The 144,179-nt window shown below is 40.3% G+C and overlaps 2 protein-coding genes across 6 annotated transcripts; one reads left to right on the forward strand and one right to left on the reverse strand.

Moving 5' to 3' along the window:
- The first annotated feature begins 33,513 nt into the window (after positions 1-33,513).
- TRNT1 (tRNA nucleotidyl transferase 1) lies at positions 33,514-59,820 on the forward strand. Of its 4 annotated transcripts, XM_049862044.1 has the most exons (9): positions 33,761-34,018; positions 34,803-34,977; positions 40,291-40,484; positions 44,507-44,645; positions 48,952-49,078; positions 53,696-53,889; positions 54,933-55,186; positions 55,346-55,632; positions 59,732-59,820. In XM_049862044.1, the coding sequence occupies exons 2-8, from the start codon at positions 34,830-34,832 to the stop codon at positions 55,592-55,594; spliced, it is 1,305 nt and encodes a 434-aa protein (XP_049718001.1). In that variant the 5' UTR covers positions 33,761-34,018; positions 34,803-34,829; the 3' UTR covers positions 55,595-55,632; positions 59,732-59,820. The 4 variants fall into 4 exon arrangements, with proteins under 4 accessions (XP_049717999.1, XP_049717998.1, XP_049718000.1 ...); XM_049862042.1 differs by lacking the exons at positions 33,761-34,018; positions 59,732-59,820 and adding an exon at positions 33,514-33,581 and having other exon boundaries at positions 55,346-56,346; XM_049862041.1 differs by lacking the exons at positions 33,761-34,018; positions 59,732-59,820 and adding an exon at positions 33,525-33,585 and having other exon boundaries at positions 55,346-56,346.
- Positions 57,792-86,883, reverse strand: CRBN (cereblon). 2 transcript variants are annotated; one of them, XM_049862040.1, is made up of 11 exons: positions 86,800-86,883; positions 81,133-81,242; positions 80,381-80,583; positions 79,452-79,601; positions 74,762-74,921; positions 63,935-63,997; positions 62,570-62,654; positions 61,821-61,936; positions 61,264-61,328; positions 59,791-59,922; positions 57,792-58,545 (listed from the first exon to the last, which is right to left on the reverse strand). In XM_049862040.1, the coding sequence occupies exons 1-11, from the start codon at positions 86,864-86,866 to the stop codon at positions 58,365-58,367; spliced, it is 1,332 nt and encodes a 443-aa protein (XP_049717997.1). In that variant the 5' UTR covers positions 86,867-86,883; the 3' UTR covers positions 57,792-58,364. The 2 variants fall into 2 exon arrangements, with proteins under 2 accessions (XP_049717997.1, XP_049717996.1); XM_049862039.1 differs by having other exon boundaries at positions 57,795-58,545; positions 81,133-81,245.
- Positions 86,884-144,179: the final 57,296 nt, after the last annotated feature.

The following is a 144,179-nucleotide window of genomic DNA, read 5'->3' on the forward strand; positions in this document are numbered from 1 at the left end:
TTTGGAAGTAAATGGCATTTGTGAAAATGTTATGATCTAAGTGTTTGTTGCTAATATACAGAAATACATATTTTCAGGTTTATTGAGGTATTATTTACTTACAAGAAAGTTGATCCTTTTTAGTGTATCGTTCTATGTGTTTTCAAAAACACAGTCACATAATTACCACCATAATCAAGACATAGAACAAGTCTATCACCCCCCAAAATGCCCTCATTCCCCTTTGTAGTCAGCTTCTCCCCCATGTTCATTCTGCAGATCACTGAACTGCTTTCTGTCCCTATAGTTTTGGAATTATATTTAACCTCTTGAGTCTGGATTTCTTCCCTTGAATTTCAGGCATATTCTTTGTATCAGTAGTTTTTTTCCTTTATATTGCTAAGTAGTATTCCATATATGCCACCATGTGTCTGTCAGTTTGTCCTACTGTGGTGGCTTGTGTGTTGCTGTGCCACTGGCATTTCAGATACCTTCAGTATGGATTACACCTCAACATAAACCGTTCTCTAAAGTGGCTGTACCAGCTTGGGTACTCCTACCAATAATATATGAGAGTTCTAGTTGTTTAGCATCCTCGTCAGCACTTAATAGTGCCAGAATTTTGATTTTGGACATTCCAGTAGGTGTGCAGGCCCTGGCGGCGTAGTGGTTAAGAGCTACAGCTGCCAACCAAAAGGTGGGCTGTTCAAATCCACCAGCCTCCTCGGAAATCCTATGGGGCAGTTCTACTCTGTCTTAGAGGATCGTTATGAGTGGAATCGACTTGATAGCAGTGTTTTTTTGTTGTTATTAGTAGGTGTGCAATGGTATCTCGTTGTAGTTTTAATTTGTATTTCTCTAATAAGTAATGATGTTGAACATCTTGTCATGTGCTTGTTTGCCACCCATAAATCTTTTCTTATAATATTATTCCTAGTATTTTGTATTTTTGACACTATCGAATTGGGAATTTTAAAGCTTTTAAACTATTTCCTACTAGTACTTAAAATGCAATTGATTTTTATATATTAAGTTTGTACCCTGAGACCTTGCTACGTTCACTTATCAGTTCAGGTAGGTGTTTTGTAAATTCCTGTGAATTTCTATGTAACCCATTTTGTCATCTGAAAGTAGAGTCATTTTCACTTTATTCCTGACTATTGCACATTTTATTTCATTTTCTTGCGTTATGCTAATGATAAGGAGCTATAATAAAATGTTGAAAAGAGGTAATACTGAGCACACTTGCCTTATTCCAGATATTAGAGGGAAACTATTCAACATTTCATCATTAACTGTGGTATTAACTGTGAATTTTTCTTAGATGATCTATACCAGATTGAGAAAGCCCCTTCTAATCTTAATTTTCTGAGTGTTTTGATCATGAACGGGTGTTGAATTTTAAGTGCTTTTTCTGGATCTATTAGGATGATAATATAGTTTTTTTTTTCTTTTAGTCTGTTAACATGGTAAATTATATATTATATATTTTTGGATGTTAAATCTAGCTTGGATTCCCAGGATAAATCCAATTTGACCATGCTGTATTATCTTTCTATATATTGCTGGATTCAATTTGCTGAAATTTTATTAAATATTCTTAAGTCTTATGTTCATGAACAGATACTGGTCTGTAAATATCTTTTTTTATAATATCTATTTCATATTTGTCATTAGGATTATACTGGTTTCAAAATGAGCCAAAAAGTGTTCCTTCCTCTATTTTCTGAACAAAATTTATGTAAGATTGGTGTTCATTCTTCCTTAAGTGTTTGATAAATTTGATCATTGAAACAATCTGCCTGGAATTTTCTTCATGGAAAATTTGTTGGTCAAAATTCAACTCTTTTTTTTTTAATAGTAAAGGGCTGGTTAGATTTTGTATTTTATTCAGTTTCAGCTCTGATGAGTTGTATTTTTCAAAAAAATTGTCCATTTTATCTACATTATCCAGTTTTTGGCATAAAATGGTTCATAATATTCTCTTATTATCTGTTTATGTCTATATGATCAGAAATGATCTTCCCTTTTTCGGTGAGTTCCCACAACCCCAATTGGACAGTCTAGTTAAGATATACCCACTGCTGTCGAGTCTTTTCCGACTTATAGTGACCCTATAGGACAAAGTAGAACTGCCCTTTAGGGTTTTCAAGCTGTAAATTTTTACAGAAGAAGACTGCGCATCTTTCTCCCATGGAGCTGATGGTGGATTCCAACCCCTAACCTTTCGGTTAACAACTAAGTACTTTAAGCTACTGTGCCGTCATGGCTTCTTAGTTAAAGTATATATACATATATCTTTTCAAAGAACCAACTTTTGACTTTCTTAATTTTCTCTTTTTTTTTTATTGCCATCTGCTCTTTATAAATTTCTTCTTTTCTTCTACTTCTTTTAAGTTTGTTTTGCTCTTCTTTTTTGGTCTTACTTTCTCTTGGATTAACTGAGTATATGTATATATACATTTATTTTGTTTGTTTTTGGTCATAACTTTGGCAAGTTTATTCTACTTGTGACAAGTAAAAGGAGTCAGCAGGGGACTAAATCTCTCGAAAAGACTGATTTGCCAGAGTCAGGGAGGTCACAGCTTTTATAGTTTAGGGTAGGATAATCACGTCATTTTTATTCATGGGTTTTCTGGGAATAGGCATGGTCTTCTAGGAAGGGGTGTAGTTTATTACAATGAGGTGTGCGCGCATATTTCTTTCAAGATGGAGTCAGTCTTGTTCAGTATAGTGCCTGCCATGTCACTTTTGCACATGTCCAGTCGAGGTCCTTTTGTTAAGATCGTAGTTCAATCCCCTGTGAGGGACTTTTGCTCACTCCTTTCTCTAGTGGAGGTTCATGTAGCGGTCATCCCCTTCTTCACAGCGCATGCTTGGCACCTGATTGCTCAAGAAAAACAGGCTTGTGGTTAAGTGAGCTAAGTAAGCCCTAGTTAATACTGCGGTTAATAGGTTCTTTTCCAGGGTGTGGTGTTCTGCTGTTTGCTCGAGGAGGCTCATGATGTTCTCTCACAAAAATCCTTGCCATTCCACCCTTGTCTCAATTCCTCCCTGAGAGACTTCATACTCTTTATTCTTAAAGGGAACATGGGCAAAGTTCTTTTCTTCCATAACTTCTTCATGCTGGCAAATGGGTGCTGTTCTGCCTATTAGGATAGAAATCTCTCTCTGCCTATTCTAGAGACTCGGGTGTGGCATTAGCCACCATACTAGGGACAGGCTGAAAGCCTTTTAACATCATGATCTTTACCTGGAATTGCTGTATCCTGGAAGTAATACACTTAACTAAGGGATTGAACAAACAGGGCCCAAATAGCAAGATCAAAGTTATCATCACCAAAGGCCCCAGGAGGGGTAAGAACAAAGTGAGAGGTGGTAGGTATCCCTTTATCTGAGACCAAATGTAGCTGGCTAAAACTTGTCTGTTATCTTTTAACCACTTTGCATTTTCTAAGAGGTTTTTGGCACAGAGCTCAACCTCTCCTGAAGAATTAATATACATGTAACATAATGTATTAGCCTGAGCACAAACCCCTCCCTATTCTGGTAGTAGGTAGTCTAAAAGCCATCCTGTGGTCCATGACCATGTTGGCTAGGGAGTCTAGGGACTTCTGGATGGCTAGGAGGCTTCACCCAAAGTCCTCTGCCACGGTTTGGACAACTGCGGTTATGTTAGATATAGTGGCAGCATTGTAGATCATGCCCCCTATCAGTCCACTGATAGCAGCTGTTAGGGCTGTAATTCCTAATGCGATGAGGGTGATAGGCTCTCTCTTTTTCCTCATGACTCCCGTGGTCATCTTTTCATGGGGGGGATAGGCAAGAACACCTGGAGGCTCTTGGGGGCAGGCATTACCTAGCCAATGGCACAACGGCCCTCTACTAATGTTAAATTCAGGTGAGAGAGACTCCAGCTTTTTCCTCTTACGGTAGAACACAGGAAAGCCCATCCTTTCTCAAGGCACAAGAGGTGGGAGTCAGTTTTCCATAAGGACTGATTATCAGTCCTCAGCTCTGGCTGGTGAACCACCCAATAAAAGAACCAATGACTCACATTTACCTGACAGCCTGAATAAAAAACCAAACCAAACCCACTGCTGTCCAGTCGATTCCGACTCTTACCAACCCTATAGGACAGAGTAGAGCTGCCCCATAGAGCTTCCAAGGAGTGCCTGGCAGATCTGAACTGTTCACCTCTTGGTTAGCAGCCATAGTACTTAACCACTATGCCACCAGGGTTTCCACAGCCTCAATAAAAAAAAAAAAAAAAATAGTCAACAATAAATGTTGTCCATTCCTCTGGAAAAGAATGTAATTGGTCCACTGGGCCCAGCTGTTAGATGTGTTGGAATTAATGGTGTAGGGATCCTCCCAACCTAGGTTAATGCCCCCGGGTTGATCTGTGTTCCAAGACTTGTCACCTGGACACTAACGGATAAAGTCTCGGGAGAAGTTCTGGGTGGTGGGCTCAGCATTGGTATACCAGGTAAGATCCATGGATTAGAAGCAAAGACTGACACTACGGTTGCTATATGCCTCTTTTCTATAGCTTTTTACAGGCTGTGGGTCAACTTGAAGGGCTACTATGTCAGTTCTGTTTGGGATCAGAAATAATTTACATCGCACTGTTAGTTGGGTTTCATTTATAGGGATCCCCAGGAGTCTGATGCTCTTACTTCTGTCTCTGAGGTTAGGGTGACACATCCAGCAATTTGAGAGATTAGAGCCTTGGGTAATCCCCTGAGACAACTGAACCAAGGAATTATTCCCCCAGGAACGTCTCCAGCAGGTGACAATCAATCAGACTAAACATGAGGGCTCTTATGGCAGGTGAGCTGAGAAAGTTTTCAGCCTCATGTTTTAACACCAAGGGATGTATCTAGACCCTGAAAAGGAGATTTGACAAGAAAGGATTAAAAAAATAATAAGAAGAAGAAGAGCAAGAGCAGAAATGACTTCTAAGGTAGTAGCCACTCGACTATTGGTATTACTCATCTGTTAGCCGGGGTGGCCTTCTTGAAAAGAAACTTCAGATCTTCCACTGGTTCACATGTGTAGATTGGAGGCTAGTCAGGGCAATCATCACCACCCGGGGTGGGGGGGGGGGGGGAATAAAGTCATATCCTAGAATTATGTACCCAAGGTTCCACTCCTTGGAGTTTTACTGCCAAGGAGGTGGCCAGCACAACTTGGTTGGGCCCATCCCACTCTTTCTGTAGTTGATATATAAGAGATTTTTCTTTCCAAGATTTTGGTAAATTTAGCACAGTGGAAAATTGGGCATCTCCCTGGCACTAACATCAGGAGGGTGTAAGGATTTGGGACTATTGGGTAGATAGACACTACTGCCTCATTTACTGCCCTCAGATACTGCCTCATTTACTGCCCTCAGATCTTGTACAAACCGGTATTTGCCACTTGGCTTTCTTACTGGTAGGATGGGGGTATTGCAAGGAGATTGGCAGGGGTGTATACAGCTTTGCCTAATTAATTTTTGCAGCATGGACAAAATTTCCCTCTGGGCTTCTGGTTTCAAGGGGTATTGTTTCCTCCAAGGGTATTTAACCCCAGGTTTAAAGTTTGATAATTACTGGTGAGACATCTTTTGCCCACCTCAGGGTGGAAGTGTCCTATACTATTGGGTCTACCCAAACTTTTACAGTTAATGTGGTCTCACACTTGGGGTTCTGTCTGTCCTCAACTATAGCAATTAGTAGACTGATGTTTAACACCTCCCCATTTTCAAACCCCCTGAGTTTCTTGTAAGGGAAGAGGGAAGGTAAATTTTCTTACCTTTGGCTCCCCGTCCACCCCTGTAACCGTACAGTCGTGAGTAGAGAGGGGTCCCCTGTGGTGGGTCAAAATAGAGTAGGCGGCTCCAGTATCAAATCAGAATTCAATTTTCCCACCTGCCACATTGATAGCAACCCCAGGCTTCACAGCAGAGATGGCCAACGCATGTCGTTCTAGAGCTGGGCAGTCCTCTGGGCCCCATCAGTCCGGCAGTGTCGCTTGGGTTTGCCCTTTGGGGTGGGGGTTGACCATACGCCCTCCTCTGGGCCACTTGGGACATTCCCTCCATCAATGCCTTTCTTCCTTACAGAAGGTACACTGGTTTGGGCCCAGCCGTGGCATTCACTCTCAGGGTGCTTCAGTCATGGGTCTTCAAGCTTCTTGGGGGTTACCTCGAGGTGATCCTTGGATTATGGTGGCTAACAACTGAGCCTTCTGTCCCATCCTTCTATCTCTTTTCCACCTTCTCTGCTGTGTCCCAGTTATTGAACACCTTGAAGGCCTCCTCCACTAGTCATGAGACCAGGGTCTGTGGGCCTGCCTCTAACTTTTGCAGCTTCCTCCTTATATTTGCCAAAGATTGGGTTATGAAATGCATAGCTATCAATGTTCCCCCCTCAGCTGACTCAGGGTAGGCACTGGTAAATTTCTAAGAGCCTCAGTCAACCTGTTTAAGAATATGGCTGTATTTTCCTTTTTTTCCTGAGTGATTTCCCTGACCTTATCATAATTTATAAAAAAAAAAAAAAAAACTAGTGCCATTATAGGCCTAGTTATATACTTCTTCATATCCTCATCCCATTTAGGCAACAGGACAAGAAAAAGAAAAATTAGTCATGGAGTTCTCTAGGTGAAAGAGGACACAGACAAGGACAGGTCCTCTGCCAAACTTACCACTCCGAAGAGACACCAGATGAATGCGGTCTAGGTGGCCACTTGTCTCTAAGGAGAGGTCAGCAATGAGAGTTCGGTCCCAGATCTATGTCCCCAGACCGTGGAACCAACTACAGGTCCCAGCTCCTGGCTGGCTAACCAAATTTTGTTACTGATATCCAATTGACACAAAAGGTCCTTGTCTGCCCCTGAGTAAGAATACATGAAGGAGACAGAGTTGGTTGTAACTTTGGCAAGTTTGTTTCACTCATGACAAGTAAAATGAGTCAGGGGAGGACTAAGCCTCTGCAAAAGACTGATTCCTAACTGAGTATCTTTTAAAATTACATTTAGTGATTGTTCTAGGGATTACAATGTAGATGTTTAATTTGTTACAACCTACTTAACGTTAAAATTGTAGCAATTAAAATAGTAACATTTCCGCTGGATAAAATCATTTATTCTTTATCATGCCTTGTATACAATAGTTGTCTTTTGCATTATATCCGCATACTTTATAAATCCCAGAATACAATGTTACAAACATAACTTATACAATAATATGAATCTTAAAGGAATTCAAGGAAAAATAGCCTTTTATATTTACCTACCTATTTACCGTTTAAACTGTTCTTTTTTTTTTTTTTACTGTATTTTAAGTGAAAGTTTACAAACCAAGTCAGTCTCTCACACAAAAACTTATGCACACCTTGCTGCATACTCCCAGTTACTCTCCCCACAATGAGACAGCCTACTCCCTCCCTCCACTCTCTCTTTTCATGTCCATTTCGCCAGCCTCCAACCCTCTACCCTCTCATCTCCCCTCCAGGCAGGAGATGCCAACATAGTCTCAAGTGTCCACCTGATCCAAGACGCTCACTCCTCACCAGCACCCCTCTCCAACCTATTGTCCAGTCCAATCCCTGTCTGAAAAGTTGGCTTTGGGAATGGTTCCTGTCCTCGGCCAACAGAAGGTCTGCGGGTCATGACCACCGGGGTCCTTCTAGTCTCAGTCAGACCATTAAGTCTTGTCTTTTTACTAGAATTTGGAGTCTGCATCCCACTGCTCTCCTGCTCCCTCAGGGGTTCTCTATTGCATTCCTTGTCCAGACAGTCATCAGTTGTAGCCGGGCACCATCTAGCTCTTCTGATCTCAGGCTGATGTAGTCTCTAGTTTATGTGGCCCTTTCTGTCTCTTGGGCTCGTAATCGCCTTGTGTCCTTGGTGTTCTTCGTTCTCCTTGGCTCCAAGTAGGTTGAGATAAATTGATACATCTTAGATGATCGCTTGCTAGTGTTTAAGACCCCAGACACCACTCTCCAAAGTGGGATGCAGAATGTTTTCTTATTAGATTTTATTACACCAATTGACTTAGATGTCCCCTGAAACCATGGCCCCCAAACCCCTGCCCCTGCTACGCTGGCCTTCAAAGCATTCAGTTTATTCTGGAAACTTCTTTGCTTTTCATTTAGCCCAGCTGTGCTGACCTTGCCTGTATTATGTGTTGTCTTTCCTGTCACCTAAAGCAATTCTTATCTACTGTCTAATTAGGGAATACCCCCACCCACCCTCCCTCCATCCCCCCTTCATAACCATCAAAGAATATTTTCTTCTCTGTTTAAACTATTTCTTGAGTTCTTATAATAGTGGTCTTATACAATATTTGTCCTTTTGCAACTGACTAATTTCACTCAGCCCAATGCCTTCCAGCTTCTTCCATGTTATAAAATGTTTCACAGATTCATCACTGTTCTTTATTGATGCATAGTATTGCATTGTGAGAATGTACCATAATTTATTTATCCATTAATCCGTTGATGGGCACCTTCGTTGCTTCCATCTTTTTGCTAATGTAAACAGTGTTGCAATGAACATGGGTGTGCATATATCTGTTCGTGTAAAAGCTCTTATTTCTCTAGGATATATCTCAAGGAATAGAATTACTGGATTGTATGGTAGTTCTCTTTCTAGCTTTTTAACAAAACGCCAAACCAATTTCCAAAATGGTCGTACCATTTTACAGTCCCACCAGGAGTGTAGAAGTGTTCCAATCTCTCCACAGCCTCTCCAACATTTATTGTTTTGTGTGTTTTGGATTAATGCCAGCCTTGTTGGAGTGAGATGGAATCTCATTGTAGTTTAGATTTGCATTTCTCTACTGGCTAATGACCATGAGCATTTCCTCATGTATCTGTTAACTACCTGAATGTCTTCTTTAGTGAAGTGTCTGTTCATATCTTTTGCCCATTTTTCAATTAGGTTATTTGTCTTTTTGCAGTTGAGTTTTTTCAGTATCATGCAGATTTTAGAGATTAGGTACTGATCAGAAATGTCATAGCTAAAAACTTTTTCCCAGTCTGTAGGTAGCCTTTTTACTCTTTTGGAGAAGTCTTTGGATGAGCATAGGTGTTTGATTTTTAGGAGCTCCCAGTTATCTAGTTTCTCTTCTGCATTCTTAATAATGTTTTGTATACTGTTTATGCCATGTATTAGGGCTCCTAGGGTTGTCCCTATTTTTCCTTCCATGATCTTTATCATTTCAGATTTTATGTTTAGGTCTTTAATCCATTTTGAGTTAGTTTTTGTGCATGGTGTGAGGTATGGGTCTTGTTTCATTTTTTTTGCAAATGGATATCCAGTTATGCCAGCACCATTTCTAAAAAGACTGTCTTTTCCCCCATTCAGCTTCTTTGGGGCCTATGTCAAATATGAACTGCTCATATGTGGATGGATTTATGTCTGGATTTTCAATTCTGTTCCACTGGTCTACATATCTGTTGTTGTACCAGTACCAGGCTGTTTTGACTACTGTGGCAGTACAATAGGTTCTAAAATCAGATAAAGTAAGGCCTCCCACTTTGTTCTTCTTTTTCAGTAATGCTTTAATTATCCAGGGCCTCTTTCCCTTCCATATGAAATTGGTGATTTGTTTCTCCACCTCATTAAAGAATGTCTTTGGAATTTGGATCAGAATTGCATTAAATGTATAGATCGCTTTTGGTAGAATAGACATTTTTATACTGTTAAATCTTCCTATCCACGAGCAAGGTATGTTTTTCCACTTATGTAAGCCTCTTTTGGTTTCTTGCAGAAGTGTATTGTAGTTTTCTTTGCATAAGTCTTTTACATCTCTGGTAAGATTTATTACTAAGTATTTTATCTTCTTGAAGGCTACTGTAAATGGCATTGATTTGGTGATTTCCTCTTCGATGTTCTTTTTGTTGGTGTAGAGGAATCCAACTGATTTTTGTTTGTTTGTCTTGTATCCCGACACTCTGCCTAACTCTTCTATTGGTTTCAGTAGTTTTCTTGAGGATTCCTTAGGGTTTTCTGCGTATAAGATCTTGTCATCTGCAAATAGAGATAATTTTAATTCTTCCTTGCCAACCTGGATGCCCTTTATTTCTTTTTCTAGCCTAATTGCTCTGAATAGGACCTCCAGCACAATGTTGAATAAGAGCGGTGATAAAGGGCATCCTTGTCTTGTTCTTGTTCTCAAGGGGAATGCTTTCAGGCTCTCTCCATTTAGGATGATGTTGGCTGTTGGCTTTGTGTAAATGCCCTTTATTATGTTGAGGAATTTTCCTTCTATTCCTATTTTGCTGAGAGTTTTTATCATGGATGGGTGTTGAACTTTCTCAAATGCCTTTTCTACATCAATTGATAAAATCATGTGATTCTTGTCTTTTGTTTTATTTATGTGGTGGATTACATTGTTTTTCTAATGTTCAACTATCCCTGCACACCTGGTATCAATCCCATTTGGTCAAGGTGAATTATTTTTTTGATATGTTGTTGAATTCTATTGGCTAGAATTTTATTGAGGATTTTTGCGTCTAAGTTCATGAGGGATACAGGTCTGTAATTTTCTTTTCTTTTTTTTTTTTTGTGGTGTCTTTACCTGGTTTTGGTATCAGGGATATGGTGGGGTCATAGAATGAGTTTGGGAGTATTTCTTCATTTTCTATGCTCTGAAATACCTTTAGTAGTAGTGGTGTTAACTCTTCTCTGAAAGGTTGGTAGAACTCTGCAGTGAAGCCGTCCAGACCAGGGCTTTTTTTTTTTGTTGGGAGTTTTTTGATTACCTTTTCAATCTCTTCTTTTGTTATGGTTCTATTTAGTTGCTCTACCTCTGTTTGTATTTGTTTAGGTAGGTAGTGTGTTTCTAGGAATTCATCCATTTCTTCTAGGTTTTCAAATTTCTTAGAGTACAATTTTCAGAGTAACCTGATATGATTCTTTTAATTTCAGTTGGGTCTGTTGTAATATTGCCCATCTCATTTCTTATTCAGGTTATTTGCTTCCTGTCCTGTTTTTCTTTTGTCAGTTTGGCCAGTGGTTTATCAATTTTATTGATTTTTTTCAAAGAACCAGCTTTTGGTCTTGTTAATTCTTTCAATTGTTTGTCTGTTTTCTGTTTCATTTAATTCTGCTCTGATTTTTATTATTTGTTTTCTTCTGGTGCCTGAGGGTTTCTTTTGCTTCTCTCTTCCTATTTGTTCAAGTTGTAGGGATAATTCTTTGATTTTGGCCCTTTCTTCTTTTTGGATGTGTGCATTTATTCATGTAAATTGGCCTCAGAACACTGCTTTTGCTGTGTTCCAAAGGTTCTGGTAGGAAGTGTTTTTATTTTCATTGGATTCTATGAATTTCTTTATTCTATCCTTAATGTCTTCTATACTCCAGTCATTTTTGAGCAGGGTATTGTTCAGTTTCCAAGTGTTTGATTTCTTTTCCCTGATTTTCTGTTATTGATTTCCACTTTTATGGCCTTATGGTCAGAGAAGATGCTTTGTAATATTTCAATGTTTTGAATTCTGCTAAGGCAAGGCTTGCTTTATGACCTAATATGTGGTCTATTCTAGAGAGTGTTCCATGTGCACTAGAAAAGAAAGTACACTTGTTTGCTGTTGGGTGGAGTGTTCTGTATATGTCTATGAGGTCAAGTTGGTTGATTGTGGCATTTAGAACTTCCATGTCTTTATTGAGCTTCTTTCTGTATATCCTGTCTTTTACCAAAAGTGGTGTGGTAAAGTCTCCTACTATTATTGTAGAGCTGTCTATCTCACATTTCAACGCTTTTAGTTTTATGTATCTTGCAGCCCTGTCATTGGGTGAATAAATAATATGGTTATATCTTCCTGGTATATTGTCCGTTTAATCATTGTATAGTGTCCTTATTTTTTATGATGGATTTAGCTTTAAAGTCTATTTTGTCAGAAATTAATATTGCCACTCCTGCTCTTTTTTTGATTGTTGTTTGCTTGATATTTTTTTCCATCCTATGAGTTTTAGTTTGTTTGTGTCTCCAAGGTTCGTCTCTTGTAGACAGCATATAGATGGATTGTGTTTTTTAACCCATTCTGCCACTCTCTGTCTCTTTATTGGTGCATTTAGTCCATTTACATCCAGCGTAGTTATGGATAGGTATGAATTTAGTACTACCATTTTGATTTCTTTTTTTGTGTGTTGTTGACAGTTTCTTTTTCCCACTTAATTTTATCTGCTGAGTAGATTATCTTTATATATTGTCCTTTCCACATACTCATTGTTGTTGATTTTGTTTCTGCTGAGTCTCTATTTTTTTCTTGTATTTTATTTTGATGAGTAGGATAGTTGGTTTCCTTTGTGGCTATCTTATTATTTAGCCTTATTTTTCTAAATTTAAACCTAACTTCTATATCTTTGTATCGCCATACCTTCCTCTCCATATGGAAGGTCTATGATTACATTTCTTAGTCCCTCTTTATTATTTTAATGTTGTCTTCTTTTATGTAATAACATCGCTGTTACCTTGTTTTGAGCTTTTTTTTTTTTTTTTTTTAATCTTGTTTTGTTTTTTGGATTTCCCTGTCTGGGTTGACTTCCGATTGCTCTGCCCAGTGTTCTAGTCTTGGGTTGATACCTGATATTATTGATTTTCTAACCGAAGAACTCTCTTTAGTATTTCTTCTAGTTTTGGTTTTGTTTTTACAAATTCCCTAAACTTTTGTTTATCTGGAAATGTCCTAATTTTACCTTCATATTTAAGAGACAGTTCTGATGGATATACAATTCTTGGCAGGCAATTTTTTTCCTTCAGTTTTTTAAGTAAGTCATCCCATTGCCTTCGTGCCTGCATGGTTTCTGCCAAGTAGTCTGAGTTTATTCTTATTGGCTCTCCTTCGTAGGTGACTTTTTGTTTATCCCTCACTGCTCTTACAATTCTCTCTTTATCTTTCGTTTTGGGAAGTTTGACTATAATATGTCTTGGTGGCTTTCCTTTAGATCTACCTTATGTGGAGTTCAATGAGCATCTTGGATAGATATCTTCTCATCTTTCACGATAACAGGGAAGTTTTCTGCCAACAGAGCTTCAACAATTCTCTGTGTATTTTCTATTATCCCTCCCTGTTCTGGTACTCCAATCACTCGTAGGTTATTTCTCTTGATAGAGTCCCACATGGTTCTTAAGGTTTCTTCAGTTTTTTAATATTCTTTTATTTGATTTTTCTTCAGATATATTAGTGCCAAGTGATTTATCTTCAGGCTCAGAAATTATGGCTTCTACTTGCTCAATTCTGCTCCTCTGACTTTCTATTGAGTTGTCTACTTCTGTAATTTTATTGTTAATCTTCTGAATTTCTGATTGCTGTCTGTGGATTTTTCCAGCTTATTAAATTTTTCATTATGTTCCTGAATAATCTTTCTAATTTCTTCAATTGCTTTATCTGGTGTGTTCCTTGGCTTGTTCTGCATATTGCCTCATTTCCTTCCTGATGTCTTGAAGGGTTCTGTATATTAAACTTTTGTATTCTACATCTGATAATTCCAGTAATGCACTTTAATCTAGAAGATCCCTGGATTCTTTGTTTTGAGAGCCTGTTGAGGTGATCATGGTCTGTTTCTTTACGTGACTTGATATTGATTATTTTCTCCAAGCCATGTATGAGTTATTGTATTAGTTTATGTTTGCTTACTGTGTCATAGCTTCTTGCTTTGTTTTTGTTTTGATATGCCCAGATGGGTTGCTTGAGTGAGCTAGCTTGATTATTTTCCCCTTTGGAGCTCTGACTTCCTGTCCCCAGATGGCTAGAACTTTTATCAGGTATATCAGTCTAGGAGTCCATTCAGTTTTCTTGTATGAATTCAGCTCAGGTGTCCAGGTAGCTGATCATCAAGTACATGGTACAGGCTCTGTCCTACAGTCTTAGAGGGGCAGGGGTGATTGTTGTATATACCAGTATCTGGTTGCAGCAGGGGTTCACGCTCTGAAGAAGGCGGGGGTTGAGAACTGACCCCCGAGTGTCTGAAGAAAGCACATCCCTTTTACCTAGAACGTGCAGGTGGGTGGGTTCTACAGAGGGATCACAGGCACCCAAAGTTTTTGGCTGTAAGGACTGGGAGGTACCAGTTATCCTTGGACCCCTGTCGTGGGTGGCTGGGCAACCTGAGTGGAGCTACCAGTCCTTAGGCCCCTGATGTGGGTAGGTGAGGACCCTGTTAAATAGGCAAAGCAGTGTCAAACATCAAACACCCACCTCTCCCCTATACAGCTGAAATGGTTGGAGTCTGCCAACAAGGGCCTATTCTCCGGAAATAGGCCCACACATGTCCATGCAGAGGGGAAAGGTGCTCAAAGTCCACAGACAGTTTTTGCCTGGGCAGGAGCCGCTTCTCTTCTGAGCTCCCCCCAGTTAGTGGAGCTGACAAATTATCTTTTCTCCCCAATGTAATTTTTTTTCCTTCTCCATGGCCGGGAGGATGGTTCTAGGCGCTCAACAGTGCCTGTCTCAGGCCCAGGGAATTCAGCTGCTGAAGCTGGCTTGAGCGTGGGGGGTGCGGTAAAATATACGCAAGTACTTATCTTTTGCTGAGAGCACCGTTATTCTCTGGTTCCGGCGGTGTGAGTAGGCTGTGTGGCTGGCTGCTTCTCCCTGAGGAAACTGCGGCCGAACGCTAGCACCAGCCCACCACCGCCACTCCAGGAATGGTGCCTGAGGGCTACCCGCGATTTAGGTCTGGTAACTCTTCTCCACTTCTGAACGGTCTCTTCCTCCCCCTGCCCCTCTGTTCGTTTTCTAAGCTTGCCTTTGGTGCTCAGGGCTCCTAGCTTGTCATAAATATACTTGTTTCAGTTGTGTTTTTGGGTCTTTGTTGTAAAGAGGGCTCACTGGAAGCATTTCTCTATTCCGCCATCTCGGCTCCACCTCCTAAAGTGCTCTTAATTCCTTTCTTAAATGGTATCAGTAAAGCTGTACTGGTGAAAGTTGTCTTTGTTTATCTAAAAAATATCTTTAGTTGCCTTCATTCTTGAAGGGTATTCTTGATGGATATAGTATTCTGGTTTGATTTTTTTTTTTCTTGCAACACTTGTTTCAGATCTTGTTTTACTGTCTTGTGACTTACATAGTTTTTGATCCAAATAGAATGGTCATTCATATTGTTCTTCCCTGTGTGTAATATGCTATTTTTCTCTGATTACATTCAAAATTATCTTTATCTTGTTGCCCCCCAGTGGTTACACTATGATATGCCTCAGTGTACTTATGTGTGTATTTATCCTGCTTGGGGTTTGCTGGGTTTCTTGAATCTGTTAAGATTTATGTCTTTCAATAAATCTAGCAAGGGTTCAGCCATTATTTCCTCAGATAACTTTTCTGCCTCATTATCTTGCTTTTCTCCCCCTGTGACACCAATTACATGTATATTGAATATTTTCCTATTTTCCCACAGGTTACCAAATCTTTGGTTTTTATTTTATGTATCTCTGTATATATATCTCTCTAACACTCTGGTTTCTCTCCAGAACGTACTAGCCTCTGGTCTTTTACCAAAGACTTCTGGAGATACAATGATCATGAGTAATTTTTTAAATCCCTGGTAGCATAGTGGTTAAGAGCTATGGCTGCTAACCAAAAGGTCACCAGTTCAAATCCACCAGGCGCTCCTTGGAAACTCTGTGGGGCAGTTCTGCTCTGTCCTGTAGTTTCACTATGAGTCAGAATCAACTCAATGGGGTTTTTTTGTTTTTTGTTTATGTATATATCTACTCTTTGGTTTTGTTTGGGTTTTTTACTCTTTGGTTATGCAGGTTACCAAATTATTGGTTTTTATTTTATATTTCTCTTTATAAACCAGTTGCCATCAAGTCAGTTCTGACTCATAGTGACTCTATAGGACAGAGTAGAACTGCCCCATAGGGGTTTCAAGAAGAAGCTGGTGGTTTCAAACTTCTGATTTTTTGATTAGCAGCCATAGCTCTCAACCAGTGTGCCACCAATGTGCCATTTCTCTATATATGTATCTATACATCAGTCTTTCTTTTGTCATCTCCAATTTTCCATTGAGCTAATTCAGGGAATTTTTTATTTCTCATATTTTTAAATTCTAGAATTTCCATTTTGTTCTTATAGTTTTTATTTCTCTGCTAAGATTTCATGTTTGTTTATTCATTATAAGTAAATCTTCCTTAATATCTTTTAGCATAGTTAAAATAACTGCTTTAAAATCCATGTCTGATAATTCCAACGTGTGAGTCATCTCTAGTTTGGTCTCTTATGTCTTGGTCATATTTTCTTAATTTGTATGTCTTGTACTTTTGGATTGTGTCCTAAACATTGTGATTTATTTTGATTCTAGATTCTGTTATGCTTTTCTGAAATGCATCATTATTATTATTGTTAATAGGTAGTTAACTTGGCTGAACTAAAACTCGTAAGTCTGTCTTTCTTGATGTGAGAAGTAGCTCAAATCTCTGTTCAATTATATTAGATTTGGTTGGGCTGCTTAAATAGGGTATATACACAGAATTTAGGGCTTCCACCTCTGTATCTCTCCTTCCCAGGATTTCCCCTCTACTTCCCATTAGCTGTGAAACACTGCTTCTTGTTCTTTAAGCCAGTAAAATTGTGAACATCATATCTGAGATTTAGCTACCCAGCTTAGAGCCTTGTAGAATCTGCCTTTAGGCCAAAGGTCTTTTTTAAAAAATGGGGAACTCATTCAGTGCAATTATCTTTTTCCATGTGTTGATTCCACTCAAGTTTCTTCCTACCTTCCATTCCTCCCCAGGTCTTTTGGATATTTTTTTTTTTTTTAATTAATTTTTATTAAGCTTCAAGTGAACATTTACCATTCCAATCAGTCTGTCACATGTAGGTTTACATACATCTTACTCCCTTCTCCCACTTGCTCTCCCCCTATTGAGTCAGCCCTTTCAGTCTCTCGTTTCGTGCCAATTTTGCCATCTTCCCTCTCTCTCTATCTTCCCATCCCCCCTCCATTCAAGAGTTGCCAACACACTCTCCAGGGTCCACCTGATTTAATTAGCTCACTCTTCATCAGCATCTCTCTCCCCCCCACCGACCAGTCCTTTTCATGCCTGATGATTTGTCTTCGGGGATGGTTCCTGTCCTGTGCCATCAGAAGTTCTGGGGAACATTGTCTCTGGGATTCCTCTAGTCGCAGTCATACCATTAGGTATGGTCTTTTCATGAGAATTTGGGGTCTGTATCCCATTGGTCTCCTGCTCCCTCAGGAGTTGTCTGTTGTGCTCCCTGGCAGGGCAGACATCGATTGTGGCCGGGCACCAACTAGTTCTTCTGGTCTCAGGATAATGTAGGTCTCTGGTTCATGTGGCCCTTTCTGTCTCTTGGGCTCTTAGTTGTCGTGTGACCTTGGTGTTCTTCCTTTGCCTTTGCTCCAGATGGGTTGAGACCAATTGATGCATCTTAGATGGCCACTTGTTGGCATTTAGGACCCCAGGCGCCACAATTCAAAGTGGGATGCAGAATGTTTTCATAATAGAATTATTTTGCCCATTGACTTAGAAGTCCCCTCAAACCAAGTTCCCCAGACCCCAGCCCCTGCTCCGCTGACCTTTGAAGCTTTCATTTTATCCCGGAAACCTCCTTGCTTTTAGTCCAGTCCAATTAGGCTGACCTTCCTTGTATTGAGTGTTGTCTTTCCCTTCACCCAAAGCAGTTCTTATCTACAGATTGATCAATAAAAAGCCCTCTCCCTCCCTTCCTCCCTCCCTCCCCCCTTTGTAACCACAAAAGTATGTGTTCTTCTCAGTTTTTTCTATTTCTCAAGATCTTATAATAGTGGTCTTATACAATATTTGTCCTTTTGCAACTGACTCATTTCGCTCAGCATAATGCCTTCCAGATTCCTCCATGTTATGAAATGTTTCAGAGATTCCTCACTGTTCTTTATCGATGCGTAGTATTCCATTGTGTGAATATACCACAATTTATTTACCCATTCAGCCGTTGATGGACACCTTGGTTGCTTCCAGCTTTTTGCTATTGTAAACAGAGCTACAATAAACATGGGTGTGCATATATCTGTTTGTGTGAAGGCTCTTGTATCTCTAGGGTATATTCCGAGGAGTGGGATTTCTGGGTTGTATGGTAGTTCTATTTCTAACTGTTTAAGATAATGCCAGATGGATTTCCAAAGTGGTTGTACCATTTTACATTCCCACCAGCAGTGTATGAGAGTTCCAATCTCTTCGCAGCCTCTCCAACATTTATTATTTTGTGTTTTTTGGATTAATGCCAGTCTAGTTGGTGTGAGATGGAATCTCATCGTAGTTTTAATTTGCATTTCTCTAATGGCTAATGATCGGGAGCATTTTCTCATGTATCTGTTAGCTGCCTGAATATCTTCTTTAGTGAAATGTGTGTTCATATCCTTTGCCCACTTCTTGATTGGGTTGTTTGTCTTTTTGTGGTTAAGTTTTGACAGAATCATGTAGATTTTAGAGATCAGGCGCTGGTCTGAGATGTCATAGCTGAAAATTCTTTCCCAGTCTGTAGGTGGTCTTTTTACTCTTTTGGTGAAGTCTTTAGATGAGCATAGGTGTTTGATTTTTAGGAGCTCCCAGTTATCTGGTTTCTCTTCATCATTTTTGGTAAGTTTTGTATTCTGTTTATGCCCTGTATTAGGGCTCCTAGGGTTGATCCTATTTTTTCTTCCATGATCTTTATCGTTTTAGTCTTTATATTTAGGTCTTTGATTCACTTGGAGTTACTTTTTGTGCATGGTGTGAGGTATGGGTCCTGTTTCATTCTTTTGCAAATGGATATCCAGTTATGCCAGGACCATTTGTTAAAAAGACTATCATTTCCCCAATTGACTGACACTGGTCCTTTGTCAAATATCAGCTGCTCATACGTGGATGGATTTATATCTGGGTTCTCAATTCTTTTCCATTGGACTATGTGCCTGTTGTTATACCAGTACCAGGCTGTTTTGACTACCGGAGCTGTATAATAGGTTCTGAAATCAGGTAGAGTGAGGCCTCCCACTTTCTTCTTCTTTTTCAGTAATGCTTTGCTTATCTGGGGCTTCTTTCCCTTCCATATGAAATTGGTGATTTGTTTCTCTATCCCCTTAAAATATGACATTGGAATTTGGATTGGAAGTGCGTTATATGTATAGATGGCTTTTGGTAGAATAGACATTTTTACTATGTTAAGTCTTCCTATCCATGAGCAGGGTATGTTTTTCCACTTAAGTACATCCTTTTGAATTTCTTGTAGCAGAGTTTTATAGTTTTCTTTGTATAGGTCTTTTACATCCTTGGTAAGATTTATTCCTAAGTATTTTATCTTCTTGGGGGCTACTGTGAATGGTATTGATTTGGTGATTTCCTCTTCGGTGTTCTTTTTGTTGATGTAGAGGAATCCAAGTGATTTTTGTATGTTTATTTTATAACCTGAGACTCTTCCAAACTCTTCTATTAGTTTCAGTAGTTTTCTGGAGGATTCCTTAGGGTTTTCCATGTATATGATCATGTCTTCTGCAAATAGTGATAGCTTTACTTCCTCCTTACCAATCTGGATACCCTTTATTTCTTTGTCTAGCCTAATTGCCCTGGTTAGGACTTCAAGTACGATGCTGAATAAGAGCGGTGATAAAGGGCATCCTTGTCTGGTTCCTGTTCTCAAGGGAAATGCTTTCAGGTTCTCTCCATTTAGAGTGATATTGGCTGTTGGCTTTGCATAGATGCCCTTTATTATGTTGAGGAATTTTCCTTCAATTCCTATTTTGGTTAGAGTTTTTATCATAAATGGGTGTCGAACTTTGTCAAATGCCTTTTCTGCATCTATTGATAAGATCATGTGGTTTTTGTCTTTTGTTTTATTTATGTGATGGATTACATTAATGGTTTTTCTGATATTAAACCAGCCTTGACCTGGTATAAATCCCACTTGATCAGGGTGAATTATTTTTTTGATGTGTTGTTGGATTCTATTGGCTAGAATTTTGTTGAGGATTTTTGCATCTATGTTCATGAGGGATATAGGTCTGTAATTTTCTTTTTTTGTAATGTCTTTACCTGGTTTTGGTATCAGGGAGATGGTAGCTTCATAGAATGAGTTGGGTAGTATTCCGTCTTTTTCTATGCTTTGAAATACCTTCAATAGTAGTGGTGTTAAGTCTTCTCTGAAGGTTTGGTAGAACTCTGCAGTGAAGCCGTCTGGGCCAGGACTTTTTTTTTTTTTGGAAGTTTTTTTATTACCGTTTCAATCTCTTTTTTTGTTATGGGTCTATTTAGTTGTTCTACTTCTGAATGTGTTAGTTTAGGTAGGTAGTATTTTTCCAAGAATTTATCCATTTCTTCTAGGTTTTCAAATTTGTTAGAGTACAATTTCACGTAGTAATCTGAAATGATTCTTTTAATTTCATTTGGCTCTGTTGTGATGTGGTCCTTCTCGTTTCTTATTCGGGTTATTTGTTTCCTTTCCTGTATTTCTTTAGTCAGTCTAGCCAATGGTTTATCAATTTCGTTAATTTTTTCAAAGAACCAGCTTTTGGCTTTGTTAATTCTTTCAATTGTTTTTCTGTTCTCTAATTCATTTAGTTCAGCTCTAATTTTTATTATTTGTTTTCTTCTGGTGCCTGATGGGTTCTTTTGTTGCTCACTTTCTATTTGTTCAAGTTGTAGGGACAGTTCTCTGCTTTTGGCTCTTTCTTCTTTTTGTATGTGTGCATTTATCGATATAAATTGGCCTCTGAGCACTGCTTTTGCTGTGTCCCAGAGGTTTTGATAGGAAGTATTTTCATTCTCGTTGCTTTCTAAGAATTTCCTTATTCCCTCCTTGATGTCTTCTATAACCCAGTCTTTTTTCAGGAGGGTATTTTTCATTTTCTAAGTATTTGATTTCTTTTCCCTAGTTTTTCTGTTATTGATTTCTAGTTTTATTGCCTTGTGGTCTGAGAAGATGCTTTGTAATATTTCGATGTTTTGGATTCTGCAAAGATTTGTTTTTTGACCTAATATGTGGTCTATTCTAGAGAATGTTCCATGTGCACTAGAAAAGAAAGTATATTTTGCAGCAGTTAGGTGGAGAGTTCTGTATAAGTCAATGAGGTCAAGTTGGTTGATTGTTGTAAGTAGGTCTTCCGTGTCTCTATTGAGCTTCTTACTGGATGTCCTGTCCTTCTCCAAAAGTGGTATGTTGAAGTCTCCTACTATAAATGTGGAGGTGTCTATCTCACTTTTCAGTTCTGTTAAAATTTGATTTATGTATCTTGCAGCCCTGTCATTGGGTGCATAAATATTTAATATGGTTATGTCTTCCTGATCAATTGTCCCTTTTATCATTATATAGTGTCCTTCTTTATCCTTTGTGGCGGATTTAAGTCTAAAGTCTATTTTGTCAGAAATTAATATTGCTACTCCTCTTCTTTTTTGCTTATTGTTTGCTTGATATATTTTTTTCCATCCTCCTGAGTTTTAGTTTGTGTCTCTAAGTCTAAGGTGTGTCTCTTGTAGGCAGCATATAGATGGATCGTGTTTCTTTATCCAGTCCGTGACTCTCTGTTTCTTTATTGGTGCATTTAGTCCATTTACATTCAGCGTAATTATAGATAAATAAGTTTTTAGTGCTGTCTTTTTGATGCCTTTTCATGTGTGTTGTTAGCCATTTCATTTTTCCACATGCTATTTTGTGCTGAGACGTTTTTCTTAGTACCTTGTGAGATCTTCATTTTCATAATGTTTAACTTTGTGTTTGTTGAGTCGTTACGTTTTTCTTGGCTTTTTTCTTGAGTTATGGAATTGGTATTCCTTTTTGTGGTTACCTTATTATTTACGCCTATTTTTCTAAGTAAAAACCTAACTTGTATCCTTCTATATCGCCTTGTATCACTCTCCATCTGGCAGTTCAATGCCTCCTATATTTAGTCCCTCTTTTTGATTATTGTGTTCATTTATCTATTGATTTCCATGATTTCCTGTTATGTGTATTATTTTGTTTATTTATTTATTTTTTAGAATTAGTCTTAATTTGTTTGTTTTTGTGCTTCCCTATTTGAGTTGCATTGATATCAGGACGTTCTGTTTTGTGACCTTGTATTGTGCTGGTACCTGATATTATTGGTCATCTGGCCAAACAATCTCCTTTAGCATTTCTTGCAGTCTTGGTTTAGTTTTTGCAAATTCTCTAAACTTGTGTTTATCTGTAAATATCTTAATTTCTCCTTCATATTTCAGAGAAAGTTTTGCTGGATATATGATCATTGGCAGTTTTTCTCGTTCAGTGCTCTGTATACGTCCTCCCGTTCCCTTCTTGCCTGCATGGTTTCTGCTGAGTAGTCTGAACTTATTCTTATTGATTCTCCCTTGAAGGAAACCTTTCTTTTCTCCCTGGCTGCTTTTAAAATTTTCTGTTTGTCTTTGGTTTTGCCAAGTTTGATGATAATATGTCTTGGTGTTTTTCTTTTTGGATCAATCTTCAATGGGGTTCGATGAGCATCTTGGATAGATATCCTTTCATCTTTCATGATGTCAGGGAAGTTTTGTGTCAGGAGTTCTTCAAGTATTTTCTCTGTGTTTTCTGTCCCCCCTCCCTGTTCTGGGACTCCAATCACTCGCAAGTTATCCTTCTTGATAGAGTCCCACATGATTCTTAGGGTTTCTTCATTTTTTTTAATTCTTTTATCTGATTTTTTTTCATCTATGTTGGTGTTGATTCCCTGGTCCTCCAGAAGTCCCAGTCTACATTCTAATTGCTCGAGTCTGCTCCTCTGACTTTCTATTGCGTTGTCAAATTCTGTAGTTTTATTGTTAATCTTTTGGATTTCTACATGCTGTCTCTCTATGGATTCTTGCAACTTATTAATTTTTCCACTATGTTCTTGAATAATCTTTTTGAGTTCTTCAACAGTTTTATCAGTGTGTTCGTTGGCTTTTTCTGCATTTATCCTAATTTCATTTGTGATATCTTTAAGCATTCTGTAAATTAGTTTTTTATATTCTGTATCTGATAATTCCAGGATTGTATCTTCATTTGGGAAAGATTTTGATTCTTTTGTTTGGGGGGTTGGAGAAGCTGTAATGGTCTGTTTCTTTATGTGGTTTGATATGGACTGCTGTCTCCGAGCCATCACTGGGAAATTAGATTTTCCAGGTAATCAGGTAAAAAAAATGCAGTCAGATCCCTATCTGAATTCTCCCTCTGGCTCCGGGTATTCGGATGTTAATGGAGCTGCCTGGGGAGGGTAGGGGAGGGATCAGAGAGCTAAGAGTGTAACACCACAGAATATAGAGCTGATCACCGCGTTCACGCTCCGCCCCCGTCCACCAAAATCCGGGCAGGACGGCTCCCCGGTTTGAACGTTACTCTCCCCGCTCGGAGACCAGTCACTTCCTCCCGGGGACTTCTCCCTCCGGTGCGTGGCACCGCTCGTGTGAACTGGGTGGGCGTTACCCGCACGACCAGGTGGGCCCACCCCCTGGGTCAATTCAGGGGAATATAATTGGACTCCACGCTCACGCCCTGCCCGCTTTCACCAAAATCCCAGCGGGACGGCTCCCCGGCTGGGACGCTGCTCTCCCTGCTCCAAGACCAGTCACTTCCTCCCGGGGACTTCTCCCTCCGGTGCGTCGCGGCACAGGTGCGAACTGGGTGGGCGTCCCCCCGCAAGAATGTGTGGGCCCCGCCCCGGGGTCGCTTTAGGGAAATATAGCTGACCCCCCCGCTCGCGTCCCCCCCGCTTCCCGCCAAACTTCCGGCCGGACGGCTCCCCGGCTGGGACGCTGCTCTCCCCGCTCCAAGATCAGTCACTGCCTCCCGGGTGCTTCTCCCTCAGGCTGCGTGGATAGTTATTTTTTAATATTTTGTCTAGAATTTTTATTTTTTATCTGCAGAAGTATTGGTCTCATAGGAGCCAGTTCTCCATTACCAGAAGCCACAGATTTGATATGTTTTTTAAAGTAATGTTTTATCTTTAGTATTACCCACATTATTAAATATTTTTCACATTTAAATACCTGCGTAATATTACATCAAACAAATGTTTCGTAACTTACTCTTTCCTCTTCAGTTGGCCATCTAGATATTTCCAGTGTTCTTTACTGATGTGAATTGTGACAGACATTTTAGTGCATTGAAGCTTTTCCATATTTTGGGTTTCTTAATAGGTTACATTACTCCAAGAACAATTTCCAAATCAAAGGACAGCAACATTTTTTATTGTTGTTGATACTGCTTGCCAAATGCTTTTCCAATGCGTCTTTCAAAACCAATATATACCCCTGGTATAGATTGAATTGTGTCCCCAAAAATATGTGTTGTATATCTTAACCTCTATGCCTATGATTATAATCCTATTGGGAATGTGTCATCTTTGTTATGTTAATGAGACAGGATTAGTGTAGGGTGTGTTCTTAGTTAATTTCTTTTGAGATATAAAAGAGATTAAACAAGCAAGCAAGAGAAGCAGAGAAGGGGAAAGAGGGACACCAAGCCAAACGAAGATTTCCCAGGAGCAGAAGCTCAAAAGAGACAAGGGCTTTCCACCAGAGCCAAGGATAAGAGAGAAAGTCTTCCTCTAGAGCTGGCACCCTGAATTTGGACTTCTAGCCTCCTCAACTGTGAGAAAATAAAATTCTGTTTGTTAAAGCCACCCACTTGTGATATTCCTTGTACAGCAGTACTAGGTAACTAAGCCAGAGAGGTGTTTAGTGGTGTGGGGCATGTCAAGATATTCCTTCTAAAGTGAAGGATAAGTTGTTATATATGGCCCCTCCTACAACAAAAAAGGAGACACAATGCCTGGTAGGCATGTTTGGATTTTGGAGGCAACATATTCCTTATTTGGGTGTGCTACTCTGGCCTATTTATCAAGTGACTCAAAAAGCTGCTAGTTTTGAGCGAGGTCCAAGACAAGTGAGGGCTCTGCAACAGTTTCAGGCTGCTGCGCAAGCTGCTCTGCCACTTGGGCCATATGATCCAGCTGATCCAGTGGTTCTTAAAGTGTCAGCGGCAGATAGAGATGCTGTTTGGAGCCTTTGGCAGGCCCCTATTTGTAAATTACAGCTGAGACCCTTAGGATTTTAGAGTGAAGGTATGCCATCCTCTACAGATAACTACTTTTGAGAAACAGCTTTTGGCTTGTTACTGGGCCTTAGTAGAGACTGAACACTTAACCATATGCTACCAAGTCACCATGCAACCTAAGCTGCCCATCATGAACTAGGTGTTGTCTGACCCACAGAGTTATAAAGTCAGACAGGCACAGCAGCACTCCATCATTAAATTGAACTGGTATATATGAGATCAGGTTGAGCAGCAACTGAAGGCACAAAGTAAGTTACCTAAGGAAGTGGCCCAAATGCCCATGGTCCCCACTCCTGTCACATTAGGTTCCTTCTCCCAGTCTGCGCCTATAGCCTCATAGGGAAGATATGATCAGTTGACCAAGAAAGAGAAAACTTGTGCCAGATTTACACGGTCCTGTGCAATACGGAGGCCCCACTCAGAAGTGGACTGGAGCAGTACTACAGCCCCTTTCTGGTGAAGTAGCGAAAATACCTTTTCTTTAATATTAGAGACAATGTATTTCCTCATTTGTTTTAGTATAACTGTATAAGCTGTGATTAATCTCTAGTCCTTGGAAAATGGTGCAGACTCTGTTCAAAGTATAGCTGAGCAGCCTGTTCCACTCTTAAACATAACGAACACCCTAATACCTTACAACATGTTTTCCCCTATTCAAAATAGGTGATTGAGAGCTTGACATGACTAACCCCATAATGATGCTCTAAGTAATCTCTAAACATTTTTTTATTGCGCCAGCCGCACCAGTCTCTTGTAAAGGGGTGTGGACCTATCTCAGCTCCTGTGGCCTTGTTCTCTCTTCTTTTTTTTGTTCTCTTGAGAAATGGCCTTCAGCCTGCAAACCGACAGGAAGACTCTCTGGCATTTTTAATCTGAAACTTTCTTTCTTGTTCCCTATCTCAGCCACAGTGGACTTGGCAAAACAGTTCCACTGGCTGAGAGATTCTTATGTGAGTTTTTCAGCCTGTTACAAATATACTCATTACAGTCTGGATGCTCGACGTGCATATCTTTAGTTTAATAAAGAGTTTTTTGTAGTTGTTTTGTGATGTATAAGACCATTTGTGCACTACGTGCTCAAAATATTATGTAACCCTGATCTTCCCCATATAAAACCCTTCCATCAACCCTTTAGGGTAGACAGAATTTGGGAAAAATTTAACCCCCTCTGTCTCTTGAACACCGGTATTCAATAAAGCCCTCTTACTGCTTACCTCCTCCCATCTCAATATTGGCTTTGCGGCAAGCAGCTTGAACCCGTGATTTGCGGTAACACTGGGACCTCCCTGAAGGACAGTGGTGAAGGGAAATCCTTTCAATGGGCAGAACTCCTAGTAGTGCGCCTAGTTGTTAATTTTGCTTGGAAGGAGAGATGGCCAAATGTGTGATTATATACTGATTCATGGGCTGTGGCCAATGGTTTGACTGCATGGTCGGAGACTTGGAAGGAACACGATTGGAAACTTGGTGATAAGGTAGTATGGGGAAAAGGCATGTGGATAGACCTCTCTGGAAGGACCAAAGAAGTGAAGATCCTTGTGTCACACGTGAATGCTTACCAAAGGGTGACCTTGGCAGAGGAGGAATTTAACAATCAAGTGGAAAGGATGACACATTCTGTGGATACCAGTCAGGCTTTATCCCCAGTCACTTTTGTCATTGTCCAATGGGCTCATGAACAAAGTGGCCATGGTGTCAGGGATGGAAGTTATGCATGGGCTCAGAAATATGGACTTCCACTCACCAAGGCCGTCTTGGCTACAACCACTGCTGAGTGCCCAATCTGCCAGCAGCAGAGACCAACACTGAGTCCCTGATATGGCACCATTCCTAGGGGTGATCAGCCAGCAACCTGGTGGCAGGTTGATTATATTACTCCACTTCTATCATGGAAAGGACAGTGTTTTGTTCTTACTGGGATAGACACATACTCTGGATATGGATTTGCCATACTACCATGCAGTGCTTCTGCCAAAACTACCATCTGTGAACTTACAGAATGCTTTACCTGCCATCATGGCATCCCACACAGCATTGCCTCAGATGAAGGAATGTCACAGCAAATGAAGTACAGCAGTGCTCACGGAATTCACTGGTCTTACCATGTTCCGCATCATCCTGAAGCAGCTGGCTTGATAGAATGATGCAGTGACCTTCTGAAGACAAAATTGTGGCGCCAGGTAGGAAACAGTACCTTCCAGTGTAGGGGCAGTGTTCTCCAGGAGGCTGATATGCTCTAAACCAGCTTCCAATATATGGTGTTGTTTCTCCCATAGCCAGGATTCTTGGGTCCAGGAATCAAGGGGTGGATTACTCCTCTCACTGTTACCCCTAGTGACTCACTCACAAAATTTTTTTTGGGGGGGGGATTTTTTTTTCATTGTGCTTTAAGTGAAAGTTTACAAATCAAGTCAGTCTCTCATACAAAAATTTATATACATCTTGCTATATACTCCTAGTTGCTCTCCCTCTAATGAGACAGCACACTCCTTCTCTCCACTATTGTCGTGTCCGTACGGACAGCTTCTGACCCCCTTTGCCCTCTCAGCTCCCCTCCAGACAGGAGCTGCCCACATAGTCTCATGTGTCTAGTTGATCCAAGAAGCTCACTCCTCACAGGTATCATTTTCTGTCCCACAGTCCAGTCTAATCCCTGTCTGAAGAGTTGGCTTTGGGAATGATTCCTGTCTTGGGCCAGCAGAGGATCTGGGGACCATGATGTCCAGGGTCCTTCTAGTCTCAGTCAGACCATTAAGTCTGGTCTTTTTATGAGAATTTGAGGTTTGCATCCCTCTGCTCTCTTGCTCCCTCAGGGGTTCTCTGTTGTGTCCCCTGTTAGGGCAGTCATCAGTGGTAGCCAGGCACCATCTAGTTCTTATGGTCTCAGGCTGATGTAGTCTCTGGTTTATGTAACCCTTTCTGTCTCTTGGGCTCATAATTACCTTGTATCTTTGGTGTCCTTCATTCTCCTTTGCTCCAGGTGGGTTGAGACCAGTTGATGCATCTTAGATGGCCGCTTGCTAGCGTTAAAGACCCCAGACGTCACTCTCCAAAGTGGGATGCAGAATGTTTTCTTAATAGATTTTACTATGCCAATTGACCTAGATGTCCCCTGAAACCATGGTCCCCAAACCCCTGCCCCTGCTACGTTGGCCTTTGAAGTGTTCAGTTTATTCAGGAAGCTTCTTTGCTTTTGGCTTAGTCCAGTTGTGCTGACCTCTTCTGTATTGCCACTCATAAGATTTTTGCTTCCTGTCCCTGTGACCCTATGCTCTGCGGGTATAGAGGTCTTAGTTCCAAAGCGAGGAATGTTCCCACCAGGAGACACAACACTGATTCCACTGAACTGGAAGTTAAGAATGCCACCTATCACTTTGTGATCCTCATGGCTCTAATGATCAGCAGAGAATGAAGTAACCACATTGGCCAGTGTGACTGATGCTGATTACCAAGGTGAAATAGGATTGATATTACATAATGGAATTAAAGAAGAGTACCATATTTTTACACAAATAAGGTGCACCATCTACATTTGTTTGCCACCTGTGCCCTCTCCCCGCAAGGTATTTTCGTAAGTACTACTGTGCTGATTTTTTTTAAATGTTGCTATAAAAAAATTGGCATAGTGTGCTTGTGAAAATACCTCAGAGGAGGAGGACACAGTTGGCAAACAAACTTAGAAGGCATGCATTATTTGCATAAAAATATGATATGCCTGTGCCATAGTTATTTAGGGCTGGGGCTTTGGGGCTATAACAGAAATACTGCGAGTGGATGACTTTAGCAAACAGAAATTTATTTTCTCACAGTTTAAGAGGATAGTGGTCTGAATTCAGAGTACCAGCTCTAGGGGAAGGCTTTCTGTCTCTTGCAGCTCTGAAGGAAGGTCCTTGTCTTTTCTGAGCTTCTGTTCCTGGGTGACCTTCATGTCACTTAGCATCTCTTTCCCCATCTCTCTGTGTGCACTTGTGTAAAATCTTTTTATATCTCAAAAGAGATTGACTCTTGATACACCCTACAGTAATCCTGCCTTATTAACATAAGACAACCCATTCTCAAATAAGATTATAACAACAGGCATGGAGATTAGGATTTACAACAGATGTTTTGGGGGGAACATAATTCAATCCATAACATTCTACCCCTTGATCTCCCAAAATTCATGTCTTGCCACATGGAAAATGCATTAACTCCATCACATCATCCCAAAGGTCTTAAATCTACTCTAAGTACAAAATCTCATCTTCTGAATCACCTAAATAAAAAATGGGTGAGGCTTTAGGCATATTCCATCCTGAGGCAAAATTTGGGGCAAAATTCCTCTTCATTTGTGAGCCTGTGAAATCTAGAATACAAGTTATCTGTTTCCAAGGTACAATAGTGGAATAGGCACATGGTAGGCATTTCCATTACCAACGGGAGAAATTAGAGGGAAAGAAAACAAGCACCAAGAAAGTACAAAACCTAGCAGAGCAAACTACATTAGCTCTCAAGGCTTGAAAATAATTCTTTCTTCTTTGAGACCATCTGGGCAATGGCCCTGCCCTCCAGACTCTAGGTATTGGCCATGACCTCTGGATTCTGGGAGGAGGCCCGTAGGCACTAGGCTTAAAACTCCACCTTCTTGTCCCTCTGAGATGGCAACTCTGCTCCTTTGGCTTTAGGCAGCCCCATTTTCTTCATCTACTGGAGTGGTGACAACACCCCCCTTGGCCCTGGCAGACCCCATTCTTCTAACCCTTGGGCATGGCAGCTGCATCCCCTCAGCTTTGGGCAGTGGCCCTATCCCCCTGGCACATCTTAATGGCAGCCCCACATTTGGGAATCTAGTTGGCAAAGATCTGACTCTTTGAAACCTAGGAGGCTGTGGCCACACCCTTTAAGATCCAGGAGACTGTGGCCCCACCTTTGGAAGCTGAGAAGGCCCTGCTTCCCATGCTCCTTCCAACAATTCTGCTGATCTCCAAGCTGCTCCAGAGATGGTCCTTTTCTTTTCTTGGAGGACAACAGATGTAGGTCCTTTGGCCTGTCTCCTGCCTGTAGAATTCCAAGAGGTAGATAGTTTTCTTTCTTTCTTTCTCTGTCCCCTTTAGTCTAAGCTGATGGGTTTTCTGTTGTGGTTGTTGGTTAGATCCATCAGTCACAGGCTTAATCTCTTTAACAAAAGTTTGTGTAGCCACATGATCTTAGTGCACATGTCCTTAGTTTGTACAACAAAATTTTCCAAATCTTTAGGTTCCATTTTAATTTTGCACAGTTCATTTTAAGTCCCTCTCTTGTCCTTATTTTACTATAAGCTGCAAGGAGAAATCAAGTGGCCCCTTTAAGATCTTGCTTAGAAGTCTCATCAGCCAGGTATCCAAATTCATCACTTACAAGCTCTACCATCCACCAAACATTTGAACTTAATTCAGACAAGTTCTTTGCCACTGCATAAAAAGTGCCATCCTTCCTTCATTGTCCAATCACATGTTATTTTCTATTAAAGCCTCACTAGAAGCACCTTTGGCGTTCACATTTCTAGCAACATTCTGTTGCTGGCGCCATATGTATTCTCTTAGACAATAAAGAGTTTCTCTTTAGCTCTCCTGTAGGCTGTAGGCTTTGACCTTCACCAGTAAGTGCTTCAAGTCCTCTGCTTTCTGCAAGCAAAGTTGCATTATCTGCATATTGCAGGTTATAATGAGTCTTCCTCCAGTCCTGATGCCGTGTTCTTCTTCATACAGCACAGTTTCTAGGACTATTTGCTCAGCATAGAGATTTAATAAGTATGTTGAAAGGCTACAGCCCTGATGCACATCTTTCCTGATTTTAAACCACACAGTATCCCCTTGTTCTGTTTGAATGACTGCTTCTTGGTCTATGTACAGTTTCCTCGTGAGCACAATTAAGTGTTCTGGAATTTTCATTGTTTGCAATGTTACCCATAATATGTTATGACCCACACAGTCAAATGCCTTTGCATAGTCAATAAAACACAGGTAAACATCTTTCTGGTATTCTTTGCTTTCAGCTAAAATCCATCTGACATCAGCAGTGATATCCCTTGTTCCACATCCTCTTCTGAATCCAGCTTGAATTTCTGGCAGTTCCCTGTCAATGTACTGCTGCAACCGCTTTTGAATTATCTTCAGCAAAATTTTACTTCCATGTGATATTAATGATATTGTTGTTTGTCATCAAATCAGCTCTGACTCGTGGCAGCTTTATATATAACAGACCAAAACGTTGGCAGGTCCAGTGCCATCACCATGATCATTGGAATGCTTGAGTCCATCTTTTTGTCAACTCTATATTTTGAGTGACTTCCAATGTAGGGGGCTCATCTTCCAGTATTATATTGAATATCATTCTATGGTGACCCATATGATTTTCATTAGCTGACTTTCACAAGTAGATTGCCAGGCCTTTCTTCCTAGCCTGTCTTAGTCTGAAAGCACCACTGAAACCTGTCCACCATGGATGACCCTGCTGGTATTTGAAATACCAGTGGCATAGCTTCTAGCATCATAGCAATACACATGCCCTTGAAGTACTACGAGCTAGCAGGTGGGTGGTAGGGCCAGGAAAATAACTGGCACAAAATAATTTCAATTAGCTGTTTTAATTAGTATTACTTTCCATAGGTGGTGATGCGGGAGAGGGGTACCATTCTAGGTAAGGACAACAATGAAGGCTCTTTGTCTGGAGTCATGGTGGAGAGAAATGGGAGTTAAGGCTTTAGAGCAATTTGGGGTCTTCCTAGCTATATTCAAGGAGCCCTGTTAGTGCAGTGATTAAAGCATTTGGTTGGTAACCACAATTTTGGCTGTTTGAATGCACAAGCTGCTCTAGGGGAGAAAGTGTGGCAGTCTGCTTTCCTAAAGATTTACAGCTTTGGAAACCCAATGGGGGAGTTCTATACTGTCCTCTAGAGTCCCTGTGAGTCAAAATTGACCTGGCAGTGGGTTTCACTTTTGGTAGCCATGTTAATGAGTTGGACTGAACCAACAATCTGTCTCTAAGCCTTGTCTTGTGGTTCTTATAATGGGGCATTTAACACTCCTAGAGATAGAATGCCTGGTAAGTGGAAGCCACAGAAATATCATGGTACATGAACTTCCTAAGGAAAAATCTTGGGAAAGTCAAGTAATTTAAAGTTGTTTTAAAATGACTACACATATTTATGTTAAAACACAGACATACGGTACAGACTTTTTTTTTTTTTTTTAAGATAATCTGGAAATTTCTTGGAAGTTTCTCCATTTTAAGAGTTTAGGGCTGTACCCTCATTCCTTTGCCGCTTGCCTCACTCTTCTTTGCCTTGGGGAAAAAGCTGAATCAAATCCAAGCACTTCTTACAGGTGAAGAAACCTTGTGACTGGTGAAGCCAGTGGTTACACAAACAAGTTTCTTCAACCACCAAAGACACAAGGAAAATATTAGCCCAAGAAACAAAAAGGGCCACACAAACCAGAGACTCCATCAGCCTGAGACCAGAAGAACTAGATGGTGCGTGGCTACCACCAATGACTGCCATGACAGGGAACACAACAGAGAGTCGCTGCTGGAGCAGGAAAAAAGTAGGGTGCAAAACTTAAATTCTGGTAAAAAGACCAGACTTAACGGTCTGACTGATACTGGAGGAACCCCAGAAGACATGGCCCCTGGACTCTCTGTTAACCCCGAACCAAAACCATTCCCGAAGCCAACTCTTCAAAGATTAGACTGGACTGTAAGACATAAAATGATACTTGTGAAGAGTGTGCTTCTTAGTTCAAGTAGATACATGAGACTAAATGGGCAGCTCCTGTCCGGAAGCAGGATGAGAAGCCAAAAAGGGGTAGGAACTGGTTGAATGGACACGGGAAATCCAGAGTGGAAAGGAGGAGTGTGCTGATATATTATTGGGATGGCAACTAGGGTCACATAACAAGGTGTGTATCAATTTTTGTATGAGAAACTAACTTGAGCTGTAAACTTTCACCTAAAGCACAATAAAAATAAATAACTTTCTCCAGCTGTGAAGTGAGAAGTCTGAATTTGACTCAGTTCTTTAATTTTTTCCAAGGGCAAAGAAGGGTGAAAAAAAGTGGCAAAGGGATGGGAGTATAGTCCTAAACCTTTAAAATGGGAAATTTCCAGTGAGTAAGGTGAAATTTTTTTTTTTTAAGGTGAAATAAAACAACGTTCGCTGAGTACTTCCTCAGTGTCAGGCAGTAACATGACACTGAAGCCTGGCCACAATCCTGAGAGAGATTTTAATAGCCACATTTTACAAATGAAGACGTGTCCCTTTCCAGGGTCACAGAGGCGTGCAGTGTAGACGGACAACTGGTCGCCTCGGGGCAAGCGGGGGTGCTGTGAGATGTAATTAACACAACTGGGTAGGCCTGGCTTCTCTGGGGCCCCCCGTGCCCGCCGGTGCCGACGTCACAGGAGTCCCGGGCTGAGGACGGCGCACGTTCAGCTCGAGGGTTGACAGAAAGGCGGAGAGAGCGTACGCGGGCTCCGCCCACCCCGTTTGCGCCTTCCCATTCGTCGCCGACCGACGTGCGCCGATTACGTCCGCAGGTTCGGGCTTCCGGAAGTGCGCGCGGCGTTGGCGCCCGCAGGGTTGGTGAGCGAGCGCGTGGGGGCAGGACGGGGGTCGCGTAGGCGGAGGGGCGGCGGTGGCACCGAAAGCGAGCTCGTCTCCCGTGTCTTGTCGCCCCAGGGTTGTGCGGGAGCGGGGTGGACGAGAGGCCTCCTCCGGCGCTAGGGAAGAGAGCTCCAAGGTGGGGCTCGCCGCTTCCCACGGCGCCGCTGCTCGCGCGCCGATTCGCGGGCTTCCTCAGGGCATTTCTCGCGCGGCCGGGCCCCAGTGTCTCACTAAGCTCTCTGGGCCCAGCCCCTGGTGGGGTGCGGTACACGTCATTTCAGGTCTGAGTTACCACGGTTGAAACGGAGTCAGTTTTTCCTTCCCAGGTGGCCTGGGTTAAGCGAACTCGCCCCCTCGTGGGAAACACCCTCTTTCAAACATGCTTTCCAAGAAATGGCCGGGCCCTTCTCTGGTAATGTCGGTCGGGGTCCCTTGAGAGCTTCTGCTTCACGGAGGTCTGGCCTATTGAGACAACTAGACTCTGATGATGGAGAGAGGAGGGTAGGATGTGGGTGGCAATCAGGAGACGACGGCACGTTAATGGGAAATGGTGAATGGGGAAGATGCAGATTGCAAAGCTAAGTCATGAGAAAATATTTTACAATTCCTATTAAATACACCAGATGGCCACTTGAGCTGTAAATTTGAGAGGAGGGGAGGTAGGGTGATACTACACGTTGACTGAGATTTGTTCTGGGGGAGACCAAGTGTTCCTGCAAGTCTTCTGGTTTTATTTTCAGGAACCACTGTTCCTTGGTAGTTCGGTACCGCTCACACTTTAGCTGGAACTGGACTCCCAGCCAGCCAAGCCCGTTGCCATCCAGTCAGTTCTGACTCATAGCGACCCTATAGGACAGAGTAGAACTGCCCCATAGAGTTTCCAAGGAGCCCCTGGTGGATTCGAACTGCTGACCTTTTGATTAGCAGCTGTAGTTCTTAACCACTACACCACCAGGGTTTCCAAGAACTCCCAGGAGAGTATTATAACAGTAAGATGTACTATGCAAAGATAGTACTAAGTGCTCCCCAAGTACAAAAGGGGATAGCTGCAAGCTGAGATCTAGTTGAAACTGCCACTTTTTTCATTTTTCCTCTGAACAAGTGGTGGGGTTCTCTCAGTTAAGGAAATTGAAATGTGTCCCTTTATTTTCCTTAATTTTAATTTTCATTTTTGTGCATGCACGTTTGCCTTGTAGATGGATGGTTGGTGACTTTCTTTCCAGATGTTGAGGTACCTGCACCCCTGGCATAGGCCCGTACTGAGTTGTAGTTGGAGTAGACTGTGCCTTCTGAAGCAGTATCTGTTTACAATGAAGTTGCAGTCCCCAGAGTTCCAGTCACTCTTCACAGAAGGATTGAAGAGCCTAACAGGTGAGAGATTAGAATGCTCTGGAGTCCTGTGTAAATGGAGATGGAGGGGCTTAATGTTACTCTAGCCAACACTCACATTTTATTTTTCTAAATTTTGTTGTTGTGGGGAATCCACAGCAAAACATACAGCAATTCAACAGTTCCTACATCTACCATTTAGTGACATTGATTACATTCTTTGAGTTGTGCAGCTATTCTCACCCTCCTTTCTGAGTTGTTGTTCCCTCATTAACATAAACTCTTTGCCCCCTAAGGTTCCTGTCTAATGTTTTGAGTTGCTGTTGTCAATTTGATTCCATATACCCGTAACCAAAAACCAGATCCATTACTGTCAAGTCAATTCTGACTCATAGTGACCCTATAGGACAGAGTGGAACTCCCCCATAGGGTTTCCAGGGAGCACCTGGTGGATTCAAACTGCTGACCTTTTGGTTAGCAACCATAGCTTTTAACCGGTACGCCACCAGGGTTTCCTGATTCCGTATAAATTTTTAAAAGAACATAATGCTCAAGGCAGACTTTTTTTACTAGTTAAGCTAAACTCCTGTTTGGTTTTAAGATGACTTCAGGGGATATTTTTGGCTTAAAGATTATCTTAGGGCAATAGTTTCAGGGGTTCATCTACCTTCAATGGCTTCAGAAAGTCTAGAGTCCGTGAGAATTTGAATTCTGGTCTGCATTTTGCCCTTTTGATCAGGATTTTTATATGGAATCTTTGATCAAAATGTCCAGTAATGGTAGTTGGGCACCATGTAATTCTGGTGTCATGGCAGAGGAGGCAGTTGTTCATGGAGGCACTTAGCCACACATTCCATATCCTCCTCCTAACTCTCCTTCCTCTGTTGCTGCAGGTGAATAGAGACCAATTGTTGTGCCTTGGATGGCCGCTTGCAAGCTTTGAAGACTCTAGGCACTACACAATGAGCTAGGAGGTGGAATAGAAACACTAAATATGGTATTAGGCCAGTTAACTGGATGTCCCATGAAATCATGACCTTAAATCTCCAAACCAAGGAACCAAATCCCATGAGGTGTTTGGTTGTACATAAGCAGCCTCAACTGCTACTCTGCTTTTTTTTTTTTTGTTTTTTGTATATTTGGTATATAAGATTGTTCCCCTAGTCTACAGATGAGACTGAAGTTCTGAATGCCTGGGTAACAGTCAGTTGATGAGCCGGGACTTTTTTGGCTTTTTGGCCATAGATGATAGGGTTGGATGGTCCGTTATCAGCTGCTTAAGTATGTGAGCCCAGATAGTCATCACAGTTACATTTGGGGCAATAGGAGTAGCTGGTCACTCTTGAAGTTTGGGGCTCTGAGAACTCTGAAGGAGAGATCTGTCTTCCAGTAGTAATCGTCATGTTGGAAACTCATCTTCCCATTTGTACCACTTGTTCACTTCCCTTCCCTAACCTCCAGTAACCAAAATTCAAAATTGTAAAAGGGAGAAGTTAATGAAAATTTGATTGAAAATTTAAAAAGGAAGAGATCAGTATAAAGTTTGCTGCCACAATAATGGCATGGTCTTTTGGATTGCTAACAGGAATCATTAACAAAAGCTTACTATCAGATGAGGCAGGTGGAGCAAATTAACACAATTCCAGATGATGAGATTGTACGTTTCTTGATTATTAGGCTTAAATCTATAATTTAATTGGATTCGGTATCATTTTCACTGGGTATGTATGTAGCTTGCAATGTTTGTTAGAATACTGAATGTAATTCTGTATCTGAAAGATGAACGATGTCAGTGATGGAGGAATAAAGGAGTCTTAAAGTTTGGTAGTCCTGTATTAAGTCAGTATAAAATTGTGTATTTCTGATAGTTTTTATGACTACTTTTCCACGCAGATGCACAGATATGTATTTATATGCCCTTCTCAATTGTATTAAAATACTATTTTTAAAATCTTGAACTTTGAGTGTTTTGGAAATAGTTTAATAGCATAGAGCTAATCAAAATGATAGATTACTTTGAATTCTAATCTCTTTTCTGTAATCTAGTTTTACCCAGTGTCTTTGAACTTGCAGTTTTATCTTAGTGAGGCCAGCATGAGACTCTGAAAACAGTGGTTAACTGTGTGAATTGAGCCATGGCCTTCTGTATTTGGTTATTTAAAGTCAGTTCAAATCAAAGTGAGACTTGGCCATTTTTTGCATTCCAAAACAGCTTCTTAGATACTGTTTTAATTCAAGGAAACAAATAATAAATGAAATAAAGGAAACAAAACTTTGAAATGAAGCTATGTTTTTCATTACTAGGATATAGGCTATCACAGTTCAGTTCCATTGTGAGCCAAGTTGGTATAAAGATGAGTAAGATAGGTTTTCTACCCTGAAAAATGTGGAGACAAAGCCATAAATGAATAATTTATTGTAATTAATAAGTATAGAGAGTATGCCAGGCTATGTTTCTCATAACCCCACCTCCAGGAAGCATGAGGAAAAGTGAGCTGGTCAGTGTCTTTTAGACTGTGGGTGGTGGTCCATTCCAAAACCAGAAACCCACTGTCATCGAATCGATTCTGACTCACGGTGACCCTATAGGACAGAATAGAACTTCCCCATAGGGTTTCTAAGCTGTAAATCTTCACGAAAGCAGACTGCCACATCTTTTTCCTGCGGAGTGGCTGGTGGGTCTGAACCACCAACCTTCTGGTTAGCAGCTGAGCGCATTAACCACTGTGCCACTGGGGCTCTTTGGTGGCCCAGTAGTGGACCATGAAGTTAAATTAATGGTTATGACCAGCGTTCAAAAAAAAAAAAAAACGGGAGAGGAAAGAAGAGGGAGTAGGAGAGAGACTGGCATAGAATGTATTAGATTACAGGGTATGTAGTAAGGCTAGGTATTATTTCATGAAATTATGTAATGTCTTAGTGTGGGTCGTGGGCTGGGATGTTTGACAGCCACCTGGGTAAAGAAGTTAGGAAAGTATTTAGGTGAAGTGACCCACATGAGCAGTTACAAAGGGAAAGTTGAAGGAGAGTTAGGTACACATAAAGTGTGATGCAAGGATTAGTGAGAGGTGATTGACTCAGAAATAGGTTATGGAGGCCCTTGTATTTTGTGCTAAAGAATGTGGCAATTATCTTGTGAGTAGTTATGAGGAGCAGTTGTACAACATGATTTTCCTGGTGTTTTCGATCCCAGTGTCTAGATCGTGGAGGCTGGATTTAAGGGCAGGGTGGTGTGGTGCTGGAGGTGGGGAGATAAATGAGGACACTCTTATGAGACTCTTGTACAAGTGTAAAAAGCCCCTGGACTGGGAAAAATGGAGATAGATTCCAGAAATACCTTGGTGATCCTCAACCTCTTGGGTCATGGACCTCTCTATAAATCTCATGAAAACTGTGAACTAATATATGTGATTTCTACATTTTATTATGAGGGACCATGGGCCCCATACTAAGGAACCTTTCATATACAGTCAGTGGGACTTGACCGGAAATACGGAGTACAGGAAGGTGAATACTTGTACTTGGAGAGAGCTGACGGAAGTGGTATCCTTGTGGGAGAGCCAACTTTTAGTTAAGGCAAGAATGGAGGGAAGAAGCTGAGTTTATTTTTAGTAAATCACTTTAGGGAGGCTGTAGGGTCTCTATGAGTTGGAATCGACCTGACAACAATGGGTTTACAGGGAGCAGAGCTGAAAGGTTTGGGAAGAATAGGTGAAGGAGGAGGGTGGGAATGAGAATGAACAGAAGACAACAGCTGATTGGGGTGGGGATGGAGGATTATGTTTTGAGTTACGATCAAGGATGCTAGAACCCCAGTGTATGATGCACTTCACTGAATGCTAGTGTCAGCCAAAGACCACCAGGAGCACATCTGTTACTGAACAAATTGGGTTGTTATTCCTTGCAGTGAGGAAGAAGCCCAATATGGGGAACTGTGGGGAATCTCGGTAAGAGTGTGCTAATTGAAAAAATCCAAACCAATTGTCATCTAATTGTTTCTGATCCCTGGTGATGCTGTGTGTTACAGAGTAGAATTGCTACATCGGGTTTCTTGGGTGTGATCTTTACAGAAGCAGATAGCCAGGCCTTTCCTCTGGAGCACCACTGGGTGGGTTCAAACTGCCAATCTGGAGGCTAGTAGTTGAATGCAAACTGTTTGTGCCACCCAGGGGCCTGGTAAATGGGTGTTAGAAAGGATTTAGAGGATTTGGGATGTGTCAGGTGGGTTTTGAGGGGGACTTAAGGAAGGTAGGGCTTTGTTGTAGATTGGATGCTGTCAGGAAGTAGGGGTAGGTAATTCTGTGATTGTCTTAATACATCTTACCTAGAAGAAGGGAAAACTAGATCAAGGCTGAAGCTGTAATTCTTAGAGAAACGGCAGTCACTCATATTAGCCGGAGTGGGGAGGACAGGGAGGGGACCTTTGGTCATTTTTGTGGTGGCTCGGGCAATGTTCATGTTTTGTCCTTGTTTAGGCAATGATTATAAAGCGGTCTTGTTCTTGTCTTGATCCATTATGGTCAGAGAGTGGCCTTGTCTGATGTTGATTGTCTATAAAATTGCTTATGTCCAACAGGAGGGAGGACACTAAGGCCTAGCTTTGAGTGCCAGGCCTGCACGTGGCAACACCAAGGCTCAGCTGTTAGTACCAGGCCAGCTCCTGGTTGCCAGCTTCTGAATGTCTTTCTTACTAGATTCCATGTGGTGTCCTTTTGTCATATGGGTGTAGTTATATCGTGGACTTTGCCTTGTACCTACAGAGGAGTCAGCTGTGGGTTTCCTGTGAGGAGGCCCTCTACCAGCTCCTGTGTTTATGTGACCTCATCTGGAGCAGATATATGAGTTGATTTTTAAACATCATATGTGGATTATTTTTTGAAGGATTCTTAGCCTTGATGTTTTTCATAAGTAGTGTGGTAGACTAATGTTGTCTAAACCCTGGTAGTTTCAAAGGTTGCATGAGCACATTACATCAACATCTACACTTAGAGAGAAATACTTTGAAGAACAAGTCACCATTTCTAGAGTATGCGCATAAGCCTGGAAAAAGGAAGCAGAATAGTTTGTCTTACTCTTTAGTAATAATTCAAATTATGTCAATGACCTTGAGGCACTCTGGAATTCTGCATAGTCTTCTGAATCAGCAAAGAAAAATTCAGCAAGTGGTTGCTTCCCCACAGTTCTTCCAGGTGTTTGACTGTAGGCAAGTCATCCTACTTCTGCGGTCCACATTTTCAGTTTTCACAAGAAAGGGCTCAGCTAAATGATATTGAGTATCTCTAAGAGATTGGAAAACCTTGTACTTTTGTGATTCTTAAACTCATTCAAATAAAAATCTCTCTTCCCTCATCCCAGAATTATTTGTCAAAGAAAATCATGAGTTAAGAATAGCAGGAGGAGCGGTGAGGGATTTACTGAATGGAGTGAAGCCTCAAGATGTGGACTTTGCAACCACGGCCACCCCCTCTCAAATGAAGGAGATGTTTCAGTCGGCTGGGATTCGTATGATCAACAACAAAGGAGAAAAACATGGAACAATCACGGCCAGGGTGAGTGAAAAAAATTACATTTTTTTTTTTTTGTAATATTTAAATTTAATTTTTTTTCATAGTTAGAAAGCAAATAAAGCTAATAAATGTCTAACAGCTCCCTGCCCCCCTTAAAAAAAAATCCTGATTCCTCCTCCTCTGTTGTGAGCAGTTCCAACTAATTGTTTTGGTAGGTACCTATTGCTGCCACGTTTCTAAAAAAGACCTGTGTATGCTGTAGTTTTTAGGTTTGTTTGTTTCTCAATTTCCCAGGTTTTAAGATGCTGTCTGTTGACTTCCCACTAGGGAAGGTGATTGAGCTTTCTTATCACACCTCTCCTAGCAACACACACACGATTCTGCTTCCCTCTTGTTCCCAGTTTATTTATATCATAATTTTTGGTTAAATCAGGCTTCGGGGTTTACATTTATGACTTTGTGTTCTTTGTAGCCAGATTGTATAGTATGCTCTGATTACATTTCTTCTGTTGCATGTCTTTTGTTTTTCTTGCAGTTAATAACATTTTTCTTTTCCATAGTTTTCCATGAACTACTGATTCATCCTGTACTCTGTGCAGAACTGGGAAACTCTTCTCAATAGACTTAAACACATCATGTTTCAGTTCCCTTTATTTTTTGAGCCCTCTCACCTGCTGGAAACCCTGGTGGCATAGTGGTTAAGTGCTACGGCTGCTAACCAAAGGGTCAGCAGTTCGAATCCGCGAGGCACTCCTTGGAAACTCTATGGGGCAGTTCTACTCTGTCCTGTAGGGTCGCTATGAGTCGAAATCGACTCGATGGCACTGGGTTTGGTTTTGGTTTGGTTCTCACCTGCTACGCTCTGTCTTCCGGCTCCAGTCTGGACTGGTTGGTTTCTAGGTCTGTTCCAAGCCCTCATCTTGGGATTTTCCTCACAAGAATCCTGAGAATTTCCTTAGCCTCTCTTTTTTTTTTTTTTGTGCTTTAAGTGAAAGTTTACAAATCAAGTCAGTCTCTCATACAAAAATTTAGATACACCTTGCTATATACTCCTACTTACTCTCCCCCTAATGAGGCAGCACACTCCTTCCCTCCACTCCTCTTTTTTGTGTCCATTCAGCCAGCTTCTGGCCCCTTCTGCCTTCTCATCTCCCATCCAGACAGGAGATGCCAACATAGTCTCATGTGTCTGCTTGATCCAGGAAGCTCATTCTTCCCCAGTATCATTTTCTACCCCATTGTCCACTCCAATCTCTGTCTGAAGAGTTGGCTTGGGGAATGGTTCCTATCTTGAGCTAACAGAAGGTATGGGGCCCATGACCACCGGGGTGCTTCTAGTCTCCGGCAGACCATTAAGTCTGGTATTTTTTATAAGAATTTGGGGTCCAGCCTCTTTTTTTGTTAGAAGTCCAGTTTTCTGGATCTCGTGTGTATTCTTTCTTAGTTTACATGCTTATTTTAATAATCCAAAAACCACAGCTAGCTTTCTGTGAAGGGTGTTTGGGGAGGTATAATTTTTGAAGCTTTGGATGTCAGAAATTATTTTTATTTTACCTTCACACTGATTTGATTATTTCATTGGCTGTGGAATTCTAGGCTGAGTTAATTTCCACTTATAAATCTAAAAGCCAAGGCCTATCATTGTTTTCTAGCTTCCAGTGTTGCCACTGAGAAGTCTGATCCTATTCAGGTTTTTCCTTTGCTCGAGGGCCTGATTATTTTTCCTTTTGGGAGTTTTTATGATCTTATCTCTAATCCCCTTGCCATCAAGTCAGTTCGGACTCATAGCGACCCTATAGGAAAGAGTCGAACTGCCCCATAGGGCTTCCAAGCCTGTAATTTTTACAGAAGCAGACTGCCACTTCTTTCTCCTGCAGAGTTTGAACCACCAACTTTTGGTTACCAGCGAGTGCTTAACCACTGTGCCACTGGGGCTTCTTTTTTTTTTTTTTTTTAAATCTCTAGTGTTTTTAATTTCAAGATGATGTAGCTTGGTTTGGATTTTTCATTTATTGTGCTGGGTACTTAGGGGGTCCTTTTGTATTTCTTTCATAATTTCATCCCCCTTCTTAAATGTCTTCTCCCTTGGAAACTCCTATTATGTAGATATTGGGGCACTGGGCCAGATCCTCTAGTTTTTTTGTCTCCTCTGTTCTATCTTTGTGTCTTTTGTTTCCATGAGAGTGCCTTAAATTGATCTTCCAGCCTCTCTGTTATATTTGCAACTTCTGCTATCTTTTAAATTTTGAGGAAGTGTTTCTTAGAATATTTCTTTTAAAAGCATCTTGTTCTTGTTCCAGATGGTGATGTCTTCTCTTATTTCCCTTTCCTCTGAGCTTTTTCTGTCTCTTATGTTGGCTTTCCTTAAATTATGGGTGTTCTTGGGCTCTCGCTTTATATCTGGGTGATGCTCTAGTTAGCACAGGGACTTGAGGGCTTTATTGTAGCTTTGCTGTGAGACTGTGATGTCAGTGTCAGTAGGACCTTTTATTGGGAGGAATCAGAGAGGAATCCTTCCTCCATTGTTAGGCCAGGGAATGAGCCTGGCTAAGTAGCATTTTGAAAGCCAAGCGGAGAAAGGGGCACAGGTCATTCAATCTTGTTTTCATTGAGGTGCCTCACTCACATTACCATCTGTCCCTGGTGCCCCAAGTCATGGTTTTTGGTTCAACCTTTATAGAGAGTAAATCTCTGGTTTTTAGCCTTGGTAAGGGAGGCATTCTGGGGATCTAGCTGCTTCTAGTAATGATTTTAAAAGTTTTTCCTGTTTCAAAACTCTTTCCTTACCTCTTGCCTTTAGGGATGCTTGGTGCCTCAAATCCCTGTGTTCTGGAATTCTATAGTGAGAACTAGCTTATTTCTAGGCAGAGTATGTATGGAGATTTAGAGGAATTCTAGAACAGAATTCTAGACCGTCCAGTCTTCATTCTTTTTCAGACTTTCAGTTCCTAATGAAGAGATAGTCCACATGCAGCTTGACATCCGCGACCCTTTGTTGTCCATCTCGAAATGCTTAGTGTGCTGTTTGTCGGGCAGACTTTCTCTGTTACATGTAGCCTGTTTCTTTCCACTGTGCCTCTGACCATCTTTTCATTTGAAATGTTCTTTTTCTCTATCATAAAGCTCCTCAGCTTTTCCCAGCTAGAGGTAATCTCTCTTCCCAAGGTATGTGTAGCACTTTATTTTAACCTCACTAATGGAGCCCTGGTGGTGCAGTGGTTAAGAACTCAGGCTGCTAACCAAAAGGTCGGCAGTTCTGTCCACCAGCTGCTCCTTGGAAACCCTATGGGGCAGTTATACTCTGTCGTATAGGGTCACTATGAGTTGGCATCACCTTGATGGCAACGGGTAGATGGTTACCTGCAAAGGAGTTGCAGGATCTGTTAAGTTTATATCTCTATCAGTCATTTGCTCACGATATATAGTCTATAAATTGATACTCAGGTCTTTGCAAACTACAGCTATTAAATATTTTTACTAAAAGTAGCCTAATTTGAGATTGGAGAACCAGAATACACTGTTTTAAGGCTCCTCCCTCCCTTTTGCCATATCATGTATCAGTTGCCATTTTTGTAAATTCATTGTATGTCAAACTCATCTTTTTTATTAGGCTGGGTATTATTTTTGTAAATATTATTCTTTGGAGCTGTCTTTGAATATTGTGGGTATTTTCTTTCTTTTTCAAGCTATCTGTACACTAAAGAAAGAAAAAGCTGCCATCAAGTTGATTCCAACTCATAGCGACCCTACTAATTGACTTTAAAAAGAAATAAGATACTCTAATTGTCAGAGCTTGTAGTACTATACCTTAATGGAGACAAACTTCAATCGGCTTCAAACTCATTCATTCTGGTTCTAACCCAGGCTGAGAATTTGCATTTCTAACAAGTTCTCTATAAGAATCACGTGGGGATCTTGTTAAAATGTACATTCTGATTCAGTACATTTGGGGTGGAAATGCAAATTCTCAGCTGGGGTTCAAACCAAACCCTTTCAAGCCCTGTTTTCAATGCATCCAATGATATTAAAAATTAATTAAAAAAAAAACAACATGTATTTTGCAGCTTCATGAAGAAAATTTTGAAATTACTACACTACGGATTGATGTCCTCACAGATGGAAGACATGCAGAGGTAGAATTCACAACAGACTGGCAGAAAGATGCGGAGCGCAGAGATCTTACTGTCAATTCTATGTTTTTAGGTACTATATGGATATAAGCTGGTATTTTAATTCAGTCTTCCAGCATGTCTTCTTTTCAAGTGAATTTGCATTCTGGAAATGTTCTCCAACTTGAGAGGTTGTGTTAATTTAGTCTAAGAGACAGTGTACCATATTGGTTAAAAGAATTAATGCTGGAGCTAGAATACCTGGGTTGATTCTGACTCCATCACTTATTAGCTATAAAATGGGGATATTAATATTGTCTTCCTCTGTAGGGTGGTTGTGAGAATTAAGGGAGTTAATCATTGCAAATGTTTCAAATGGCGCCCAGCACGGGTATGCACTTGGTCAGTGTTAACTTACTAATCTAAACAGTGTTAACTTTTTAGCGCACACACACCCCCCCCATGTCATTCTTCTTGCTCTGCACTATCTGATGGCGTGTGTGACATGCACGTCCCACTTGCTCCTTGCTTCCCACGCCCACGGCGCACATTTGTAAATGACTTCACCTTTTTTCTCCTGAGCCTAGACTTCACCTAAAATTCTTTCATATCATTGTACTTTTGGAAATATCAGTAATCAGAATTGGCATGCAAGATGTAACTTGTCATTTCAGCTTAACTTTTTTGTTAGTGGAAGTGATGAGACTCAATGAGAGTAGATGTGAATTAGTGTTTTGGTGCCTTCTTGTGAGCTGCAGTCGAGTCAGCCCCCAGCTCGTGGCAACCCCATGCACGGTGGAACAAAACATTGCCCAGTACTGTGCCATCCCCATGATTGGTTGTGGATCAGACCATTGTGATCCGTAGGGCCTTTGGAAATAGATCACCAGGCCTTACTTCCATAGTCTGTCTTAGTCTGGAAGTTCTGCTGAAACCTGTTCAGCATTATCATAACACACAGGCCTCCCCTGACAGACAGGTGGCGGCTGTGCATGAAGTGGGTTTACTGGGAGTTGAGTCCAGGTCTCCTGGGTGGGAGGTGGAAATTCTACCACTGAACCACCACTGCCCCTTTGGTGCATTTTTGAGGCATTATTTTTTGTACTTTAAACTGTAGATAATCTCTTTATGTTTAAGACTTTGAATTAGAAAAGAGGAATGAAACATCCAGTGTTCCTCACTTAGTTTGTGGCAGCAGTAGTGGTGAAAGGGTGACGCCTAATCTAGGTACGTCTAGGCAGTCAGTGGGTACTTTGATATGCTTTGTCTCAGCCCTCAGAAAAGCTTCCTAAAGTAGATATTAAACCTGTTTGCCAGATGAGAAAGCGGAGACTGAGAGGTTAAGTAAATTAGCTCAAGTCACAGAGAGTTATGATTAGAACCTACTGCTCCAAAGTCTAGGTGATGTATGGCGAGAAAACCAAACCAAACCCACTGGCGTTGAGTCGATTCCGACTCATAGTGACTCTATAGGATAGAATAGAACTGCCCCATAGAGTTTCCAAGGAGCGCCTGGTGGATTCGAACCACCGACCTTTTGGTTAGCAGCCATAGCACTTAACCACTACGCCACCAGGGTTTCTGGTGTATGGCCAGAGGAAGCCCATTTAATGGTATGTTTTCTGTTAATTATGTGGTCAAAGCCCCAGGTATTACTACTTCTTACATGGTTTGTACTTAGAATAAACTGTCCAACTAGTGCAATGTATGGAATCTTGTAACTGGCTTGTCATAGCATATTTAACTGAAACTAATACTCCTTTTCAAGATACTATTTTATGAAAATAAATAAAAGCAAACTGCCACATCTTTATCCTGAGGAGCCACTGCCGGTTTTGAATCGCCAGCCTTTTGGTTAGCCGTCAGTTGCTTTAACCACCATACCACCAGGGCTCCTTTAAGTAGTGAGTGGCAGTGCGTCTTTCCTGTGATGCTACAGAGGAGGCATCTCATAGGATCACTCACTTCCCCATTTGGGTGGTTGAGTGATGCCTCTGTCTTTGCTTTAAGGGTTTCTTTTTTTCCTTGGTATGTAGGGTATATACCATTGGTTTGCCTGGGACTTAGATACTTCCTGGCATGTGTAATCTGTGATCTTAAAACCAGAAATGTCCTTGGCAAACTGGGATGAAGTGGTCATCCTACTAATAAATGAGGCTCTGTGTGCCTATGTGAAAATTGTTTTTCACTTTGTTGTTGTTCAGTGTATGTTCAGTATTTTGTAATGGGGATTTTTTAAATTTACAACATAATTTTGAATGAATAGTAGGTTAAAATGGTTCAGAATTCACAAAGTTTAAAAGGTTGTATAATAAAGTTTTTCCATCTGCAGTGAAGAGTAATGAAGCCTCCCCATCTGCAGTGAACAGGAATGCCTGTTTCACCTATCCTTGGTAACAGTGTTAGCAAACATTTGGATATTTGCTGCTATTATAGATAGAAATGTGAAAAATGCCATCTCACATTTGTATTTATGGCTAAGGTTGAACATCTGCATTTTAGAAGAGACTTTTGTTATTTCCTCTATATATTTTGAGTCCCCCCCCCCTTTTTTTTAATGGTTTTTTTGGTAAGAGCTTTTTATATATTCGGGAAATTAGCCATTTATCTTTGATATTGAGTTACAGATACTTTCTCTAGTGTGTCATTTATGAGTTGGCTTTGTGATAGCTTTTGCCATGCAGGCTTATTTGATTTTTATGTAGTTGAATTTATTGTCATTTCCTTGAATGCTCTGGGGCGGGGGGGGGGTGGGTGTGTGTGTCTGTGTTTTGTTTTGCTTTGTTAGTTTGTAACTGTAGTTTGAAAGTTCTTCCTTATTCCAGGACTATAAAATATTTTCCTGTGGTTTCTTCTGTTACTCCAGTTTTCTTTTTCTCCCAGATTATTTTGGTTATTCTTCCTTGTTTACTTTTCCACGTTAATTTGAAAATTAGCTTGTCTGGTGTCCTGTTGTCCCTATCCCAACAAACCTTTTGGTATTTTGATTAGAATTGCCTTAAATTTATAAAGTAATAAGGGGATTGCTATGAGTCAGAATCAACTCGCTGGCAGCAGGTCTCATCTTTTGATGTTGAGGCCTCCTGGCCAGGACCACTGCATGCCCTTTGTGCATCTTTCCATGTGATACAAGTGCTTTTTTTGGTCTGTCAGTGTCGGTAGCTTTTTTTTTCCTCCAGTGGTAAAATACACATAACATTAAATCTGCCATTTTAACCATTTTAAAATGTATCATTCAGTGACTTTAATTACGTTTGTTCACAATGTTGTATAACCATGACTATTTATTTCCAAAACAGCTTCATCATCCCAAACAGAAACTCTGTACCCCTTAAGCAATAACTCCCCGTTCCTCTATCCTACAGCCCTGATAACCAGTAATCTACTTTCTGTCTCCATGTATTTCCATATCCTAAATATCTCATGTAAGTGGGATCATATGATACTTGTCCTTTTGTGTCTTAACTTGCTTCACTCAGCATAATGTTTTCAAGGTTCACCCATATAATAGCATGTATCAGAACTTCATTTCTCTTTATGGCTAAATAATCCATTATATGGATACACCACATTTTGTTTAGCCATTCATCTGTTGATGGACATTTAGATTGTTTCCACCCTTTGGCTCTTGTGAATAGTGCTGAACGGACATTGGGGTGCATATATGTTTGAGTCATTGCTCTCAAGTCTTTTGAGTATTTATCCAAGAATGGATCATATGGTGGATTCCATGTTTAACTTTTTTTTAGGGACCACCTAACAGCTTACCATGGTGGCTGCATTTTACATTCCCACCAGCAATGAATGAGTGTTTAATTTCTCCACATCCTTACCAACACTTGTCTTTTTTTTTTTTTTTTTAATAGCCATCCTAATGTGTGCAGTGGCATCTCCTTGTGGTTTTGATGTTGACCATCTTTTCATATGCATATTGGCAATTTGTATTTGTAAAATCTTCTTTAAAGAAATGTCTGTTCAAGTCCGTTGCCCATTTTTTAAATTGGGTTGTCTTTTTGTTGTTGTGGGAGATCTTCATATATTCTGCATATTAAACCCTGTCAGATACATGAGTCCCAAGTATTTTCAATACCCAACCCACGGCCATCGAGTTGATTCTGACTCATAGAGACCCCATAGGACATTCGTCAGTACAGGTCTTGCATATTCTTGTTTAATTTATTCTTGGGTGTATTTTTATTTAGTTGTCATTATAATGCAGCCCTTTTTTTCATTATATCTTCCATTTGATAGTTGCTATATGTGAATGCTATTAATATTTTAATTTTCAGACTCTTCATCTTACTGAATTTTGTTTATGATAGTTTTATGTTGATGTTCTTGGGCTTTCCAATCCTTATTTGCTAATAGTGATTTTTTCCCCCCTCTTTTCTAATCATTAGGTTTTGATGGTACATTATTTGACTACTTTAATGGTTATGAAGATTTAAAAAATAAGAAAGTTCGATTTGTTGGACATGCTAAACAGAGAATACAAGAAGATTATCTTCGAATTTTAAGATACTTCAGGTTTGAGTTTTCAGAAATTACATTAACAATATAGTGTTTAATAATGCCACCACCTGAGCACAGGCCTGGTAGTGTGAAATGCACAAGTCAGTGTACAATATGGTGACATTCCAAATATCTGTCTCCAGTGGAGACTTGGTCGCCTGTTAACTTATGAGTGAGCTCTTACCTGGATACTTCATATTGTATTTTTATTCCCCAAATATACACATATTTCAACACCGGTGGGCTTTTTGGGAGGGGGGGCAGGAGGGGAGGTTGTTTGTGATGATCTTTTATATAATTCAGCTTTAAATCTCCTTTTTTCTTCTTGACTGATCTTCCTTCACTACACAGAAATTTGAGTGCTTCACCGCAGGTCAGCCACATGCTAGGTGATGGGAACAGAGTCATGAATGAACGGCTCTTCTTCAATAGGGCTTATAGGCATGGACGGTCATGGGAAAATCTGACACCTCACAAGACCAGTGAAAAATCAAAGTATAAAACATACTTAAAACTTGGATGAACTTGGTAAATATCAAATGTATTTGGATGGTTTTGTGAGTAGCAGTGATTTTTAAACTCCAAATTCTTTTCTCAAAATACTTTTCTAACTGGCCAGTTCATGTCTAGTAATAATCCATTTTTCACTGGTTGGGGTCACTCAGAATATTCTGTAATAGATGATACATATTTTGTCAATAAACAGTATTCCTCTAAATTTGAAATTTTGTAAACCATCTCTCACTACAAATAATAGAACATACACTAAGATGTAGCCACAGTTATTAGTCATTTAATGTAGATCACTAATGAATTGAATCCTAAAGGGTGTGAGTGGTAGAGTGGATATCCTTTATGGCTTCCAGTTATGAGATTCCATGAAATAAGCTCAAGTGTCTGCAACTAGATTTAACACACAGGCATGTGAATGTAAGTTTTCATATTATAGATAAAAGCTTTGAAAACAAGTATAGTCCCCTTTATTTTGCTGAGTTTTGCTTTATTTGTGCTGTTAACTCTATAGCATTATTATCATCATAAATTACTAATGTGAACATGGATTTTTTTTTTTTTTTTTTTACTGTGCTTTGGGTAAAAGTTTACAGCTCAAGTTAATTCCTTTTCAAAAATTCATACATACACATATCGTTTTGTGACATTAGTTAAAATCCCCATAATGTGATAGCATGCTCCCCCTCTCCACCCCGGGTTCCCTGTGTCCACTTGCCCAGTTCCTGTCCTTTCCTGTCGTCTCATCCTGCTTTTGGACAGGAATGGCCCATTTGGTCTTGTATGTTTGATCGAACTAAGAAGCACATTCCCCATGTGTATTATTTTTTGTTTGATAGGCCTGACTAATCTTTGTATGAAAAGTGGGCTTCAGGAATGGCATCAGTTCTGGGTTAACAGAGTGCCCAGGGGCCATAATTCTAGGGGTCCCTCCAGTCTCTGTCAGACCAGTAAGTCTGCTCTTTTTACGTGAATTTGAATTCTGTTCTGCATTTTTCTTCTGCTCTGTCTGGAAAGCTCCGTGGTGTTCCCTATTAGGGCAGTTATTGGTGGTAGCCGGGCACCATCTAGTTCTTCTGGTCTTGGGCTGGTGGAGTCTCTGGTTCATTTGGTCCTTTGGGCTAGTATTTTCCTTGTGTCTCTGGTTTTCTTTATTCTCCTTTGCTGTGGATGGGATGGGACCAATAGATGTATCTTAGATGGCTGCTCACAAGCTTTTAAGACCCCAGACACTGCTCACCAAAGTTGAACCTTTTCTTTACAAACTTCGTTACGCCAGTTGACCTAGATGTCCCCCGAAACTATGGTCCCCACGCCCCTGCTCCCCTGTCCCTCATGGTGTTTGGATGGGTCTAGGAAACTGCTTTGCTTTTGCTTTGGTCTGGTTGTACTGATTTCCCCTGTATGATGTGTTGTCCTTCCTTCACCAGAGTGGACACTTGTCTACTATCTAGTTAGCAAATTCCCCTCTTCGTTCCTCTCTATCCTCGTAACCATCAGAGAATGCTTTTTCTGGTGTGTAAACCTTTTCTTGAGTTCTTAAAATAGTGGTCTCATACAGTATTTGACCTTTTGTGACTCATTTATTTTCACTCAGCATAATGCTTTCAGATTCATCTATGTTGTGAGATGTTTCATGGATTCATCATTGCTCTTTATTGTTGCCTAGTATTCCATTGTGTGTAGTGTACCATAATTTATCTATTCGTCTGGTGATGGACATTTAGGTTGTTTCCATCTTTTTGCTATTGTGAATGGTGCTGCAATGAACATGGGTGTGCGTAAGTCCTTTGGTGTGATGGCTCTTATTTCTCTAGGATATTGTCCTAGGAGTGGGATTGCTGGATTGTATGGTATTTCTATTTCTAGCTTTTTAAGGAAGCGACATAGCATTTTCCAAAGTGGTTGTACCATTTTACATTCACACCAGCAGTGCGTAAGAGTTCCAGTCTCCCCACAAACCTCTCCAACATTTGTTATTTTGTGTTTTTTGCATTAGTGCCAGCATTGTTGGGGCAAGATGGTATCTCAGTGTAGCTTTGATTTGCATTTCTTTAGTGGCTAATGATCATGAGCATTTCCTCATGTGTCTTTTAGCAGCCTGAATGTTTTCTTTGGCAAAGTGTCTGTTCATATCCTTTGCCCCTTTTTTAACTGGATTATTTATCTTTTTGTTGTTGAGGTGTTGCAGTATCTTGTAGATTTTAGAAATTAGACTCTTACTGGATATGTTGTAGCCAAAAATTTTTTCCCAGTCTATAGGTTTTCTTTTTACTCTTTTGATGAAATCTTTTGATGAGTGTGTGTGATTTTTAGGAGCTCCCAGTTACCTAGTTTTTCTTCTGGTGTTTGTGCACTGTTATGTTTGTACACTATTTATGCTGTGTATTAGGGCTCCTAGGGTTGTCCCTATTTTTTCTTCAATGATCTTAAATCATTTTTTATATTTAGGTCTGTGATCCATTTTGAGTTAGTTTTTGTGTATGGTGTGAAGTATGGGGCCTGTTTCATTTTTTTTACAGATAGATATCCAGTTATGCCAGCACCATTTGTTAAAGAGACTGTCTTTTCCCCATTTAACAGACTTTGGGTATTTGTTAAATATTAGCTCCTCACAGGTGGACGGACTTACATCTGGGTTCTCAATTCTGTTTCACTGGTCTATATGTCTGTTGTACCAGTACCAGGCTGTTTTGACTACTTGTGGCTGTATAATAGGTTCTAAAATCAGGCAGTGTGAGGCTTTGTTATTCTTTAACATGGATATTTTTGGTTGGACATTTTAAAATGTATTCAGTGGATATTTAGTGTGTGCCTATTATGTGCCAGGTATTGTTCTAGTTGCTGAGGATACAGCAGTGAACAAAACTGAAAAAAAAATCCCCACCCTCAAAATTCCTGCTATCCTGTCTCCTGGTTCTTACAGTGGGGGGAATGGGAGTGGGTGGAGAGACGGGGGAAAGAAAAAGGGGGGATCAAAGCTATATACACACAGTTATAAGAGCTAGAGGGAGAAAAAGAGAGATTGGAAGACAGGGAAGTTGGCAATCTTTTTTTTTTTTTTTTGCTTTTTCATTTAGAAAACCCAGGTTGGGACAGTTGGTGAAGTGTGTCATTCTTGCATCCGATTTCTTTGTGTTAAAGTATGACGCCTTTTGGGGCAAGACTGATGATCTTTTACTAGTTCTTATTTTCTCACCCTAATGTAAAACTGGATAGTTCATAGACAAAAATAAAAATCCAACATGAGTTAACTGTTTTTTAGTTTAAAAAAAACCAAACCAGTTGCGATCAAATCCATTCCAGTTCATGGTGATCACGTGTGTGTCAGTAGAACTTGGCGCCATAGGGTTTTCAAGGCTGTGACCTTTCAGAAGCAGACTGCCAGGCTTTCAAGGTACCTCTGGTTGGGTTTGAACCACCAGCCTTTAGATTAATCAAGCACTTAATTGTTGGTGCCGTTCAGGGACACCAAAACTGGATAGTTTCATAGACAGAAATCCAACATCAGTTTTTTCATGGTTTAGCTCCTCCTCAAAATGTAGTTTTGTTGTACCATGTGATCTTTTTGAGTCTGTGTAGAGTTGTGAATGGTATTACACACATTGGTTGTATTCTAATGCAAGAGAAGAGTAGTAAGACAATAGAAAAATAGTTTGAGATGTTTTACGATTAAATATGTATGTTTTTAACACTTAAAATGAATTCATATCAAAATCTTTGTAGCATTCTTGACTCAGCCACCGTGATTCATCTTGCCCTCTGAGAGATGTAAAGCAAGATAGTTATTCTAGAAATTATGCATGTTTTGGTAGAGAGAACTCAAAACTGGTCATCTGGAGACCTTGGGGTTCTAGTTTGTTAGCAGCCAAGCTCTCAACCATTGCACCACCAGCGCTTCAACCTTAAACAAATTACTTATTTTTTATTGGATCTTGATTTTCTCATCTGGAAAGAAGTGGTGACCAGATGATTTCTAAGGTCCCTCCTAGACCTAACTAATCCTGTTACTTGTTTCTGATTAAATAGATACATGGGATAGTATCTGTAAAGATGAAAAACAGATTTTTCTGGTGATATGCCAATACAGAGGTAATACTACTTGAGACTTTTGTCTTGCAGGTTTTATGGGAGAATTGTGGAAAAACCTGGTGACCATGATCCTGAAACTTTGGAAGCAATTGCAGAAAATGCAAAAGGCTTGGCTGGAATATCAGGAGAGAGGATTTGGGTGGAATTGAAAAAAATTCTTGTTGGTAACCATGTAAATCATTTGATTCATCTAATGTATGATCTTGATGTGGCTCCTTACATAGGTGAGAGCAAGAAGTAAAATACATGAATTTTTGGCCATGATCTGGTTTACAATTTCTTGAGGAAAAATATTTGACTAGTTGAAGAGATATTCTTAAGGGAGAAATGGAATATTTTAGAATAAGATAAGCCTTGGGGCCAGGGGTAGGACAGCTTTGTCGTGGTTATAGAATAGCTCCAAGACAGCACACTCGGTTGTCTCTGGAGCTGGGCAGACAGACCTGGATTAGAATGAGGCTGTGCCACTAAGCTTTGTGACCTGGATGAGTTCCTTAAACTTTGGTTTCTGAGTCTAAAAAGGGGGGACGAAAATAATAGCATCTGTCTAGTAAGAGGCCTAAAAGGCTTCAGTGAGCTAATACCTGTAAAGTACTTAGGAGAGTAACTTCTGTAGAAATTGTTAAGTGTTACAAGTAATATTCAGAAAGGGAACAGCGGAATTATATTATCACATGTCAGGAAATTTGGATATATTTTAAATACCTAAAACCAAACCTCTTGCCATTGAATTGATTCCAAATCCTGGTAACCCCGTGTGTTAGAGGAGAACTGCTTCATAGGGTTTTCTAGGCGGTAATCTTTACAGGAGATCACCAGACCTTTCTCGATGGTGCCACTGGGTGGGTTCAAAGTGCCAACCTTAAGGTTAGTAGTAACGCACAAACCATTTGCACAAAGACATACAGTTATTGTGAGTGGGGGGTGGGTGGGTGTGAAATCAGAAGTCTGTAATTGGAAAAGTATTTCTTGTGAATATACTGCCATCACCACTGCCTCCGAACTTCCTGATTGAGATTGTTAATGGCAGTGAGAACATCTTAGGGCCTTTGTCTAGGTTTTGGAGAGTGACATGGAAGAGGATTGCAACAATGTATCAGTGGTTCACTTGTAAGATGGAGCATCGGCCTGGAGTCCTATTAGACTATGAGTCCTTATTGATAGGACATTTCTATATTCTAACAACCATGGTTTGATTAGGAAAGTTTTTTTATTAAATTTATTTGTCCACTGGAAAAACTTGTGAAAAATGTTTTTGTTCCAACAGGTTTACCTGCTAATGCAAATTTAGAAGAATTTAAGAAAGTCAGTAAAAATGTTGAAGGTTTTTCATCAAAACCGATGACTCTCTTGGCCTCGTTATTCAGAGTACAGGATGATATCACAAAATTGGATTTGAGGTTGAAGATTTCAAAAGAAGAGAAGAATCTTGGTTTATTTATAATTAAAAATAGGAAAGATTTAATTAAAGCAACTGATAGTTCAGAACCATTGAAACCCTATCAGGACTTCATTATAGACGTAAGTAGATACTAGGCTTAAGTATCATCTGCCTTATTAAAACTAAGACCTACAGTATATTTTGTTTTAAATGAAAATCCTCACACTACTTAAATTTTAGGGTGAGATCATTAATAAAGCATTCTACTATGTGATGAAACTGTTTGATTTTGAACTCAGTCTAGGGAATCTGACGCAACTACTCGTGTGTGTGAACTACTGAAGTACCAAGGAGAGCACTGTCTTCTGAAGGAAATGCAGCAGTGGTCCATTCCTCCATTTCCTGTCAGTGGCCATGACATCAGAAAAGCAGGTATTTCTTCCGGAAAAGAAATCGGAGCTCTATTACAACAGTTGCGAGAACAGTGGAAAAAAAGTGGTTACCAAATGGAAAAAGATGAACTTCTGAGTTACATCAAGAAGAACTGATGAGAACTGGCTACTAAATAAAAGGTGGAAAATTTTTGGTAAGACTGGGTTTTCTTCCCCTGTCCCTTGGTGAGATTTTTAGGAGACTTAAATATATACTGCAGAATAAAAATCTGCTTTGAGGACTTCTTTAAAGGTCTTCTTGGTGACATATCAGTATATTTCAGGCACTGAAGTCTACCTCTCTTTCTGACTTCTTATTGTTGAACCTTATAATTCTTTTAAAATAGCTCCTACTGAGAATATATAGTTGGCTTCTCCTCTCTTTATCTAGGTTTTTTCTTTTTTGTGGCATTGGGAATTACTAAGATTGATCCAGTTGAAACAATTGGATTGTCTACTGTACCATGTGTCAGTTCTTATCTGAATTCCAAAAAAAGGGAAGTAAGTTGACAAATTTGCATAAAATATATACACCATATATAAAATACAAATACTAACATATGTCCCAGGTAGTTAGAAGTCATACATGTAGGATTTAGTCTGGCAAGGTATGTTTTAATATGTAGTTATTTTCTATCATAATGGCTTCTTTACCTATACATACATACCTAGCCTGGGAAAGTTAAATCATGGTGAATAGCTTGAGAGTTACTCTTCAATCTATTATTTTAATAAATATTGCATTTGGAACTAGAAGATAATAAATGTGTTATCTGACAGTATGTATATATCAGGTACCATATATATATAGTGATTCCAACACTGGGTTTTTTTTTGAATGTAATATTAATTTTTCTTAAGAGGATTATATGGCATATTACACTTACATTGAAATTTCCTGATAGATGTGCTTTTTAAAGATTTAAGTTCTAAGTGCTCTCAAGTTCTAAGTAAGTGCTCTCAGTAGGTAAAAGTGCTCTCAGTAGGTAAATGGGTCTGTTGTAAACAGCTGTTGTTTATTTCAACTGCTATATTCTGACAGAGAGAGGAAACCAATTTTCTTTCTATGTAGTGTAGCCAGTGATAGCAATTTTGGACCTCTAAAACAATTTGAAATGCATAAATATTTCTATTGAAGTCCAGCTAAGAGGAAGTGTGGCAAAAACTTAGGGGCTATGTTGCAAGAAGGGAGCCTCAGAAATGAGTGCACACAGGTCAGTAATTAAATGCATTATAAAAAATATACTTGGACCCCATATAGAATTCCTACTAGTCTATATGGGAAGTGTGCAGATTTAGCTATTTCAGAGGTCTGGTTTTTGTAACATGTAAACACTTACCTTTAAAGTGTTATATGTGCATAATTATATACCAGAAAATTCTTTTGCAAATGTAAGCAAGTAATATAGAACATTCTGAGATCACAGCATTCTGAGATCACAGCCTACAGGGCAAAGGTAAAAACAATGTTTTCTCACTGTAACTGCTTTTGTAACTGCTTTAGATTTACACTGAAAAGAACTCCCTGGAGCATACACAGCATTTAATAAGTTTTTAGTTCAGTGTGAAGACTATATGAACAACCAGTGAAGTTATCACATCTATAAGCACAAGGATATTATCAGTAGTAATAGAGCACAGGAAAAAAATGACAATCTGGGCAAATCAAGTAAGGCTGTAGACATACCTTAAGCAATTAACAGCATCCTTGTGCTGCTTTTCATTTACTGTTTACAGAAATACGCTACATGAAAATATGCTACATGATAATCAACATTTTCGGTCCAGGCAATCAAAAGCCATTACATGTTTGGTAAAAAAATAAAAATAAAACATAAGAAATGTAACAACAGTCTGTTTTTGGCCTCACATTAATTTGAAGTTTGACCCTATTTTGAACTTTTCCCGCTGAATTATGAAGGAGTATCACCATTAGATCACCATTAATTACACAAATGTAAAAAGATCAACTAAATCCTTGAATATGTAAGCAAAGAGGTAGGTGGCACATCAGTCTATCTTAAAAAAATTATTTCTTACAGCGAGATTATCTGCTTCTGAGTAGATATATTATTTAAACAAAGCATGTTTTAGTTTTGCTTTCTTTTAAAGTTTACTTACAGATTTTCTTCCATTTTACATTGAATACAATACCACTTCTAGCCTGTATGCAGGGGTATGTTTTAGCATCTCTGCCCCACAATAGTTTAGGTTCAGATTAAGGCTTGCTTTTATGTATGGAACATATGGAACAGTAACTGCATTTATAGTTCAAAAATACACAAAAAATACTATTTCTCACTTAAGGAAATGACAACTTTATTTTTGGGTTTAAACTGCATATTTTAACTCTTTAATACTTTCAAGATTTACAAATCATTAATCTTAGAGAAGCTAAACAAAGTTAAAAGGAACAAAGCCCTTTTCTCCAATAATCCAATAATATACACCCACTTGCCTCTTTCAAAAAGGAACATTTACTTTGTGCTTGGCACCCTAGCTTTCAGAACTTGCTGTCTGAAGCTGAAGCACTGATATAAATATGCTGGCCCATACATTAGGATCAAGTGACTAAACTCGCATTATAGGAATTTAAAACATTCCTATATTTTATTTGTACACAACAATGTCATCGCTTTCAAAGATACCTTCGTGACCTATCAATGAGATGGTACCAAGCTACTGAAATAGATACAGATACTCCTGAAACCGTGCTTACATTCTAGATTGCTTTTCATCGTCTCATACACAGCTTGACTAAGAAAAAGCAGCCCTCCATGTAATGGTGCTGTTTACTCAGGCATGAATCAGAGGCAATACATTTTCAAAGCAGATCTGATTTAAAAATACCAACTTGTTCAAATAACTTTATCCCCACCCTATCTGTTTACAAGCAGAGTATTACTTTGTCTGGGCTTACTTCATCTTCAGTGTCTGGAATTGTGGGCAACAAAGCAGAACGAGTCAAACCCCAAAATTTTTGAGGTGACATGTCCTTTTTGGTGGCTGTAAATTTCCATCCAATATGGCTTGCACAGATCCTGCACTGGGCAATAGTCCAGGCATACCTACAAAATTAAGGAAAGGTTATCACCTAAAGAAACACATTTGTGGACTCAAAGTCTGATGACCTGATAAACCAAATACTATGACTTGAGACTTGATCACTACAGTTCACTGCAATAACTTTTTAAAACAATTCTCTAATTTGTACCTTTCATTATGGTAGTATGTCAGTCTTTAAATATAGTGACCTAACTATATTCTCATAAGCTATGCTTAATTTCTCTACTGCAAAGGAAGAAAATAGTAATTTTATTAACTAGATTCCTTTACACAAAATTGCTGGTGCCAAGACTACATTCTAACTTAGACCTGCTTTTTCCTTTGCAGTTTTGCATTGCAGTCAGGTTAGAAAACCACCACCCCCTGAAGATATTGAAGATATATGCACTAAATGTTGCATAAAAGATACAACTCAGACCTATCTCCCCCACTCCCCACAAAAAAGAAAATAAGTGCTATTCTAAAATAAAAATGATTTTGCTAGATAATTTAACCAGAAACATGTATCAAAGCAACTGAAGTAATTTCCTAACTTTTTTCCTAGGTATATAGTATCCAATGTTTAGTATTTATATTAACAAGTTTATTCTAGTTTTAGTCCTTAAGAGTGCCAAATAAAATGGGACAATCTAACTGACAAGGTCCAGAACAGCCAATATAGCTACTAATCTACTCAGCCTGCCTCTCTCAAAATAAGACTGATTCAGAATTAATAGAAGGCTGATTTAGAATTTGAAACAAGTGATAAATATGGTTCTTGGGGACAATACAGCTGTGGGAATCTAACAAGTTCCCAGGTATGCTGCCGATATGGAGATCACACTTTGAGAACCCCTGAGCTAAAGCACAAAAGTCATGCAAATTAGAAGATCAAGATTCAATGGTTTCTGCATCATTTTAGCCTATCACTGCTTGATAAACATTCTTTGGTTTTATATATTACAGAATATGGTCCAGATACAGTTTTACTAGGTCGTTAATTTTCAGACTGGGATAACAGCAAAACAAGTTTGGATTAGCTGTACAGTATTTCACTTGAGGATAACTTACATTGCCAACCTTCCTTCTCCCTAACTTTACCTTCTCCCTAACTTTACATTCAGTGAGACTATGCAAAAGATATTTATTTCTCATCATTTATGGAATGAAAAGTACTTAAATACTCATTTCATTGTCTATTCTGCTTAGGACTCGGGTTCTTTTCTAAGCAATTAAAGCATAAAGGAAAAAGACCACCATGGTATTACCCGGGAAACCAGCTGTGCTCTGTTGAAGGCCGACCTATAAGATTCAAGTTGTCGGCCTTGTACACAGTAAGCGTCTCATGCACGTATCCATGAGGATTCACGTAAGCTGCCATCGGCCCACACAAGGATAAACTGAAACAGAGAATCAACACAGAGGATTTAAAAAAAAGTAATTCTAATGGTAGATTTTTTAAAAGTTCACCAAGAAATGAAGTCATTACATAATATTGGTATAAGAAATACAGTTCTTTAACCTTTTAAAGAGAAAATACTGACACTGTCAAGAATTTCATTTTACTTGGATCTACCATCGATGCCTGTGGAAGCAGCAGTCAAGAAATCGAACAATGTATTGCATGGGGGCAAATCTGCTGCAGAAGATCTAAGTGTTAAAAAAAAAAAGATGAGGACTAATGTGCACCATGGTATCCTCATTCGCCACATGTGAAGGCTGAACAATGAGTAAGGTAAGGAAGACCAAAGAATTTACACCTTTGAATTACGGTGTTGGCGAAGAATACTGAATATACCATGGACTGCAAGAAGAACGAAAAAACCTGTCTTGGAAGAATTACGGGCAGAATGCTTCTCAGAAGTGAGGATGGTAAGACTTTGTCTCATATACTTTGAACATGTCATTAGGAGGGACCAGTCCTGGGAGAAGCACATCATACTTGGTAAAGTAGAGGGTCAGCAAAAAAAAAAAAGGAAGACCCTCAATGAGATGGATTGACACAGTGGCTGCAACAATGGATGGCACAGGACCCGGACAGTGCTTTATTCTGTTGTATATAGCGTCTCTATGAGTCAGAATCGATTCGACGGCACCTAACAACAACCACCTTTTAGTTAGTTTTCGATAATTTTTTGTTTTTAACCTCCCTCATCATATATACTGGAAAACAGACAGATCTCAAGTTCATCTAACAGGGTCTCTGACAGTGTCGGTGCAATGCAGAGGTCTCGTGTGGCCATGCCTGGGCAGGCGATTACAGGTAGCAGTTTCTTTGCCTGCTTGATTTATAATTCTGATGAATTTGTCATAAAATGACTTTCAAACACTAGTATCACATAACCCACACATGTTCAGACGCATACTCTGTTTTATCTTTGGCCCTATGTGGTAAAACCGATAATGGTTGAGATACAATGTTTGAGGTATTCATTTTAGGTCCTTAATCACTAAAAAGATACTCTAATGTGTAAGATTCTCAACAAATACTGGGAGAAAAAAAGGTGGGAAACTTAATGCCTGGTTGTTTTATTTTACCACCCTTGTTACCTATGAGTAACCCTTCCTTACACAGCCATTGTTGCTCTGAGTACCCTGTCAGGAAGACTGCCTATCCAAAACTGAGCTAATTCCTCACTTTGCTGAGTATTACCACAGAAACTGAAAATACAATCTAATTCTGAAAAGGCAGCTGGAAAATGTATTCAGAAGTATACTAAAAATGTAATAACAGATCTTACCTGAATATTTCATTTTTGGTTGTTATTTCTGTTTCTTGGCATTGTTTACAGCAAAGGGAAGTACACTAAAAATTTAAGAGAAAATTATTCGTTTTATTATGTAATTACATAGCTCCTCAAGAAAGTTTTCTAGGGTATTTTATTGCACCCTCTCAATACCAAAATACTATATTTTCCTTTCAACCATTTTTTTAAAGATAGGGTAAGAAAAACCCTAAATCTGCCACATACTTATAAAACTAAATGATCACCTAGGATAAAGGAATAGTGACTATCTGATAACTAACCACAGATATACCATGTAGAAAGCTCATTAAGTTCAATCACATACAGGCATTAGATTAAGTATTCATATTTGAGGAAAGCAAAACAATCGAGTTTATCTGCGTGATCCCAAGTGAAATGTTTCAATTATCTTTTAAAATATTTTTAATGTAATCCCTGACAAATACACTGCTGGACCCTACAGCTCTCATGGTTGGACTACTGGTCCCAAGAATGCAGCCTAGGTCTCTAGATCGACTACACATGGATTTCAAAAACATAATTTTACTTACTTTATTCATAATGTCTAGTTCACAGCGAAGTCGTTGGATAGCACTACCAATTTTAAGGAGCTGAATTCTTAATACATCATCAATAGGAAGACAAGCAGCTACTCTGTAAGAAAAATCTTAAAGACATTGTGGGTTTTTCAGTTTTAAACTCATCGGATAACTTCCTTTTGAAATAAACCCTTACCTACAGGCTTCTCAAAGTACACATTGCATACAATTAAAAACAATACTAAAGTATACCAGCTATCAAGCATATACTCTTAAGAAAAACTCTTCCCAAACTTACTTTGTAAATGTGATCTTCTAAATATGAAATCAAATTCATGTTACAAAAAGTCATTTATCTGCTAAAAGATTCAAAAAGTAGCTAAACTGAACCTTGCAAGCAAACACGGAGACCTTATATAAATAGGTTAATCTTAGAACTGGGATCGCTTCATTTAAAGGCACCTTAAAGAACAGGCAAAGGGAGATCTTTACACCCAAATAGTATTTTTTGATGACAGCCTTTTTTTTGCAGTTTGAACTTTTTATGGAAACCTTGCCTAAAATTAGAATGCTCACAGATTATAAGAAACTTTGTTACATTTGAAAAATACTCATTTTTCAAATGCTGAGCTTTACAGAACTAATTAAAAAATATTCATTAGTTTTAAATAAAGAATTTGTTTCATTAAATAGAAAGCACATCAAATGATTCCTCTGAGCAAGATACTACAGAGCACAGGAAGGAAAGTGACTTTCAGTACCTATTGGGTTTGATGGAAGAGAATCATCTTTTAGATTTTCATCCCATTCACGCAGCTGTTTCTTGATTCTATCCATTAAGGTTTCCTTGTTTAAAATAAAAGCCATAGTAAGGTTCACAGACTTAAAAATCTACTGTCAGCTTTTCAACTGAATCAGAATCTACTCGACAGCAATGGGGTGTTTTGGTTTTGTCAGCTTTTCAACTCTTTAATAAAACTAATATGCTAATAGCAATTTAAGTCATCAGCATGTGGTAAAAACGTACCATCTGAATCCTAGTTTAAATGTGTCTATTTCCTTATGCAGAAACGAGGGAGCCCGGACACCTTCGCCAACACTGTATCTGCTTTCCAGGCTCTCTCACCCATAGTCTATCCCAGGGGCACGTGCTGCTCGCTCACTGCCTTGATAAGACACTCTGTTCCAAGCTCCTGCTTAGAACTGGCCCCTGTTCTCCCACTTTCAGTAAAGCCTTTTCTGACTCCGTCCAGAGAGATGTAGCTCCTATAAACTGCTCTAGCACTTGCTAGTCACACACCTTACCTGGCATCTATTTACTCCATGAGAGTGCTTATTATCTTTTCCCAGTGTCTGCAAAATACTCTTGGATGTTGTATACTTAAAACGGTTCAAAAGCAGCTGTAGGGCTGAGATAACTGCAGTTTCCTTTAGTGCCTACAGGTCATAAATACTCCAAACCTACTCTTAAAAAAGTTGCCTCAAACTCCAGATTTGTGGGCAAGGTAGTTCACTAAGAGCAATGACTGACATTTGTTAAATGCCTACTGTATGCCAAGTGCAGTATTATCCCACTTGACAGATACCTGGAGAATCAATTTGTCCCAAATTACAGAGTAAGTGATAGAATCAAATTTTCAACCTGGTCTTTGTGTCCAAAACCCAGATTTACTCCAGCACTCTGTCCCTTAGTGAGTTTGCAAGATGAAGCAATGCCTGGTATTCGAGGAGCAAAAAGGCTCATGGAATGCACCTAATAGTGACCAGGATATAGTTGTTACGCTTATTTAGGAAAAAAAGAAACAGTTATGCAGGATTAATTTTCTAAATGTCAAAGCACTATCCAACTCAACAGAATTTCAAATGAACTGCTTAATAAACCCAAGTCTCATAATATCTTGCCCTTAAGTTATAAGCCACTGGAAACTGTGGAAAAAATAAAAATTCTTTAGAGGCAACACCCAGCAGAATTTGATTTCTGCCCTTTCTACTTTATGAAATGTAGGTAATGCCATTAGTTCTGAATATAAAACACGACTGAGCATGAAAGCCTATGTTTTGTTCTAATGACCTTTAATCGTGACATGGCTACCCCAGACGCACAAAGTTTAAGGTTCGTTACTTACAGCGTCATATAAGGAATACAGCCAGTGAGGCCATGAAGTCAGATTTGCACAATGAAACTTTCTCTGAAAAAAAAAAAAAAAAAGTCACTTGAAAAGAACCCACAGGATGAAGATTCTTTTATGGTGGAAAACGCGACATTTTTAAAATACTTCAGGAAAAGATTTTATTTTAAAAAGAGAACATTTTGTAGATAATCCCACAATAGATGGTCATCTACTAAGCTGGATGGTCGTGACCTTGAAGAGTCACTAATCCTACTTCTACTTTGTACTTTTTGCATTTACATTAGTCATTACTTGTCTGGTATCTGCAGTGAAAACCTTAAAATACAGTCCAAACTCTTTCTGTGAAAACTGTAAATGAGCCTCCACTCAGCCACTATAGAGGCAAACATAAAAAGTGAGACGATTCCAAGAATAAAGTTATCATATACTTGAAACTTCATAATCAAGATCCCCATTTCATAAAACTCAGGGAAAACAGAAGCCCATTACGTATCTCTTCCAATTGTTTTATTTTGGGATCCAAACAGAAGCATGCTAAATCCATATAAAAATGTGCATTATACTTAAATTCTTGAAGAATTTCAATATTTGATGGGAAAAATTAAGGGTTAAGATGTCAGTCCTCGAAGTGTGTATCCAAAGCAGTAGTGAGACTGGAATTTAGAAACAGAACCCAAAGTTCATCTGGAAGGACAAATGTGCAAAAACAATCGAGAAATTTTGTAAAGAGAAGCCAGTGTGTTTCACAGGACACAGAAATATGACTGACAGGATGTACTGCCGCAGTACTGTTACTAGCAACAGCTTAGAAACGACGTAACATCCATCAACATTGAATTGTTACACACGTTTGCACTAGGGAATGTTATGTAACTGATCAAAGAAAAAGGCATACTGAACATACAGAACAAAAAATATTTTTCAAAAAACAAAAAAACCCTGTATATCTACAAATGTTTGTAATTTCATGGTAAATAAACTGTTAACGTGAACCAATTATTTTCTATTTTGAATTTTCTTGTTGAGACCATGTGTTTTCATTAAGGGAAGCATGCTGAATCACTGAGTGTGTCAGAATTTTTGGTAGTATGAATTTTTTCTTCTTGCCCCCTCCCACTAGCCTACCCTAAGTGTTTAGTGGTACATATGAAGTATCACTAATTATACCCCAGAGTCTTCACAAGGGTCTACTGGTACATATGTGTAACAAGTAAAATTTCAAAAATTTAGACAACTCATACAATTACCCTTGTGAAAACAGTAATTTGCGGCAAATTTCCCTTTCAAACAGCCATAAAGGCCCCCGCCTTACGGCAGCACGCACTATCGGTGGTGCAGCAGCTTCCCGATAAACCTTCCGCAGCAGAAAAAGTACTCGGTCCCTAGAGGTACCCATGAGCATGAAAGGGTTAACTGACATAGGGCAGGACATATGAACCTGGGAGGGAGAAGAAATCAGGTAGATCAAAAAGAAAGGAGCCCTGGTGGTGCAGTGGTTAAAGTGCTGGCTGTTAACTAAAAAGTCAGCAGTTCAAACCCACCAGCCGCTCTGTGGGAGAAAAGACCCAGCAATCTACTCTCTTAAAGATTACATCCTAGGAAAACTCTATGGGGCGATTCTACTCTGTCCTATAGGGTCACTATGAGAATCAACTCGATGGCAACAGATTATGGGTAGATCAAAAAGAACCTCAACAGACTGGAACAAGAAGGAAGATCGTACTTCTGCACCAGAAGGACCAAATGAACAGGTATGAAATGGAGAAACATGGCAATCTGGCACACGTAAAAAGGACTTGAGGGACTTCGGTGATGTAGACTTAGGTGTGCTGCAGAACTCCCCTCTCAATCCTATTCTAGTTATATTAGAAGTCTAGAATCCACAATAAGAGCCAATAATGCTACTCTCCCCCACGTGTCTGTCAGTTTGTCGTACTGTGGGGCTTGTGTGTTGCTGTGATGCTGGAAGCTATGCCACCGAAACGGAACTTTCAGAGTTAAGGGCCAAGGATGCTGAGGAGACTGTCTTGAGTACCCGTGAGGGCTGTTTGGTTTGGAGCCATCTCTCAAGGGAATGTGATAGTTGTTTTCAAATATTTTAGGAACTGCTACATGGAAGAGGACAGACTTGAGTGCAAACCAGTGGATTCTTTAAGTGAGAATGATTTTTGGCTCAGTATATTTATTTTTGAGGCTACCTAAAGATGGTCTGGGATGGCATCATGAAGTGATTTAAGCCTGAGGGGACAGACGATATGGTCCTTAAGGCACTCTCCAATAATTCTCCTTTACTGTCTACATCAGTAATAACGTAAGGATTTTTGCCACAGACCAACCACGTAAAAAATGCTAACAGCCTGTCAGGTAACTGAATATTCAGTAATAGCAACAGCACCATTAATACTGTGCCAAGTACCAAGTACTGCACATATCTTACCACCATCCTGTAAGGCTGGTAGTGCAAGCCTATTTTAAAGGTAGAGAAACAAGCACAGCAGGACAGCACAACTTGCCCAAGGTTACTCAGCTAACAGACGGGGGTTAAACAGGACCCGTGTGTAGGGAGTCTGACTCTAATCATCATTCGACAAATATTTTCCAAGTTCCTAGTATGTGTCAGGCATTATTTTTATGCATTTGTGGTATGCCAGTGAAGAAAACAGCAACAACGACAAAAAGACTAACATCACTGCCCTGTGGAGCTTACATTTTAGCAGAGAAAAGCTTACTTTCTAGAGGTACATATTCTTAAAACTACAAAATGATAAAGACCCAACGGAAAATTCTGGCTTGGCTGATTAACGTGCTCCCAATTCAATCATTAATATATACACATTAGGATGATCACTTTCATCGTGCAACAGCCTGTAATTTTTTGGTGCCCGTGTCCAAGAAAAAGAAATTGAAAAATTTTATTCATACATAAATAATGTTACTTCCAATTATAAAGAGAATAGAATATGGTGTGCTAGTATATTCAGAGCAATGGATTCTGTCAAGGTTGTTAACATTCACCCTGGTACCACCCATGCTTCGTGAATGTGAACAAGCTACAATCTCATGTGTCTTACTTTCTACTTTTTAAAACAAGAAGGCCTCTTAAGATATCTGAATCATCCTGACAGATTCCCAAAGTTCTATTAGCAAATGAATTACGCTTAATGTGCTTCTTCCTATTTGTGGTGCACTTTACATAGTCAAATATACACACTGTAGAGAGGTATACCTGAAAAGATTAGCTAGCTTTTACAGAGCAACTGCCAAAATTTAAGCCACTTCAACATCCTCAAATTTAAGAGTCCCATTATAGCTTTCTGGCACAACAGGAGAGGCTCTTATCTAATACCTGGGTAATACTGATGATAAGCCTTAGCAATTTATGGGCATTCTTCAGGTATATCAACATCATGATTTACTTCATAAAAGGATTACACTTCAAGAAAATTTTAGTACTAACCAAAAAGTTCAGGCACTTTGAAACTTTTCTCTGGTCTGGGAACAGGATTTACTACCAAAAGCAGGCACACAGGCCCTTAAAATGAATCTCTGTTACCTAGAAGTAATCTATCACATCCTCCCATTTTTAAGCCTCACAACTAAGGCCTGAGCTTTGTCTCCCAACAAAGAAGAACATTTAAAAAAAAAAGTGAAACTTCACTTAAATGGGTCTTTGAAGCACAATGACATTAGAAGAGTAATGTGGAGGCTACATATAACTGGCAAATCATTACCTTTGATTGCCCCTTATGTAGTGAGCAAAAGTAGTCTTTTACTGTGTTAAATCCCATTACATTGAGCCATGTATCATAAAAACAATTTATCTAAATAATTCAAATGCTAAAAAGGTTTTATTTCCTTTCTTCATTTACCAAATCCGTACTTGATGCTAAGAACTGGGATGGAAGGGTAAGCTCTTTCTTGCTCCTGAGGGGCTTGTAAGCTAATGGGGCACATCTAAATACATACGTAAGGTGTATGCCAGAGAAATCACTACTCTGTCCAAAATTTCAAGATTTTTCTTCTTTTTAAATATAAAAATAGACTATAAGTGTTGTTCTTGCTCTTACAGCTCCTACTGTTGTTCCAGAACAGGACAAAAATAGATTCTAAAGTTTATGTGGAAAAATTAATAAACAATAGTAGCCATGAAAGCTTTGGGGGAGAAAGGAGCCCTGGTGAAGTAGTGATTAAGCTCTCAGCTGCTAACTGAAAGGTTAGCAGTTTGCACCCACCACCAGCTGCTCTGCGGGAGGAAGATGTGGTAGTCCGCTTTTGTGAAGATGTACAGCCTTGGAAACCCATGGGGGCAGTTTTACTCTGTCCTATAGAGGCTCTGTGAATCAGAATCAACTCGATGCCACGGGAAGGGAATTACTAGCTGTATTTGCATCTACACAAATTATAAACTGTCAACAGTTAAACCAGTATGGTGGTGGTGCACAGACAGACTGACAGACCAACAGAGCAGAAAAAAGATAAAAACATATGAATTTGGTCTATTATAAGGGTGGCACCTCAAATCAGTAGGAGAAAATGACTTTTCAGGAAATGGGACAATGGTAGCCATCTGAAAAAAGAAAAGACTGAATTCATACTTTGTACCATGTACTAGGATAAAGTGCAAATGGCCCAAAGCTTTAAATGTAAAATTAAATCATAAGTAATATAAAAAGAAAACATGAAGGCAGTCCTTTGCATGAGGAAATAATTTCTAGCTATGACTTAGAATCCAGAAACATTAAAAAAAAAAAAAAAGACAAATCCAACTACATAAAAAGAAAATAAAACTTCTGCATGATAAAGTACACCAAAATCAAAGAGACAAATGACAAACTAGGGAAAATGTCTGCAACTCATTAATTACAGACAAAGGGATCAGCTCCCTAATATATGAAGAACTCCTAAAAATCGACAAGCCAATACAGACACTTCAAAGAAAAGGAAATACAAATTGCTCTTAAGCATAAAATGCTGATTTTCCTCATTCAGAGACATTAAAATTAAAGCTCCAAAAATATACTGTATCTCACTTATGAGATCAGCAAAAATCATGTTTGATATCACAACGTGAGGCCACATGGAACACTGATAATGGGAGTATCAATAGGTACAATCTCCTTTATCTGTCAAGATCACAAATGCATTTATCCTTTCACCGAACAACCCCACTTGTGGAAATTTACCATACAGTTTTACCTGTATGAAAGGTCATTTGTACACATTATTTAGTGCAGGTCTGCCGTCAATAGGGGCGGCTTTATGAATTACAGGGTATCCATACAACAGAATACTGTGCAGCTTTGAAAAGAACGAAGCAGTGCTCCATGAACTTATATGGGAGAACCTCCTTTAAGATACACCATTAAGGGAGAGAATAAGGTCCAAGACAGTATGTATTCTTTTGCATTAGAAAGAGGAAAAAAGTAAGACTATTTATCTGTATCTACATAAGCTCTGGAAGACTTAGAACTAACCCGTAAGCTCATGTGTGACAACTGCCCTGCCATTCTGAACAAGTGCTCAGTTCCTCTCTGCTCCATGATAAGCAGGAGCAACCATGGCTTTTAAGTTTTGCAGTGGCTAAAACGATGGCCATCAATCACTTTCTGTTTCCACATTTCTCTTTATATTTCACATTCAACTCTTTTCTGATTAACATGCAGGGGCTTTATAAATGAACAAGCAGGTCGTCCTGGCAAGTAGGCAGTGTAGTTAGAAACACTGAAGTCATTCTCTAAATAGGTTAAAAAAGTTTCCTCACTTCTTTCTGAGGGAATTCTTCTACAGTAAACCCAATGACTAGAAAAGGTCACTGTGACTAGAAAAGAAAGAAATAAAAATGAGTATTAAAGACCAAATCATGGAATGAAGATGGTCTCCAGGTGGAAGAGGGTTTTGGAGAGGGTTTGTGATTATAATGGCCCAACTAATCATTTGGGACATATGTTGAATCTTCCCTAATACCTCCTTGTCAGTACGGAAGATCACACATGAAAACTTCTGGAAGCTTAAATAATTTTATGCTCTTTGGGATGTTTAGTTTTCAATGGCAAGTTTTAAGAGGTGTATGTGCAGTTTCAAGGTTAAGTGAATACCTCTCAGGGAGACTACACACCTGGATCCTTTAAGTATCTTTTTTGCTGGTAAAGTGTGTGGTAGCCTGCTTAGCCCACATCAGCTTAGACTAAGTATCTCCTAACTCTGACCACCTTAATTACTTGTTAGACAGGAGGCAGTACACATGGTGGTCCTGCTTCAGATCACAATGGGATATGTTGAGCCAGAGGTGAGTAAACTCTATGGAGAGGAGTGAATCTGAGCCCCAGATCTGAAGTCAAGCAACTATTACATACATACTCCAGTCCCATGGCAAGTTACTGTCTAGCTAAAGATGCAGCAAGCCGAACCACTGAGACGGTTCCAGAGACCAACTGCATATGGAGTCTCCGCCTGTGGTACCTGCCACCTCCTTTCCCTGTGCTGGATTCCACTTGTTAATGCACACAGAATGGCTCTAAGTGGTCTCTCTGAAGTGAAACAGTCTATAGATCACCTGGGGCCCAAAATAGATCAGCTAGCAATTCTTCTTGGCCTAATGAACTAGATCCCACATTTCAGAACCTAAGAAATTATATTCAAAATTTAAACAAGGGAACCCTTTAGATATGTGATGTCTGAAAAATACATGTGATGAAGGGATTTATAGCTCCTAAAACATTTTATGCCTCTCTAATTCCTCAGCATCATTTTTTAATTCCTCAGCATCTTAGTACCTTATGTCTAGCCATTGGCAACCCTGAACATGAAAACAACCGAGGGCTAATTTTTGAAAGTCCACAATGACTGGAGAAATAAGAGAGTAGAGAAAGGTCAGAGGACCAGTCCCAGACAATATGTGCTTCCTCGGTCTTTGCAGGTCTGTCTTCTCTTGCTCTTGATGAGCCAGTGCCAATCCAGTTGAAAAGGGCAAATTCTGATTTCAATGTGAACAACCTGAGGTGCTCTACACACAGAATAGGAAAAATTTCATCAGTAATTCAAACAAAAATTAACTTTAAAAAAGCTGTCTTATTTGCTAAACCCGAGTTCAGGTTTAAGACTGCAAGACACTGGGGGCAGGACACAGAACTAATCAGTTAGGAATTAACTACAATCGCTTTCACCCTATGCTTACAACTTAGAATTTTTAGCCATCGGTCTTGGTGTGGAAAAACTGTAAATCAAAATACTTAATTTTCTTTTAATGCCTTTTGAAAATGAAACACAAGTACAATAACCCCCTATACACACAAACTTATAGTTAACATTAATTAGTACACCAAAGACAAGAAGAGGTCATTTTCATTTTCAGCTCATAAATTCCATACCCACTCCTTGGCCCACATCCTGACAGAGCTATCTTCAGCAGACTTATTTCAACAGGTGTATAAAATCTGCCTCTGCACTACTGTTCAAAGAAACAAGGGTGGAAGTGTATTTAGTGTCTGCCTCAGGTTTGACCAGAGAAGTACTGCACAGCTGTACAAAAGCTGCCTGCAAACTGAAGGCAGTTTCAATATTGTGAGACCATCTAAAATATTAGTTTCAAAGCTGTCTGGGAATTAACAGTCTAATTATAGCTTTCTTATTAGAATCTTTTTAGAAACACTAATTAAAACAGTACAGCATGTCACAGACAGGTCAGTTGAAATACAGACTTACAGGACCAAGAAGTCTACAGCCACTCAGAGTTATGAGCCTGATGCCCATCAAGTAACCACCTTGCACAAAGTTCTCTCTGAAAACTGGATGAATTCTACCATTGAAAATGTTCAAAGTGGTAGTACACTGATCAGTCTATGAGACCCCCTTATGAATAAAACCAGTTGCTGTCAAGTTGATTCTGATTTATGGCAACCCCGTGTGTGTCAGAGTAGAACAGTGAGTCATAGGGCTTTCTATCCCTGATTTTTCAGAAGTGTGTCACCAGGCCCCTCTTCCAAAGTGCCTGCCGTTGGGGGAACTTAAACCTCCAACCTTCCAGTTAGCAAGCAAGAGCATTAGCCATTTGTACCACCCAAGGACTCCATAGTAATTTACACAGGTTGGGATCCTACACTACTTTACACCAAAATTTAAAACCCTCACTACTCAACAAAGAGCAAGGGATGACCAATGCAGAATTTCTAAGGTTATAACGGAAATTGTCTTTATATATTTTTAATAGATAGACCTCAAAAAGCCAATTTATTCTAAATTAGAAACTAGTAAGCTTTTTCTTTTGGCCGAAATCATAAATATTAGCTATACTCAAAACTGATGCAGTTCACTAATGAGTAGAAACAGGCTTTATCAATTTTTTTTCTAAGAGAAAGAATGATCTAGCCAAAAGGATGTAAGAATTAGAGACAAAACAAGCAATACTTTTAAAGAGCACCTAATCTCAAGCCAACTTCTGTGATCCAATGCAAAGTATTTACAATGAAATGTGCAAAGGTCTGGAATTAAAAAGCCAAAATGGAAGAACATGGTTGGCATTTCTCAAGCTGAAAGAACTGAAGAGAAAATTCAAGCCTCGAGCTGCAATAGTGAAGGATTCTATGGGCAAAAAACTGAACGATAAAGGGAGCATCAGAAGATGATGAAAGGAGCAGGCAGTCACTGTACCAAAAACAACTGGTCCGTGTTCAACCATTTCAGGAGGTAATATACAATCAAGAACCAATGGTACTGAAGTAAGAAGTCCCAGCTGCACTGAAGCGGGCGTTGGTGTAAAACACAGCTTCAGGAAATGACATAATACCAACTGAGATGTTTCAACAAACAGATGCAATGCTGGAAGCGCTCACTCATTTCTGGCCAAGAAATGTGGAAGACAGCTACCTGGCCAACTGACTAGAAGAGATACATATCTGTGCCCATTCCAAAGAAAGCTCATCAAATGGAATGTGGAAATTATAAAAAAATATTATTAATATCACATGTAAATAATTTTTTACTGATAAGTAAAAAATGGCTACAGCCACACATCAACAGGGAACTGCCAAAAGTTCAAGCTGGATTCAGAAGAGGATGTGGAACAAGAGATATCACTGCTGATGTCAATGGATCTTGGCTGAATGCAGGGAATACCAGAAAGAAGTTCACCTGTGTTTTATTGACTAAGTAAAGGCATTTGACTGTGTGGATCATAACGAATTATGGATAACACTGTAAAAAACAGGAATTCCAGAACACTTAACTGTGCTCATGAGGAACATAGACCTGTAGTATATAGACCAAGGGGCAACTTTTTGAACTGAACAAGGGGTTACACCACAGTGTAAAGTCAAGAAAGGTGTGCGTCAGGGTTGTATCCTTTCACCATACTTATTTAATCTGTATGCTGAGCAAATGACCCAAGAAGTTGGACTATATGAAGAACACAGCATCAGGATTGGAGGAAGACTCAGTAACAATCTGCAGATAACACAACCTTGCTTGCTGAAAGTGCAGAGACTTGAAGAACTTACTGATGAAGATCAGAGACTACAGCCTTCAGTACGGATTACACCTCAACATAAAAACAAAAAATCCTCACTAGATCAGTAAGCAACGTCATGATAAATGGAGAAAACACTGAAATCAAGAATTTCATTCTACTTAGATCAGAATGGTAGCCCTGGTAGCAAAGTGGTTAACAGCTCAGCTGCTAACCACAAGGTCAGCACTCTAAATACACCAGCTGCACCCTATGGGGCAATTCCACTCTGTCCTGTAGGGTCGCTATGAGCGGGAACTGACTTGACGGCAATGGGTTTGGATTGGTTAGATCAATGATCAATGCCCATGGAGGCAGTAGTCAAGACATCAAATGATGTATTGCATTGGGCAAATCTGCTGCAAAAGACCTCTTTTAAGTGTTAAAAAGCGAAGATGTCACTTTGAGGACTAAGGTGTAGCTAACCCAAGCCAGGGTCTTTTCAATCGTCTCATATGCATATGAAAGCTGGACAATGAAAAATGAAGACCTAAAACGATGAATTAACACATTCAAATTGTGATGTCGAAGAATACTGAATATACCGCGGATTGCCAGAACAAACAAAACCGTGTTAGAGGAAGTACATCCATAGTGCTCCTTAGAAGCGAGGACGGTGAGATTTTGTCTTGCTTAAATTGGACATGTCATCAGGAGGGACCAATCACTAGAAAAGTACATCATGGTTGGTAAAGTACAGGGCTACTGAAAATGAGTGAAGCCATCCACGAGAATGGATTGACACTGTTGCTGCAAAAATGGGCTCAAACATACCAAAGACTGTAAGGATGGTGCAGAACTAGGCAATGTTTTGTTCTGTCATACATAAGGTTGCCATGAGTTGGGGCTAACTCAATGGCAACTAATAACAACAACAAAATTTGAAGCCAATCTCTGGAAGTCAACAGCATTTTACAAAAAATATAACTGAAAAGGTTTTCTCTCGGAAGTCTGGAAGAGATTAAACATACTCTACGACTACCCTGTGCTTCTTGAGGCTTCTCCTCTCCCTCTTTAAGGTAACGTGCTTATGGCTCTAGAACCAAAAATCTGATCTAAAAAGAGATTTTTGTGGAATTAAAAAAATCTCAAGCAACTAAATACATACTTGATAAACATAACATCAAAAACATCTTTCAGTTGCATGATATGTTATTACATTTACAAACTGCTGTTATAAAGTTTTTAGAAGCTCCAGCTATGATCAACTTCAGCTACAGTATTGCCACAGAAAGTGTCTGGGGATGAATCATGACAGCTGTTTCTGTTTCATTCTTCAAACATTCTCCTCTTTGAAGATTCATAAAAAATTAGTTTCTCACCTTCTGGTATTTCTGCCACCATTTACATGAATACTGGTCTTCCCATGAGACAGGTTTTGAAGGAAATATCTGGCACTTATTGAGTGACTCTAACTGAACTGCAGACATGGTTGAAGGCAACACACATTCAGGAAGAATTTGCACTTTAGCTTGCTGAATTCTAAAATAAAGAGAATCAAGCATGGTGTTCATTTTTAGGATATACTAACTCAGATTATAAGTTTCTAAACAATGAGGATAATTTTAAAAACTAAGATTTTCAAAGTTATCTTTTTTAAACATACTCATCAAATGCTGGTGTTAGATATAGGAACTTTTTAGAAAACACTACTTTATAAATCATACCAAAGATAACCTAAGGTACCGAGTTTTAATCTCACTAAAACAGAAAAGGGAGATTTTTACATTTTAGATGAATACATAGGCTGTATAAATAAAACAAAGTTTTTTAAAAAATCATCATACAACCAACTACTGCTTAAATTGATACTTCTGAATTAACTGGTAAATTCTTAGACACCCCACCACTCCCATCTCCCCGACTCCTTACCCTGACTCTTACACCCATCCCGTCTCATAAGTCATCCAACTTGAGAGCAGATAGAGATCAGGAAGAGGAAATCAAGATTCCATTCACATGGATGAGTTAAAATGAGATTAGAAAGAGTATTATATGTAGCCTTTATTTCAGTGTGCATTCTCTTCTCATCTTCAAGTCACTGAATATGCTAAGAACTCGAAATACGCATAGTATTTTGTTTTTACTTTAAAGTTATCTCAACTAAATGCTATTTGAGAATATTGCAATTGCAAGCACCTTGTCATGAACTAAGGCCAACAAGTAGATTGTACCTATGAGCTATCTTCTTGAGGCATTATGCCTCCCAGAGAGTAGGTTTTGAAATGTAGAAGGTATCAGTATGTTCAAACTAGAACAAGGCTGCCAGATTGACAGTCGAATATATCAAAAGTCTCTGCTTCATTATTCAATATATTTAAGGCTTCTACGGTAGTCCTTCGCAGCAACCACTGTCATGATCTACAAAGGTATGAATGAAATTCTGGTATTTCTACTAAACAGTTCAGTGTGTCTGAAAACATCTAGGTTTAATTTAATGATATTAGACTCACTCCACTAACTGCATTTCTTTCTTGGCAAGCTTCTTAAAAACACTTAGAAAATTTGTGTCTACATGACTTCGGAAAATGCTGAAAAAAAAAATTCAACTATGTTCAGATGTTCTTGTATTACTAGGGCTCATTAAATACAAACGAAACCTCAATTTTCCTCACCTGATGCATGAGCACAAATACTTGCTAATCATATTCCTAAAGCAAAGTATATACTATCCTACAGAAAATTTTAAAAACCTGATTCTTCTTCAAGGTTATCAGTAACCAAATATAATTTATGTTTTACCCAACTACAAGATTTTATTTTACAACGATAAAAACATTCATGTTAAAGGTATTGGGATGAAGACTGAGAATTGAGCCATCCGCTTACAGACCATTTGGGTTCTTAGTCTGCAGTACAGGCTGTCTGAACTGCCTTGCAGGATTAAGCAGTACTCTGTCACCTCTGTTCAACACGCCCAGTGGCTGTGGCACACAAGCAGAGCTGGTTTTCACCCAGCAGCTGAGTTTTGTTCTTAACATAAGCTGGTTTTGTTTCCTCCCAACCTGCCTGTGGCAGTTGTTATTTTGATTATGTTTACATAATCTATATAAATATTATGAAAACCAATGAACTCTGTGTACAAAAATAAAATTGCTTCAATGAACATTAAGTTGAACCATTAAAAAATGCAGTCAAATTAGGTTCAGACAGCTTTATTAGGAAAAAATTGCAAAAATCTAAAAAAAAAGTTCTGTACTTAAACTGTTTTGTGATTATCTTTAGAATCTCTTTAAAGAAAAACTTTGAACGTAAACTATACATGGATGATGTGCGAGGAAAGTGGTTTATGTGAGAAAGACCCAATTCAAACTCTTGAACATGCAGATCCAATTCAAAGACAAGACCTTGTCTTGCCATCAAATGAGAACTGAGTGAATGTACATTTATATGTTTTAAGTTAAAATAAAATGTTTAAGGGATATATGCATAAATTTTTATTATTTTGGCTTTAATTAACTTTTCTGACTATCAACTACTGGTGTCAATTATGACAGTTAAGAAGAAGTCTCTTGTAATTCCAAATAGGGTATTAATCCCCTCCTCCTCTGTACGTGCTAAGAAAAAAATCCAAAACCAAACCCACTGCCGTCGAGTCAATTCTGACTCATAGCGACCCTAGAGGACAGAGTAAAACTGCCCCGTAGAGTTTCCAAAGAGTGCCTGGTAGATTTGAACTGCTGACCTTTTGGTTAGCAGCCATAGCACTTAACCACTAAGCACTTAACCACTATGCCACCAGGGTAAGAAGTACTCAGAAATTCCTGAAGAGTCCTACAATGACTCAGTGATACCCTTCTATTTTTTAATTTCAAAAAAATCATAATTTCCATGTGTTCAGAAGATGCCAAAGAAACATTCTTAGCCCAGGTAAAGTTAGAAAGTACCATTATATTGTTTACAAATGGAGGGTCATTTATGTTGAAAACAAATCTATTATCTAGTATTGCTTTACTAGAGAAAAGGAAAAGGAAGCTGGCTTGAGTTCCAAACGAGCTATGTAAGAATTGTGGGACAGCGGAAAGAGCATTAGATCAGGAGTCAGGGCACCTAGAATCAACTCACTCTGCTGTGTACTGGTTGTATGACATTAGGCAAATTATTTAACCTCTCTAGTATTTGGTTTCCTTGTTTGGAAGAAGAGGAGACTGCACTAAATTATCTCCAAGGTTTCTTCATCTGACCAATTCTAGTGAAGGCAGTGGAAGGCAGTGGTTAGGAGAGTGGTAGTGGCAGCCAGAGAAATCTCATTTCAGGGAAGACTTTTAAATTAAGACAGACTCACCTTTGTGAGAGGTCTTAACAGTGGATCTATGGAATACTAGAAAGAACATGCCCTTTCCAAGTCTTTTTCCAGGCCTACCAGTTTGATGATAATCTTTCACTAGAGTCAAACGTTGTGTATTCCTTGACCTGTTTTCAGAGTTAACGGTCTACTGCCATCTTGTGTTCAAAATAGTTTTTCCACAACAAAAAGTTATTGATGTCAAGACAGTCTGAGAAATACACTTTTCCACAAGTCAATTTTCCTTTATGGTTTCTGTAAAGTAGTATTCACAAATAGTCAAAATTTGATAAGCATGAAGATAGGAAGTACTTGAAATATAGAACTGTTAGCAAAACCCACAGTAGCAAAAGAGATTGCTAATATCACAATGCAGAGCCCTTAGGAGGCCATTCTTTCATGTAACATTATTGTCCTAAATGCAGTCACAAATAAGTCTCAGTCATTGTTATCTACTGAGGGAAACAGACAAACGTCAACCCTATAATGACAGTAGAACGTCCAAAGTCCTGTGAGAGATTAGCACGAATATTCTGGGGGAGTACCAGGAAGGAAGGACTAAGACCCCAAGAGCACTGGCAACCCCACCCCACACTGCCCTATGATCTCTCTAGTCCCCAAAGGCTGCCTGATCCAAGTATATTTTCATTAATTCAATAATATTTATGTGTCCACTATGTGAACAAAACAGGCAATAGTTCTTGCCCACATGCAATTCCCATTCTATTTTGTAAAACTAAAACAAGTAAATAAAAAAATTTGAATTTCCATCTGGTAAGAAGATACTACAAAAAAAAAAAATTTTTTTTTTTTTTTTAAGAAGATATTATCTGTGCAACAAAGGTCTAATGAGGTTTCCAACTCTGGCTATAGATCAGAGACCAATTCACTAGGACTGGGGTGGAACCCAAGAATCTCTAGCTTTACAAGATTCATAGGTGATTTTTATGTGCCAGACTTGGGAACCACTGCCTTCAGAGATAACGTGCAACCATAAAGAAATTTGCTTTGATTTTTTTTAGAATACAAAGGTGACCTAGACTTTTTTTTTTTTTAAAGGGGAAAAAAAAGAGTTAAGTATTCCTTGAATTTGTGAAAAACCCTAACCATGACGGCCATGCCAAAATGAATTACTGCTACCACAGTCTACTCAGAGACTCTCTAAACCTTACATGGTACAGAAACAAAAGAATTTATTGAGCACTTATCATGTAAATGGCATGTATGGGTGATATACACACTGGGGAAGAAAATATAAATGCTGCAGCTGGCAGCTTAACCAACACGACTGCTAAACATCACAGGAATGCTGCAAACAACAGCTGACTGGTGAGCCAGCAGAACTCACAAGCCGCCCAGCCTCCTCACTCCCTACACTCTGAGAGATGCCATTCTCCAAATGACACTTCACTTTGGGTTCACATTACTAATTTTAAACGTGGCTGGGCATTAGAATCACCTGGAAATGATTTTAAAAGAGCTCTGCAGCCTCACTTGAGAGTACATCACTCTCTGGAGGTGGGAGATGAGGTTGGAACTCAAGCTTCTATAGTTTAACAACTCCCAGGTGATTTTGATGCATGGCAAGGTTGGAAACTACTGGGCAATACACCTTCAAAGCGAAAGAGAAACACTATTAAAAGTTAACAAACTGCGAAAGGTGAAAAAGAAAACCATTTCTATATATAAGATGTTCATACAGCTTTAAGATACAAGGTATTTCTTACCCATCTGACTGTGTTCTTAGCTCAAGGACTTTGAACCTTTGTCTTCCAATCGCTTTCACTTTCACTATCTCAATTCCAAAATCCTGTTCTTCTCGATAGGCATATATCTCTGCTGTTGTTCCAAATTGTGCTTCCCTTTCTTGTACATTACTTCAAAGGTAAATTTTAAAAAGAAAAACTTTTGAAAATTTGACTTTAAAATATGCAAGTTGGCAAAAAGCAATACACATGGGAAAAAATTTACAGCAATCAGCCCTCACTGCAAAGCTCTTATCATTTTACCTATTTTTAAATCACACAGGGGATTATATATACAGTGAGCACTTTAGAAAAATAATAGATTTCTCATCACGGAAAATGATCTAGGACTGAAAGGGATTCAAACCCTGACTTCCCTACCCAAACATTCTTTCACTTGTTAGACCATCTTTTCTGGTGGTTAGAGCAGCACTGCACTGGGTGGGAACGTCCTGTAATTCCCTACCTCTACAATTGATTTCCTCCATTTGCCATGTGATATTTGAAGCACAGTTTCAATTTACTACTGGTCAGTAATTGTACAATTCATGAATTTTAAGAAACAGAACAAGCCATTCTTTTGGAAAATTAATCCTTTATGTTAAAAAGTAAAAGCTCTCTTTCTCTTTAAATATAGTTCCTGAAAATAAGATTCTAGAAAGATTAACATTAAATATTAGTGATTAAAACAATTTCAAATACCAGGAGGTTCAATTGTTTGTGATGGTAAATGTCTGATTTAGATGCTAATGAAAGTAACAAGATCTCCATACCGCACTTTCAGACTTTTAATCAACAATATCCTGTGCTAACCTCCTGTACAGAGTAACTGTGGGCTCTGGCTTCAACACTGACCTCTGGTGTGACATATGTGAGAGGGACTATGTTAAGCAAATTCACTAAAATCTTACCTGTATGCAAGAACTGCAAAGGTTCTATCTTTCTGAATTAAATTCCGCACCATACTGACTTCTTGGGGACGAAAAAGCTGAAGAGGTAATGTCTGCCCAGGAATCAAGATCATCATCACCTGCGGCAGCACCGGAATCACCTGACAGCTGTCGTCATCATGCAAAGTTCTGCCGTGAAATTCTTCCATATCAGCGCCCAGGTACTGTTTAAGAACACACATATGTACAATGTCATTAGAGATATTAATAAAAATATAAGCTCAACAGACTAAAGAGCAAATCAGATGAAAAGACGATAAATGGAGGGTGCAAACATTTATTTAAGTCATAAACTTGGTGCATAAACACCCCAGAAAAATATTTAATTTTGAGCCTTAGAAGAATTTCCAACGTTTTGTGAAGAATCTCTCACAAACACACAAATTCAAGAGCACTTTTTAAGTATGACTTTATTTATCACAAATGCCAAGTATAAAATGTCAATGTTAGTACCTGCTAGTAACAGAAAATAATACTTTAGTAGATCAATTACTAGTAAAAACATAAGCATAGCAACAATTTCTTAAAGGATAATACATGGTACTACTACCTATAATAGCGTTTTTTTTACTACCTATAAATGTCCTCGTCCACAATTTTTGGTGTGAGGTAATAGCCAGTAACGCTAAAATCAGTCATGCTTTTGTAGGATCTTTTATCTGTAGTTAAATGTATCACAACTCTTACATTCCTTGTGTTACTAAATTACATACAGTATGTGATGTTGGCAGACTGGTGTCAAAATTGATGATGTTTGGTTTTTTAGCTTCTTTGCTCTCCTGGTCTTCAACTTCCATCTCAACTTCATCTTCTTCCTCACTCTCTGCTGTTAAAGTAGAATATATTATAAGAGAAAAAAAAACAGATGCATGAAACTGTCAAAGCTATGTTCTCTTTCAAACACACAGTTCATTCGTGAGGATTCCAGGCCTGGAGAAGAGGGGTTCTTCTAAATATCACACACATGTGGTGATCGCTAAGGCCTTGTGAAGTGGCAGCCAGAAGGCTATGTCACTAACCACTTTTTTTTTTTTTAATTTTAGAATAGCTTTAGGTTTCAGAAAAGTTATATAGTACAGAGAGTTCCTGTATACCCCACATCCACTTTTGTCTCAGTTAACATCTTACACCGCTATGGTATGTTTGTCACAACTAAGGAACCACCATCAATACATTACTACAAACTAACTCCATATTTTACTTGGATTTCCTTAGTTTTTACCTAATGTCCTTTTCCTGTTCCAGGATCCGATCAATCCAGGATACCACATTACATTTGGTTGTCATATCTCCTTAGCCTCCTCTGGGCTGGGAAAGTTTCTCAAACCTTCCTTGTTTTTGACGACCTTGACAGTTCTGAATATTACTGGTTAGGTATTTTTTGAGTATCCCTCAACTGGAATTTGCTTGATGTTTTTCCTCATGATTAATTTGTTTTTGGGGAGAAGACCACAGAGGTAAAGAGCCATTCTCATCAAATCGGATCAAAGGTGCAGACCATCAACATGACTCATCCCTGCCAATGTTAACCCTGATCTCCTGGCTGAGGTGGTGTTTGTCAGCAAATCACTAAGCGCAGCCCACACTTAAGGGGTGAGGAGTTAAGCTTCACGTCCTTAAGAAGAGCTTATCTACATAAATTACTTGAAATTCTTCTCTACTGGAGATTTGTTTCTCCTTCCTTGCCCCTAACTAACTACTTTTGATACCTTAGACAACTCAGTCACCCTGATTAAACCTCAGTTTCCTCATCTGAAAAATCACAGGTTTGAACAAAACAATCTCTAAGCTTCTTTCAAACTTTAACTTTAAGAGAGGGAAGGAAGGAAGGAAGGAAGAAATAAGATAGACCAGTTAATACTGAAAAAAAGATATCATCATAACCTTGCAGGAAGAATTATGGAGCATTGCTCCAGTGACATTACTTCCCTGGCTGTCACTACACTATTTAAAAATGATATGTTTGTAATCATTTTCATACAAATTTTGCTGTGCAATTTTAAATTTAAAAAGTTGGCATGATACATAAAAAAAATATTTTTAAAGAAACCTCTTAGAAGGCTTTCTCCACATTTTTTAAATTACGAAAACTAAGCTGGTCTGCTTTAAAAATCAGACATTACTAGAAAGGATGATGAAGCAAAATTGTTACGCTATCAATTGAAATTAGAAAAAGCTATGCTACAGGTGCTATAAAGTGGAAGTCCGCTCTTGTCATGCCAGCTGTGGGTAAATTTCCTAGCCTATACCAGTAGTTCTCAACTGGGGGCGATTTTACCTTCCAGGGAACACTTGCCAATGTCTGGAGACAGTTTTGGTTATCGTAACAGGGGGGATCCTATTGGCATCTAATGAGTAGAGACCAGGAGTGCTGGTAAGCATCCTACAAATGCTTAAGACAACCCCCACAACGAAGAATTATCTGAGCCAGTATGTCAATAGTGCCGAGGTTAAGAAACCCTGACCTAGACTATACTTACTGAATCTCATTCCCAACTTCATGTTTCATGCATTTTTTTCCCAATTTTATTTTGTTGTTGTTGTTGTTGTTGAGAATATACACAGCAAAACATACACCAACAGTTTCTACATGTATTATTTAGAGACATTGATTACATTTGAGTTGTGCAACCATTCTCACCCTCCTTTTCGGAGTTGTTCTTCCCTCATTAACATAAACTCACGGCCCCCTAAGGTTTCTATTGAATCCTTGGAATTCCTGTTGTCAGTTTGATCTCAAATAGATAGTTCTTAAAAGAGCGTAATGCTCTAGGCAGACCTTTCTTTTACTAGCTAAGCTAAACTACTGTTTGGTTTTAATAAGACTTTTGGGGATATTTTTGGTTTAAGGTTTAAAAATTATCTCAGGGCAGTAGTTTCAGGGGTTCCTCCATCCTCCATGGCTCCAGAAAGTCTAGAATCCATGATAATTTGAAATTCTGTTCTGCATTTTCCCCGCTTTGATCAGGATTCTTCTATAGAATGTTTCATATTTTTAAATGCCCCAAATAAATGTCTAAATAAAGTGCCATTACAAAACAGTCATTTTTCCTTTGTGCATATCATTATTTAAATCAAAGCACCTCTAGCTAGGTTCCTGATAGAAAACAGAAATTTTTTTCAATGTGGTAACTGCCTTGGACTTCCTATTCATTCTTAAGAATTCTTGGGTATAAGCTTTGTTGAGAAGAACATAAACACTTGTATTCAAATGGTCAACAGTCTAACACTTCATGCATTTTTTTTCCTGAGAACATAGAAGTGTTCACTTGATTAGCAGTTCCTACCAAAAGATAAAAAAATATAAAGTGATAAGAAAACTATTCTGACCCTAAGTCCCTGTCTTTACAACTCTAACAGCATGACTTTCACTCCACAGGGAGAGAAACTCCCTTTATTGCTCTACTGCTCTTTAACAGGAAGTTTAAAAGATCAACTATTACCTTGAAGGCTAGAATTCATATTTTTAAAAATTATATTTTAACTATTCTGACTTTTCATTGGAAAGGTTTTCTAGTCTTTAAATGATTTCCTTATCTATAGCAGCCTTCCTCCTAAAAAAATATGGCTAAAACTCACTTCCTCCTGCTCAGCAATATTTATCTATTAATGTTTTGTTTGACCAGGATAGATTCTTTGAATCTTAAATGTTAAGCTATTTCCATAGCACTTAAGAAGGTTACTCTTCAAAAAAGGAAAAAAAAAAAAAAAAAGACACACTAAATGGGTTTATGGACAATCCTATGTTTCTCTACAAATAAAACTCATATGCAATCTGGAAAAACATTATTATTACATCACCACCTTTCGGCTCTCTCACGTCTGATTCTTCCCCTCCAATAAAATACACGCTGACTTTTCAGAGCTACCAGGGTAAAGTCTGATGACTCATCTCGTGCAGGAGCACCAAGTGAATGCCAATAGAACATCAGTGGCTTCTCCTAGTGTCCATCTTCCCTGAAACACTGGGTTCGGAACTGATGTCTCCGAAAAAACAGTTCAGCTCTTCAGCTGAAGCTGACACACTTCTGTTTATGTCAACTCAGCTATGTTGACTTCAGGAACAACCACTGACTCTGACTGTGGTCTATTTTTATAGAAAACATACCTCCTATATGATGAGCATGCATTCAGTCTCTTTTTCCTCCAACCCCTGCTACTTCCAGTGAGCAAATTAATCCTTAAAGCATAGCTTTCTTTAGGCAACTGCCTGAAACCTGCAATTACTTCTTGACAACCCACAGAAAAAATTCCAAACCCCACTGGCAAGAGATGCAAGCTTCCCAATAACTGAGACCCAACCTCTCTCCAATAAATCCTCCCTCTTCCGTTTTATTTTTCACAACGCTATACTAACCATTCACTCAGCAATCGGCTGAAACATAGCAAGGAATATACCATGAACTGCCAAAAGAATGAATAAATCTGTCTTAGAAGTACAGTCAAAATACTCCTTAGAAGCGAGGATTGCGAGACTTTGTCTCACGTTGGACATGTTATCAGGAGTGACCAGTCCCTAGAGAAGGACATCACAGTTAGTCAGCAAAAAAGGGGAAGAAAACCCTCAACGAGATGGATTGACACAGTGGCTCCAACAGTGGGCCAGGATATAACAAGGACGTTGAGGATGGCGCAGGACCGGGCAGCGTTTGTGTTGTGTGCAGGGTCAAATTGGAACTGACTTGATGGCAACTAACAACAGTAATAATAAGCATATAGGTTCCTGTCGGAATTGACTCGACTGCAGTTGGTTTGGCTTTGGGGTTTTTTGGGTGGCACAAGTGGTCAAGTGCTTGACTACTAGCCGAAAAGTTAGTGGTTCGAACCCACCCACAGGATGCACATAAGACAGGCCTGGTGATCTGCTTCCAAAAGGTTACAGCCTTGAAAACAGGGCTTGGAACCGGTTTTTGGAAACTTTGCTGAGAGTTTCCATTTCTCACAAGTTCCCAGGCGATGCTAATGTTGCTGGTTAGGGACCAATTCTGAGAACCACTAGTAGAGTCTCAAAATTTATTAAATGTAAGAATCACCTGGGGATCTTGTTAAAATGTAGATTCTGATTCAGTATACCTGGAGTGGAGATGCAAAATTCTCAGCAGGGGTTCGAACCGATTCTGGTTCGAACCCCTGCTTGAAAAACCCTAAGGAGCACAGTTCTACTCTGCAGACATGGGGTCCTCATGAGTCAAAATCAACTCCGGGCAACCAACCACGGCAACAATACTAAGTATATGCATTTAGATATCTCAAGATTCAACTCACAAGGATTTTCCCCAATCCCTCTAGTTCCTAACGATCCCTCCCCCAAAGGACCATAACAACATTCACTTATGTGGCCCTAAATCAAACGCCTTCTGCTAGTTATCTTCTCAGTAGCCTCATCTAGATTAAACACTTCCTCAAGTATCAGACTCTGTATCACACCTCTTTTCACCTTCACGAAACCTAACAACTTGCCTGGCATATGTGAAGGGGCTCACTTAGTAGTCCCGGTTTGGGTGAATATCTCTTGGAAATCATCTCTTGTCTGTAACTTTCCAAGAAAAGTTTGTACAAGTATTCTATGCCTCCCCCCGCCCCGCCCCCCGCCAGTATTCCAACATAGGCCAAAGTCTAAATTTTCACAAAATATAAAGAAAAGAGAAAATTGAATTTATCATCACATTTCTAAGAAGTATCTCTAGTTAAAAGTAGTCTACCACGTGATTTACCTACATGCCTGAAAAAACCAGATCACTTTCTCAGCAGTGAAGTCGTTGAGAGACACCGGTTACGGTGTCGGATAGATACAGGCCGGAGTCCAGGCTCTGCAACTCTGTGACCTTGGTCGAGTCACCTAACTAATCTGACAATCAAATTTGCACCTACCAAATTGGGATCAGAATAATGATGTGGAAAGGATTAAATGGACAAACGCAAGCAAAGTGCTTATTACTGGGCCTGTCATGTGGTAAGCGCTTAATACATGTCAGCTGTCACTTTTGTTAAAGGGAAGAAGTCCAGAGAAAGCAACGGCTGCTAACCTGACTCGGTCCCACACGTCCCCCACCATCGCAGAGCATTTACTGGAGCCAAGCTCAGGGCACACAGAGGATGAAGAAGACCGGGTCCCCGCCCCCGGGAGCGAATACTCCCCAAAACCTTCGCCTACAGCCCGAGACGACCGAGCTGGGTGGCGAAGCGCCGGTGACCCGGCCGCCGGCGGGGGGCCTGACGATGGGCCGCTTCCCGGCGCGGCCCCCGGGTCCGGACGGCCTCGGCGCCCCCGCCCCGGCCCTCGCGGTCGACGCCCCGCCCGGCCCTCCCAGCCCCGCCGCGCCGCTCGCGGCTTCCGGGGCTCGTCCCCTCGTGCTGCCGGCGGCGCCCCTGCAGGTTACCAGGCAGAAGCTGCAGGTGGTTCCCCATGTTATGCGCAGGGTCCTGCCCGTCTCCCTCGTCGGCCATGTCTGTTTACCCGCAGAGGAGGCTGGGACAGGGCGGCGCCGGCAACGCCTGGGGAGGGTCCGCGCCGCGCCGCCTCCTCTGCGCTCGGGCGCCACAGCGCCCTCTGGCGGCCTCCGCGGCGAAGGTCTGAAAGTAACGCCCAATGCGGCAGAAACAGGGACCCTCGGGCTGTGGCTCAGCCAAGGACGGAAAGCTGTGCTCCGCCACGCGTGACTTCGTGCCTGCAGCAGACGTCAGAGCCTTCGCTCGTTTCAGCCCTGACATGACTTACGTCACTCAAACAGGAAATTTTACATACGGGGAAACTGAGGCTCAGATTCTTTAGTCTCCACTTCGTTTTTAAATGAAAGGGTTGGGAGCAAATAGAAGCCTGTTTATACAGCATTACCTCCAATTTTTAAAATAAAAAAGTATATATATGAAGGCTGGAAAAAAGCAGTTATTCAGAGGGTGGCTGGATTATAACTGATTTTCTTTTCGACACTTTTCAATAGTTTCTATTTATATGCTAAAATTGGCATGTTTTGATCAGAAACAAATATGTGAAATGATTACACTGAGTTGAAAAATGCCTATGATTGGTGAGTCGGAATATAAAATAGCCTATCCACTATGATTGCAACTGAGTAAAATTAAGTCATTATATGGTTAAAAAAAATACTAGAATATGGAAAAATGAAAAAAATTCTGTAACTGGGTGAAGTTGTGACTCGCAAGATTTTTGCTTTAGAGGGTGGACAAAAGTTTTCTCAGTATCTTTTCAACATCACTTTTTCATCAGAGAAAAACTGAAAAATCCTTTTTTAAATGAAGTAAAATACTGTATCTAAACATGACCGGGTGTGGGGTGGGGTGAGGGAAAGAACTATCATTGTTCTAGGGAAAACAATAATGAAACTTAGATTGTTTTTAATGGGTTTTGGTTTTGTTTTTTCCAGAAGGTTTGACTCATTGAAAAGTTACAAATCCAAAACGTCCTTGTGAGAGACTAATGAATCAACCCTGTGTCATTCTGGCTTCTGTCCCCAGATCACTTCGTGGCCTTGCTCAAGTTGTTTATATCCTCAGGCTTCCGTTTCCCCATTTGTAAAATGAGGATGGACCAAATGGTGTATAAGATCTATTTTAGTTAATAATGCCTACAGTATTAAATGATAACATGGCCTTTTACAGTGAGGTTAGCAAAAATTACATATGAGTTAATGGGGTCACCATGAGTCAGAACTGACCTGGCGGCAACTAACAACAATGTAGTTAAAATGATCACTGGTCAGTAGAAGAATCATTCTGTACCAGGACGCGAGAAACGAACTGTAGCACAGAACGATGAGGGAATGACTAGAGTTTGTGTGTGTGGGGGGGGGGGGAGGGACAGGGAAGTGAGTGAGTAAAAAGAAGAGCAAAAGCATACACACACCCACACACACACACACACACACTCGTTTGATAACATAGCCTCACTTCGGTTTGCAGAATTTCAATAAGCTGTACTTACCTACAGCAGAAGTTTCTTCACCCGGCAAGCAGATGGCCCCTGAACAAGAAAGCTCTGACCTTCCAGTGCTCCTCCCAGCGGTGGCAGCAGAATTGTCCTCTACAACTTGGGTCAACTAAGAACTCTCTAGACAAGAAAGGACAGTTGTAAGCCTGGTGGAGTCACTGGATGTAGCTGGAAAAGCACCAGCTCTTTCTTCTTTTGTGCATTGCTCTGGGATCACAGGAGCTACTGTCTGTGTGTCTTTTACTCCTGATTCTCCTTCTTCTCCCGTCTCCATTCGCATTCGCCATCTGCTCCCTCCTTCGTTTCATCCCCCCAAAGTCTACCCAGTCACCCATAGCTACATCTTTCAACAGATGTTCATTGAACAAAAATACCCAAATGAGCAGGTTTCCTGGATTTAGCCCTGGTTATTAAAACTAAAAATGAAAGCATGGTCATTTACCATTTATTTTTAACTCAGTAACTTTATCCTGAAGCAGTGTATCATTATGGGTTCCTCTCCTTTCTTCTTGCTTACATGAAATGTGTCAATTGATAAGGTGCTCTGCAGACCAGAGGGAAATATATAGGTTCTTAGATTGTTGTCTTACAGTTCAAGAATTAAGCTCAATGGTACATAATTAAGGCTGGTATTCGATGAGAGAATACACACTCTTCTATCAGTTCTCGCTTCTACACAGTATTAGCAGCAAGGGATACAGATACTAAAAGGGATAGCTCTGCCTCCTTTCTGTTATCTGTATTTTTTTTGAATGGAATAAAGAATGTTACTCCTCTGTTCTAAGTGATCAATTATCTTTTCCCTGAATTACTGCAATAGCCTCAATATACTGGTTTCTCACCTTCCACCCTTGACTCCTACGGTCCATTCTCAATGGAGCAGGCAGAGTGATCCTGTTAAAACACAAGTCAGATCATGTGATTTTCTGTGCAGAACCTTCCTTGGCTCCCTATCTCGCTGTATGCCACCTCTTCTCCGTGGCCCACAATTCGAGGCCCTCTGGAATGCACAGTGGGCCCCCTGGTCCTGCTCTGACCTCCCCTACTGCTACTCTCCGGGCCTCTCACTCCTCTGTCAACACTGGTCTTCTTGTTGTTCCACGACCACATGGGGTCCACTCCTACCACAGGGCCTTTGCACTTGCAGTTCCCTTTGCCTGGAATGCTCTAGGTGAGGCGTGGCTTCCACCCTTACATATTCCAGGTCTTTGGTCAAATGTCCCCTCCTTAGGGAATTCTTCCCAGTCTAATGGATATCAAATTGTGACCCCTCGCCTATTCGTACTGCTCTCTATCCTCCTCTGTTTTATTTTCCACTGAAGCATTTATCAGCCTCTAGAATCCTATGAGGAGGCAATGGTGGCTCAGTGGTAGAAGTCTCACCTTTCACAAGGAGATCTAAGTTCAATTCCTGGCCAATGTACCTCATGTGCAACCACTACCTATCTGTCACTGGAGGCTCGCATGTCGCTATGATGCTGAACAGGTTTCAGCGGGGCTTGCAGACCAAGGCAGACAGGAAGAAAGGCCTGGCAATCTACTTCTGAAAATCAGTCAGTGAAAAGCCTAGGGATCACAATGGCTCAATCATGGGGATAGTACAGGACTGGGCAGTGTTTTGTTCTGTTGTGGTCGCTATAAATTGGGGCCAAGTTGACAGCAGCTGACAACAACAACAAACTATGAGGCTTTCTTTTAAAAATTGCCTCCCCCGTTCCCTCCCCCCGCCAACCAAGGAACATAAGTTCTGCAGGGTGGGGAGATGCACGTGTCCCAAAGGCTTAGCACAGGGCTTGGCTCTTAATAGGACTTAACAGGTGTTTGCTGAATGAATAAACGAACTGCACAGTTGTGGCAGACACTGATGATACCTACCCAACAGCAACTCCTATCTTCTTCCTTGCCAAGAACCCTGATTTTATTTGGGGCAGCAGTGTGCCCAGCCCCATGGGGTCACATTTGCTCTAAAGCTGTTATGACTAGCCCACTTCCTGAACCTCCTTTGCAGCTAGTGACCCAGCTCTGGCTGATGAGACACAGAGGAAGTCTGTTTAGCAGCCCTAGGGAATACTGGAAGGGGAGAGACAATTTCTGGAAAAGATTTTCCTTCATAAGAAAAGGAAAAGATTTCATTCCTGTTCACTTCCTGTTGGGATAAAGATTAACACCCCAAATGCTTGACAGACAAAACCAACCAAGCTAATCCACATAGTCCAAAATAGTTTTGAAAGAGAATTATGGGAGGGGGGGTCAAGATGGCAGAATATTCAGGCACTTCCTGTGGTCCCTCTTACAACAAAAACCCCAAAAGAAACAAGGTAATCGATTATATACGACAATCTAGGAGCTCTGAACACCAAAGACAAAGTTGAGGAACTGGACTGAGCAGCAAGGGGAAAGAGAGACAGTTCAGAAGCAGCCAAGAAGTTCCAGACCTGACCTAGCCGGCACCCTGCAGGCTGGACCCTTTGGCACACATGGGCTGAGGCAAGCAGTAGTGCTTGGGTGTATTTTTACCATTTTGGGTAAAAGCCTCTGGAGCCAGTGGAAGCACTGCTGGATCTTCGAAAGTTAAGTGCAAGTGTCTAAACTACCACACAACCCACCCAACCCAGTGCCGTCGAGTCGATTCCAACTCCCACAAAAAAAAAACAGAGGATCAAAATAACCCTCCCTCCTCTAGGAAGTGTGTCTCTCCCCGTCACCTGCCCCCTTCCTGCTCTGCTCCTGTGCCAGTCCGCAGTGTTCAGCAGTTGCCCCCTGGGCTGGAAGTGGGACCTTCTACACTGGAGCCACTCTCCCAGCTTTGGGGAGGGAACAAATAAAAAAAACCAACAAACCAAAAAGGAAACCTCCAGCTCCCCTAAGTGAGAGCTCAGGGCTAACCATGCCCAAACTAGTTTTGTGGCTTAAAAAAAAACGCCATGCCCCCTAAGCTGGGAACTCAGGGCAGGTACTGCCCCTTTGCCTAGGCACAGGCATAATAGGTTCATGGATTTTGAATGCTTTTCACCCCTGCATAGACCTGTGTGGGCCCATTCAACAGCGTAGGCCCTCATTAGCACAGTACAACAGGGTGTATACCTGAACCCTGTTTTCAACTGCAACACCTAAGGGGGAGTGCCAGATTCATGACATTTGATACTGTGCTGCCCATTAGGCAGGGTCCTCACCCACCCACATCAGGGTCCTGAGGATTGGCAGCTTCACCCACCACATCTAGCCACCCATGACAGGGGTTCAAGAATAAGTAGCGCCTCCCAGTCCTTATAGTCAACAGCATTGGTTGCCCAAAATCTGGGTACAAAACTTACCCACCTACGCGATCTAGGGGACAGGGACATGCCTTCCACCTAGGTACTTAGGGGCAGCCATCAGTCCACTGCCTCGCTCAGCACATAACCCCTTACTACAGTCAGATACCTGTGCCTGCTCCAATCACCCCTACATGGCCCTGCCCATCTAGGAAATTAGGTAAGAGTCTGCACCACACACTTGGTGACCAATGACCTGGACACCTGAGCTGAATTCACACAAGAAAAGTAAATGGATTCCCAGGCTCACATACCTAGTAGCACCTCTTACCACCAGGTGACAGGGTGTGAGAGCTTCAAAGACACCAATAATCAAAGTAGCTCACATGTCCAGCCTATTTGGGCATATCAAAACAAAACAAAAAAAAGAAGATAGGACACAGTAAGCTAATATACAATAAATAAATATAATAACTTACTGATGGCTTGGAGACAAGAGCAAAAAATGGAAACAACCTAGGTGCCCATCAACAGACAAATGGATAAACAAATTATGGTACATATACACAATGGAATACTAAGCAAAAATAAAGAACAATAAAGAATCTGGGAAATTTCTCACAACATGGATGAATCTGGCAGACAAATGGATAAACAAATTATGGTACATATACACAATGGAATACTAAGCAAAAATAAAGAACAATAAAGAATCTGGGAAATTTCTCACAACATGGATGAATCTGGAGGACATTATGCTGAGTGAAGTTAGTTACAAAAAGAGAAATACAGTGTGAAACCATTATTATGAGAGCTCATTAAAAGGTTTAAACACAGAAGAAAACATTCTTTGATGGTTATGAGGATGGGGAGGGAGAAGAGGGAATTCACTAACTAGATAGCAGACAAGAATCATCTTGGGTGAAGGGAAGGACAACACACAATACAGGGGAAGTCAGTACAAGTGGACTAAACCAAAAGTTAAGAAGTTTCCTGAACACAACCAAACACTTCAAGGGACAGAGTAGCAGGAGCTGGGGTCTGGGGACCACGTTTTGGGGGGACACGTAGGTCAATTGGCACAACAAAGTTTATTAAGAAAATGCTCTGCATCCCACTTTGGTGAGTGATATCCGGGGTCTTAAAAGCTTGAGAGAAGCCATCTAAGATACATTAATTGGTCTCAACTCACTTGGAGCAAAACAGAATGAAGAACACCAAAGACACAAGGAAAATATTAGCCCAAGAAACGGAAGGACTGCATAAACCAGAGACTCCATAGGCCTGAGACCAGAAGGAGCTGGATGGTGCCTGGCTACCACCAATAACCACCCTGACAGGGAACACAACAGAGAGTCCCTGATGGAGCAGGAGAGAAGTGTTGAAAAGAACTCAGATTTGTATAAAAAGACTGGACTTAATGGTCTAACTGAGACTGGAGGAACCCCTGAAGCCACGGCCCCCAGATGCTCTGCTAACCCAAAACTAAAACCATTCCCGGAGACCACTCTTCAGACAAAGATTAGACTGAACTATAAAACATAGAATAATACTTGTGAAGTGTGTGCTTCTTAGTTCAAGCAGATACAGGAGACCAAATGGGCAACTCCCGTCTGGAGGCAGGATGAGAAGGCAGGAAGGGACAGGAGCTGGTTGGATGGACACGGGAGACCCAGGGTGGAAAAGAGGAGTGTGCTGACAAATTGTAGGGATTGCAGCTAGTGTCACATGACAATATGTGTATAAAATTTTGTATGAGAGAATAACCTGAGCTGTAAACTTTCACCTAAAGTACATTAAAAAAAATTTTGTGAACTATGTAAAAAGAAAATTATTAATTTTAGGGTGATAAAAGCTAGTCTTTCTTGCAGTCATATGCTCATTTTTGAATTAAGAGATTAATTCAGTAATTTTTAGAACTGTTTAAAGGTTCCAATTCCTTACCCTTTGGAGCAAAAGCACGTGTGTAAATGACAGATTTGCCTTGTCCTAAGAGTCCTTTCCTCTTTCAGTGTGGCAGTTCAGCTACCACTCTTTAAGACAGAGGTCGAAGACCAGTGACCACTGAGCTAGAAGTGGAGTTGTTTCATCTTCATGACATTTTGAGTCTTTGAATTAGTTGTCAACATTCAGAAATTGAAGAGTACACATGTAAATATTTATTTACAGATTCTCTTCAAAAATGGGAAAATTTGGCCACTGTAGGTCAGATTCAGGCATGGCAACAATTGTCTGGAACTAAGTGGCAGCTAACCATTTTAGATGGGGCAGCCCCCTTGGCTAGAGATCCCAATCGGTCAATGTCTAACCTGCTCAGACCAAGTTGAGATTTGCATTTTGAACCTCTTGCGTGAGCTTGTAAAGGTAGAGTGATCCAACGTCCCGATTTGCCCGGAATAGCCCTACTGTGTGTCTCGCGTACCAGTGTCATTATTGCCAGAGCCCCCTTCCACTTTCCAGAGTGTGCCAATTTGGACAATAAACTATTTGATCCTCCTACCTAAATAGCATCAAAATCTATTCTTAAGATGGTCTCTAAAACAGATTTGATGTGTTGAATACTAATGATCCAAGACCAGATGAGTTGTGGAATGACATCAAGGACATCATACATGAAGAAAGCAAGAGGTCGTTAAAAAGGCAGGAAAGAAAGAAAAGTACAAAATGGATGTTAGGAGAAACTCTGAAACTTGCTCTTGAACATTGAGTAGCTAAAACAAAAGGAAGAAATGATGAAGTAAAAGAACTGAACAGAAGATTTCAAAGGCAGCTCCATAAGACAAAGTAAAGCATTATAATGACATGTGCAAAGACCTGGAGCTAGAAAACCAAAAGGAAGAACACATTCGGCATTTCTCAAGCTGAAAGAACTAAAGAAAAAATTCAAGCCTCGAGTTACAGTACTGAAGGATTCTATGGGGAAAATATTAAATGACGCAGGAAGCATCAAAAGAAGATAGAAGGAATACACAGTCTATACGAAAAAGAATTGGTCGATGTTCAACCATTTCAGGAGGTAAGATATGATCACCAAGCTGCATTGAAGGCATTTGCAAAAAACAAGGCTCCAGGAATCGATGGAATAGCAATTGAGATGTTTCAGCAAACAGATGCAGTGCTGGAAGTGCTCATTGGCCTATGCCAAGAAATTTGGAAGACAGCTACCTGGCCAACCAACTGGAAGAGATCCATATTTAAGCCTATTCCCAAGAAAAGTGATCCAACCGAATGTGAAAATTATCAAACAAGATCATCAACATTACATGAAAGTAAAATTTTGCTGAAGGTCATTCAAAAGCAGCTGCAGCAATACATTGACAGACAACTGCCAGAAATCCAAGCCAGATTCAGAAGAGGATGTGGAACCAGAGATATCATTGTTGATGTCAGATGGATTCTGGTTAAAAGCAGAGAATACCAGGAAGATGTTTACCTGTGTTTTACTGACTATGCAAAGGCATTTGACTGTGTGGATCATACCAAATTATGGATAACATTGGGCAGAATGGGAACTCCAGAACACTTAATTGTGCTCATGAGGAACATACATAAATTAGGAGGCAGTCATTTTGTAAGGGGGAGGGGGAGAGCTTGCACTCAGGAAGAGGAAGAGGCAGGGGGTGGTGACATTCCTCAATAAAATAGTCCCTACATAGGAAGAGACAGGGGGTGGTGACATTCCTCAACAAGATGGTCCCTACGTAGTTAAACTTTAGGCCAAGGAAATGGTCCCTACAGAGATCCCTAACTTGATAAAGTCCCTAAATTAATAAGGTCCCTAACTCGGTAATTAAACCTTAAGCAGAGGAAACAGTCTTTATAGGGATTCCTGTCTTGGCTGTTAAACGTTAACAGGGAGAGATAAGAGACAAGAAGGGTATAAAACCCTAAGAAAACGACTATCAGGGCACTCGGATTCCTTCTCTACCTGATTAGCCTGCTTGATGCTTCCTAGTCAAGTGTACTTTCACTACTAACCCTCTAACCCAGTACCCAGTGCCATCATTTGCTAATAAACCTCTCCTCGCTTGGCACTATTTGTCTCAGTCTTTGAATTCTTTTCTGCGCCAAAGACAAGAACCGAGGCCATTCTCCAGGAGTAGTTTGAACAGAACAAGGGATTACTGCATGGTTCAAAGTCAGAAAAGGTGTCCGTCAGGGTTGTATCCTTTCACCATACCTATTCAATCTGTATGCTGAGCAAATAATTTGAGAAGCTGGGCTATATGAAGAAAAATGGGGCATCAGGATTGGAGGAAGACTCATTAACAACCTGTGTCATACAGATGACAGAAACTTGCTTGCTGAAAGTAAAGAGGACTTGCTGCACTTACTCCTGAAGATCAGAGACCCCAACCTTCAATACGGATTACACCTCAACATAAAGAAAACAAAAATCCTCACAACTGGACCAATAAGCAACATCATGATAAATGGAGAAAAGACTGAAGTTGTCAAGGATTTCATTTTACTTAGATCCGCAATCGACACCTATGGAAGCAGCAGTCAAGAATTCAAATGATGCATTGCATTAGGCAAATCTGCTGCAAACAATCTCTTTAAAGTGTTGAAAAGCAAAGATGTCGCCTTGAAGCCTAAGGTGTGCTTTACCCAAACCATGGTGCTTTCAATTGCCCCATCTGCACTTGAAAGCTGGACAATGAATAAAGAAGGCTGAAGAATTGACGCTTTTGAATTACAGTGTTGAAGAAGAGTGTTGAATATACCATGGACTGCCAAAAGAACAAAGAAATCTGTCTTGGAAGATGTGTGACCAGAATGCTCCTTAGAAGCAAGGATAGTGAGACTACATATTTTGAACATGTTATCAGGAGGGACTCCCTGGAGAAGGACATCATGCTTGGTTAAGTGGAGGGTCAGCGAAAAAGAGGAAGACCCTCAATGAGATGGGTTGACACAGTCTTTGCAACAATGGGCTTAAGCATAACAATGATTGTGAGGATGGTGCAGGACTGGGCAGTGTTTTGTTCTGTTGTACATAGGGTTGTTATGACTTGGAACTGACTTGATGGCACCTAACAACAACAGCAACAACGTATAGAGCAGTCCTTGGATGGCACAAAAGATTAATGCCTTTGGCTGCTAACTGAAAGGTTGGCAGTTGGAGTTCACTCAGACGTGCCTTGGAAGAAAGGTCCAGTTATCTACTTCTGAAAAAGCAGCCATTGAGCTTACAGAGCACAGTTCTACCCTGATATACATGAGGCTGCCATGAGTCGGTATGGAGCCACAAGGGTTTAGAGCTCTGTGCAGGGGCTTTGAGGGCTTAGGGAACCACCTGCTTGAGGATTCATGTTTACATCTGGCCACCCTTGATAATAAAGGGTTGTAGTTAGGGATCTTTAAGTCCCTCACGGTTTTGTGCTTCACTCATAATGGGGCCCATTTCATGAAATTTCTTTTAGCTATTATAGTCACACTATCACTCACTTAAAAAACAAACAAAAAAACTTGAGAATTAAATCACTGTAATTTCTATGTTCCCATCTCCAGACTAGAAACTAAGAGGAGAAACACATTTAATCTTTTGGCAATCTGTATATAGGGGTGAGGAGTCCTGGTGACACAGTGGTTAAAGCACTTGGCTGCTAACCAAAAGGTCAGTGGTTCGAACCCACCAGCCACTCAGCAGACAAAAGATGTGGCAGTCCACTTCTGTAATGATTTACAGTCTTGAAAACCCTATGGGGCAATTTTACTCTGTCCTATAAGGTCATCATGAGTTGAATCGATTCGACGGCAGTGGGTTGGGTTTTTTTTTCCAGGAGTCTCTGAGTGGCACAAATGGTTAAACTCTCAACTGCTAACCAAAAGGTTGGTGGTGGTTCAAGCCTTGTCAATCCGCTTTGAGAAAATCAGGCATTGAAAACTCTTGTGGAGCACAGTTCTACTCTGACACATGGGGTCTCTAGGAGGCAGAACAGACTCCATGGCAACTGGTACGTGCATACGATCTTAGTCATCTAGTGCTACTATAACAAAAATACCCAAATGTATGGCTTTAACAAAGAGAAATTCATTCTCTCACAGTCTAGAAGGCTAGAAGTCCAAATTCAGGGTGTCAGCTCCAGGGTAAGGCTTTCTGTCTGTATCGGTTCTGGGGGAAGGTCCTTGTCATCAGTCTTCCCCAGCTGAGGAGCTTCTAAGCACAGGGACCCTGGGTCCAAAGGATGCACTGGTCTCCTGGCTCTTGTTTCTTGGCGGTACGAGATCTCCCTGTCTCTCTGTTTGCTTCTGTCTTTTATAACTCAAAAAAGACTGATTTAAGACACAACATAACCTGTGGATTGAGTCCTGCCTCATTAACATAACTACCTCTAATCCAGATTCATTAACATCATAGATGCAGAATTTACAACACACAGGGAAATCACATCAGAAGACAAAATGGTGGACGATCACACAATAGTGGAAATCATGGCCTAGGCAAGTTGATACACATTTTGGGGGGACACAATTCAATCCGTAACACATACATATATCAGGAACAGTAACAGTGTATCCACTAATGGATCTTTTCTTTAGTCTACTTCTCACCATTAAGTACTTGGGTCTGGCAGCAACTGTCATGGGATGTGTACTTCAGCATCTATTATTCCATAAGTTCCAGGGTTACAAGGCGATGAAAGATGGATCTTGTCTTCTTTATGCAGACTTAGAGGGGAGAAAAACAGGGAGACCTATTCTTTGAGCAGGCATAAAACTGGATGTAATTAGAGTATTTCATAGCCATCAAAATGTGGACAATTTTATTAACTGCTCACCTTCATATTTCAGTCATATGGTGAATAATTTGGGACTTGAAAAATACTTTTATATGCATCTTTCACAGCAATGATAATATTTTCAGATACACCAGAGTCTCTACAAGTCCCAAGCATGCTGGATTATTTACAGAAATGGATTATTTGTGCTGACACTTAGTGTTGCAATTTACTGAGGCTTCTTCCATCACATCCATCTCTGAGTTGACAGGTAAAGTAGGAGAGATTTTACAAAATAGTGAAACGCTGGACAATTTATGGCCTTAAACTTGGGTCCAAAACTCTTTTCATGACTCACCCAGCAGCTTTTCCTGATGCCATGTGCTGTTTCCACTGCAGTTAAAGAAGCAAAGGGATACAGAGTATTTTAATGGGGTGAACCCAAGACTGAGAGTGAGGAGACCTGGGTTCCAATCATTGCTTTGTTTCTACTTGTAACCTTGACTGGGTTATGTCAATGTCATCCCCCTTGGTCTTATATTCTTGACCTTGTATATAAGAGTCTGTAATGGCTAGGGTATGTTAGATTTTGTTATAGTAACAAAATCTCAGTGGCTTACCACAGCCGAGTAAATTTTTTCTCAAATCAAGTCAGTTATGGGTTTGGGTGACTCTCTAGGGCACCATCTTCTCTATGACGGATCACAGTCTAGGCTGCTTCAGTCTCGTGGCACTTCCTTCTCAGTACGTGCGTCTACAATCATGATTGCCATGGTAGAGGAAAAGAGCTTGGAGAATTAAGCACTGCCTCTTAGATGCTCCTGCCTGGAAGTGTCACACCTCTCCCCCCTCTCATATTTCACTGGCTAAATCAAATACCAGGGGCAAGCCCAACTTCAAGGTAGCAGGGAAGTAAGGTACTGTGTAGGAGGAATGGATTTTGGGTAATGTCTGCCACAGGCTGGAACTAAATCAGTGGTTTTCACATCTATATTGATATAGATATTTATATCAATATCTATATCTATGTGAGGGCAAGGTGGTTCAGTGGTAGAATTTCCCCCTTCTGTGTGCGAGACCTGGGTTTGATTCCCTGCCAATGCACTTCACGTCCAACTACCACCCATCTGTCACTAGAGGCTTGCATATTGCTATGGTGCTGAACAAGTTTCAGCAGAGCTTCCAGACTAAGATGGACTAGGAAGAAAAGCCTGGTGATATACTTCCAAAAATCAGTCAGTGATAAAACCCTCTGGATCACAATGATCTGATCTGCAACCTATCATGGGGGTGGTGCAGAACCAGGCAGGGTTTTGTTCCGTCAAGCATGGGGATACCATGAATCAGGGGCTGACTTGACAATAGCTAATAACACTAACATATATCTATTTATGTATATACATATGAAAACCATTGTGGCCCACAAGTACAGAAAAGTGATGAGACCTAAGAACTTTATAGCAGCTCTACTTTCATTTGCTATGTTTGTTTAGTTATGCTTCCAAGTGGGATTTCATTTGAGCAAGTGTGATGGTTAAGATTGTGTGTCAACTTGGCTGGGCCATGATTCTCAGTGTTTTGGCAGTCATATAATGTTGTGATCACTTCCCTGTTGAGATTTGATATGTGCTCACCCCATGATGAGATCTGCTGTGAGTAGCCAATCAAAGGAAGGGGTGTTTTCTTGGGCGTATGGCCTGCATTGAGTGTGGGCAGACATTCAGGCAGTGCTCAGGGGCTTTTGATCATTCTGGATCCTGCAGCTGGCTCCTGTTCGTTTGACCTCCGGTTTTGGGACTTCAGCTAGCAGCTTATTTGTGGTCTTGCTTGCTGATCTCGAGATCTGTCAGTCTTCACAGCCTGTGAGCAACAGCCCTGCTTTCTGGCCTGTTGATCTTGGGTTCGCCAGCCCCTATGGCTATGTGAATCAGGAGAAGCCTCTTTCCTGACCCACGGACTTGGGATGTTACCGTGTAGGCCATTTCCTTGATATAAATCTCTCTCTCTCTATGTATATATTTATATACTTTGCTGGTTTTGCTTCTCTAGATAACCCAGCCTAAGACAGCAAGTAATTCTGAATCTTATATATATTGCAATATATTGTGTCCCCAAAAAATATGCTTTGTAAACCTACCACTGCCTGTGATTATAATTCTATTTGTGAATAGGTTGGGTTTGTTATGTTAATGAGGCAGGGTTAGATTATGTCAGTGAGGATTAGGTTATGTTTATTATGTTAAACTCATTGTTGTTGAATTGATTCTGACTCAGTGACCCTACAGGACAGAGTGGATCTGCTCCATAGGGTTTCCAAGGAATGGCTGGTGGATTCAAATTGCAACCTTTTGGTTAGCGGCCAAGCTCTTAACGACTGTGCTCCGTTTATTATGTTAATGAGGCAGAATTAGCATATATTTTGAGTCAGTCTCTTCAGAGATATAAAAGAGATTAAACAAGCAAGCCAGGGAAGTAGAGATAGGGGAAGAGAGATGTCAAGCTGCATGAAGATTGCCCAGGAGCAGAAGCTCAAAGAGACAAGGACCTTCCTCCGAGTCGACATGAGAGAAAGCCTTCCCCTAGAACTGATACCCTAATTTCAGACTTCTAGCCTCCTAAATTGTGAGAAAATAAGTTTCGGTTTGCTAAAGCCACCTACTTACAGTAATTCTGTTATAGCAGTGCTAGATAACTAAGACAAATGTATATACACACACACATTCTGAAGCTTATATGCGTATGTATATATATATATGTATTCTGTAACATATACACATATATGTATATTATACATATGAATATATGTATATGTATATATATTTGTATGTGTGGGTGTATATACTGTTGTTGTTGTGTGTCCTCAAGTCAATTCCAACTCATAATTACGATGGAGCAGAACCGCCCCATAGGATTTCCTAGGCTGCAACCTTTATGGGAGCAGATTGCCAAGTCTCTTCTGGGTAGCTGCTGGTGGGTTCAAACTGCTGACCTTTCAGCTAGCAGCTGAGCACTTAAACATTGAGCCACCAGGGCTTCTTATATATATGTGTATATATATATATTTTTTTATACCAAAAAAGTTAGTCGATGTTCAACCATCTCAAGAGGTGGCATATGATCAGGAACTGTTGGTACTGAAGGAAGAAGTTCAAGCTGCTCTGAAGGCTTTGGCAAAAAACAAGGCTCCAGGAATTGATGGAACATCAATTCAGATGTTTCAACAAACAGATGCAGCACTGGAGGTGCTCATTCATCTATACCAGGATATATGGAAGACAGCTTCCTGGCCAACTGAATGGAAGAGATCCATATTTATGCCTATTTCCAAGAAAGGTGATCCAACCGAATGTGAAAATTATAGCACAATATTGTTAATATCACATGCAAGCAAAATTTTGCTGAAGATCATTCAGAAACGGCTGCAGCAGTATATTGACAGGGAACTGCCAGAAATTTAGGCCGATTTCAGAAGAGGACATGGAACCAGGGATATCATTGCTGATGTCAGATAGATCCTGGCTGAAAGCAGAGAATATCAGAAGGATGTTTACCTGTGTTTTATTGACTATGCAAAGGCATTCGACTGTGCGGATCATAACAAACTATAGATAACATTGCAAAGAATGGGAATTCCAGAACACTTAATTGTGCTCATGAGGAACCTTTACCTAGATCAAGGGGCAGTTGTTTGGACAGAACAAGGGGATACTGATCGGTTTAAAGTCAGGAAAGCTGTGCTTCAGGGTTGTATTCTTTCACCATACCCATTCAATCTGTATGCTGAGCAGATAATATAAGAAACTGGACTGTATGAAGAAGAACGGGGCATCGGGATTGGAGGAAGACTCATTAACAACCTGCGTTATGCAGATGACACAACCTTCCTTGCTGAAAGTGAAGAGGACTTGAAGCACTTACTAATGAAGATCAAAGACCACAGCCTTCGGTATGGATTGCACCTCAACATAAAGAAAACAAAAATCAACACAACTGGACCAATGAGAAACATCATGATAAACGGAGAAAAGATTGAAGTTGTCAAGGATTTCGTTTTACTTGGATCCACAATCAACACCCATGGTAGCAGCTGTCGAGAAATCAAAAGATGTATTGCATTGGGTAAATCTGATGCAAAGGAGCTCTTTAAAGTGTTGAAGAGCAAAGACGTCACCTTGAAGACTGAGGTGCGCCTGATCCAAGCCATGGTATTTTCAATTGCATCATATGTATGTGAAAGCTGGACAATGAATAAGGAAGACCGAAGAACTGATGCCTTTGAATTGTGGTGTTGGCGAAGAATATTGAATATATCATGGACTGCCAAAAGAACGAACAAATCTGTTTTAGAATAAGTACAGCCAGAATGCTCCTTAGAGGCAAGGGTGGCGAGACTGGGTCTTACATACTTTGGACATGTTGTCAGGAGGGATCAGTCCCTGGAGAAGGACATCATGCTTGGCAGAGCACAGGGTCATCAGAAAAGAGGAAGACCCTCAACGAGGTGGATTGACACAGTGGCTGTAACAATGAGCTCAAGCATAGCAATGATAGCAAGGATGGCTCAGGACTGGGCAGTGTTTCGTTCTGTTGTGCATAGGGTCGCTATGAGTCAGAACTGACTTGACGGCACCTAACAACAACAACAATATATATATGTGTGTATGTGTATATAATATATACATACATACATATATATATAGTTAGCTGGAATGATGAAATAAATACACACGTACACACACACATATATGGAGTCCTTGGGTGGAGCAAATGTTTAAGTGCTCCACTAGTGACCAAAAGATTGGTGGTTCAAACCCACTCAGATGTGCCTCAGAAGACAGGCCTGGAGATCTGCTTCTGAAAGGTCACACCCTTGAAAATTCACTGAACAGTTCTACTCTGCATATATATGGGTTTTCCATGAGTTGGAATCAACTCAATGGTAACTAACAATAACTATACATATATACACATATATATATACACATATACATACATATAACGACAACCCAGTGCCATCGAGTCAATTCGGACTCATACCAACCCTATAGGACAGAGTAGAACTGCCCCACAGAGTTTTCAAAGAGTGCCTGGAGGATTCGAACTGCCAACCCTTTGGTTAGCAGCCGTAGCACTTAACCACTACACCACCAGGGTTTCCATATATATATATACTTATATATATATTATATATATATATATGTATGTATGAATGTATAATGTTAATTTAAACATATGTGTAGATATGTGTATGTATATGGTATGTGAGGATTTTTTACCCTCACAACTGGGCTGATAAGCAACATCATGATAAATGGAGAAAAGACTGAAGTTGTCAAGGATTTCATTTTACTTGGATCCACAGTCAACGCCCATGGAAGCAGCAGTCAGGAAATCAAACGACATATTGCATTGGGCAAATCTGCTGCAAAAGATCTTTTTAAAGTGTTAAAAAGCAAAGATGTTACTTTAAGGACTAAGGAGCACCTGGCCCAAGCCATGGTGTTTTCAATCACCTTATATGCGTGTGAAAGCTGGGCAATGAATTAGGAAGACTGAAAAACAACTGATGCCTTTGAATTATGGTGTTGATGAAGAATATTGAATATACCATGGACTGCCAGAAGAACGAACAAATCTGATTTGGAAGAAATACAGCCAAAATGCTCCTTAGTAGCAAAGATGGCAAGACTCCATCTCACATACTTTGGATATGTTATCAGGAAGGACCAGTCCCTGGAGAAAGTAGAGGGTCAGTGAAAAAGAGGAAGACCCTCAATGAGATAGATTGACACAGTGGCTGCAACAGTGGGCTCAGGAATAACAATTGTGAGGATGGTGCAGGACCAGGCAGTGTTTCGTTCTGTTGTACATAGGGTCGCTATGAGCCGGAACCAACCTCATAGCACCTAACAATAACTGAAGTAGGCAAAGAAGGGTCTACCTTTAGAGCCACACCATGAATTTGGAATTTTAGCCTCCTGAACTGTGAGAAAGTAAACTTCTGTTCCTTAAAGCCACCCATTTGTGCTGTTTTTTGCTTCAGTAGTACTAAGTAATAAGACAGTTACTATGTTACTTGTACAGCATCAGTGCTGTGTTGGATTGGTCTTGGTTTTGGATTATTGCTCTTATTGCATTAATTAATATAGCTGAGAAAGTATGTTGGGATTTGTTTTTGTTGATCAAGTTGGTTGATCGATGCATTGTTTGAGATTTTATTGTTATGGTGCTCACTCCAATTCTTAGTGACCACAGTTCTTTTGCACTAGAAAGAAGGCATGCAGAGGATGGAGAGAGGTAGGTCCTTGGCTCTGCTATACTTAGTCAGGGCCCAAAAAGTTAGAGAGTCACTGATTTATAGCCCTCTACCCATTTTTTGTTAGGCCCAGCCTGATATCTTTTGAGCTTTATCATCCGGCCATTTTCCTGTCTGCAGGACTCTCTGTGAGCTGGCCGCAGATTCATGGACATATTCCAATCAAGCAAACGGAATGACTGCTTAAAAGTTATACTGTGCCTATCCCTAGGAAGGCGGGGTGCCCTAGGGTTAACCAGGCCCCACCACAAGCTCTCTCTTTGCCAGGCTCGAGCTACAAAGGACAGAGTAGTGAGGTTCTTAAGATTCTGAAACACTTGCTGATGACAGAGATTGGCCTGATGCCTTGGGCAGTGATATAATCAATGAACACAAAGAGCAATGAGGCTTATAATATAACCCCTTTCCTGCGAAAGTATTTCCTGCCTGAGTCACTCAGCTCAGAGGCCCCTTCATTTAGAAATCATTTCTGATCCCTCCAAGCAACCAGAGCATTTGCCACTTTATTTTCACATTTTATTTTTGTCTGTCTAGTTCCCAGCTCTGTGGAATGTCTGCTGAGGGCAGAAGGCAGGCCTCAATCTTCTTTGTACGATCTGTTCAAAGCCCCATGTGGTGGCTCCATAAATAACTGAGAGTGACAAAGACAGAAAAGTCTGTCCTGTGTCTTTACAGTCATGGCATATGCCAGTAGACTGACGACTTACTGAGAGGACCCAACTATCCTAAAAAGCAGTAGAGACCTCCAGACCCCCACTTAGGACAGAAAAAAGGGAAAGCACTGAAGATAATGATTGCAGTTACCTACATCAACTCAATGCTTTTCATCTGCCAAGCCCTGGGAGAGACACACTCCATCCACTATTTCAGTTAATCTTCCCAACAACCCGGAATGGTAGGCATTTTTAAACCCACTGGAGGGTTTATGCTATGTGACTAAAGCTATACAGCATGGAAGCAGCAGAATTGAGAATTCAAATCCAGACCAATCTGTCTCCAAAGACAACTTAACCACTACAGTTGAAGACAGCTTTACCATTACCACATTAAAATGAAGATCCCTCAGCCCTACCTTAAAAATCCGTTGCCATCAAACTGAATGACTCATGGTGACCCCATGTGTGTCAGAGTAGAAGCGTGCTCCATAGGGTATTCAGTGGCTGATTTTTTTTAGGCCTTTCTTCCAAGGTGCCTCTGGGTGGACTAGATCCAACCTTTCACTTAGCAGCCAAGTGCATTAACCATTTGCAGCACCCAGGCTACCTTAGAACTCCCTGATTGTACTTCCTAGGTTAGGGCCCAGTTAAGACAAGGAGAGCGGAATCATTTGAAAGTATAAGGGGCAGGCAGTGTGGGAGGAGCTGAAAGGCAGAGAAGGGAAGGGTATCATGACAAATAGAGAGGCATTTCTTCCTTAAAAGCAGTAGCAAAGAATGAATAGATAGGATAGAGACTGGGGCACATGATAGCTTGAAAAGTGGTCCATGAAGATGTCCATATCCTAATTCCTGGAACCTGTGAATATGTTGCCTTACATGGTAAAAGGGACTTTGCAGGTATGAATAAGTTAAAGATCTTGAGATGGGGAGATTCTCCCGGAATATCCAAGTGTGCCCAGTGTAATCACAAGGATACTTATAAGACTGAAAGAGAGGATCAGAACAACAACTGGAGCTTCCCAACTAAGACAGACTAGGAAAAAAAAAAAAGACTAGGAAGGAAGGCATAAATAATCTGAGAAGCTGGGCTATAAGAAGAAGAATGTGACATTAGGATTGGAAGAGAACTCATTAACAACCTGTGATAATGTAGATGACGTGAACTTGATGGCTGAAAATTAGACAACTTGAAGCAATTACTGATGAAGGTCAAAGAATGCAGCTTTTAATATGAATTACACCTGAACATAAAGAAAAAAAAATCCTCATAACTGGACCAATAAACAACATTATGATAAATGAATAAGAAATTGAAGTTATCTAGAATTTCATTCTACTTCAATCAACAATCAATGCCCACGGAAGCAGCAGTTAAGAAATTAAACGACATATTTCATTGGGGAAATCTGGTGTAAAAGACATTTTTAGGGTGTTAAAAAGCAAAATGTCACTTTGATGACAAAGGTGCACCTGACCCAAGCCATGGTCTTTTGAGTCATCTCATAAGCATGCAAAAGCTGGACAATGAGAAAGGAAGACAGAAAAGAATTTATGCTTTCAAATTGTGGTGCTGGTGAAGAATATTGAATATACCATGGACTGCCAAAAGAATGAACAAATCCCTCTTGGAGGAAATACAGCCAGAATGCTCCTTAGAAGTGAGGATGGTGAGATGGCTTCTTGCTTACCTTGGACGCATCATCTGGAAAGACCAATCACCGTAAAAGGATATCATGTTTGGCAAAGTAGAGGGTCAGTGAAAAAGAGAGACCCTCCATGAGATGGACTGACAGTCCAGAGATGGATTATCCATTAAGCACAGTACAAAGATGGGTGAAACCCATGGGAAATTGTACTCTACAGATTCGTGCACAATTAAACCCATGTGTACTTTCTCAATATAAGCTGGTGTGTACCTTGCTTACTGGTTAATTTGCCTCTGAGACACGGTTGCTGCAACAATGGTCTAAAACATACCAGTGAATATGAGGATGGCTCAGGACCAGGCAATGTTTCGTTCTGCTATATACAAGGTGGCAACTAACAGCGACAGGAGGCTCGGAGTTACAGAAGGAGATGTGATGACCGAAACAGAGGTTGGAGTAACGTGGGGCCAGAAGCCAAGGAATGCCACAGCCTCTAGAAGCTGGAAAAGACAATGAAATAGATTCCTCCCCAAAGCCTCCAGAATCAACACAGCCCTTCCAACATCCTGATTCTAGTCTACTGAAACTGATTTCAGACTTCTGACTTAAAAAACTACAAGATACTAATTTGCGTCATTTTAGTCACCAAGTTTGTGGTAATTTACTACAGCAGCAATAGGAAACTAATGGCCCGTAGAAGGTGAAAATAGTGAGGTTCGGAAGTGGAAAAGAGATTCCTGAGGTCAGAGTGTGTTTTGGAGTTGGGATGGAGCCAGGTGTGTTCCCAGGTGGGGTCTTCATCATGGACCCACGACAGCTGGGGTGCTTGTTAAAATGTAGACTCCAATCAGACTTACTGGGCTAGGGCCGGGAATTAAGACTTAGCTCGCCAAAGGATGGAGGCCAAAGTTGAAGCACCCTTGGACTTTGCTTCCAGTATCTTCCCAGTTGCTCTGTAGCAGAGTTCCCGAATTGGTTTGTAAACTTTGATGAGGGCAGAGACACTCTGCAAGTGTCAGGCAGCTCATCCAGTGACCCTCGAGGCTTCTACTATGCTCCTGTGGCCTGCATGATGACAATCGAGTTATAGGTGATCCAAAGAGAGACAGAATTGAAAGCAGCGGCACGAGAATATTGATTTGTACTGGACTTGGAAACCCCGGTGGTGTAGTAGTTAAGTGCTATGGCTACTAACCAAGAGCTCGGCAGTTAGAATTCACCAGGTGCCCCTTGGAAACTCTATGGGGTAGTTCTACTCTGTCCTATAGGGTCGTTATGAGTCGAAATTGACTCGACAGCAGTGGTTAGTGGGTTGGTCGAGGGGGAGATTCAGACCAGATATAGCTAAAGGGGTTGCTCCCTGGACACTCCTGGCTGTGGTCATGGGCAAAGGGTGAATTTTGGAGTCCTGGCGGTAAACCTGGGTTCAAATCACAATGTCACCTCTTACAAGCTGTGTAACATTGGGGGAGTTAATGCATCTCTCTGGACATCAGTTTTTCAACATTGTGAAATGAATGCCTATCTCCCAGGGCTGCCGGAGGATTAAGTGAGGTATTGTAGTAAATTAACCATTCATCAAATATTTTTTGCAAGTCTGTCATGTGTCAGTGCAGTGGTTGGCATGGAGGATGCACAGTGGTGAGTAAAACAGACATGGCTCATCCTCCCCCAGAACCTACAGTCGAGTGGGAAAAACAGACATTATTAAATAGATAAGTGAGCATATAATCATAAATGATAAATGCTACAGGAAAGAAAGTCCAGAGGCCTCATACTACCTGATTATAGAATCTTTTATATCACCACAGTAGTCAAAACAGCCTGGTGCTGGTACAACAACAGATACATGGACCAATGGAACAGAATTAAGAATCCAGACATAAATCCAGCCACAAATGTGCAGCTGATATTTGACAAAGACCCAAAGTCCGTTAAATGGGGAAAAGACAGTCTTTTTAACAAATGGTGCTGGCAAAACTGGATATTCATCTGCAAAAAAAATGAAACAAGACCCATACTTCACACCATGAACAAAAACTAACTCAAAATGTATCAAAGACCTAAATACAAAATCTAAAACGATAAAGATCATGGAAGAAAAAATAGGGACAATGCTAGGGGCCCTAATACATGGCATAAACAGTATACAAAACATTATTAACAATGCATAAACACCAGAAGAGAAACTAGATAACTGGGAGCGCCTAAAAATCAAACACCTATGCTCATCCAAAGACTTTGCCAAAAGAGTAAAAAGACTACCTACAGACTGAGAAAAAGTTTTTGGCTATGACATTTCTGATCAGCATCTGATCTCTAAAATCTACATGATACTGCAAAAACTCAACAACAAAAAGACAAAGAACCCAATTAAAAAATGGGCAAAAGATATGAACAGGCACTTCACTAAAGAAGACATTCAGGTAGCTAACAGATAAATAACGAAATGCTCATGATCATTAGCTATTAGAGAAATGCAAATCAAAACTACAATGAGATTTCCTCTCATTCCAACAAGGCTGGCATTAATACAAAAAACACAAAATAATATATGTTGGAGAAGTTGTGGAGAGACTGGAACACTTATACATTGCTGGTGGGAATGTAAAATGGTACAACCACTTTGGAAATCAATTTGGCGCTTCCTTAAAAAGCTAGAATAGAACTACCATACGATCCAGCAATCCCACTCCTTGGAATACATCCTAGAGAAATAAAAGCCTTTACATGAACAGATATATGCACACCCATGTTCACTGCAGCACTGTTTACAATAGGAAAAAGATGGAAGCAACCAAGGTGCCCATCAACGGATGAATGGATAAATAAATTATGGTATAGTCGCACATCAATAAACAGTGATGAATCCATGAAAAATTTCATAACATGGAGGAAGCTGGAAAGCATTATGCTGGGTGGAATTATTCAGCTGCAAATGGACAAATATTATATGAGACCACTATTATAAGAATTCAAGAAATAGTTTAAACAGAGAAGAAAATATTCTTCGATGGTTACGAGAGTAGGGAGGGAGGGAGGGAGGGAAAGGGGTATACACTAATTAGATATAGACAAGAACTATTTTAGGTGAAGGGAAAGACAATACACAGTGCAGGAGAGGTCAGCATAACTGGATTAAGCCAAAAGCAAAGAAGTTTTCTGAATAAACCGAATGCTTCAAAGGCCAGCATAGCAGGGGCGGGGGTTTGGGGACCATGATTTCAGAAGACATCTAGGTCAACTGTCATAATAAAAGCTATTAAGAAAACATTCTGCATCCCACTTTGGAGAGTGGCTTCTGGTTCTTAAACACTAGTAAGGGGCCATCGAAGATGCATCGATTGGTCTCAATCCACCTGGAGTAAAGGAGAATGAAGAACACCAAAGACACAAGGTAATTATGTCTTGTTACCAAGAGACAGAAAGGGCCATATAAACCAGAGACTACATCAGCCTGAGACCAGATGAACTAGATGGTGCCCAGCTACAACCTATGACTGCCCTGACAGGGAACACAACAGAGAATCCCTGATGGGACAGGAGAGCAGTGGGAGACAGATCTCAAATTCTCGCAAAAAGACCAGACTTAATGGTCTGAGACTAGAAGGATCCCGGAGGTCATGGTCCCCAGACCTTCTGTTAGCCCAAGACCGGAACTATTCCCAAAGCCAACTCTTCAGACAGGGATTGGACTGGACTATAAGATAGCAAATGATATTGGTGAGGAGTAAGTTTCTAGGATCAAGTAGACACACGAGACTATGTGGGCAGCTCCTGTCTGGAGGGGAGATGAGAGGGCAGAGGGGTCAGAAGCTGGCTGAATGGACATGAAAATACAGGGTGGAGAGAAGGAGTGTGCTGTCTCATTATGGGGAGAGCAACTAGGAGTATATAGCAAGGTGTATATAAATTTTTATATGAGACTGACTTGATTTGTAAACTTTCACTTAAAGCACAATAAAAATTAGGAAAAGAAAGTCCAGGGAGCCATAAAGCTCTAACTACAGGACCTGACCTATCTGGGAGAGAGAATTCAAGAAATCTTCCCTAAGAAAGTGATACCTGAAGCATAAAAGTTCACTAGGGGAAGATTGTGTATGGGGGGATTGTAGCAGAAACAACACATGCTCACCCCACCCTCAGGTAGGAGGGACCCAGTGGGGTTGAAAGCTTGGGAAAACAAAGCAATACTTTAAACCCATTGCTACGGAGTTAATTCCACTAGTAGCAGCCCCACATGTTACAGAGTAGAATTGCTCCATAGGGTTTTCTTGAGTGTAATTTTCTCAAGGGAGCCCTGGTGGAATAGTGGTTAAGTGCTACAGCTGCTAACCCAAGGGTCAGCAGTTCAAATCCACCAGGTGCTCCTTAGAAACTCTATGGGGCAGTTCTACCCTATCCTATAGGGTCACTGTAAGTTGGAATCAACTCGGTGGCACTGTTTTTTCTTAATCTTTACGAAAGTGATTAAAAAAAAAATTACCAGGTGTTTTTTCCATGGTAGTGTGGCTGGGTGGCCTTGAACTGACTGCCAACCTTTAGGGTAGTACTGGAGTACAAAGCGTTTGCACCACCCAGGGACCTTTAACAGTTAGGGAGAGAGGTGAAAGGGGCTTAAGGTGAGACTTCAGGGGAAGCAGGGCCATGCTGACTGTGTTAGGAACTTCCACCCTCCCAAAAGCAGTAAGTTACATGACCTGATTTGCATTTGGAAATTAGCATTTGGCTGCAATTGGAAGACTCCACTGATTTGGCGCAGGGGTGAGAGAGGAGAAGCCAGCTAGGAAGCGGGGGAGTTCTTGTCACAGTGCCTGAGACACAGAGTTGTTGTTAGGTTTCATGGAGTCAATTCATAGCGACCCCATGTGACAAAGTAGGACTGCCCCATACGTTTTCCTAGGCTATAATCTTTTTAATATAATCTTTACAGGAGCAGATTGCCAGTTCCTTCTCCGCTGGAGCCACTGGGTGGATCTGAATCACCACCTTTGGCGTCACTAAAGGGATGCTGAGGGAGTGCAGATCTCGCTCCCTGACACTGTCAAAAGGGTGATATCAAAATGATCCCAGGGTCCGCGGTGGGCACGGGTGAGCCAGGGGAGGAGCCACAGAGGCAGTGGTGTCATTAGGGTTGGCGTCACCCATCACCTGGTGCGGTAATTCGTTATCCCCGCCCCCTCACCTGACAGGGTGCAGGCGCCTGAGCTGCTCTGACCTCCATCCTGCGGAGAGGAGGGTCTCCGCCTTGGCCAATGGGAGAGGGGAGGAGCTGCGGGGAGCCACGGGGGGCGGGGCCGGGAGAGGTGGGCCAAGTGGTACAGCGGTTGGCCTCGTGCAGGCAGGGCCAGGGATGGGGTCACTGGTGTGTGTGTGTGTGTGTGTGTGTGTGTGTGTGTGGGTGTGTGTGGGTGTGTGTGTGGGTGTGTGTGGGTGTGTGTGGGTGTGTGTGTGGTCACTGGTGTGTGTGGGTGTGGGTGTGGGTGTGGTGTGGCCAGGGCTCCTTAAGACACGGAGAGTGCCCAGTAAATCTCAGCTCCTGCCTCTAATCCCAAACAGGACTGCTACACTGGTTTGTGTTTTAAAGGACGTTAGATTTCAGTTTTCCCTCCGACTTCAGAGTGAGCATATATGAATAAATGAGTTCTCACCCTTTCTCCACATCTGTGGAGACAGTGCCCAAGGTGAGAAAAGTGGGATTAGCGTGCCTGCAGGCAGTTCGGCTGCATTCAAACAATCACACACAGGCAATGAATAAAATGGAGGTTTTATCTATTGGCTTCTGCTTTTGGCATAGTTTGAGAAGAAGTTTTGATTCTAGAGAGGGCTAAGAACTTTTCTCCCCCAAAGACAATTACCATCTGCAAAAACAAAGTGCGGAAAGCAAAATAGTCAGTCGATATACCTACAACAATAGAACCTGTGGTTTTTCACCACAATGACTAGGGTTCCTGAAAGAAGACAAGGTACGTAAGGGCTGGATAGAAGGTAAAGAAGAAAGAAATTGATGCCATGTGCCATATTTTTATGAGCTCATGTGACCAGAAAATATTGATTACTGTAAAAGTTCCTCTCAGTCAGGAGACCAGCTATTAATTTTCATGTCTCATTTGCCATAATTCTTTATAGCTTTTTACAGTAAATCCTCATTATTTTTGAATTTGAGCATGAAGATAAAAATGAATAAAATTTACCTGAATTATTATCTACAGTATCTAGCACTTTCTGACTGTATGACTATGGGCAGATTATTTAAACTCCTTAACCTCTGTTTCTGCTGTTATCCATAAGTAAAGGGTCAGCGAAAATGAAGGAACCTCTCAGGGAGATGAACTGACAGAACAGCCCCAACAACGGACTCTAACGTACCAACGATTATGAAGATGGTGCAGGACCGGGCAATGTGTAATTCTGTCATACTGCAAGTATATGAGCCCACTCCAGCAACTAACAACAAGAAGCCTCTGTTTACTCATCTTTCAAGTGGGAATAATGATAGCTTGCATCTTGAATGGCTGTTGTGAGCTGGCTGCTCATGGTAAGAATGTTCTCAGAGGGTTAGCTATTATCAACTGCTAACCATCACTCTAGTCTAGATATGAGCCCCTTGTCGCTTATATATCTTTTCCCACTCATTGGTGTGCCTTTTGTTCTCTTGCCAGTTTTTAAGCTACTGTCTCTCAGCTCCAACCCCACCCTTTTCTATGGGCTTTGTGATGTTGCTGGGGCCCAGACACTGCAAACCACGTGTTAACTTTGACAGCTGCCAATAGGGGGCACTAGAGGGAAACTGCAAGGCTGGAGGAGGAAGAAAAAACTTGCACCCTCCTGGAGGCTTCTTGCTCTGTGAGCATCACTCTAGCCACACTTTTTTTTTTTTTTTTTAATGTGCTTTAAATGAAAGTTTACAGTGTAAATTAGTTTCTCATTCAAAAATTTATACACAAATTGTTTCGTGACATTGGTTGCAACCCGCACGATGCGTGCTCAGCACTTTCCCCCTTTCCCTCTCCACTGCAGGTCACCTGTGTTCATTTGTCCAGGTTTCCCATCCCTACCTGCCTTCTCGTCTCTGTTCTTGGGCAGGTGCTGCGCACTTGGTCTCATAGACTTGATTGAACTAAGAAACACCTTCCTCACGTTATTGTTTCATTTTGTTTTTTAATTTTATCGTGTTTTACGTGGAAATTTACAGCACAAATTAGTTTCTCATTCAAAAATTCGTACACAACTTGTTTTGTGACATTGGTTGTGATCCCTACAATGTATCATCACTCTCCCCATTTCCCTTTCCACTCTGGGTTCTCCATGTCCATTTGTCCAGGTTTCCTGTCCCTTCCTGCCTTCTCGTCTTTGCTTTTGGACAGATGTTGCCCATTTGGTATCATATACTTGATTGCACTAAAAAGCACGTTCCTAATGTGTGCTATTGCTTGTTTTACAGGCCTGTCTAATCCTTGGCTGAAAGGTAGACTTTGGGAGTGGCTTCAGTTCTGAGTTAGAAGAGTGTCTGGGGCCGTAGTCTTGGGGCTTCCTCCAGTCAGATAGGTAAGTCTGGTCTTTTTTTTTCTGAATTTTGTTCTACATTTTTCTCCCACTCTGTCTGAACCCCTCTATTGTGATCCCTGTTAGAGCAGCTGGTGGTGGTAGATGGGCACCATCTAGTTCTTTGCTCAGGCTGGTGGAGGCTGTGGTTCCTGTGGTCCTTTAGTCCTTTGCGCTAGTATTTTCCTTATATCTTTGGCTTTCTTCATTCTCCTTTGCTCTGGTCAGATACCCACAGATGTATCTTAGATTGCTGCTCACGAGTTTCTAAGACCAGATACCACTCACCAAAGTAGAATATAGAACATTTTTTTTATGAACTATGTTATGCCGATTGACCTAGATATCCTCCAGGACCTAGATATCCTCAGCCCTCAGCTCCAGTAAATTGGTCCCTCAGGGTGTTTGGATGTATCTGGGAAACTTCTATGACTTTGCCTTGGTCAAGTTGTGCTGCCTTCCCCTATATTGTGTGTTGTCTTTCCCTTCCCCAAAGTTAACTTGACTGCTATCTAGTTAGTGATTTCCTTTCTCTGCTGCGCCCCTTCCTCGTACCCATCAAAGATTTTTTTTCTTTCTGTGTGTAAATCTTTCCTTGAGCTTTTATAATAGCAGTCTCATACAGTATTTGTCCTTTTGTGATTGACTTATTTCACTCAGCATAATGCCCTCTAGATTCATCCATGTTGTGAGATGTTTCCCAGATTCATCATTGTTCTTTATTGTTGCACAGTATTCCATTGTCTGTTGATGGGCACTTAGATTGTTACCATCTTTTTGCTATCGTGAACAATGCTGCAGTGAACATGGGTGTGCATGTATCTATTTGCCTGATGGCTGTTATTCCTAGGATGTGTTCCTAGGAGTGGGATTGCTGGATTGTATGGTATTTCTATTTCTAGCTTTTGAAGGTGGCACCATATCATTTTCTATAGCGTTTGTACCATTTTACATTCCCACCAGCAGTACATAAGAGTTCCAATTTCCTAAGAACCTCTCCATCATTTGTTATTTTCTATTTTTTTGATTAGCGCCAATAATGTCCAGGTGAGATGGTATCTCATTTTAGTTTTGATTTGCATTTCTCTAATGGCTAATGATTCAGAGCATTTCCTCATGTGTCTGTAATCCACCCGGATGTCTTCTTTGCTGGTGTCTGTTCATATACTTTGCCTATTTTTTAATTGGATTCTTTGTCTTTTTGTTGTTGAGATGCTGATGTATTTTATAGATTTCAGAGATTAGACTCTTTTCGGATATGTTGTACCCAAAATTTTTTTCCCAGTCTGTAGGCTCTTTTTTTTGCTCTTTTGGTGAAGTCTTTTTTTTTTTTTTTTTAAATAATTTTTATTGAGCTTTAAGTAACGTTTACAAATCAAGTCAGTCTGTCACATATAAGCTTATATACACCTTACTCCATACTCCCACTCACTCTCCCCCTGAGTCAGCCCTTGCAGTCTATCCTTTTGTGACAATTTTGCCAGTTTCTAACCCTCTCTAGCCTCCTATCTCCCCTCCAGACAGGAGATGCCAACACAGTCTCAAGAGTCCACCTGATGCAAGTAGCTCACTCTTCATCAGCATCTCTCTCCAGCCCATTGTCCAGTCCCTTCCATGTCTGCTGAGTTGTCTTCGGGAATGGTTCCTGTCCTGGGCCAACAGAAGGTTTGGGGACCATGACCACCAGGATTCCTCTAGTCTCAGTCAGACCATTAAGTCTGGTCTTTTTATGAGAATTTGGGGTCTGCATCCCACTGATCTCCTGCACCCTCGGGGGTTCTCTGTTGTGCTCCCTGTCAGGGCAGTCATTGGTTGTGGCCGAGTACCATCTAGTTCTTCTGGTCTCAGGATGATGTAAGACTCTAGTTCATGTGGCCCTTTCTGTCTCTTGGGCTCATAGTTGTCGTGTGAACTTGGTGTTCTTGTTCATTCTCCTTTGATCCAGGTGGGTTGAGACCAATTGATGCATCTAGATGGCCGCTTGTTAGCATTTAAGACCCCAGACGTCACATTTCAAAGTGGGATGCAGAATGTTTTCATAATAGTATTATTTTGCCAATCGACTTAGAAGCTCCCTTAAGCCATAGTCCCCAAACCCCCGCCCTTGCTCCGCTGACCTTTGAAGCATTCAGTTTATCCCGGAAATTTCTTTGCTTTTGGTCCAGCCCATTTGAGCTGACCTTCCCTGTATTGAGTATTGTCCTTCCCTTCACCTAAAATAGTTCTTATCTACTAACTAATCAGTAAATAACCCTCTCCCACCCTCCCTCCCTCCCCTCCTCGTAACCACAAAAGTATGTGTTCTTCTCAGTTTATACTATTTCTCAAGATCTTATAATAGTGGTCTTATACAATATTTGTCCTTTTGCCTCTGACTAATTTCACTCAGCATAATGTCTTCCAGGTTCCTCCATGTTATGAAGTGTTTCACAGATTCGTCACTGTCCTTTATCAACGCGTAGTATTTCATTGTGTAAGTATACCACAATTTATTTAATCATTCATCCGTTGATGGACACCTTGGTTGCTTCCAGCTTTTTGCTATTGTAAACAGAGCTGCAATAAACATGGGTGTGCATATATATGTTGGTGTGAAGGCTCTTATTTCTCTAGGGTATATTCCGAGGAGTGGGATTTCTGGGTTGTATGGTAGTTCTATTTCTAACTGTTTAAGATAATGCCAGATAGATTTCCAAAGTGGTTGTACCATTTTACATTCCCACCAGCAGTGTATAAGAGTTCCAATCTCTCCGCAGCCTCTCCAACATCTGTTATTTTGTGGTTTTTGGATTAATGCCAGCCTTGTTGGAGTGAGATGGAATCTCATCGTAGTTTTAATTTGCATTTCTCTAATGGCCAATGATAAAAAAAAAAAAATGATAGAGAGCATTTTCTCATGTATCTGTTAGCTGCCTGAATATCTTCTTTAGTGAAGTGTGTGTTCATATCCTTTGCCCAGTTCTTGATTGGGTTATTTGTCTTTTTGTGGTTGAGTTTTAACAGAATCATATAGATTTTAGAGATCAGGCGCTGGTCGGAGATGTCATAATTGAAAATTCTTTCCCAATCTGTGGGTGGTCTTTTTACTCTTTTGGTGAAGTCTTTAGATGAGCATAGGTGTTTGATTTTTAGGAGCTCCCAGTTATCTGGTTTCTCTTCGTCATTTTTGGAAATATTTTGTATTCTGTTTATGCCTTGTATTAGGGCTCCTAACGTTGTCCCTATTTTTTCTTCCATGATCTTTATCGTTTTAGTCTTTATGTTTAGGTCTTTGATCCACTTGAAGCTGGTTTTTGTGCATGGTGTGAGGTATAGGTCCTGTTTCATTTTTTTGCAAAGGGGTATTCAGTTATGCCAGCACCATTTATTAAAAAGACTATCTTTTCCCCAATTAACTGACACTGGGCCTTTGTCAAATATCAGCTGTTCATATGTAGATGGATTTAAAGCTGGTTTCTCAATTCTGTTCCATTGGTCTATGTGCCTGTTGTTGTACCAGTACCAGGCTGTTTTGACTACTGTGGCTAATAGGTTCCAAAATCAGGTAGAGTGAGGCCTCCCACTTTCTTCTTCTTTTTCAGTAATGTTTTACTTATCCGAGGCTCCTTTCCCTTCCATGTGAAGTTGGTAATTGGTTTCTCCATCACATTAAAAAATGTCATTGGAATTTGGATCGGAAGTGCATTGTATGTATAGATGGCTTTTGGTAGAATAGACATTTTTACTATGTTAAGTCTTCCTATCCATGAGCAAGGTATGTTTTTCCACTTAAGTATGTCCTTTTTAGTTTCTTGCAGTAGTACTTTGTAGTTTTCTTTCTCTAGGTCTTTTACATCTTTGGTAAGATTTATTCCTAAGTATTTCATTTTCTTGGTGGCTACTGTGAATGGTATGGTTTTGGTGATTTCCTCTTCGATGTTCTTTTTGTTGATGTAGAGGAATCCAAGTGATTTTTGTATGTTTATCTTATAACCTGAGACTCTGCCAAACTCTTCTGTTAGTTACAGTAGTTTTCTGGAGGATTCCTTAGGGTTTTCTGTGTATAAGATCATGTCATCTGCAAATAGAGATAATTTTACTTCCTCCTTCCCAATCTGGATACCCTTTATTTCTTTATCTAGCCTAATTGCTCTGGCTAGGACCTCTAGCACAATGTTGAACAAGAGCGGTGATAAAGGGCATCCTTTTCTGGTTCCCGTTCTCAAGGGAAATGCTTTCAGGCTCTCTCCATTTAGAGTGATATTGGCTGCTGGCTTTGTATAGATGCCCTTTATTATGTTGAGGAATTTTCCTTCAATTCCTATTTTGCTGAGAGTTTTTATCATGAATGGGTGTTGGACTTTGTCAAATGCCTTTTCTGCATCAATTGATAAGATCATGTGGTTTTTGTCTTTTGTTTTATTTATATGGTGGATTACATTAATGGTTTTTCTAATATTAAACCAGCCTTGTATACCTGGTATAAATCCCACTTGGTCATGGTGGATTATTTTTTTGATATGTTGTTGATTTCTATTGGCTAGAATTTTGTTGAGGATTTTTGCATCTATGTTCGTGAGGGATATAGGTCTGTAATTTTCTTTTTTTGTGATGTCTTTACCTGGTTTTGGTATCAGGGATATGGTGGCTTCACAGAATGAGTTAGGTAGTATTCCGTCATTTTCTATGCTTTGAAATACCTTTAACAGTAGCGGTGTTAACTCTTCTCTGAAAGTTTGTTGGAACTGTGCAGTAAAGCCATCCGGGCCAGGGGTTTTTTTTGTTGGGAGTTTTTTGATTACCGTTTCAATCTCTTTTTTTGTTATGGGTCTATTTAGTTGTTCTACTTCTGATTGTGTTAGTTTAGGTAGGTAGTGTTTTTCTAGGAATTCATCCATTTCTTCAAGGTTTGCAAATTTGTTAGAGTACAATTTTTCGTAATAATCTGATATGATTCTTTTAATTTCAGTTGGGTCTGTTGTGATGTGGCCCATCTCGTTTCTTATTCGGGTTATTTGTTTCCTTTCCTATATTTCTTTAGTCAGTCTGGCCAATGGTTTATCAATTTTGTTAATTTTTTCAAAGAACCAGCTTTTGGCTTTGTTAATTCTTTCAATTGTTTTTCTGTTCTCTAATTCATTTAGTTCAGCTCTAATTTTTATTATTTGTTTTCTTCTGGTGCCTAATGGATTCTTTTGTTGCTCACTTTCTATTTGTTCAGGTTGTAGGCACAGTTCTCTGATTTTGGCTCTTTCTTCTTTTTGTATGTGTGCATTTATCGATATAAATTCACCTCTGAGCACTGCTTTTTCTGTGTTCCAGGGGTTTTGACAGGAAGTGTTTTCATCCTCGTTGCATTCTATGAATTTCTTTATTCCCTCCTTAATGTCTTCTATAATCCAGACTTTTTTCAGCAGGGTATTGTTCATTTTCCAAGTATTTGATTTCTTTTCCCTAATTTTTCTGTTATTGATTTCCACTTTTATGGCCTTATGGTCTGAGAAGATGCTTTGTAATATTTCAATGTTTTGGATTCTGCAAAGGTTTGTTTTATGACCTAATATGTGGTCTATTCTGGAGAATGTTCCATGTGCGCTAGAAAAAAAAGTATACTTTGCAGCAGTTGGGTGGAGTGTTCTGTATAAGTCAATGAGGTCAGGTTGGTTGATTGTAGCAATTAGATCTTCATTGTCTCTATTGAGCTTCTTACTGGATGTCCTGTCCTTCTCCGAAAGTGGTGTGTTGAAGTCTCCTACTCTAATTGTGGAGGTGTCTATCTCACTTTTCAATTCTGTTAAAGTTTGTTTTGTGTATCTTGCAGCCCTGTCATTGGGTGCATAAATATTTAATATGGTTATATCTTCCTGGTCAATTGTCCCTTTAATCATTATGTAGTGTCCTTCTTTATCCTTTGTGGTGGATTTAACTTTAAAGTCTATTTTGTGAGAAATTAATATTGCTACTCCTCTTCTTTTTTGCTTATTGTTTGCTTGATATATTTTTTCCATCCTTTGAGTTTTAGTTTGTTTGTGTCTCTAAGTATAAGGTGTGTCTCTTGTAGGCAGCATATAGACGGATCGTGTTTCTTTATCCAGTCTGAGACTCTCTGTCTGTTTATTGGTGCATTGAGTCCATTTACATTCAGCATAATTATAGATAAGTATGTGTTTAGTGCTGTTGTTTTGATGCCTTTTTATATGTGTTGTTGACAATTTCATTTTTCCACTTACTTTTTTGTACTGAGACGTTTTTCTTTGTAAATTGTGTGTTCCTCATTTTCATAGTATTTGACTTTATGTTTGCTGAGTCGTTATGTTTTTCTTGGTTTTTATTTTGAGTTATGGAGTTGTTATACCTCTTTGTGGTTACCTTAATATTTACCCCTATTTTTCTAAGTAAATACCTAACTTGCATTGTCCTATATCACCTTGTATCTCTCTCCATATGGCAGTTCTATGCCACCTGTATTTAGTCCCTCTTTTTGATTATTGTGATCTTTTACATATTGACTTCAATGATTCCCTGTCTTGAGCGTTTTTTTCTTTTTGAAATTAATCTTAATTTGTTTTTGTGATTTCCCTATTTGAGTTGGTATCAGGATGTTCTGTTCTCTGACCTTGTGTTGTGCTAGTATCTGATGTTATTGGTTTTCTGACCAAACAATTTCCTTTAGTATTTCTTGTAGCTTTGGTTTGGTTTTGCAGATTCTCTAAGCTTGTGTTTATCTGTAAATGTTTTAATTTTGCCTTCATATTTTAGAGAGAGTTTTGCTGGATATATGATCCTTGGCTAGCAATTTTTCTCCTTCAGTGCTCTATATATGTCGTCCCATTGCCTTCTTGCCTGCATGGTTTCTGCTGAGTAGTCTGAACTTATTGATTCTCCTTTGTAGGAGACCTTTCTTTTATCCCTGGCTGCTTTTAAAATTTTCTGTTTATCTTTGGTTTTGGCAAGTTTGATGATAATATGTCTTGGTGATTTTCTTTTTGGATCAATCTTAAATGGGGTTTGATGAGCATCTTGGATAGATATCCTTTCGTCTTTCATGATGTCAGGGAAGTTTTCTGCCAACAGATCTTCAACTATTCTCTCTGTGTTTTCTGTTATTCCTCCCTGTTCTGGGACTCCAATCACACGCAAGTTATTCTTCTTGAAAGAGTCCCACATGATTCTTAGTGTTTCTTCATTTTTTTAAATTCTTTTATCTGATTTTTTTTCAGCTATATTGGTGTCGATTCCCTGGTCCTCCAGATTTCCCACTCTGCATTCCAATTGCTGAAGTCTGCTCCTCTGACTTCCCATTGCGTTGCCTAATTCTGTAATTTTATTGTTAACCTTTCAGATTTCTGAATGCTGTCTCTCTATGGATTCTTGCAACTTATTAATTTTTCCACTATGTTCTTGAATAATCTTTTTTGAGTTCTTCAACTGCTTTATCAGTGTATTCCTTGGCTTTTTCTGTAGATTGCCTTATTTCATTTCTGAGGTCATCCCTGATGTTTTGAAGCATTCTGTAAATTAGTTTTTTATATTCTGCATCTGGCAATTCCAGGATTGTATCTTCATTTGGGAAAGATTTTGATTCTTTAGTTTGGGGAGTTGTAGAAGCAATCATGGTCTGCTTCTTTATGTGGTTTGATATCCACTGCTGTCTCCAAGCCAACACTAAGATATTGTAGTGATTTATTCTATATTTGCTCACTGAGTCTTATCTTGTTTTGTTTTCTTTCAATATACATAGATGGGCTACTAGATTGTGCTGTCTTGATTGTTGTAGCCCTTGAGTCACTTATGTGTTATTACCAGCTGGTTTGGGCTGTTACCAGATATATAAGCCTAAGAGTCCATTCACTATTCTTGAGTAGAATCTGATTTTGGGTCATCAAGTGTGTGGTGCAGGCTGTCACCTATCCACCTAGAGAAGTAGTGGTGATAGTTGTGAGCACCAGATTCTAGTAGCAGCAGGGGTTCACACTCTAGAGGGGGCAGGATCCTGACAGGCTTCCCCCAAGTGCCAGTGAGGTAGGTGTGTCTCTATTCCTAAAGCACTTTGGTGCATGGGCTCTTCAGCTGTACCTTAGGCCCCCACTGCAAATGCCTCTACAGATTGGTAGGTGTCACCCTCCTTAGACCCCTAAGGCAGAAGGCTAGGTGGTCTGGGGGGAGCTTCAGCCCTCAGTTCCCTGTTGTGGGTCAGTGAGGGCTCTGTTGAATATGCAGAGGTATCAGACCTAGGAAACTTGTCTTTCCAGTAATCTGCTAAATCAATTACAGTCCGATCCCTATCAGAAATGCCTTTGCATTATAATAGCCACCTTATTCCCTGTAGGGATGAAAGCCCAAGACTGTGGATCACATATGCTTGGCTGGAGCTGGTTCTGTGTTTTTAGTCCAATTAGGGAAGGATTTTTGGTCCCCGGGTTTTTTGTAGCTGCTTCTCTCAGGCCGGGAGAATGGGTTAGGAAAAGACAAAAAAAAAAAAAGAAAGAAAGAAAGAAAGAAAAACCGCAGAGCAGTTTACTCTCTGGCTCAGGAAATTCCAATATTAATGAAGCCGCCTGGGAAGGGGAGGGGAGGGTTCAGATAAATAGGAGAGAGTAGCACCCCGGAATATAGACAAAGTTACTTATCTTGCTTGGGATGACTGTTTTATCTGAGATTCCCAAGGGGCGTGTCGCCTGTGTGCACTGGCTGGGTAGAGATTGCCCCCGAGGGTCAGGCCTGTGTCCCGTGCTTGCGCTGTCTCAGAAGCCGCGGTTAGTTCCTCCGCTCCCAGTCCAAAGCCCCGCGCCAAGGTTCCCTGGCTGGGATGCTGCACTCCCGGCTCCAAAACCAGTCGCTGCCTCCCGGTAACTTCTCTTCTTGTCAGCCGCGTCACTGCGCTGCCTGCGTGCACTGGCTGGGCTTCCCCCCAGGGCAGTTCAGGGGGCTAGGCTGTGCCCCGTGTTTGCGCCGTCACAGGATGCCGTGCTCAGCTCCCCTGCGCCCAGTCCAAAGCCCGGCGCCAAGGTTTCCTGACTGGGACGCTGGCTCCAGGCTCCGAAAACAGTCGCTGCTTCCCCATGGTTGTTCGTTCTCAGTCTCTGTCACTCAGGTCAACTCTTTAGATCTGTGTTTGATGGTCCGGGTTTGTAGATTGTCATGTATGTGATCGATTCACTTGTTTTTCCCAGTCTTTGTTGCAAGAGGGATCCGAGGTAGCTTCTACCTAATCAGCCATCTTCGAATTGGTGAAGTCTTTTGACGAGCAGAAGTTTTTAATTTTTAGAACATCCCAGTTATCTAGTTTATCTTCTGGTGTTTGTGCATTGTTAGTTTGGTTTATATTGTATTTATGCCATATATTAGGGCCCCAGCATTGTCCCTGTTTTTTCTTCCATGATCTTTATCACCTAAGTTTTAAATTTAGGTCTTTGATCCATTTTAAGTTAGTTTTTCTGTATGGTGTGAGGTATGGGCACTGTTTCATCTTTTTTACAGATGAATATCCAGTTTTGCCAGGACCATTTGTTAAAAAGACAGGTCTTTTTCCCGTTTCATGAAATTTGGTCCTTTGTCAATGATCAGCTGACCATCCAAAAAACAAAACCCATTGCTGTCAAGTTGATTCCAACCCATTGCAACCCTAGGATTTACATCTGGGTTCTTGATTCTCTTCCATTGGTCTACGTATCTGTTGTGGTAACTGTACCAGGCTGTTTTGACTACAGTAGCCATACTTCTTTTTTTTTTTTTTTTATAATAACTTTTATTAAGGTTCAAGTGAACGTTTACAAATCCAATCAGTCTGTCACATATAAGTTTACATACATCTCACTCCCTACTCCCACTTACTCTCCCCGTCTTGAGTCAGCCCTTTCAGTCTCTCCTTTCTTGACAATTTTGCCGGCTTCCCTCTCTCTCTATCCTCCCATCCCCCCTCCAGACAAGAGTTGCCAACACAATCTCAAGTGTACACCTGATATAATTAGCTCACTCTTCATCAGCGTCTCTCTCCCACCCGCTGACCAGTCCCTTTCATGTCTGATGAGTTGTCTTCAGGGATGGTTCCTGTCCTGTGTCAACAGAAGGTCTGGAGAGCATGACCGCCGGGATTCCTCTAGTCTCAGTCAGACCATTAAGTTTGGTCTTCTTATGAGAATTTGGGGTCTGCATCCCACTGCTCTCCTGCTCCCTCAGGGGTCCTCTGCTGAGCTCCCTGTCAGGGCAGTCATCGATTGTGGCCGGGCACCAACTAGTTCTTCTGGTCTCAGGATGATGTAGGTCTCTGATTCATGTGGCCCTTTCTGTCTCTTGGGCTCTTAGTTGTCATGTGGGCTTGGTGTTCTTCATTTTCCTTTGCTCCAGGTGGGTTGAGACCAATTGCTGCATCTTAGATGGCTGCTTGTTAGCATTTAAGACCCCAGACGCCACATTTCAAAGTGGGATGCAGAATGATTTCATAATAGAATTATTTTGCCAATTGACTTAGAAGTCCCCGCAAACCATGTTCCCCAGACCCCCGCGCTTGCTCCGCTGAGCTTTGAAGCATTCATTTTATCCCGGAAACTTCTTTGCTTTTGGTCCAGTCCAATTGAGCTGACCTTCCATGTATTGAGTGTTGTCTTTCCCTTCACCTAAAGCAGTTCTTATCTACTGATTAATCAATAAAAAAACCCTCTCCCACCCTCCCTCCCTCCCCCCCTCGTAACCACAAAAGTATGTGTTCTTCTCAGGTTTACTATTTCTCAAGATCTTATAATAGTGGTCTTATACAATATTTGTCCTTTTGCCTCTGACTCATTTCGCTCAGCATAATGCCTTCCAGGTTCCTCCATGTTATGAAATGTTTCAGAGATTCGTCACTGTTCTTTATCGATGCGTAGTATTCCATTGTGTGAATATACCACAATTTATTTACCCATTCATCCGTTGATGGACACCTTGGTTGCTTCCAACTTTTTGCTATTGTAAACAGAGCTGCAATAAACATGGGTGTGCATATATCTGTTTGTATGAAGGCTCTTGTATCTCTAGGGTATATTCCGAGGAGTGGGATTTCTGGGTTGTATGGTAGTTCTATTTCTAACTGTTTAAGATAACGCCAGATAGATTTCCAAAGTGGTTGTACCATTTTACATTCCCACCAGCAGTGTATGAGAGTTCCAATCTCTCCGCAGCCTCTCCAACATTTATTATTTTGTGTTTTTTGGATTAATGCCAGCCTTGCTGGTGTGAGATGGAATCTCATCGTAGTTTTAATTTGCATTTCTCTAATGGCTAATGATCGAGAGCATTTTCTCATGTATCTGTTGGCTGCCTGAATATCTTCTTTAGAGAAATGTGTGTTCATATCCTTTGCCCACTTCTTGATTGGGTTGTTTGTCTTTTTGTGGTTGAGTTTTGACAGAATCATGTAGATTTTAGAGATCAGGCGCTGGTCGGAGATGTCATAGCTGAAAATTCTTTCCCAATCTGTAGGTGGTCTTTTTACTCTTTTGGTGAAGTCTTTAGATGAGCATAGGTGTTTGATTTTTAGGAGCTCCCAGTTATCGGGTTTCTCTTCATCATTTTTGGTAATGTTTTGTATTCTGTTTATACCTTGTATTAGGGCTCCTAGGGTTGTCCCAATTTTTTCTTCCATGATCTTTATCGTTTTAGTCTTTATGTTTAGGTCTTTGATCCACTTGGAGTTAGTTTTTGTGCATGGTGTGAGGTATGGGTCCTGTTTCATTTTTTTGCAAATGGATATCCAGTTATGCCAGCACCATTTGTTAAAAAGGCTGTCTTTTCCCCAGTTAATTGACACTGGTCCTTTGTCAAATATCAGCTGCTCATACGTGGATGGATCTATGTCTGGGTTCTCAGTTCTGTTCCATTGGTCTATGTGTCTGTTGTTGTACCAATACCAGGCTGTTTTGACTACTGTGGCTGTATAATAGGTTCTGAAGTCAGGTAAGGTGAGGCCTCCCACTTTCTTCTTCTTTTTCAGTAGTGCTTTGCTTATCCGGGGCTTCTTTCCCTTCCATATGAAATTGGTGATTTGTTTCTCTATCCCCTTAAAATATGACATTGGAATTTGGATCGGAAGTGCGTTAAATGTATAGATGGCTTTTGGTAGAATAGACATTTTTACTATGTTAAGTCTTCCTATCCATGAGCAAGGTATGTTTTTCCACTTAAGTATGTCCTTTTGAATTTCTTGTAGTAGAGCTTTGTAGTTTTCTTTGTATAGGTCTTTTACATCCTTGGTAAGATTTATTCCTAAGTATCTTATCTTCTTGGGGGCTACCGTGAATGGTATTGATTTGGTTATTTCCTCTTCGGTGTTCTTTTTGTTGATGTAGAGGAATCCAAGTGATTTTTGTATGTTTATTTTATAACCTGAGACTCTGCCAAACTCTTCTATTAGTTTCAGTAGTTTTCTGGAGGATTCCTTAGGGTTTTCTGTGTATATAATCATGTCATCTGCAAATAGTGATAACTTTACTTCTTCCTTGCCAATCCGGATACCTTTTATTTCTTTGTCTAGCCTGATTGCCCTGGCTAAGACTTCCAACACGATGTTGAATAAGAGCGGTGATAAAGGGCATCCTTGTCTGGTTCCCGTTCTCAAGGGAAATGCTTTCAGGTTCTCTCCATTTAGAGTGATATTGGCTGTTGGCTTTGCATAGATGCCCTTTATTATGTTGAGGAATTTTCCTTCAATTCCTATTTTGGTAAGAGTTTTTATCATAAATGGGTGTTGGACTTTGTCAAATGCCTTTTCTGCATCAATTGATAAGATCATGTGGTTTTTGTCTTTTGTTTTATTTATGTGATGGATTACATTAATGGTTTTTCTGATATTAAACCAGCCTTGCATACCTGGTATAAATCCCACTTGATCAGGGTGAATTATTTTTTTGATGTGTTGTTGGATTCTATTGGCTAGAATTTTGTTGAGGATTTTTGCATCAATGTTCATGAGGGATATAGGTCTATAATTTTCTTTTTTTGTAATGTCTTTACCTGGTTTTGGTATCAGGGAGATGGTGGCTTCATAGAATGAGTTGGGTAGTATTCCGTCATTTTCTATGCGTTGGAATACCTTTAGTAGTAGTGGTGTTAACTCTTCTCTGAAAATTTGGTAGAACTCTGCAGTGAAGCCGTCCGGGCCAGGACTTTTTTTTGTTGGGAGTTTTTTGATTACCGTTTCAATCTCTTTTTTTGTTATGGGTCTATTTAGTTGTTCTGCTTCTGAATGTGTTAGTTTAGGTAGGTAGTGTTTTTCAAGGAATTCATCCATTTCTTCTAGGTTTTCAAATTTGTTAGAGTACAATTTTTCATAATAATCTGAAATGATTCTTTTAATTTCATTTGGTTCTGTTGTGATGTGGTCCTTCTCATTTCTTATTCGGGTTATTTGTTTCCTTTCCTGTATTTCTTTAGTCAGTCTAGCCAATGGTTTATCAATTTTGTTAATTTTTTCAAAGAACCAGCTTTTGGCTTTGTTAATTCTTTCAATTGTTTTTCTGTTCTCTAATTCATTTAGTTCAGCTCTAATTTTTATTATTTGTTTTCTTCTGGTGCCTGATGGATTCTTTTGTTGCTCACTTTCTATTTGTTCAAGTTGTAGGGACAGTTCTCTGATTTTGGCTGTTTCTTCTTTTTGTATGTGTGCATTTATTGATATAAATTGACCTCTGAGCACTGCTTTTGCTGTGTCCCAGAGGTTTTGATAGGAAGTATTTTCATTCTCGTTGCTTTCTATGAATTTCCTTATTCCCTCCTTGATGTCTTCTATAACCCAGTCTTTTTTCAGGAGGGTATTGTTCATTTTCCAAGTATTTGATTTCTTTTCCCTCGTTTTTCTGTTATTGATCTCTAGTTTTATTGCCTTGTGGTCTGAGAAGATGCTTTGTAATATTTCGATGTTTTGGACTCTGCAAAGGTTTGTTTTATGACCTAATATGTGGTCTATTCTAGAGAATGTTCCATGTGCGCTAGAAAAAAAAGTATATTTTGCAGCAGTTGGGTGGAGAGTTCTGTATAAGTCAATGAGGTCAAGTTGGTTGATTGTTGTAATTAGATCTTCCGTGTCTCTGTTGAGCTTCTTACTGGATGTCCTGTCCTTCTCCGAAAGGGGTGTGTTGAAGTCTCCTACTATAATTGTGGAGGTATCTATCTCGCTTTTCAGTTCTGTTAAAATTTGATTTATATATCTTGCAGCCCTGTCATTGGGTGCGTAAATATTTAATATGGTTATGTCTTCCTGATCAATTGTCCCTTTTATCATTATATAGTGTCCTTCTTTATCCTTTGTGGTGGATTTAAGTCTAAAGTCTATTTTGTCAGAAATTAATATTGCTACTCCTCTTCTTTTTTGCTTATTGTTTGCTTGATATACTTTTTTCCATCCTTTGAGTTTTAGTTTGTTTGTGTCTCTAAGTCTAAGGTGTGTCTCTTGTAGGCAGCATATAGATGGATCGTGTTTCTTTATCCAGTCTGTGACTCTCTGTCTCTTTATTGGTGCATTTAGTCCATTTACATTCAGGGTAATTATAGATAAATAAGTTTTTAGTGCTGTCATTTTGATGCCTTTTTATGTGTGTTGTTGACAATTTCATTTTTCCACATACTTTTTTGTGCTGAGGCGTTTTTCTTAGTAAATTGTGAGATCCTCACTTTCATAGTGTTTGACTTTATGTTAGTTGAGTCGTTACGTTTTTCTTGGTTTTTGTCTTGAGTTATAGAGTTGTTATACCTTTTTGTGGTTACCTCATTATATACCCCTATTTTTCTAAGTAAAAACCTAACTTGTATTGTTCTATATCGCCTTGTATCACTCTCCATATGGCAGTTCAATGCCTCCTGTATTTAGTCCCTCTTTTTGATTATTGTGATCTTTTACCTATTGACTTCCATGATTCCCTGTTATGTGTATTTTTTTTTTAATTAATCTTAATTTGTTTGTTTTTGTGATTTCCCTATTTGAGTTGATATCAGGACGTTCTGTTTTGTGACCTTGTGTTGTGCTGATATCTGATATTATTGGTTCTCTGACCAAACAATATCCTTTAGTATTTCTTGTAGCTTTGGTTTGGTTTTTGCAAATTCTCTAAACTTGTGTTTGTCTGTAAATATCTTAATTTCGCCTTCATATTTCAGAGAGAGTTTTGCTGGATATATGATCCTTGGTTGGCAGTTTTTCTCCTTCAGTGTTCTGTATATGTCGTCCCATTCCCTTCTTGCCTGCATGGTTTCTGCTGAGTAGTCAGAACATATTCTTATTGATTCTCCCTTGAAGGAAACCTTTCTTTTCTCCCTGGCTGCTTTTAAAATTTTCTGTTTATCTTTGGTTTTGGTGAGTTTGATGATAATATGTCTTGGTGTTTTTCTTTTTGGATCAATCTTAAATGGGGTTCGATGAGCATCTTGGATAGATATCCTTTCGTCTTTCATGATGTCAGGGAAGTTTTCTGTCAGAAGTTCTTCAACTATTTTCTCTGTGTTTTCTGTCCCCCCTCCCTGTTCTGGGACTCCAATCACCCGCAGGTTATCCTTCTTGATAGAGTCCCACATAATTCTTAGGGTTTCTTCATTTTTTTTAATTCTTTTATCTGATTTTTTTTCAGCTATGTTGGTGTTGATTCCCTGGTCCTCCAGATGTCCCAGTCTGCATTCTAATTGCTCGAGTCTGCTCCTCTGACTTCCTAGTGTGTTGTCTAATTCTGTTATTTTATTGTTAATCTTTTGGATTTCTACATGTTGTCTCTCTATGGATTCTTGCAACTTATTAATTTTTCCAGTATGTTCTTGAATAATCTTTTTGAGTTCTTCAACAGTTTTATCAGTGTGTTCCTTGGCTTTTTCTGCAGATATCCTAATTTCATTTGTGATATCATTAAGCATTCTGTAAATTAGTTTTTTATATTCTGTATCTGATAATTCCAAAATTGTATCTTCATTTGGGAAAGATTTTGATTCTTTTGTTTGGGGAGTTGGAGAAGCTGTCACAGTCTGCTTCTTTAAGTGGTTTGATATGGATTGTTGTCTCCGAGCCATCACTGGGAAACTAGTTTTTCCAGAAAATCCGCTAAAAAAAAACTGCAGTCAGATCCCTATCAGAGTTCTCCCTCTGGCTCAGGCTATTCAGATGTTAATGAAGCCGCCTGGGGAGGGTGGGGGAGGGAACAGAGAGATAGGAGAGTAGCACCTCAGAATATAGCCAGAGTTGCTTGTCTTGCTTGGAATGACTCTTATATCTGAGATTCCCGCGGGCGCGTCGCCTATGTGTGCTGTCTGTGTGGAGATTGCCCCCGGGGGGTCTGGCCCGCTGGAGTCACGGTCAGATCCTCCGCTTCCTGCCCCACGCCCAGCGTCAAGGCTCCCCTACTGGGACGGTGCACTCTCGACTCCAAAATCAGTCGTTGCCTCCCGGGGACTTCTCGTCCCTCCAGCCGCGTGGCCGTGCCGCCCCCGTGAACCAGGTGGGCCCCCTCCCGGGGTTAGTTCAGATGGGTGGAGTAGCTCCCCGTGCTTGTGCCGCGACCGAGTGTCCCGGCTGGAACGCTGTTCTCCCCGCTCCAATACCAGTCGCTGCCTCCCGGGGACTTCTCCTACCGGCTGCGTCCCACGCCGCCCGCGCGACCCGGATTGTCACCTTCCCGGGGTTAGTTCAGGGGGTGGAGCAACTCTCCGTGTTTATGGCGTACCTGCGTGCAGTCCAAATCCCTGTGGGACGGTTCCCCGGCTCGGATGCTGCTCTTTCTGCTCCAAGATCAGTCACTGCCTCCCGGGGACTTCTCCTAACGGCTGCGTCCCACGCCGCCCGTGGAACCGGCTAGTCCCCCTCCCGGGGTTAGTTCAGGGGGGTGGAGCAGGTCTCTGTGCTTGTGCCGTACCTGACTGGTATGCTGGCTCCAGGCTCTGGAAACAATCGCTGCTTCCCCGTATTAGTTCGTTCTCCGTCTCTAAATCTGTGTTTGTTGTTCAGGGTTCGTAGATTGTTATGTATGTGATCGATTCACTTGTTTTTCCGTGTCTTTGTTGTAAGAGGGATCCGAGGTAGCGTCTGCCTAGTCCGCCATCTTGGCTCCGCCTCCCCAGTAGCCATACTTCTTGATGGCAACAGCGTTAGTCTGTTCCCATAGCAATGATCAAGTCCAGTTTGTCATTTTTCTAATATTTGCATAACTAGCTTTATTGTGCTCACTCAGAGACCCCATCACCAGGTAGCTGATCAGTGCCTCCTCACAGGACTGAATTTTAGCTAAACAAGTCCCTCCTTCAAGCTTCTGAGTTTAATGATGTCAACCTTTTCCCTTTATTCCCTCAGTCCTAGGAGTAGTAACTGTTTCCTGCAGTTGCTTCCTCAATGATACTTCGGTGTTCTCTTTTTGCCTTTTCAGTTACCTACTTAGTGATTCTATATCTAGTTAACAATTGCTGTATTCAACTCTCTCTTTTCAAGTCACTGGTGTGGTTTATGTATCATGACTGGCAGATTTCCTTGTGATGTCTTTTGATGAACAGAAGCTCTTATTTTGGACAAGACTTACTGGCCTGAAAGAGACTGGAGAAACTCTGAGAGTATGGCCCCCAGATACCCTTTTAGCTCAATAATGAAGTCACTCCTGAGGTTCACCTTTCAGCCAAGGATTAGACAGGCACCTAAAACAAAATGAGATTAAAAGAGCACACGAGCCCAAGGGCAAGGACTAGAAGGCAGGAGGGGACAGGAAAGCTGGTGATTGGGAACCCAGGGTTGAGAAGGGAGAGTGTTGACATGTCATGAGGTTGGTAACCAATGTCACAAAACAATATGTGTACTAATTGTTTAATGAGAAGCTAACTTGTTCTGTAAACCTTCATCTAAAGTACAATAAAAACAAATTTTAAAGTTCTTATTTTGTATACAGTCCAACTTATCAAAGAACTTCTACGAGTAATAAAAATAGACAATCTAAACCAAGAGATTTGAACATGTATTTCATAAAAAAGGATATCTAAGTGTCCTATAAATATGGGAATCTGTTCAACTTCCTTAGTAATTAAAGGGAAATACAAATTAAAAGTATAATGAGATATCTAATAGACTGGCTAATATTAAAAAAACTGAAAATACCAAATGTTGATGAAGATGTAGAACAATGGGACCTCTCTGACACTATAAGTGTGAGTACAAATTGGTTACAACCATTTTGGAAAACTGTTTAGAAGAGACCATATAAAGTTAACCATCTCTATACCTTAAGAAAAACCAGTTGCCATGGAGTCAATTCAGAAGCACCTCTGGGTGGACTTGAACTTTCAACCTTTCAGTTAGCAGCCGAGTGCGTGAACCGTTTGCACCACCCAGGGACTCCACATCTATACGCTAGGTTCTAGCAATTGCACCCTTAGATGTGTTCCCTGTAGAAATGCATACACTGAAAGACATGAACAAAAATGTTCATAGAAGCATTATCTGTAATAAATTCGATCTGGAAACAACACAAATATCCTCCAACACTAGAATGGATAAAGCAATTGAAGTACATTTGTACAGTATGCTATCATACAGTAATGAAAACGGATAAATTCTAGCTACTCACAAATGAATAACTGACAAAAAATATTGTTGAGCAAAAGAAGCCAGATACAAAACAATAGATGTAGTGTGATTTCATCTGCATAAAGTTCAAGAACTAGCAAAACTAATCTGGTGGTAAAAATCAGAACAGTAGTTACCCTTGAGGTTGAGCTAAGAAGAGGTACAGATGGGGTGGAGGCCCAAGGAGGATTTTTTTGCTCATGATGTTCTGTTTCTTGACCTGGGTGATGGTTTCATGGCTGTGATTATTCTGTTGATTTGTAGGATCAATCACTGAACTAGGCATTTTACGATTTATGTATGTGTGCTATACTTCAATAAAAATATTTCATATATTTAAAGCTTAAATTTTCTAAGCTTCATTGAGCATTCTTTGTGAAAAATTTGCAGCTTCTTCCTTACTATACTGTAACTTTCTCCAGGGCATGGTCTCTGTCTTTGGTTTCTTGGAATCCCCTGCAGATCTAAACACAAAACAAAAGAAACCAAAGTTGCTTTGGTTTTTATTGCTTTTGTCACTCATTATTTTTTTTATGGTGCCAGATATTGTCTACCAGGTCAACAACCCCTTTAAGGCATGGTTTCATTTGGTTTTGAATCTCTAAGGTTAAGCACGCTGTCTGACCCAATCAAGTGCTTCATAAATGTCTCTTGAATGAGTACTAGGGGATTTTTGCATAAAATATCTCATTACTATTCTCACAAGTATAATACAGTACCCTGCTTAGGAAAAACACTCAAAAATATTTATTGAACATGTGAAAATGATTTCTGGAAGTATAATTATAGTTTAAATTACATGATGCCTCACAGGAAAATTGACATCAAATTCTTTTGAACCATTCAGTAAATTGTCCCTAATTTCCCAGGTAAAGTATATTACTATCAAAATTTATTTTCTGCTTACTTGGTGATTTTTTTTTTTCTCCTAAAGTTTTGAGATACCCAAGAAACTGTTATTTGGTTTCCTATTTCCTAGAAGTTGTAAGTTAATATTGTAGAAATAACAAGGGCTAGTCTTGCTCAGAAGGAGTGTTGGTGCAGTGGTTAAGAACTCAGCAGCTAACCAGAAAAGTTGACTGTTCGAGCTTACCAGCTGCTCTGCAGGAGAAAGATGTGGGAGTCTGCTTTTGTAAAGATTTCAAAAAAAAAAAAAAAGCAAAAAGCAAAAACCAAACTCATTGCTGTCAAATAGATTCTAACTCATAGCGTCCCTATAGTGATCCTACAGCCTTGGAAACCCTATGGGGCAGTTCCGCTCTGTCCTACAGGGTCACTGTGAGGTAGGATTGACTCTACGACAATGGGTTTTTTGTTTAGTCCTGCTCAACCACAGACCAGCTTGTTGACTTTGACAAATTCTCTTAACTACTCATGGCCTTAGGCTACTCATCTTCAGAATAAAAGAGGATGGACTCATTAAGACTAGCAAATATATACCATACCAACTACTATTTGTTATTCTCACCCATGGCGGACATTGCTAATCAATCACATGACACTTTTCTACTGAACCCAAATGTAGCCTTAGAGTTTTTCTTAGCATGGCACACCAGAGTAATACCAATCAACCTTAGCTGGCAACTAGGTAAAACCTAGTTGTCAAGCCTCAACTGGATAATCCACAAGATCCCTTTTAATTCCAAAGTTCTATTGTCCTATAATCTATATATATAAAGAAAACTTCTCTGTTATGACTGCAAGTCACTGCACAATCTTAAACTGCATTCGGAGCCACCAAAGTGAGATTACATTTTACTACCCACAGTTTCAAAGTTAAGAGGATTTTATTGCACTATAAATCTTTGCAAATGGATAATTCACCTGTAGTGCTCATTTAATACAACTGTTCTTACCCACACATTGCGTTTCTAGGAAGAGATTTGAAATTAGCACAGGGACACTTACCCAGTATCCGGTAGAATGCAGATGTCTCAAATCTGAAATCTCCCTGTCCCTTAGGTGTTCACAGTAAAATGAGTTTTCCTAAAACTGCAGCAGTTGAAAGATAGGCATTTATTGTACCACTTCATTCAGGGAGTGAATTTAGAGAAATCAAGAACAAAGATCTGAGCAATTGCCCTAGCCAAGGCCTTATATTTGAAGTATTTGAATAATATCTTCAAATTAGGTTTACTATCAAATTCGAGTTTATCCTAATAGCCCTGGATAGACATCTTATCTGATGTTAAGTACATTACACTGAATGTCTAGGTCATCACTGAAAGCCTGTTAATACCACATTCCTTGGTAGATGAAAGGAAAGTGAGAAGTCTGTGGTTCATGCAAACACTAGGGTGATTAGAATATCAGATCACTGGTGAATAGTCAGTGCTTTTCATTCCAATCTTCTCAAAGAAGTTGTGTGCTCAGAGTAGAAGAGGAATGTCTGTTGTTTATTCACCAGAATTGGGATTATATAACAAGACAGTTTTTTTCCTCTATCAGAGGACATGAACCCTGACCTCAGGAGGTACACTTGTTGTTAGTTGCCTAGAGTTAGTTCCAAGCATGGCGACCTCATGTGTGCAGAGTAGAACTGCTCCATAGGGTTTTCAAGGCTGTGACCTTTTGGAAACAGATCGTCAGGTCACCCTCTGGGTGGGTTCGAACCACCGATCTTTCTGCTACTAGTCAAGTGCTTAACCATTTCTGCTACCCAAGGACCCGCAGGAGGCACCCAAAATAACACAAAACAAAACCTGTTGCCGTTGAGTTGATTCTGACCCATAGTGACCCTATAGGACAGAGTGGCACTGCCCCCATAGGGTTTCCAAGGAGGTGCTGGTGAATTCGAACTATTGAACTTTTTTTTAGTAGCCGTGCTCTTAACCACTGTGATACCACACTAGGGTGGTGCAAATTGTTTGTACCCGGCTGCTAACCAAAAGGATAAAGGTTTGAACCCACACAGGGCACCATGTTTCAAGAGGTGGTGCCACAGCCTCCTAGGTTTCAAATAATCTAGTCTTTACTATCTTAGTTCTGGGAGGTGGGGCTGCTGTTCACATGGGTCAAGAGGATGGGGCCTCAGCCCAAACCTAAGGGGACAGGCCTGCCATGCTCAAGGACTATTCTTAGGATATGTGTATTTGTGTCCTATTGCTGCTGTAACAAATTACCACAAACTTGGTGGCTTAAACAAAGCAAATTTTACAGTATCATAAGTCAGAAGTCCAGTTCGGATCTTACAGGGCTAAAATCAAGTTGTCAGCAGGGCAGTGCTTTTTTCTAGTAGCCCTAGGATAGACACCATTTCCTTGCCTTTTCTAGTTTTGAGAAGCTACTCATATTTCTTGGCTCATGGCCCCTATATTCAAAGCCACCAGTGTCATATCTCTCTTCTGATCCTTCTTCCACCATTTTTTCTCTGACCATAGCCAGGAAAGGTCCTCTGATTTTAAGGACTCGTGGTTAGATTGGACGCACTTGGATAATCCAGGATCATCTCACCATCTCAAGACCCTTAACCATAATCATATCTTCAAAGTTCCTTTTGCCGTGTAAGGTACATATTCACAGGTTCTGGGGATTAGAACATGAACATCTATGGGCATTATTCTTCCTAGTACAATATAATTTATGGAAGCCTTCAGAAAGATCTGTATTTCACATCAAAAGATAAGGCATGTGGGGAAATTCCAAGCCTCAAAGTGATGCTAAGTCGTATGGAGAGACCAAAGGATTTTGGTGATCATTTGGTTAAATTTCTCACTTTACAGATGAGGAAACTAGGGTCCAGACCTGGGCATGACTTGTTCAAGGTCATCCAGTGATTGCAAAGGAACTATCCAGGTCTCCTGGCTCATAGCCTAGTCCACCACACCGTGTATCCCCTCTGTTTGGACTCTCACTGCAAACAGGCATTTTATAAAACCAGTGACAGAAGATTCTGTTCTACTTGAAAGAATAGTTTTTGATGAGAACAGAGATTTGTTAAAAGGTTTGTCAATGAAATGTCAAGATGGTTTGCCATTTAAAAAAAAAAATCATTTTTTTTTAATCCCAAATGACAAAGTTATTCTCTTGCCAAAGGGAGATGGTATTTAAATAAAGGTCACAGGAAATGAGGGGCAAAAGCAATGTATGATGTATCAGAAACTTAAGAAGTTCTAAGAATCTTTGGATCTTAGAAACTTTACAGTTCTCTCTTCTACTCTTGTTCACCCTCTCTTTATTCCAGGAGTCTATATATCCATCCTTCCCTCCCTCCCTCCCTCCCTCCCTCCCTCCCTCCCTCCCTCCCTCCCCACCCTACTAGTTATTCATTGAATACAGACCATGTGCACGTTGGTGAACAAAACAGAGGCCCTGCACTCATGGGGCTGAAAGTAGTAGATCCCTTTTTCTCAGAGTGTGTTCTATGATCCACCTACATCAGAATCACCAGATTACTGGTTCCTAAACACCTGTTGAGGTAAAAGGAGGTTGACCTGGGAGTCTGCATTTTAGAAGACCCAGGTGATTTTAAAATCACTAAATTTTGGGCCCCAGTGCAGTAGATAGAAAGAGTTTAGCTGGTGAAACCTCAGTTCCTGCTCTTTCCATGGTTCATGGGATCCCAGCGGGGGAGAGGAGCCTGGCAGAGCCAGTCAGAGAGTGACCTCTCCTAGATATGACTGGGGTTTTACTATGACTGTTAACGCCTCTGCACCCATTTTGTTTTTGGGGGGGTCTCACATTTTCAGGGAGGTGAATACTTCCCCTTGACAAATATTTGGGAACCCACAAGCTTTCTCCCTAAATTGAATGAAGCTAACCAAACTCAATGGAGCTCTGGTGGTACAGTGGTTAAGCACTTGCTGCTAACCCAAAGGTTGTCAGTTCAAACCCACCAGACGTGCTCCATGGGAGAAAGATGTTAGCAGCCTGCTTCTGTAAAGATTTACAGTCTTGGAAGCTCTATGGGGCAGTTCTACTGTGTCCTATAGGGTGGCTGGGAGTCAGAATCAACTCCACGGCAATGGGTTTGGTTTTTGGGTTTGAACCAAACTCAAAATCTACACAATGTCAAATTCAAGCCCACGTGCAATTCAATCTTCTATCTTTCTACCATTTCTTCTGGTGTTCCAGCAGTTTCTACCCATGACAAGAATATACGTGTCAAGAAACACTTGGCAATTCTCAGATGCCAAAGTACAGATGTGGGCTATAATTTAAAATAAACATTTGATGCAATATGGCTAAGTTCATATTCAAGAAGGCAGAGGCCAGCCCTTTGTTCCCATGCCCTGAAATCTGCAAGCGTAGCAACTTATGAAGCTCGAGTGGTGGAGTTTAAATCAGTTATCTAAATGCCACTCCATAACCCAGTGAAATCTGGCAAACTTCAAAATGAGAGTTTCCCAGCTGTTCTCCGAGTTGATTGTTGATTCTGAAAGGCACCAGTCTACTGCTAAAGACCCTAGACTTAATAAGACGGTTTCTTTTGGAAGTATATTTTCATTATTGTAAAAAAATATATAACACAACATTTACCAATTCAGCCTTTTTTAGGTGTACAACTTAGTGATATCAATTACATTAATCAAGGTGTGCAACCATCACCCTTAATCAATGCCAAATTTCCGATCACCATAAACCCGAACTTACTGCTTCCCAAACAATAGCTCCCCCTCCCTCCCACTCCTTGTAACCACTAACAAACTTTGGATTCTATACATTTGCCCATTCTTGTCATTTCATATCAGTGAGATCATACAATATTTGTTCTTTTGTGACTGACTTCTTTCACTCAGCATAATATTTTCAAGATTCATCCATGTTGCAGCATGCATCAAGACTTCATTTTTCTTTATGGCAGAGTAGTATTTCATTGTATGTATCCATTCACCTGTTGATGAACATTTAGGTTGTTTCCACTTTTTCGGTATTGTGAATAGAGTTGCGATGATCATTGGTGTTCATGTCACTGTTTGTGTCACTGCTTTCAAGTTCCTGGGGTATATACCTACAAGTGGGATTGCTGGGTCACAGGGTATTTCTATGTGTAATTTTTTGAGAACTCTTCAAAATGTTTTTCATCATGGCAGTACCATTTTGGGTTGAGGTCTTCTCATTACTAAGGATATATTGCTGAGTCCTAGATGCATTCTCCTAGCAGTTTGGATGTTAACAGCATGACCGAAAATGCTGCAGCTTCTGAAAGTACCAGAGATGTATATCCAAACCAGTCTGAATGAATTCCTTGGGAAAACGCCAGTTTGCTTTAGTCAGAGAGATTTTTCTAACTGATATTTATTCATGTAAGTATTTGTTTTTGATTAAGAGCTTATTTTCTCTACTAAGTATTTTAATTCAATTAAATATGTTTCACAAATATTTTTTGAGTGTCTACTGTGTGCCAGAAACAACGTTAATCATTGGGGATTATTGTTGTTTAGTTGCTGTTGGGGAGGCTCTGACTCGATGGCCACTCCATATACAGCAGGATGAAACATTGCCAGATCCTGCACCATCTTCACAATCGCTGGTATGCTGAACTCTATGCTTACGCTTAAGCGGCCACAGTGTATTTCGAGTGCCTTCCAACCTATTGGGCTCATCTCCCAGCACTATCTCAGACAATATCCTGTTGTGATCTGTAGGGTTTTCACTGGCTAATTTTTAGAAGCAGATTGCCAAGTCTTTCTTCCCAGACTGTTCTAGTCTGGAAGCGCCACTGAAACCTGTCCACCATGGGTGGCCCTGCTGTATTTGAAATACCAGTAGCATAGCTTCTAGCATCACAGTAACACACAAGCCACCATTGTACGACAAACTGACAGATGGGCAGTGGAATCATTGAGGATACAATAGTGAAGAAAGAAGCAATTTCTAACTTGTGAAATATACTACATTCGGAAAGCAAAACCGGAAAAATAAGTAAAGAAATAAAATAACAGAAAGTTGTAATAAATGATCTCAAGGAAAAGATAGAGGCTGAAGTAGAGAGGCACGGGATGGTGGTAGTGGTGGTGGTCGGGTGGGGGAAGGACCAGTTTAGTGTGAGTGGAATATTAAAATCTCCCCAATTATAACCACATAGATCTGGCCAATTCTCAAACCCTTGTTTATGATGTAAGATTCTGATGAAGTATTTTGTATGTATTATGTTTTTAATTGCTCTTTGTTTCATAATAAATATTTTACAACAAGTATCTAGTTCTTTTGTACTGTGCAGTTTAATCAATATTCATGGCATCAGATTTTATATTTTATTTAATGATTAAAAGTAATGAGAAATCATGTATTGGTATTTTCAAATTGGATCTTCATTTTTTAAAGGTGCACAAATATCTACTAGCCACGAGATGGCGTGGTTGACATTTACATAGAGTGCCCGGAGGGTGGGGGGGAAATGGAAGCTTTTGAGAATTGCTCACACACACACAGATACACACACACACACACACACACACAAATTCTCTCTCTTTCCACTTAATGAAGAAGAAAATGAAAGCAATGAGAAAAAAAAGACATTTTTTAAAATGGTCAACTGAGTTTTTTAAAATAGAAAAAATTTCCCCCAAATGTTGTCTGTGAAAACTAATGTTTGTTGAGTTCATGGCCCCTCTTTGATGGTTTGACTTTATATAATGATACCAATTATTTGAATTCATCAATTTCTAAAATTTAGTTGCTGCTAGGGTAACCTTTCTCCCTGTCACCAACACAAAAAGAGAAAGAAAAAATACCTTGGACTTCAGTTATTTTTCAGAGCGTTGCATTTTTTGGCGTGTGCTTTTTTTGTGTGTCAGATGATGGTGGCAAACTTCTACATTTTCTCCTACTTCTTTACCAGATCACCTTCTTCCTCCTTGCTCTGCCCCTACCTGTATTTCTATATACTTTTCTGTTGAAATTATCTTAATTTTCATCCTCGGGGTTAAAGGAGGAGCCCTGTTGGGGCAGTGGTTAAGTGCTCAGCTGCTAACCAAAAGGTTGGCAGTTCAAACCCACCAGCCACTCAGAGGAAGAAAGATGTGGCAGTTTGCTTCAGTAAAGATTAATGGTCTTGGGGAAAGATTAGTTCAAAGGACTAATGGACCACAAGTACCACAGCCTCCACCAGACTGAGTCCAGAACAACTAGATGGTACCTGGCTACCACCACCAACTGCTGCTCTGACAGGGATCACAGTAGAGGGTCCCATTCGGAGCTAGAGAAAAATGTAGAACAAAATTCTAACTCACACACACAAAAAGATCAGACTTACTGGTCTGACAGAGACTGGAGAAACCCTGAGAGTATGGCCCCCGGACACCCTAAAGTCACTCCTGAGGTTCACTCTTCAGCCAAAGATTAGACGGGTCCATAAAACAAAACAAGATCAAATGGGCACATCAGCCCAAGGGCAAGGATGGAAGGCAGGAGGGGACAGAAAAGCTGGTAATAGGGAACCCAAGGTTGAGGAGGGAGAGTGTTGACATGTTGTGGGGTTGGCAACCAATGCCACAAAATAATATGTATATTAATTGTTTAATGAGAAACTAATTTGCTCTCTAAACCTTCATCAAAAGTACAACAAGAAAAAAAAAAAAAGATTTATGTCTTTGGAAACCCTATGGGGCAGTTCTACTCTGTCCTACAGGGTCACAGTGAGTCAGAATCGATTAGTTGACAGTGGATTTGGTTTTTGGTTTGAATTAAAGGACACCAAATCCCTGCTCGTCATTCCTCTGTTTTCTTGCTGCAGTGGACGCACCCTCATTTTGTTTCAGTAAATAGATTCCAAGAACTCCTTGTTCTTACATGAAATTGGCTTTATAATTTAGCATTTGAAATTTCATTTTGTCCTAATAATCCCTTTCAAATGGCCCTACTCTCTGTGTGGGCAACCCTTTCTCACTCCCCCACCCATCCCCACCACAGCAATGGACTTCCAAAACGTTATCTACCCCAGCAATCTTACTTTCTAAAATTCATGGCTTTGTGGTCAACAGATTTTCATTTCTACGGAACTGCAAAGATTTCTCATGGCTGCTTGGGCTCTGGACACATCTCAGGTAAATTTCAGTTTCATTCTGCCCTGGTATTATAGCCAGTAATGCGATACTCACCTTGTGCTAACTGATTTCTCCACACAATGTGGAACCACAATGAAAATGAGGGCAGGTCACACTCACCTTGTTTGAGTCAGGTTTCTTTGTTTTGGGTGAAAACAGCTCATATTTTTTACTTGGCACTTTGTGGTCTTGCTGACTAGCGTAAAATCAAAAATCTGGGCAGCTCGTCCTGACTTTCACGCATTAACTGTGACCTTGCAGATGACCTCTTTTGGACCTCAGACTCCTCCTCTGTAAAATGAGGACCTAGTGAGGACCTTGGAAATGCTCTCTCTGGGACCCCTTTTTAGTTCTTACATTTATAATTCTGTAAATCAATGGCAACATACTTTACCCAGCCTCTTCCAACATGTTTTTTGTTGACTCTTAATAATAGTGCAAAATTTTTCTGGTAGGAGGAGGCGATTGTCAGCCCTCCACTGCCCTCTCTTTCAAATTCCGTCTCCCCTGCAGAAGTACCCCAAGAATAACAAAAACAGGAATGAATCCTCACCTGCTGTACTGGATTAGGTAGTGACTCCCCAAAACTCATGCTTACCTGGAATGTGACCTTATTTGGAGATAGGAATTTTGCAGATGTAGTCAAGTTTTCTTTTTCTTTAGTAAAGTTAAGGAAACCCGGGTGGCATAGTGGTTAAGTGCTATGGCTGCTAATGAAAGGGTTGGTAGTTCAAATCTGCCAGGTGCTCCTTGAAACTCTATGGGGCAGTTCTACTCTGTCCTACAAGGTCGCTATGAGTCAGAATCGACTCGATGGCACTGGGTATGCTTTTTTTTTTTTTGAGTCAAGTTAAATTAACATGAGGCCATATTGGATTAAAAACCACTTGCCCTTGAATTGATACCAACTTATGGCGACCCCATGTGTGTCAGAGTAGAACTGTGCTCCATAGAGTTTTCAGTGACTGATTTTTCAGAAGTAGATCGCTAGGCCTTTCTTACGAAGTGCCTCTGGGTGGACTAGAACCTCCAACTTTTCAGTTAGCAGCTGAGACTATTAACTGTTTGCACTACCCAAAAGGTGGTGACTCCTATTGGATTAGAGTGGGACCTCAATCTGACTGGTGTCCTTATAAGAAAAGGAGAAGAGACACAGGGAGACACAGAGGGCAGACAGGTGAAGAAGGAGGCAGAGACTGGAGTTATGCTGCCACTAACTAAGGGATGCCAAATGTTGCTGGTAATTGCCAGAGAGGAGGTATCTAGGAAGCTTCTCTTCAAGACCTTCAGAGAAAGCATGGCCCTAATGACACTTCAATTTCAGACCCTTTAATCTCCAGAACTGTGAGAGAATAAATTTTTGTTCTTTTAGGACACCCACTTTATGATATTTTTTAAAACACGTTACCGTTGAGTCAATTCCAACTCATAGCAACCCTATAGGACAGAGTGGAGCTGCCCCCATGGAGTTTCCAAGGAACACCTGGTGGATTCAAACTGCCGACCTTTTGGTTAGCAGCCATAGCACTTAACCACTATGCCTCCAGGGTTTCCGTGATATTTTTGAGGCAGCCCTAAATGGAGCACTCATGGCCCAATGGTTAAGAGCTTGGCTGCTAACCAAAACGTCAGCAGTTTGAAGCCACCAGCCACACTTTGGAAATGCTTTGGGCAGTTCTACTCTGTCCTGTAGGGTCAATATAAGACAGAATCAGCTCCATGGCAGCAAGTCTGGTTTGTTTAGGAAAATAATATACCTACTGGTGGTGCAGTAGTTAAGAGCTCAGCTGCTAACCAGAGGTTCCACAGTTTGAATCCACCAGCCACTCCTTGGAAACCCTAAGGGGCAGTTCTGCTCCGGGTAAAGTGTATAGAGTCACTATGAATTGGAATCGACCTGATGGCAACAGGTTTTCTTTTTTTTTTTAAGATGACTTACTGACTTTTACAAAGTTATAGTAATTTAATCTTGAGAGAACACACAGCTCTCTTTCTCTCTTTTTTTAACCTTAGAAATTGTCTATTTTTTGAATTCTACTTTAGATGAAGGTTTACTGAACAAAGTAGCTTCTCATTAAACAATTAGTACACATATTGTTTTGCGACATTGGTTACCAAACCCACGACCTGTCAATACTCTCCCTT

The sequence above is a fragment of the Elephas maximus genome, chromosome 20 (genome assembly GCF_024166365.1).
Source record: "Elephas maximus indicus isolate mEleMax1 chromosome 20, mEleMax1 primary haplotype, whole genome shotgun sequence".
NCBI lineage: Eukaryota > Metazoa > Chordata > Mammalia > Proboscidea > Elephantidae > Elephas > Elephas maximus.

Excerpts from the sequence above, each read along its gene's own strand:
- TRNT1 (XM_049862042.1), top strand. The coding sequence starts at position 34,830 with ATGTTGAGGTACCTGCACCCCTGGCATAGGCCCGTACTGAGTTGTAGT. Across the intron at positions 53,890-54,932 it reads TGATGTGGCTCCTTACATAG|GTTTACCTGCTAATGCAAAT; the intron begins GTGAGAGCAAGA and ends TTGTTCCAACAG. Across the intron at positions 55,187-55,345 it reads ATCAGGACTTCATTATAGAC|TCTAGGGAATCTGACGCAAC; the intron begins GTAAGTAGATAC and ends TTTTGAACTCAG.
- CRBN (XM_049862039.1), bottom strand. The coding sequence starts at position 86,866 with ATGGCCGACGAGGGAGACGGGCAGGACCCTGCGCATAACATGGGGAAC. Across the intron at positions 79,602-80,380 it reads TTTGCAGTTCTTGCATACAG|TAATGTACAAGAAAGGGAAG; the intron begins GTAAGATTTTAG and ends TTACCTTTGAAG. Across the intron at positions 62,655-63,934 it reads TGTATTCCTTATATGACGCT|GAAACCTTAATGGATAGAAT; the intron begins GTAAGTAACGAA and ends ATTTTAAACAAG.